Source organism: Saccopteryx leptura, chromosome 5, assembly GCF_036850995.1.
Source record: "Saccopteryx leptura isolate mSacLep1 chromosome 5, mSacLep1_pri_phased_curated, whole genome shotgun sequence".
Taxonomy (NCBI): domain Eukaryota; kingdom Metazoa; phylum Chordata; class Mammalia; order Chiroptera; family Emballonuridae; genus Saccopteryx; species Saccopteryx leptura.
The window spans coordinates 38,035,780-38,179,958 of NC_089507.1; the positions used below are offsets into that span (position 1 = coordinate 38,035,780).

Consider the following 144,179-nt stretch of genomic DNA (forward strand, 5'->3'; position numbering starts at 1 on the left):
GAGGAAATGGTTGTAGAATCTGAAGGGTCTTCTTCTGATGCCAAGCGGTCCTTAACCCCTCAGCAGTTTAGCCAACCTGAATTGAATGACTTAGTAAGAATGACATAAAAATTTTCCTTGACTTTCTGAAGTATGAGGAGCATAACTGGATCATTTGTGTGGATCTTAAAATAGTAAATTTTCGCTAGGACAACAGAGAGGTTTCACAAAGTATCCTTGTTTTCTGTGTTTGTGGGACAGCCGAGCTCAGGAGAAACACTGGACACAGAAGGAGTGGCTGAAACGTGAAGCTCTGAAAGTAGGGATGCAAAATATTGTGAATGAACCTGTAGTTAATTGAGACAGGATCATTTTCCCCCGACTTCACATCAAATGGCTTAATGAAGCAGTTTTTTTAGGCTTTGAATAGAGAAAGTGAATGCTTTCAACATATTATTTCTGCTTTTCCTGCCTTGTCTTTTGAGAAGATAAAAGCAGGTGTATTAGATGGACCTCAAATTCAAACCCTCATATGTGACAAATAATTTGCCAGGAAGATGAATAAGGAGGAGAAAGCAGCATGGCAGTCTTTTGTGGCAGTTACAAAGAACTTCCTTGGCAACAAAAAAGCAGAAAACTATGAACTTCTGGTTCAAAGGATGCTGTTGGCTTTCCGAGACATTGGATGTAACATGAGCATTAAGATTCACTTCCTGAACAGTTACCCTGATAAGTTTCCTGAAAATCTTGGAGCTGTTAGTGATGAGCAGACTACTGCTGCAGCATCAAACGAGATAGTCCTCAACAAGTACACAAACGCAAGAGCTACAAACGCAAATTTTTGCCTGAATAGAATTTAAATAAGTTTTGTGCAAATTTTATGATTAAAATAAGTGTTTTAATATGTTCTATTTTGAAATTGTAGACAAATTCTGATGCAATCATATCTTTTGGTGTATTAGTATATTTACTGCATTATATAAATTATTGTATTTTCACAAAGATGATGCCCAACAAGACATTCTACTTCATTATGTTAAACTAAATGTTGAAAATTTTACAATAAGATGAAAACCTAAAATCTTGAATTGCAAAAAAACTGTAGTTTACAGCAAAAAACTAATGTCAGATGTGAGATCAGCACACTAGAATTAGGTAAGAACAAGTGTTTTTGTGGATGCAACAAAAATTTTGTTCCCCAGTGAGTATGTAGACTGGAATCACAGGATGTCTGAGAATAACTGTTTTATATATAGCTCTGAGATTCTGTACAAATCTTTATCCTTTTCTATTTTTTTTCAGGGACCAAGAGAGAGTCAGAGAGAGGGATAGATAGGGACAGATAGACAGGAACGAAGAGAGATGAGAAGCATTAATTATCAGTTTCTTGTTGCGACACCTTAGTTGTTCATTGATTACTTTCTCATATGTGCCTTGACCGTGGGCCTTCAGCAGACTGAGCAACCCCTTGCTCAGGCCAGCGACCTTGGGTCTAAGCTGGTGAGCTTTTTTTTTTTTTGCTCAAGCCAGATGAGCCCACACTCAAGCTGGCGACCTCTGGGTCTCGAACCTGGGTCTTTCGCATCCCAGTCCAATGCTCTATCCACTGCACCACCGCCTGGTCAGGCTTTATCCTTTTCCATTAAGTTTTTATACAGAAAATATAGAAGCCTGACCAAGCAGTGGCGCAGTGGATAGAGCGTCAGACTGGGATGTGGAAGACCCAGGTTCGAGACCCTGAGGTCACCAGCTTGAGCTCGGGCTCATCTGGTTTGAGCAAAAGCCCACCAGCATGAACCCAAGGTCACTGGCTCCAGCAAGGGGTTACTCAGTCTGCTGAAGGCCCGTGGTCAAGGCACATATGAGAAAGCAATCAATGAACAACTAAGGTGTCGCAATGAAAAACTAATGATTGATGCTTCTCATCTCTCTCCGTTCCTGTCTGTCTGTCCCTTTCTATCCCTCTCTCTGACTCACTCTCTGTTTCTGTAAAAAATAAATAAATAAATAAATAAAAAGAAAGAAAATATAGGAGAATTACAGGGGCTCTTGCATGGACTTATAAACTCCTTTTAAAGTAACCTTGCAAAATGGGCTTAATTCCAGGTAGTGCATCAGGTCTTAAAGGATATTGGCAAATATTAGGTAGAGGCAAAGTATTGTCAGTAGTTATTTTAATAGGAGTGACTGACTTAGACTTACCAATATCTGTACTGGATAAGGCCCAAAGTTGCATTGGAACATCTTAGAACAAACGTTTAGTCAGTCTCAAGATTAGTTTCTTTTTGTGGAGTTTCCTTTAAAATTATTTTTTTCCATTGGTTCAGTATCTGATTTATTTAGTTCTAAATACATTTCACCCTTCTGGGAAAATAATATGTGGGCATCATTGGTTTTAAGAGAGTCTTATCCTATCAGGTAAGTTGGGGAAGATTTAACTAGCAAAAATGTTGCCCCATAAATTTCCTAGTTAAAAGGTAACAGGTTGATTAGACATTGGCTGTTCAAATATTCATACCATTTGCACAGATGCTTTACTCCAAGGGAGAGAGCAACTTAGTTGAATAGGGTTGAGACTAGATAAGTAGTCCCAGTATCTATAAGAGCCTTAGTAATTTCCCCTTCTATGATACTTTCAATTTCTCCTAAAACTCGTACTAGTAAGAAGAAGGGGAAGTGCCCTCTCGTAGACCTCGAAACAGGTCTATGTTGCTTCTGTTTCGTTTCTTTATCTAAATCCCATTCATTTTCTACAATCCTTAAGGTGACTTGACTTTGTTTTTGTTTTTTAAGGTGACTTGACTTAGTCCTTCTAAAAATCCTGAATTTAGTAGGGGATCATTTTGATGACCTTCACAACAGTCTGGAGGCAGATCTGAGTATTATTTGAAAGTTTTTTTGAAACTTTCAAGGAAGTCAAGTACTGGTTCATCAGGTTCTCTTGCATTGCTGGGTCTTGGTTCAATCCATTTTCCAGGGGAAAAATGTCAGGTATGGTTCGGTATAGTTGGCAGGCTAATTCCCTGCATTTTTTCTGGTCTGGTTCTGTGTGTTTCAAAAAGTGCTTGGCAGGGGTTTCCCAGCAGACCTTTCATTGATTCTGATGCTTTCCTCTCAGAAGCCAGTAGCTATATTAATAGGAACAGATCAGAACAGCCAGGATCATATGTTTTAAGGGTTAAGTCAAATTCCTTTGTGAACCCATCAGGGTCCTGGAGAGGGCCAGGGGAATCTTGAGTATATTTCTTAATCCTGTTCTAATCCATGGAATGAGTACAAGAGCTGGTTCCCTCTGCCTGACTGACACCCGCTTTTCTCCAAGGGAGCTGCCGGCGTTTCTACTCTGAGTTTCCCCTAGGACAGTAGGGAGCTGCAGTGGAGGAAGTGCAGAATAGATTCGAGAAAGGAGGAAAAAGAATAAGCCAGACAACAAGATGAAAGATACAGTGGGACAGATGGAAAGAGGGAAAAATGGGGTGTTGGCAGTGAGCAGCTTCAGAAAACCTCTTTAGCCCAGAGACAGCCTCTAAAGTTTTCTTAATAACATCCTGGAGAGAAAGTCTCTGTGTTAACATTTCAGAGCTTCTGTTTGCCAATTGAAGTAAGCCTCTCTTTCATTCAATTTGATTTTAGAGCTGGCTTTTCTCCCTTATGATGTGCATGCAAAAAGTAAATTAATGTAGGTGTTAAAAGAACTTCATTTCAGCCATCTTAAGTTGATACCACTTTTCAGTTAAATCTTCCATTTTTGTACATACTTAACAAAAAAGGCTTTTAATGAATTGTGTATCTGCAGGAGTACTAGTGGGGGCAAGGGTCTGGATGTTTGTTGCCCTTGAAGGCACAATCTTCCATGTTAATTTTAGTTTTCTTTTGAGGTCTGCAGAGTGTCAACAAGTTCCTAGGGATATTGTGTAGTGGGTTGAAGTGTGCTGTGTATGCTGTGAGATCCAAGGGTCTGTCGTTTCCCAGATTCAGCCCTCTTATATGTCTCAGTTTCACTCCTCGGCTGTCTAATACAACCATGAGGACTTAGAGTGTTAGGTAATCAGCCCTTATGTGTGTGTCCCCATAGAAGTCAATTATTTAATTACAGTTGTATTGGAATACCCTATGAGGCCCTGCTCATTTTGAGGGGTACCCTCAAACACCTCCACATAGATTCCCAGTCACTTGAGAATACATGAAATTCAAGCTGGAGGGAGTAAATGCCCCTTATCTTCACAACTGAACAAGTTTAGATTCTCATTTATCTAGCACAAGGTTTTGTTCAGACTCACAGTAAGTTGTTCCAATTGAAAAGTCAAAATTAAAAAACAGCCACCTTCTTTTTATTTTTTACAGAGACAGAGTCAGAGAGGGATAGACAGACAGGAACAGAGAGACGAGAAGCATCAATCATTAGTTTTTCGTTGTGCATTGTGACACCTTAGTTGTTCATTGATTGCTTTCTCATATGTGCCTTGACCGTGGGCCTTCAGCAGACCAAGTAACCCCTTGCTTGAGCCAGCGACCTTGGGTCCAAGCTGGTGAGTTTTTGCTCAAATCAGATGAGCCCGCGCTCAAATTGGCGACCTCGGGGTCTCGAACCTGGGTCCTCGGCGTCCCAGTCCGACGCTCTATCCACTGCGCCACCGCCTGGTCAGGCCAGCCACCATTTTTTAATTCCCACCCCTGAGTTATCTCAACCCTTATCTTTAGCCTGGGATATCTCTACCCTTAACCTTTAGTGCCACCCTTCCAAATTTTTTTTTTTAAGAGCAGCTCAAATAATGCCAGGGTCTCTTACCTTAAAACAGGGAGGTCTGGAATTCCAAGAATAACTCGCCCAAGTTCACCAGGACAAAGCGGGGAGCTGGGCACAGTGAGCCTGTGCTGTATCTCGTGCTGGGGCCAGGTCTGCAGGTGGTCCTCAGTGGGCTTCTCTGAAATCCTGCCAGCTATGCCAAGTGAATGTCCATGAAAGAACATACAACCTAAGAAGTCTTAAAAGAGTTTATCTGACCCAAAATGATGACAGTTGCTAGGAAGCAAAATGTCAATGGATTGAGAAAATGCTCTGGAGAGTGGCAGTCTAGCAGCTTATTTTATACATTAGAACCAAAGGAGGAGACGTAAGGAGGGTTACATGACATTGTAGGGGAGGGACAAACTTTCCTCCACCCTCCAGATCCTTCTGGTTGGTCTAATAATCAAATAAACATCAGACAGACTAAGAGAAAACAACCACACTTAATACATACATATGTATGGGAACCCTGCATACATGAGAGTCCGAGACCCCAACGGAAAAGGCCAGTGGGAGAAAGGGAGATCAGGTATCTAAGACATCTGTAAAGCCAGTAGGCGTGGCCACCATCACAGCCGCCTGGCCCATGCAGGTTCGCATTGGATTCGGACAGTCTGGTAAAGAAACAACAGAGCCAAAAACTGGTGGGCCATCCTCTTTAATCCTAGCTTGTACCCGGCGGGCAAGTAAAAACACACACTGGGCTCCAAAACCCACTCATTCAGTGCTCACAAAGCTACTGACTTATCCGAGTTTCCTAGAATCAAAGGTTTCTAGCTCACCAGACTTATTCACCTCTGTTCCCCACCTCCTTCCTTATCCCTGCACAAACTCTGCACAAACTGGCTTCTCAGTCAGCACTCCACCATCTTGGCTGCTTCTCCTGGCCTCCTCCACATGGCCTCTCTCTGCTCTCCTTTTTCTGCTCTCTCCTCTAATGCTATTCTCAGGAACAGAGAGAGAGAGAGAGAGCGCTCCTGGTCTGCTCCACTTTATAGTGTAGAAATCCAAACCTTTAATCCAATATACAAATAGGGAAGTCTCTAATACAAAGTCACTTATCTGAGGCATGATGGGATTCCTCATGAGAGTGCACCACCCCACATCAAAAAGGGTGGGAAAGGCTTAGTCCTAAAACCAAGCCCCAGGCTACAAGGATCCTGCCTGCCCATAGCCCACCCCCAGCACACATTAATATCACCTGGGCGACGGGCTTCCATGTGGGCAGTGCCATCTTTAACAAAGTGAGCATAATATATTTTATCTGCCCAACAACATCCCTAGCTAGTGATGAGGTAAGGAGCATTGGCAGCTTCAAAGAGGCATTGCAGGATGATAAGAAGAGCAGATGTGCGTCACCTGTGGTGGCACAGTGAATAAAGTGTGGGCCTGAAATGCTGAGGTCACTGGTTCAAAATCCTGGGCTTACCAGATGTTGGGCAGATAAAATATATTATGCTCACTTTGTTAAAGATGACGCTGCCCATGTGGAGGGCATTGCCCAGGTGATATTAATGTGTATTGGGGGTGGGCTAAAGGCAGGCAGAATCCTTGTAGCCTGGGACTTGGTTTTGGGATTAAGCCTTTCCCACCTTTTTTGATGTGGGGTGGTACAATCCAATCATGCCTCAGAGAAGTGACTTTGTATTAGAGACTTCCCTATTTTGTATATTGGATTAGAGGTTGTGAAGCTACAATATAAAGTGGGGGCAGAACGGGAGCTTGCTCTCTTGGTTCCTGAGATTAGCATGAGAGAGCAGAGCAGTGAGAGGCCACGTGGAGGAGGCCAGGAGAAGCAGCCAAGATGGTGGAGTGCTGAGTGAGAAGCCAGTTTGTGCAGTTTGCGCAGGGAGAAGGAAGGAGATGGGGAACAGAGGTGAATAAGGCTGGTGAGCTAGAAACCTTTGATTCTAGGAAACTCGGGTAAGTCAGTAGCTTTGTGAGCACTGATAGGAGTGGGTTTTGGAGCCCAGTGTGTTTTTTGCTTGCCCACCGGGTGCAAGCTAGGATTAAAGACTATGGCCCACCAGTTTTTGGCTCCGTTGTTTCTTTACCGACTGTCCGAATCTAATGCGAACCTGCATGGGCCTGGCTGCTTTGATAGTGGTGGCCGTGGCTCCTGGCTTTACACTAGATCAAGGCACATATGAGAAGCAACTAGTGTGAGTTGATGCTTTCTGCTCCTCCACCCCTCCTCTCTCTCTCTCTCCTCTCTCTAAAATCAATAAAATAAAATCTAAAAAAAAAAAAGGACAGATGTTTAGTAAATAGAAGGTTTCTCTGCCCTATAGATAGATAAAAAGAGGTTATCTCTGATAATCTCCCATTATGGGCAAGTCCTCTAATTCGATTTCTTTCAGGTAGTCGAGGGAGGGGATGTTTCTCTTGAGCTGGCTGCTAGTTGCCTTCAGTACAAAGCAATCTGCACATCATAGAACAGCGGTTCTCAACCTGTGGGTCGCGACCCCGGTGGGGGTCGAATGACCAAAACACAGGGGTCGCCTAAAGCCATTGGAAATACATATTTTGCAACCCCTGTGTTTTGGTCATTCGACCCCTGCCAGGGTCGCGACCCACAGGTTGAGAACCGCTGCCATAGAGGAACATCCTGCGGTAAACACCCCACAAAATCCATTGGTGGTAAGGGGGTGAGAGAAAGCAATGTGGGGAAATCTCTGAGCTTGGATAAAAAGTAAAATGGAGCCTGATGGGTGGAGGCGCAGTGGATAAAGTGTCAACCTGGAATGCTGAGGTCCCAGGTTTGAAACTCATGAGGTTGCTGTCTTGACTGTGAGATCATTCATATGATCCCATGGTCATTGGCTTGAGCCCAAGGTCACTGGATTGAGCAAGGGGCCACTGGTTTGGCTGGAGACCCCGTCAAGGCACATATGAGAAGCAATCAGTGAACAACTAAACTGTTGCAACTAGTGTGAGTTGACGCTTCCTGCTCCCCCACCTCTCCTCTCTCTTTCTCTCTCCTCTCTCTCTCAAATCAATAAAATAAAATCTCAAAAAAAAGAAAAAAAAAAGAGGAAGAAGAGCAGATGTTTAGTAAATGGAAGTTTTCCCTGCCCTATAGATAGATAAAAAGAGGTTATCTTTGATAATCTCCTATTATGGAGACTCATTAACAATGAGTTGATGCTTCTCATCTCTCTCCCTTCCTCTCTCTCTCTCTTTCACTAAGAAAAAAGTAAAATGGAGAGACATATAATTCCTTTATATTGCTAGGTATAGTTTAGTTAAAAAGTTAACATTTACAGCACGCAGAGATGGTATTCTGGGAACAAGATGACAATGAGGGGTTCCCTGGTCTCTGGCAGGTTAGGTATGACCTGAGGGGTCTGGAGAAGGAGATGACTCTGACATTTCAAGGGTATGTTATCTGAGATGCAAAAAGACAACAGACAGGCTCACTTAGGGTCAAGATTGACCTTTGTCAAGAAAGCTACAGGCCTAGGACGTGACTTCTATCATAACCCATTTTTAGTTAGGAATTTTCATGTTCAGACTGTCCTATGTGGTGATTTTCAGCCTCTGAGTTTGTGAGGCCCACCATTCAGGCTCCCCTGAGCTTTTCAGGTGTGTAGTATATGGCTCCTTTTCCAACCACAGAATCAAACTTGGCTGCATGTAACAGGTACATCCAATATAAAAGCCTTTACAAAATAGAATTTTATTTCTCCTTTATCTCAAGAAGATAGTAGGCTATCAGGGTCTGTTTGGAGGTTCACAGTCAGGGACTTTCCATTTATTACAACATTGTGCACAATTCTCATTTTTAAAGTTGCCTCATATTATAAGGTGGCTGTTGAAGCACCAGTTATACATCTGCTTTCCATCTGGCAGGAAGACTGGACTGAGAAGGGTGTGCCCTTTACGGTTAAGGATGCTTCCTGGCAGTGTATCCACAACTTCTGCTTCCATCCCAGAGGCCAGGAGTTATCTTCATTACCACCTCTAATTGCAAGAGAGAAGTGAAAGATTTTGTCTCAGGAAAAAACAAAAAAGCAGAACAAAACAAAACAGAGGCTCAGTTACTGAGAATGGAGAATGATTACTGGAGAATAATATGTAACCTTTGTCACTGCAATCATACATACATCTATATATCTATATAGATAGATACAATATGTCCCTGAAAGTGAGCTCTGCCTCAGTTTCTCCAGCTCAAGGTGACAGTTGGGAGTAGGGATGATGACCTTGTAAAGTATCTTCAGGATAAGGAGCTGGCTTCAATCCCACCTAGGTCTTTGGGTGATCTGAAATCCAAATGTGGATACAAATGTATGTATTATATTTAAGAGTAAAAATGAGGGGGAAAAGATCTAGTATTGCCCGTCATATATATAATAATTAAAGCTCTCATGTTTTCATAGAATGTTGTAATCACTCATACACACAAAATCTCCAGGTATGTCTGGCCAAGATTTATAATGTTGAACTTAGATGTTAAGAATAGACAGAGCTGTAAAATTAAACTAATGCACATTGTATGAACTTAGAGACAACAGCTGAGTTTTCAGGAGATAAAGATTCTTGGTTGTTTCTTCTGAGCATCTATTCTGCCCACCAGAAAATGCTGGAGTTACTTAATTTTTGTTCTGGATTGTCTTCTCATTGTATTCCTTCCTTCCTGAGCTCTTCCAAGTGGATTGTGTTTAAGAGCAGACTTGTCCTTTGCCTTCCCAAATTTGTGTTTCTTTTGTCTACCAACTGAGTAAACAGCACCAGCTTTGGCCTAAGCCAGGGACTCTCCCTCACAGCTCACAGTCAGTCAAGAAGGCCATGTATCCACTTCCTTCTCTCGGATTCATTTTCTCCAAAGCCCCTGCCACCAGCCCCAGGGTCAGAGAATCATATTACCGTGCTAGATAGATGACAGCAGGAACCTCCGTGCCTCCTGGCATCACCCATGCTGATCTTGCCTAAAATTCAACTCTACCCCTGTCCTGCCCTTCCTTAATTAACTCTGATAGTTTCAAAGAATTAAATCTGGACTCTTAACATGGCCTTAACAGTGGTTTTCAACATATTTACACTTGGGGACCGATGAAAATAGGAGTATGATTTCAGGGTCCACTAAGGCAGAAATCATCCTGAGCATAAGCGAATTTTACTAAGATCACTAGGTCTATAATCTTCAGACAACATCAGGATGGTTAACTCTTGTGGACGTGCAGGAAATTTCTGGCGGATGGGTCTGCAGACCAGCGGTTGAAAAACACTAGCCTGGAAGGCTTCACAATCTGGCCTCTCTTGCCTCATAGGGACCTTTACAAATTCCAAATTCCAGCCATTCCAAACTTCTTTTATACCCTATGACCTTATGCTCTCTTTCCCCTTTAAGCCCATGCACATTAGATTCTTCCCCAACTAGATTCTAATTCCTCTTAGGTTCACAGGGATGTGGCTTCCCTCTAAGACAGTGGTTCTCAACCTTTCTAATGCCATGACCCTGCAATACAGTTCCTCATGTTGCGGTGACCCCAAACCAAAAAATAATTTTGGTGGCTACTTCATAACTGTAATTTTGCTACAGTTATGATTTGGAATGTAAATACCTGATATGCATTATGTATTTTCCGATGGCTTTAGGCGACCCTATTGGGGTCGCGACCCACAGGTTGAGAACCGCTGCTCTAAGAGGTCCTCTCTGCCACACAAGTTGGAGTTAGGCTCCTCTTCTGTGTTCCAACATCACTGTGCACCTCCAACACTTGCTCACAGCATGATGTTGTAATGATGTTTAAACAATTGTTTGCTCAACTAGTATATAAATCTATGCAAGCAGGGCTGTATCCTTAGCATTTGGTGCAGAGTCTTGGGTATCTTAGGATAAGTAAATGTTTATTGTATTCAGTTGGCTTAAGACAAGCCTCTCAGGCAACTCAGGAGAACCCAGTTGTACACATTCTAGAGAATGTGGGGAGGTTCTGTGGCCCATGATTCAAGACTTTGCCTGGTCTGCCTTCTCCGGCCGTTTTCTTCATAACAGTCTCACAAAGAAATGCATGTTGTTCCAATGGATGCTCTCTCAATTCTCAGCAGTGAGACTACAAGGGGGAGACCCAGTGGCTAGATGAGAGTGTCCCAGCAAATTCCTTGAAGGCAAGGACCATAGCCATTCTACTTACTCCTATATCCCTGATACCTACCAAAGGCAGATGCTCAATGAATGTTTCTTGCTTCAATGAAGCAACTTTCTAAAGCAGACAAGAAATTCTGATTAGCACATGTCATATGTTTTTGATGAATTAAAAAGTAGAAAAAGAAACTCTTCCAAAACTGAGATTAGGAGAGAGTCTGGTAGGGGAAGGTGGCTGCATGTGGGGTGCATGCATGGGACACCTTGCCCTACCATGTGAATTCTTTTTTTTTTTTGTATTTTTCTGAAGCTGTAACCGGGGAGAGACAGTCAGACAGACTCCTGCATGCGCCCGACCAGGATCCACCCGGCACGCCCACCAGGGGGCGATGCTCTGCCCATCCGGGGCTTCACTCTGTCCCCACAAGAGCCACTCTAGCGCCTGGGGCAGAGGCCAAGGAGCCATCCCCAGTGCTCGGGCCATCTTTTGCTCCAATGGAGCCTTGGCTGTGGGAGGGGAAGAGAGAGACAGAGAGGCAGGAGGGGGGGGGGAGGGGTGGAGAAGCAGATGGGCGCTTCTCCTGTGTGCCCTGGCCGGGAATCGAACCCGGGACTTCCGCATGCCAGGCCGATGCTCTACCACCGAGCCAGCCGGCCAGGGCTCCCATGTGAATTCTTTAAAAGTCAGGGTGTCTGGCGCTCAACCCTGCAAGACACACAAGGGTTCCCTCACTTATCTTCACCTCAAGTTCCCCAAGGCCAAGGCTTCAGCTTTCCTTCTTCCTTGCTTTGTTCTAGAGCCTCTGGTTTATAAGGCCAGGCCTGTCTTCTCATTTTCATTTGCTTTTTCTGATCTTCCCTGGTTTCACCACCTTCGTTTTGCCTTTCTGCCTGGGGCTCAGTTTTTGAATGAGCCTGAGACATTAGGCAGTAATAATTGGGAACTAAGTTGCCCCCTGCCCCACCCTTATGAAATAGAAAACTAGACAGACCTTCAGCCAGCTCTTGAGGCCAATTCAAGAGGACCGGAGATGAATGTGACAGTGACTCTGTCTGTGGAAATGCCTGAAGAAGAAAAAGAAAATGTATTAGCTTCTTATACATCATCTCATTTAATCTTCACAACAATCCAGACATTATGCCCATTGATACCAATGAGGAAAATGAGGCTCAGAGAAATGAGCTGCCTTGACCAGATCACAGTCACTGGGACCAGGATATGGTTAGGCAAACCCTGACACTGCTTTGTGCAAATTGCTTAGCCCCCTGATTTTGTTTGCTCTTCTCATAAATGGAGACATTCATGCACAACCCAGAGGCTTGTTTTGGGAATTAAATAAAATAATACTCCGATTAAATAATGTGGCTCATATTCAAATTTATGTACCATAATTAATGTAATTGTGGGACCCTGGTTCCAATGGCTTACTGACTTTTCACTTCACAGTGCCTCTCTGGGGGAAGCTTTTTTTCCTTCTCTTTCTTTCTTTCTTTTTATTTTCTATCTCATGGCCTGCTGTACTTGCTCTCCTGGGACTTCTAGAGGACAAGGCCCTTTCTTCAGTCAGGCTGACCTAAACAGAGCCAGCCCCTCCTTCCCCTCCCAGGCCACAGCTGTGAGTTGGAAAGCTGGATGGCTGAGGCCCCTAATAGAGAGCAGACCTCCCAATCTCCTCAGTCTCTCCTCCTCCCCTCACAGTGATTTTCAAATTAAAAGTAACTCAGAGCTAAGGCCTAAAGAGAGGCAGGAGGAGTAGGGGACACAAAAATATTAAGGAAGTGGGGCTCTCTCCCTAGGAAAAGGGTATCGAAAGTCCAGATCCAAATCCAGACCTTTGCCACCTCTAACGATGGCCGGCCCAGCCCAGGTGGGCTGGTCACCAGTAGCCTACCATCTCTAGCCCTTCCCGAGGTCTGGAAGGAGGCTGTGGTGTCAGGAACCCCAGGAGAAGGTGCAGCTGCTCACCTGCTCCAGGAAGCTGTTTCCTACTTCTCTCTGGAGACAAATCTCTAGAGAGAGAGCCCCAAGGGACCCAGAACAGACTCCGCACCCCTAGGTCCAGCCAGCTCCCGGAAGAAGAAATGTGCGAAGGGGTCTGGAGAGAGAATTGTCACCGCAAGTTACACACGCCAGTGAAGACCCTTTCAGGGAATTCCTCCGCCTTTTCCAAGACTTGTACGTCTCTGAATTCTGAGTGTGTAAGGAGGCTCGTAGCAAACTTCCAAGAGGCCTCTGGCCTGGTGAGACTAGAGGCAAGGGCTGATGCTCACCAGACTCCCCGCGGGGACCCCACGTCTGTGCGCCACACCCATAAGCCTCCTCCCACTTATGGGAAGACCCATACGTCTTCCCCAAGAAGGGTCCTTCGCTGGGCCTAAGGAGGCGGCTTGCAAGTCAACAATAGTCTGGGGTGGGGGATGGGGCAGCTAGCGCAGGTTTCTTTGGCAAACCACCGAACGGCCCTTTATTTTCAAATTGGGAAGCTAGAGCTGTGCCCCCCGCCCCATCAGAAATCGCAACTTTGTTTACATGTGATTTTCACAACTAACGGCTTTGATAACTGCTATAACCCTAGGTCTTCTAAGGCAAAGGGACCTTCAAAATTCTCCGAGGAAAGGAGAATTGGGGGGTGGAGCTGACAGCTGAGGAGGAGCAGAGTAGAAACAAAAAGCCAACTCAGTGGGAACGCCCACGAAAGCCGAAGGTGTGCCGCCCGAGCAGCAGCGGGGGACGGGGCACAGGGGGGAGGAAGAGCGAGTCTGGGAGGCAGGGCAGGGGAGATTCTGTTCTGCAGTGACCACTTTGACTTGGTTGTAAAAGTTTGCGGGGGCACTCTTTTTGATGGCTGGCTCCACTGCGTGTCTTTCTTTATACCCTCGCATTCAATTCCCTGTCGCCGCGGGCCTGGACGTGCGAGGCCGCGCCAGCACCGCAGCTGTCCCCAAACTTCCCCGCCCAGCTCAGCGCCGGAGTTGGGCCTCTTTCCCGGAGGGTCACCGCCCAGACTCCTGGTTTGGGGAGAAAACCCTCGTTCTTAACCCACGATGGTTTCTCAAGGAAAAAACACAAAGGGTTGAAAACCAAAATCCGGGTGCGGGCTGGGACTCGCACAGCTGCACAGGCCGGGGCGAAGGTCACTCCCCGGGGCGCGCGGGGCGGCCCGGTCTCCCGCGAGGCCTGGGAAGAAGCCGACATAGAGGAGACAAGACCCCGCACTTCACGTGGACCCGACGCCGCTCCTTCCCGGCTGCGGCACCAGGACCGCCCAGGACCGCCAGCGTCGGGGGAGCAATCTGGAAGGATCTTAGAACAACACCGGCAGAGAGCGGCCAGGCCGGCCTCGCCCCCGCCCCGCCCGCCCGCGCGCCGGCTGCGCCGCGCAGACCCGACCTCTCCAGAAGTCCCGGAGCGTCTCCGAGGGCGGACGGCAGGATTCAAACCCGCCTATGAGCGGTGGGAGGGGCGGGCGAGTGGGGGCTGCGGGCAGGACTCGGATTAAGGAACGAACCGCCTCTCGCCGTGGGCCTCCAGCCCGGAGGTTGCTCCCGACCAGTGGGTTTATTTTGATTTTGCTGGGAAGGCAGATGTTGACCTCTCTCCATCTTCGCTCGGCCCAGACTGGGCGACATCTTCCCCCAACCATTTGTTTCCCTGCGCCACCCCCCACCGGTGCGCCAGCTCAGGAGTCAGCTCCCCGGACCCTTAAACCTTCTGGAATGTCACACATGGAAATCTTTAGCAAATGTTTGTTAATGATCATAACAAAGGCATCATTCAAATTAGGCAGGTAATTACTACCAGAAGGACAACTGGGTGCTCACTTGCTCATCCGTTCGCTCTGCTTTAAACTTGCAGGAGTTAGGGCCCGAAGACACCCGCCCGGCTCCCTTTCACAGGCCCCTTAAGCGTCTCCGAAATGAACTGTGAAGTTACTTTTTGTGGGCGGGAGCGCCGGGGTCCTGCCTTCAGGAGACTCTGGTGCCACAGTGCTGGCACTTTCCCGGTCGCAGAGCAGGCCTTCCTGGGTTGCTCCCTGCCTCGCCCTCTACCCTCTTGGGTCCTTGATATAAAAACCTAGATCTCAACGTGTTTTTATTAATAGCATGAAAGTCAGCACCCGTTTTCCCCCTATTATTCCGCACTCTAATTTTTATGGGGGTCGTTAGTCGCCGTTCGTTGTCTACAAACATTACGGTATCCTGTTAGCATTCCGAACAAGGGGCTGTTCATATATTTGCCTTCAATGATTTCCTGAAGGAACATGTGGAAGTAATAGTGAGTAGTGCAGTCACCCGAACTGAAGATGCACGAAAGGCGGGTGCGCAGAAGGGCTAGGGAACGGGGCCTTTGGCCCAGCCCCAGGCGTATTCCCGAGCCGGACACCACGGGAGCCCGTCCCAGCTAAGAACTGCACCCCTCGGTGTATTCTTTGTGACCCTCCTCTGCCCGCTGTCACGGGCCCACCCTCCTGATGAGGGAGAAGGAGATGGCTGGCCAACGTTCCGTTCTCAGCTGGCCCAGGGAATTCTGAATGTGGTGGACTGGGGGTAAAGGATACCCCCCCACACCCAACAAGAGAATTCAAAACTGTAGTAGGAGGGGAGGTTAGTACGCGCCCCTCCCCCGGCCTCGCTTGGAAGCGCCACTCCGCCCAGGTCTGGTTCCTGGAGCGTCAGCGCCCCCTTTCCTTCGCGAGCAGGATCGTTCTCTTGCTTCGCGATTTGGGAATAGGGTTCGGGGCTCCGCTCTTAACCCCATGACCTTGGAAGGGTTGGACCCAGGCGGTGGGAGGCAGCTCACGGAGGATTCAAATGCACCGTCCCCCCTGAACGCGGAAGAGGCGGGCATGAAGTGGAGGATTCCCCCAAAGCCCAAGCCGTGAGCCTTTTTATGTACCTGATAGAAACCAGGGCAACCTCGCCCAGATAACCCCGAAAACAAAGGCGCGACAAGATAAGTGGCTCCAAGGGGGTAAAGGTCATTCTGTCGAGAACGTTCCAAACCTACGTAGACTCTTGATTCTTTGTACCCGTTTTCAAAAAAAAAAAAAAAACACCCAAAAACGAATACCCCTCCCCCCCTCCATCCTCACCATCTTCATATTGGACTCAACAGTTTGTCTAATCTCATTAAAGGATTAACAAGTACACGACACTTTCCCTAAAAGACCTCAGGTTCGAAACGACGCAGTCGCTTGGAGACTCTTATGGAAGGCCCTATTTCCAGATGGGCTGGGAATTTCTACAGAAGGGACACTTTTCGATTCCAGATTTATATTTTTTCTGATATGTGAGATTTTACGTGTCATTTTTCTTCCTTTCGAAGAGAATGCGAGGCAATGGAGCAGCGTAGGGAAATACCACCCATATCAGGAGGCAAACTCATTCTGAAAATGATGGGCAGTTTGTATTTTCACGGACATCTTTCCCGTTAGAGAATCAACACCTCCCCCTTCCACAACCACCACCCCATCTGGTCTGCTTCTCCCCGCCCCCCAGTTGTTGTCGAAGTCTGGGGGTTGGGGCTGGACCCCCTGATTGCGTAAGAGCCCACGCGAAGGCACAGATTGGAAGATTCAGAACGCGCAGTTCGAGGCGCTTTTATTTTGAAGAGGCGGAGGGGGGTGGGGCTTCATTTCCTGACAGCTATTTACTTAGAGCAAATGATTACTTTTAGAAGGATGGACTATAACATTGAATCAATTACAAAACGCGGTTTCTGAGCCCATTACAGTTGGAACTAGAGGGAGAGAAACAGAGGAGGAAACCAGAGGGGAGAACTGGAGGCCGTGGACACACTTTTTACTGCATATGTAGGATTTTCATTGCGAATTGACATAAGAGGAGAAGGTAAGGGAGAAGAAAAAACTGATTTTTGTTTCTAAGAGAAGTCCCTGTCAGGCCCTTTGGGCTAGAAGTGGAGTAACTTCACTCAAACTTTGGGCAATGAGAGAAAAAAAAAAACACAATTGGAGTTGAATTCTAGTGGAGTGTCCAGAGTAATTTATTTTGAATAAACTTCACTTGGAGAGAAGATAACCATGGAGTTGGAAAGTCTAGGGATTAAAAAAAAAACAACACCAAAAAACACTTTCCAGACCTATTTTTAAAAGCAGTGTTTTTCTAACAACTCGTACGGCCTCCCAAAGAAATTGTTTAGGCTTACATTTTTGAGGTTTCTTTGGGACGGGGTGGAACTCGTGTATCCTGGGACGAGCCCCAAGCAATGCTGGCAGTGGGGGCAGAGGTGTTTGCCCTTTTCTTGGCAGTAGGTCCTGGAAGGCGACAGGTTTTTAATGAGTATTTTCATTCCTCGCTCGCGGTTTGGCGGGACGACTACGGTGGCGTGGAGCGCGGCTGAAACACCGGGGGAGGTGGGGAGGGAAGAGTGCCGAGTGGGGCGCGGGCGGGATTGCGGGGCGGGTAGGAGTGAAGGGCTCGGCTGGAGGAGGCCGGACCTCGGGTGCCCGCCGGGTGCCATCGGCGCCGGCTCGGGACGCGTAATTACTGGACGGTACAGTAGCGGCTGTGAGCTGGGGCTCGACTCGGCGCAGCCGTGGCGGCTGCAGGACAAGCAGCGGGGGCGCAGACTTGCGCGAGGGTTCGGGGAGCTCCCCAGCGGTTTGTGGGATCCGTGAAGTGCGAGGCAGAGAGGACGCCAGCCCCGCAGAGCGCTCGCGTTGCGCGCCCTAGCGCCGGGGCGTCGGCGGCGCGGGCGGGCGGGCGGTCTGGAGTAATGACAAACACATTTGGCCCCGAGTGAAGAAGTCGTCGTCGCCTCGCATTCCAGCAACTGGGATTTGAGGAATTTCGAACTGCGCTCCAAGGGGCCCTCATTTACGCTGTGCTCCCCACCACTACCCGCCTCTGCGGGGGCCCCGTCCTCGGTGGAACCGTTTTTGCAAAACTCAGAGCTTTGCTGCTACCCAGTTCACACTACAGAAAGGACAGAAGGAAGGTCGCCAGAAAAGCGCCCAACTTCTTGTGGGGAAGTTAGGGATGACTCGGAATGAAGAAATTCGGTTCCAGGTAAGACAGAGGGAAGCCAACCATCTTCCCCGCGCCGCTTCGGGCACCGAAGCCCTGAACCTCCCTTCATTCCCCTTTCCGCGCGGGGATGCGTGGCACTCGCCTCCGGCACTTAGCGCTGCGCCGCTTTATCCTCTCCAGCGTCCCCCGTCTCTATTCCGGTCTCTGCTCAGGCCTCCGTTCTCCCTGCTCTGTGGAGAGGTCTCCTTGCGCCTCTCCTTCCGCTGCCGTCTGTCCCCATGGAAATCGGCTTTTATACGTTAGGTTAACTTTTCCCCACAGCGCATGGGGAGCAAGCGACTTCCACTTGGCTCGGAAACCACTGGGAACAGCGGTTCTGTTCGGAGAGGGTGGTTGCAGCCAGCTCAAAGCGAGAGGGAGTGTGGCCCGTCCCGAGGACGACGGCTCGAGGGGGCCAGGAGTCCCGGCCGTCCGGCCAGGTGTGCGGGGCTGCCAATCGCCCGGCTAAGCGTCTCGGCTGGGAAGGAAGTTCTGTGCTGTCTGTCGGCCGGCGGTCTCTCCCGCAGCCAAAACGCCGCCCCGCTTCTTGCTCCCCCGTCCCCACTAAGACATTAGGATGTACAGAAAGACTGTCTGGAACGACTTGCCACCCATCGCCGAGTGAGCGGCAAAGCCGGGCTGGAAAGGGAGCGCGAATGGCCCTTATCAGGTCCGGGCTGCCCCGCGCCTGGCCAGGCTGGTCGGTGTGGGAAATGGCTTTTTGGCTCCACAGCCTAATTGCTCAACGTTTTGGACCGCCTCGCTTCGCCGCGGTCGCTCCCGACCAGAGCTAGGCAGCTTTTTAGAACAGGAAGAGGCATTCAGGGTAAATGGGCGCGACAGTCGTCCGCAGAGCTCTCGGGACAAACACTCAGGAGTCCGGCGAGCCCCGGGGCCGCTGGAGGGGAGTGAGAGGCGCCCCGGGCGTGCGCACCTAGCCCACCCCCGCGCTGGCTCCGGTTTTTACCCCCCAACCCCCATCTGACCCGCTCGGCCTCTGATGCTGCTGCTCTGCATCCTTTCCCTCTTTCCCGCCCCCTAAACCCCCTTTCCACAATTCTCACGGTAAGGGGGCTCCCCGCTCGGCGAGGGCCCGATCAGCCTCACTTTGCCGCCCTGCCTAGTCCTTGCTTCGGGGTCTCACAGTCTTGCTTTTGGTTTGACCCTAGAGTAGCTGTTCTCCAGGACTGGAATCCTGAGTGCGAGGGGGCAGGCAGAGGAAGGGGGTGGGGTGGGGGAGGAGACGCCGGCGGGGAACCCGCAGCTGACCCTCTGCCCTCGCACCGGCCTTACAGAGACTGAGAAGGACCCTAAGGAGAGCCCCAGCTCCCAGCTCGGCCCCAGGTCCGCTTTCCTCTCCGGGCGCGGGCTGGGGAGGGGTGGAAGGGGAGGGGCATCGGGCTGGGCTTTCCAGCTGCAAACGCGTCTGGCGCCGCGGCGGGCGGGTTTTGTGCCTCCTGGGGACCGGCCGTGGGCGGCGCGCAGCGGTGGGACGCGTCCTGGGGACGTGGTGGTCAGCGCCTTGCCTCAAACTCCAGCGGTGAGGGACTCCTCTGGCCTCTGTGGAACTGCGAGACAGTTACATGTTGCTGATGGAAAAGTAGCAATTGCGGAGAAAGAGCTGAAAGCCTGCTCCGTGACTGAAAGGTGCGGCTCTCAGCGTCTCTGGCGTCTGGTTTCGCGGGGGTCCTCTAGCAGCATCAGCTGTCGGGGGCCACGCGGGACGGTCTCCCCGGTGCGCTCCTCTCGGGGTTGCAGGGTGGGGGTGCAAACTGCTTTTGCCCATTGCGTTCTAGTCTGGGCTCAGCCTGTGCTAGTCTTTTGCTGAATTTGCTCAGCGGCATTTCCTTTTGTTTAAAACTGAACAGTGAGCCAGGGGTCGGAATAAGTGTAATGGAGGGGATAAAAACGACTACGGCCTTGGGGCGCTTTTTTCTCGTCTTACTTCAGTTTCCCTTCCTCTCGAAAGCGGAGCAAGAGGCGCAGGCGGGTGCAAGTGTGTGCCGGGTAGCCGCGGCGAAGGCGAGCGTCGGGCAAGGGGGTTACCGGAGGAGGCTGGATTCTTAAAAGCCGAGGGGGGCGCAGTGTCGGACTGATCGCCGGGGCCTTCTCAGCCAGCAGCTGCCCGCGGCCGTGGCGCTTTCGGGCCCATAGGAGGCGCTGGCGCGCGGCTGTAACCCTAAACCCCCGGGTTTTCTCCTTCCACCCCTCCCGGCCCCACTCCCTCCACCCGGCCCGGCCCCCTCCCAGGTCTCAATCGAAAACAATGCAAACTCTAAGCGTCTTGCTTGGAGCGTAGCGGCCGCTGCAGCTCTGAGGCCAGGAGCGCGACGCGCCAGGGCACAGAGCGGGCGATAATCGCCACCATCCGCCGGGTGACCGAGCCGCGGCTGGCGTGGAGGTGTCGGGAGGGGGAGCGGCCGGCGCCCTGTACGTGTGGGTGTGACGGGGCAGAGCGCTGGACGGTGTTAGCGCGGAACCTCCCGGGCGAAGGTGGACGAGCGGCAGTCGGGGCTGCGCTGTCGGGCACTTGGAGCTTGAGCCGCCGACGGGAGAGCTGGCGAGCCAGCGGGTAAGATTTGCGGGGCTGCAGCGCCCTCTAGCGGGCCCCCGGAGCGGCACCGCTTTCCGCCAGCCTCCGGCGGTCGGCGCTGCTGGAGTCCGAGCGCCCAGCTGAAACCAAGGGGTCCCCACAAAGACTAACCCGGGTCACCTTTTCTCCTTCTGGAGACCTCGCACAGATGCCTCGCAGGCACTGGGTGCGCCCGGGAGGCGCGGAGTGGGCGGTAGGGAGCGCAGGTTCTCAGGTTTGGGGATGCGGATGGGGAGTCATAATAATTAAATGTGGGGGGAGCGGAGGACCGCGAGAATTAGAGGGTTTCGGGAGCTTGTGGGGGGAAGAGGAGGGTAATAGCCGACATTTGTTTTCCAACCCCTCGCAAGTCCCCCTGCTGTGTGGGCGGCTTGTTGCTGTTTGTTTTACGACCCCGCGTCATTGTGTAACGGGAACAGTCGTTTCCAGTCAGCCGGCGATTCCCGGGCTGCGCGGCTGTCGCGGCCCCCGCAGCGCTGGCTTACGAGGGGTGACAGTGGCGTGCGAACATATCCGCACAGCGGCTGGGGCGGCGTTGCGGACCCCACCCCGGGCTGCCCACGTGACTCCCCTCCTCGAGTGGGCTGAAACTTGGATGGGGAGAGCGTTGGCTAAACAAGATCCTGAACTACTCAGCCTCTGGCTTTTCCTGCTGAACTTTTGCGGCCTGGGGTGGCAGCATCGTCTCCTGGCTCCCTGGCTGCCTCTGCTCGCAGAGATGATGGTGATGGTGCCTGTCCCCTGAATTCTCCTGGGCCCCCGTGGAAAGTTTCAGAAACAGTTTTCCCATTCCTGCTTCCATTCTGTGGACTTTGAACCGAGGCCATCACGAAATCCAAAAGTACAATCTAAGAAAGGAAGAGATTGGAAGTTAAGATTTGGGACATTTTAGGCTAAAATGTCCCACAGAATTTGCAGGGGCAGCTAAATCCTCAGGAACCCGGGACACACGTCCTTGGACCAACACTGCCATCTGCTGATCACACTTGAGAACTGCGGTGACCCTCTGGGGGAATGAGCTTCGCGGAGAGTCAAAGCAAGTACTGACATTAGGAAGGTGCTTTTTTTCTTCTTCTATTGAATATTTTTTACCCGGGAAAAAGGGAAAGATGATCGATGACCTTTTTCTACAAAGCTGCAAGAATTATTGAAAGATCAGCATTTATTTTGTGGATCTTTGTGTAGTTTTTTATTTTAGTTGTTAATTCTCAGCATATCAGAGAATTTGCATTTCCCTTTATCAGTGAAGCCCTATTGTCAGAGAATTGGTGATCTGCAGCTCAAGGGTACTACAAGCTGCTACATTTAAGGTCGTCCCATTAAGAGCAACACCAGTTTGGTGACAATCGAAAGGAAGTGTCATGCTAGTTAAGTGTCTGGTGCAGGGGGAGCAAAAAGGATTATGAACTCACATTGCCCCACAAAATGCTTCCATGTAAAAATATTCAAGCACCCACCCACCACTGGAATGTCTAATGGCGCTCAGGGAAATCAAAACAACAAAACATGGTTTGCTAGGGTATAGATCCTGGTCAACACACCCTCCCTGAAGTTACCACCGGGGTAGCCAGGCACTCGGATTGCCTGGGCTGAAGTTATGAGACTGAGTACAACATTTGTCAGAGGAAAACAACAGGATATATAATTTTCACAGTTAGAATTAACTCAGGAGAGCTGAAATTAACTAAACCTCGGAAATCTGAATCTTGAAGTGGCCAGTGGCTTTTGGGACTGTGAGAACGTCTCCCGTGGCCTTTAATCATGCCAGGGTGGGGTGAAATTCAAAATTCACTGGCTCTGCAGCGGGCGCATTGTGCAGTTGGTGACCGGGAATAACGCTGAACTCTGACTTCTGGAACCAGGACCCTCGCGTTGCCTGCTGCCTGTTTGCTCTCTAGCTCAGCACGTTGTCTTTGCTTATGGAGTCAGGCTCACTGGCTCTTTACTTCTCCTTCTGGGGCAAGATGGCAACCTGTTAAAGAGACAGAATCGTGGCTGCAAACGGATTTGTTTCTCTGCTTATGTGGCTGTACATTGGCTCAGCTTAAATTAGTCTGGAGAGCTACACTGAGCCTGGCAGAGTGTGGGCTCATATCAGCTTCTCCGCTCGGTAGATGATGCAGGACAATCAGTGCTCGTGGCCTCTGGGGCCCGACTCTCTCAGGAAGGGGACACTGATGTCGCTGCCCTTGACATCCCTCTCATCTAAAACATCTGAAGAGTCTGCAGAAAAGGGAGTCAATATGAAAACCAATAGCTGTAGTTTCCAAAGCAATTAAACTATATCATTTAATCTTCACAATAATGTAGCTAGCAAGTCAGGTGTTGACAAGAAGAAGAGACTGAGGTTCAGAGAGATGAACTAAGTGTCAGATATGGGATCAGAGACTAGTCCAATGCTATTTCCATCATATCGTCTGAGAGAAGGAATGGGACAGACAAGAGAATGGTGTGTGTGGAAGGCAGGTTTTGTGGGGAGGGTCACAAGTCCTTGCTTGAAATTGAGCGTGGCAAAATGTTTTTGAGTTGTATTTATAGAAATTTGAGGTCAGAAGTCTAACATATAGTTGGCATGAGAGAGAAATGATCATGATTTTTAAAAGAAGCTTTGAATGAATTTTTTTTCTTTCTTTTACAGAGACAGAGTCAGAGAGAGGGATAGATAGGGACAGACAGACAGGAATGGAGAGAGATGAGAAGCATCAATCATCAGGTTTTCCTTGCGACACCTTAGTTGTTCATTGATTGCTTTCTCAGATGTTTTGACCGTGGTGCTACAGCAGATCGAGTAACCCCTGGTAACCCCTTGCTTGAGCCAGCGACCTTGGGTCCAAGCTGATGAGTTTTGCTCAAACCAGTTGAGCCCACGTTCAAGCTGGCGACCTCGGGGTCTCGAACCTGGGTCCTCCGCATCCCAGTCCGATGCTCTATCCACTGCGCCACCGCCCGGTCAGGCTGGATGAAATTTAGATGACATTTATTGTACCTCCTTGTAGAGTGGTTTGTTCTTGCTGATTCATCACGTGCCGTGTTTCTCTGAATTTGTAATGTCAGTGACTTAAATTTGCACATCTGACTTTTGGATGAGGTCTGGAGAGGGAGCACTCATTGAGGATGAGCTTTTACTCCCAGACTAGAGAAACATGGGGTAAAACAAGGCTCGTAGACGTTGTCACTACAGGGTCACCAGGCAGGGAAGCCTCCATTCTCTGGCTGTTTTACATTACCTCCCAGTAGGGCAAACACTGCTATTACTCACAAGTAAATGATGAGTAACAATACGAAACTTCACAAACCCGCTCGGATTTCTAGCCAGGCAACCACTCTTATCAGAGAAAGGAGTTTGAAATCTAAGCAAACACATGTTGACTCTCAGTATTGGCATCATTATCGCTCGCTCCCAGGCCCTGTTTTCATTGCCCACTTTGTATGTCAGTAAGTATCCTACCTGGCAGCGGGTCCACTGTATCTGGACGCACAGAAGGAAATCTGGTGGGGCCTGGCCGGGGCAGAACGATGCTCAGAGCCTGCCTTGTAAAAGCGGCAAGCCCTGCTCTTAAGCTGGGGAATGCTTTAAAGATGCGTTGTTGGCAAGCCCTGCTAAAGAAATACAGGATATAAATGTGATAAAACCCAAGACAGCAAGCTGGCGCTGGAGGACTCCTTTGAAGTTTGCTAAGTGGATTATCAGTGGGAGGCTGATATATATATGTACAAACACACAAGCCCTCACTGCTAATTGAGGTAAATCAGGCTGGCCATCCTGCCTCTGGGGCCCGCTGTGCCCATCACAGCCGCAGTGTGGACCCTGCTCCCCAGGCACACGCCAGGCTTGTCAGAAGCCCCCAGCTGGCCAGCCCTGTGCGAACTGTATTCGGATTCACAGCATTGCAATTGTGCTGCTCTCACTGTGGCGAGCAGAGAGGAAAAGCAGGGCCCCACTTTGCGTTAGGAAATAGTTGGAAGTGGGGGAGGGGATCACACAGGCTGAATCACTGACCTTCCCTTGAGAGAGACCATATGGTAGATTGGAGCAAGCATGGCTTTTGTATCACACTGCATTTGTGTTAGAATCCTGGCTTTGTCACCAGCTGTGTGACTTCTGGTCATTTGCTAAACCTCTCTGGGATTCAGCTGACACTTCTTAAAATCAAATAGGTCACAGGGTTGTTATTATTAACAAAACACAGCATACCCTTGAAAACTTTGGCTCAGTAAATACTGGTTTCTCATTCCTGCCTTGGAAAAAACAGTGATCATTTTTTTTTTCTGTCCCACTGACTTCTTTCCCTGTTACCTGTATTTCATCTTTCTTTCTCTTTCATTTGCCTGTGAATTCAGTGAAACAGAAAACTGATTCCTGCAAGTAGATCACCTTGCCACTTTAAAGCAAAAATTTGTGATCAGACACCACCAAAAGCTACCAGGCTATTACCTACTGGAGCCTATCCAACCAAATACACGCACATACACTCATACCAAAACAACTAGGATAAACAGGCATACACTGTATTTTTATTTTTAATTTTTTTAGTTTATCTCAGAAATTGTGTATACACATCTGAGTTTCCAAAGTCAGTGATAAAACAGATTAGGTCCTGTGATGCCATTCCAAGTCATGGGTTGGGTTTGGAGCCACTCAGGGACCCAGCACATCTCAGGCTGCTTCACTTAAAATGAGGATGCTCAGCAGCCCCAACATCAGCAAGCCCTTTGCTGCTCCCCGCCTTCAGTGAGAGACCCCTTTATCAATGCCTGCGTGTGGGCTGTGCAGGGGGAGGTAAAGTGCGTGGGGTGTGCGTGAAAAGACCAACATCAAGAGAAGGGGCCTTTTCGGGCAGTTGACCACACCAGTGCTTTTTTTTTTTCCAGAGACAGAAAGAGAGTCAGAGAGAGGGATAGACAGGGACAGACAGATAGGAAAGAAGAGATGAGAAGCATCAATCAGTTTTTCGTTGCGACACCATCGTTGTTCATTGATTGTTTCTCGTATGTGCCTTGACCGTGGGTCTTCAGCAGACCACATAACCCCTTGCTCGAGCCAGTGACCTTGGGTCCAAGCTGGTGAGCTTTTGCTCAAACCAGATGAGCCTGCGCTCAAGCTGGCAACCTCAGGGTCTTGAACCTGTGTCCTCAGCATCCCAGTCCGATGCTCTATCCATTGCGCCATCACCTGGTCAGGCCACACCAGTGCTTTTTTTTTTTTTTTTTTTTTACAGAGTCAGAGAGGGGGATAGATAGGGACGGACAGACAGGAGCAGAGAGAGATGAGAAGCATCAATCATCAGTTTTCGTTGTGGCACTTCAGTTGTTCATTGATTGCTTTCTCATATGTGCCTTGACCGTGGGTCTTTAGCAGACCGAGTAACCCCTTGCTCGAGCCAGCGACCTGGGGTCCAAGCTGGTGAGCTTTGCTCAAACCAGATGAGCCTGCTCTCAAGCTGGCGACCTCGGGGTCTCGAACCTGGGTCCTCCGCATCGCTGTCTGATGCTCTATCCACTGCGCCACCGCCTGGTCAGGCCACACCAGTGCTTTTATCGCAGCGCACCATAGGCCCTTCTTTAATTTTTCTGTTCCTTAATTTTCTTGATCCTGCTTTCCTTCCTTTCTCCTTGCCCACTGCTTTCCCAGCTTCTGTCTGATGGACATTCAGTTTCAACCTCTCTCTCCATTTCTCTTCCATTCCCCAGATTTTGAGGCAGGAAGGCCAAGTCCAGAACTTGGTGTCTGTAGGTGCTATTGTAATCATCACATGGGAATGAACCATCAGCCACCGTTACATTTTATCCTGTGCTCTACTGCATCCTGTGAGTCACAGCAATTGAGTCACTTTCCTCTCCCATTCCCTCTCCCTTCTTTACTTTCTTTACTGTTCCTCCTTCCACGCCTGTGTCCTGGGCTTTTCTGCGCCTTGTTCAGCCCAACCGTGAGTGCAGCAGGTCCCAGGAGAACTCAGACCGGAAGCCCAGGTCTGAGCCTGGTTTGGGCCTCTGTGTCACAAAGTGACATTATCTGCTAAGTGACATTGGTTAGTGGGGCTTTCAAAAACTCTTGGTCTGAGTGGCTCTTTGAGAACGAGTTATTTGTTCCAACCAAGCCTCTTTCCCAAGGGTTGTAGAAGCTGTGACCTTCGTGGACTTTCTGTAGCGAAACATAGCACGTGACAACCCATTTTGAGTGAAAACAGCTCAAGTTTGGAAAGCTGAGTAAATACATATGTTTACTTCTTTGTTATTCACATTCTTAATTGAAACTGTGTTAAAGAACTGTTCTCCTGCACTCCTTGGACACATTCCAAGACCATAAAGTGAGACGTTTCAGAATTTGCAGGCACTTAGAAAGGGTTGCAGCTTCAGATGGCTCCTGTCATGATCTTGGGCCCCGTCAGGATATTTGAGACTTTCTCCTGAGGCATCCTATTGTTTTAACTGTGAACCTTACAGTGGGATGTTGTTTACTAAAACGATGCTGTTGGCATTTTCCGTAGCTCAGAGCACAAAGAGAACCGGGCTCCTGGGTTGTTTCCATTGGCTAACACTGTTTCTGTCTGACTTTTGCCTTTTTCAGTTTTCCAGAGCTATGGGGACTTCCCACCTGGCACTCCTGGTCTTAGGATGTCTCCTCGCAGGTATGGACCCCCCGCCTTCTCCCAGTTTGTTATCCTGGAGGAAGCCTTGTTTACTAAGTTCTGTGCTCTGGGACGTATTACCTGTACTCTGCATAAACAGTCCAAAAGAGTGAAGAAAAGTAGAAAATTGTAGGACATTATCCAGAGTGACCACAAATCTTCCGTTCCTCATTTTAAAGAGAATGTTCTCCAGGAGACATTTTAGTAACTGTCGATCCTAGCATTGAAATGTCGTTAGGGACTAGTAGTCTAAATTCACCCACTGCCATCTTCCTTTTCCAGGGACATGGGTTTCCAGTGCAGGTGGATCAGAGAAATCTAAGAATGTTAAAAAATAAATAATAGAAAATTCTTGTCCAGAAAATTATACCTGTCTTAAGTGGAAGATGCTTAAATTGCTGAAAAGTCTTAGAGCTACCTTTTCCAGCCATTCTTTTTTTTTTTTTTAAGTGAGAGAGAGAGAGAGAGAAAGAGACAGACAGAGAGAGACAGATAGGAAGGGAGGGAGATGAGAAGCATCAACTTGTAGTTGTGTCACTTTAGTTCTTAGTTAAATGCTTCCCATATGTGCCTTGACTGGAGGGCTCCAGCCAAGCCAATGAGCTCTTGCTTAAGCCAGTGAGTGACCTTTTGTCTCAAGCCAGCAACCATGGGGTCATGTCTACGATCCCATGCTCAAGCTGGCAACCCCACGCTCAATTTGGTGAGGCTGTGCTCAAGATGGATGAGTCCATGCTCAAGATGGTGATCCCAGGGTTTTGAACCTGGGACTTCAGTGTCCCAGGTTGACGCTCTATCCACTGCACCACCACTGGCCAGGCTTCTACAGAATAGAATAGAATATTTGACTCTTGAGAACCTTACCAACTCTATTTCACCAGGAGGATGCCATTGGAGCCATTTGTTGAAATATTTATTGGACTTCTCTTAGTTATTATCCAGATATTTATGCATTGCAGATGCTCACCATGAATCCAATATTTTTAAGTTAACTTAAGCCTATTAGTGTCTTTAGGTCTTATCTATACAGATAATGATTTAGTAATTCTATACTGCACAAGTTATATGCCATCTACAGGGTGGCAGGTGACTCAGATGTGCTTACAACTTCCGTCTTAACAAGCTGCAGGGCACATATTAAAGAAGGGTTGGGTCCCCACATTGGGCTCCAAGGGAGATTAGGGAACATTAATTAATACTTAAGTGATAATATTTCTTCTATCAGTTTTATAGACTGTGGAAGATACACTGAAATTTTAGGTTCTATGGTAAACTTAGACGTTTCATTCTTGGGCTTTACTTATTCTTATTTTTGAATGAAAATCCACATTGTCCTGTTTTGGTTTCTGGAAGTCATTAGAGAGACGGCACGTCCAAGTGTTGTAAGAAATGGAAGCTGTGTAATCCTCGAGCACAGATCTGCTTTGTGCTTGGTTCAGGCTCCCTGCCCTTGTTCTCACCCCCGTCCTTCCTAAGGGAAAACCTCTGGAGGGAATGTGGGCAATAAAGAACCCATATGTGCCGGAGCCTATGCCATCTTGGGATATTTTATGGTCACACATAAGGGTCTGAAATATGGAATTGGAATCAGACGTCCTCTACTGTCTGAGTGTTTGGGGCAAATCTGGGGGGCTTGGGGTGGCTATTGAAGCCTTTGGAGGGATTGCTGCTCTCAGCAGATGCAGCGGCTGTGATAATGGGGGGCCTTTCATGAGCACCCAGGCTGACGGATTTTTGTGTAGAAATGGCCATTGTTCATATAAGCGGCTACTGTTGCTTCTCTGGGTTCTCTGGGTGAGACCGTCCCTCCTGGCTGCATCCTATTCAGAGCCTGTTTCCTTTTACAGGGCCGAGCCTAATCCTCTGCCAGCTTTCATTGCCTTCTATCCTCCCCAACGAGAATGAGAAGGTTGTGCAGCTGAATTCATCCTTTTCTCTGAGATGCTTTGGGGAGAGTGAAGTGACCTGGCAGTACCCCATGTCTGACGAGAAGCCCAATGTCAAAATCAGAAATGAGGAGAACAACAGTGGCCTTTTTGTGACGGTGCTGGAAGTGGCCAATGCCTCGGCCACTCACACGGGACTGTACACTTGCTATTACAACCACACGCAGACGGAAGAGAACGAGATCGAAGGCAGTCACATTTACATCTACGTGCCAGGTGAGCGGGACGGCCCCTGGACCCGCAGGGCAACCACTCTTGTCGTCCTCTCTCTCCTGTGTTGTGTAGTCGATATTTTAAAAAATATAAAAGTAATAAATGTTTTTTTGTAGAAAATTAGAAAAATACAGGTGAATGCACAAAATTAAATTGATCACTTGTAATATCCTTATCAAGAAATAATTCAACATGAACATTTTGGAACTATATTAAGTTTTGAAAATCATTTTTATTGTGGCATTGTTAATTGGTATTATACAAAAAAAAAATTCTGAACTATATTCATTTCTATTCAGTTCAGTCAAGTTCCACAAATAGTTACTATGCGTTTCCTGTGTGTCAGGCATCGTGCTAAGTTCTGGGGACACAAATTAATTAGGTAGGCCCTATCTTGGAGTTGATTAGAGTTCATTATAATAGTTTAAAAATTAAACAAGCTTTTTCTCAAATTCTCTAACGCATGTATCTACTATTGATGAATGGGAAGGGATATTTTCCTTTGTAATGAAATCTTAGGGGCACATCTCACAGTAATGGTGTTCTCTCCTATCCTTGGAGAGGAAGATGCCGAGAAGGAGTAAGACGGTAGTAAGCAGGCGGGGGTTTTGTTGCGGTCAGCCTATGGGCGAGAATGGGGAGGGACCCCCAGAGGCTGGGAGAGTTGTGGGGCTGCCTGGTATATGTGACCCCAATGAAGAAGAGAGGGAAGGAAGGTGGGGTGGATGAGTCCCAGACCTAAGTAAGGCCCGGGAGTCTTCCTGCCTAAGGAACCCAGTTCCACACGGTGGTTGGCTGAAAGCAGCCCTGGAGGAGGGGCTATAACGGAGGCTGAGCTGCCTCGCCCCCGTCCCTGCAGTGGGAGAGAGAGAGAGAGAGAGAGAGAGAGAGAGAGAGAGAGAGTGTGTGTGTGTGTGTGTGTGTGTGTGTGTGTGTTGCTTTCAACCACAGCTCCTTGGACTGTAGTTTTGAATGGAGTTGATTATTTTATAGTCCATTTTTTGTTTTTTAGTAGTTTAAATTTTGATTTCAATTCTTGGCCAATATATGTGTCACCAGTATTTTTATTAGGGTACAGGCAATTTGACATTGTTTATACTTTAAAATCATCTTCTAGCTATTATGATGCCTAATGTTAGTGTGTGAAGGGAAATTCATACCTAATAAGATGCCAATAGGATTTTTTTTCTCCTGCATATATGGTAAAAAGTGAAATTAACACCTAAAGTGCTTTCTTTCTTTTTCAAACTGCAGATCCAGATGTGGCCTTCGTACCCCTGGGAATGACAGATTATTTAGTCATCGTGGAGAACGATGACTCTGCCATCATACCCTGTCGCACCACAGACCCTCAGACCCCGGTGACGTTGCTCAGCAGTGACGGGGTGGTACTCGCCGCCTACGACAGCCGGCATGGCTTCAACGGAACCTTCACCGGCGGGCCCTATATCTGCGAGGCCGTCGTCAGAGGAAAGAAGTTCCAGACCATTCCATTTAACATTTACGCCGTGAAAGGTAATTGTGTCCCTCCCTTCTGAGAGTTGCAGGCCTGTATTGTACAACTGACCCTAATATAATACTGTACATCAATTGTAATTGAAAAATATTTAAAATGAAAAAAAAAAAAAAAAGGGTTATGGTGAAAATAATCACATGTATTTAGTATTTAAAAAAAAATTATACTCCCTGTTGATGGAGGGCCTGAATTCTGATCTGGGGATTTAGGACCCCACCTTTCCTGTACAATGTTGGGCTGACCTCTGTGGCTATAGTAATACAAAGCTTATACTTACTGAAGGTAAAGCCTTCTTACTTCTGTAAGATTTCATGTTTCATCAGCTGACTTCAAAATACTATCAGGAATTCTTTTATTGTATAAGCCTCTTACTGTTCTATTTACATTCCTGACTACAGAGGCCCTAAACACAAACACACACTTGAGGGGAGGAGGGAATTGGATGCCTAGATTAATTTTAGTAACCAAAGAAAAGTAATTTTGATTGAGAAAAGCTTGTAGACTTCATCCCTTTGATGTGTTTAATGAGAATGGGAGAGTATAATACATGTTCGTGTCAGGGTTTGACTGAACTCTTACATGTGGTGCAGCAGCAATGAGAGGACGCCATTTAACTCTTTTTAAGGGCTTGTTTTGTGCCAGGCACTATGCTAGGCTCTGGAAAAGTGCTGAGAATAACTGGGGAGCAAAGTAGGGGAGAAGAGGAGAATGAGGGATGGGATAGGAGCTAAGAGCCTAGGGGTGTGCTGGTCAGTGAAGGTTGGTTGATTAAATCCGCCAATTAAAGGGATTGCAGAAGAATACAGCCACAATGAACCCAATTGCTCAGAATGTGGTATTCTGTTTAAGTGGAATTTATTTTTACTATTGTTTTTATTTATGTGTGTGTTTGTGTTATTTTGTATTATAACTCCATGCCAAATTATGTATGCCAATGCAAAATCAAGGCTCCTGAGATTTTTAAAATCTTGTTTTGATCAAAGTGGTTTGGCAAATTATTTTTCATGGTTTTCTTAAAACAATACAACAAAGAGCCCAAACTTTCTAAGATCCTAACCATGCTATGGATATTTAGGTCCTTTTGTTTGTTCTTTTTTTAAATAGCAACATTAGAACTTGACCTAGAATTGGAAGCTCCTAAAACTGTATACAAGTCAGGGGAAACAATTGTGCTCACCTGTATCGTCCTTAACAACGAAGTGGTTGACCTTCAGTGGACTTACCCTGGAGAAGTGGTAGGTACCCTCGGGGCTCCTGGTGGTATGGCACGAAGCAGGGCTCAAAAGACCTGCCCCTGACAGGGCACAATACTGAGCTTCTCTAGCCCTGAGCTTCCCATCACTATAGTGGGCACAGTTGGCTCAATGACTTAATGGCTCTTTGAGCAGTGGGAGAGAGTTTGAGATGACAATAACTAGACCAGGACATGCAGCATGTATCAGAGTTGTACACTGAGCCTTCCTGTTCATAGATCAGAAAGAAATAGGAAGGTCCAATGCCTACAAGAGAACCAAAATATTAGAAAATCAAAAAATGAATGTATTTTAAAATTTGCTAATTGTTGAGACAGTCATTACTTCTTACGTTCTTGGCTCCCATGCCTTTGGGTTGTGAGGCATTAGCAATGTTGATTCCTTCCGTTCTGCTTCGTTGCCTGACACCCAGAATACCGTTCTGCCTCCTACCTGCCTGGTCTTTCTCTGCATGGCTCCTCATTAGTGAACAGGCATCACTTGAATCACTCAGGAAAGATGTGGGGATGTTTGTTAAATCCCAAGCAGTCTGTTAGGAGCCAGCCCATGCACAGAAGGAGGAAGCAGGGAGGAGTGGAGATGGAAGTGGGGAACGGGGACCACTCTGTCATTTCTGGTCACTGGATTTACACACAGGGTCTCACTCATTCTAGTGCATTGTGGTATATGTATTAGAAAAGTGAGTATAAAAAACAGTGATGGTCCAATGCAGAAATAATTAACAGTGCTTAAGACAGCACCCTTAGAGAACAAAAACCAAATATATATGTGTGTATATATATATTTCTTCCCCCCTTTATACTCCTGATATGCAAATTTCTGCTCCTATATATCTTCCTTGCAATGTGAGACTATTTGATTTTTCTGTTCATACTTGATTGCCTTTAATCATTAAAATGTAACATTTCTTTTCTACTTATTACAGAGAGACATTCTTTCCCTCCAAACCAAAATACATGCTATTTGGCCCCCAAATATACAAGTATATATCAATTCTTTTGTTTGATAGTAAGAGTAATGCACGTTTATTGTTGAAACTTTATAGAGAAACAGGAAAAGCCACTTCCCAGTACATCACTGTTAATATTTTAGGGAGATAAATCCTTTAAATACTTTGTATATGTGATAAATGTTTAATAATTAATAGGTATTATACTTTAAATACTACTTTGTAATATCCATTTTTCTTTGACGATATAGCACAAACACCTTACTGTCTCATTAAATAGCCTTTTAAAATGTAGTTTTCCAAGGAGCTGGCTTAAAAACAGTTATTTTACTCGAATTTTCTTAGAGCAGTCTACTTTCATGGCACAATCAAGAGGAAGCCACAGAGATTCCCACAGACCTGACACGTGCACAGCCTCCCCTATTGTCACCATCCTCACGAGGTGGCACATCTGTGAGAACCTACCTGGTCACAGCATTGCCACCCACCCCACAGTCCATGTTTTACCCGAGGGTTCACTCCTAGGAGCTAGCTTTTTAAAGTCGGTTTTCCTTCTTCTGCGGTAGAAAAACAAAGGTGTCGTAAGGCTGGAGGAAATCAAGGATCCAAACATCAAACTGGTGTACACGCTGATGGTCCCCAAGGCCACGGTGAAAGACAGCGGAGATTACGAATGTGTTGCCCGCCAGGCGACGAGGGAGGTCAAAGAAATGAAGAAAGTCACCATTTCTGTCCATGGTACATTCTGCTTTCTAACATGTCAGCGACCGTGCTGCTCGGGACTCACTGTGCAGTAATCGTTGTTTAATGGCAACTCTTCCCTGTACAGAGAGAGGGTTCATTGAGATCAAACCCAACTTCACCCCGTCGGAAGCTGTCAACCTGCATGAAGTCAAACATTTCGTGGTGGACGTGCAGGCCTACCCCCCTCCCAGGATATCCTGGCTGAAAGACAACCTGACCCTGATCGAAAACCTCACTGAGATCACCACCGACGTGGAAAAGATTCAGGAAATCAGGTAAAGGAACACCTTCCCCACACACGCCCTCTCCTTTCATTGTGCGTCCCTAGATAGACAAAGGTCCGTGTGTGACCTACAACCCAGACCAGGAGTCAGTGTGGAAAACCCAGCCATCTGAGTCAGGAGACACTGGAAATCAAGTACCTTTAGTGATAACATTGCGATGTGGGAATAATATTTTGGTAAGGATTTAATGATTGAATAAGAAAGAAGACATGAAGATCTCTGTCCCCCCAATGAAGAACGGGTTCTTGGATCCCGTGAGGGGTGAAGGGAAGAAAGCAGAACTGACCCACTTGGATGGAATATATTTTTTGATGTGTATCATCTACACTGCCAGTACAGTAGTCATGTATGGTGGTTACAGTCGCAAGGCAACTTATCATATAAACTGACATAAAACAAGTCATCATTGACTTAGTTTGAGACACATCTGCCCCAGTGAGACCCTCACAGGAAATACGAGTAGAGTCTGGTTAAATCTGGTTAGGAGAAAAGATACAACGAAGGGTTTGGATCCCCGCCCACTGATGAGATAGGTACGCTGCTCTCCTCTCCTCACTGATGGTGGAGTTCTGGGTAAGTCACGCTTCAGCCTCAATTTCCTCATCTATAAGGTAGGGTGAATAATATTGTATGCCCTTCAAGGCAAGGTATTGGATCAGATAATATTTGGGGTCTCTTGGAATTCTGAGCTCTGATTGCAGTCCAGGGGCAGAAAGTATACCTTGAAGGATCCAGCTAATCCAGTCCCGGGTCCTTGTCAGAAACCATCCGTAGAGACAAAGGTCAGTCCTCTACTTCCAGCTGCTAGGAGAGAAGAGACAAAATCTCTCTCATCAGTTTACTTAACCTCACGAACACGACACACATCTGTCCGAGCACTGTCTATAAGCGAGTCAGTAGTAATGGCACCTGAGTGGTCAGGGAAGCTGCCTGTTAAAATTTGCGGAGTTCCCTCATATTCTTCTAGTTCCATTATGGGCCAGAGATGAACATGACAAGTAGGGTATCTGGCTTCCCAGAGCTCAGGACTAGTGGACCCACCAGCTTTCCTGGCTGAACAGTATAGAAAACAAAGGAGAGAAGGTCATTTGGTCATGTGCAGCCAAATGTGCTTAGGGGTTCTAAGGAAATCCGGTCTGGGGGCAGAGGGTGCCGCTGAAGAAGCAGTCCTGCCCGCTCTCATCACAGGCCGAGTGCCTGGCATGTTGGCCTAGAAGAGTCTTAATTTTCAGGGTACTTTTGAGTCTACCAAATGCTTCTATGCATATAATTTAATTTAATTTAATTAATTCTTTAAATGACACTATGCTATGCATACAATATTTTTTATGTTACACGTAAGAAAACTGAGGCATTTCAATAATGAGAATGTCAATAATGCCCACGGTCTGCTCATCATGAGGATGTCAAGAAAGGCCAAGGTCTGCTCACCTTGAACAGCGAGTGCTCGTCTCCGCTCTAGCTGCTCTTCCAACCTGTGATGTTCTGTAAAGAAGGACAAATGGACAAATAACTATATTGATGCACACACACACACACACACGTGTGTGTGCACACACATGGGCACAGCCAAATGTCATTTATGATACACATGTGTGAGAATCTTTAGGGGAAACCTCGCTTTAATAAAGTATGAAGAAATATATTTTTCTAGTTGATTTTTGAATAGATGGAATCATGTGCTTTAAAACCATTCGCACATACAGACGGTGCACGGTATAAGAAGCTGCATTCTGCTCCTGCCCCCTCTGCCCACTGCGCTCCCCTCCCACCCACAGAGATGCACTTCTATTAGTTTTGTTAGGTTCTTATGAAACTTTCCAGAGTTCTGTTTGTTTTTAAAGCAAATACAAGCAAGAAGGAATGTTATATCCGGGAAACCTCTTTATATCAATATGCAGACAGCCTCCTCATTCTTCTTTTCCATTGTTTTTTCATTGTTTGGCTGAACTACCCAAGTGATTGATACTTAGGGGAAGCCAGTGTTTTTTAAAAAAGATAAAGAAAAATCAAGGGTTTTTTTTCTTTTTTTTTTTTTTTTTTTTTTTTTTTTGCTTTGTTTTCTTTTTTTTTTTTTTTTTTATAATTTTATTTTTTTAATGGGGTGACATCAATAAATCAGGATACATATATTCAAAGATAACAAGTCCAGGTTATCTTGTCGTTCAATTATGTTGCATACCCACCACCCAAAGTCAGATTGCCCTCTGTCACCTTCTATCTTGTTTTCTTTGTGCCCCTCCCCACCCCCTATCCCTCTCCCATTCCCCCCTCCCCCCCGTAACCACCACACTCTTATAAATGTCTCTTAGTTTCACTATTATGTCCCACCTACGTATGGAATAATACAGTTCCTGTTTTTTTCTGATTTACTTATTTCGCTTCGTATCATGTTATCAAGATCCCACCATTTTGCTGTAAATGTTCCGATGTCATCATTTCTTATGGCTGAGTAGTATTCCATAGTGTATATGTGCCACATCTTCTTTATCCAGTCATCTATTGATGGGCTTTTTGGTTGTTTCCATGTCCTGGCCACTGTGAACAATGCTGCAATAAACATGGGGCTGCATGTGTCTTTACGTATCAATGTTTCTGAGTTTTTGGGATATATATCCAGTAGAGGGATTGCTGGGTCATAAGGTAGTTCTATTTTCAGTTTTTTGAGGAACCACCATACTTTCTTCCATAATGGTTGTACTACTTTACATTCCCACCAACAGTGTATGAGGGTTCCTTTTTCTCCACAGCCTCTCCAACATTTGCTGTTACCTGACTTGCTAATAACAGCTAATCGAACAGGTGTGAGGTGGTATCTCATTGCCGTTTTGATTTGCATTTCTCTAATAGCTAAAGAAGATGAGCATCTTTTCATATATCTGTTGGCCATTTGTATTTCTTCCTGGGAGAAGTGTCTATTCATATCCTCTTCCCATTTTTTTATTGGATTGTTTGTTTGTTTGTTGTTGAGTTTTATGAGTTCTTTGTATATTTTGGATATTAGGCCCTTATCTGAGCTGTTGTTTGAAAATATCATTTCCCATTTAGTTGGCTTTCTGTTTATTTTGTTATCAGTTTCTCTTGCTGAGCAAAAACTTCTTAGTCTGATGTAGTCCCATTCATTAATTTTTGCCTTCACTTCTCTTGCCTGTGGAGTCAAATTCATAAAATGCTCTTTAAAACCCAGGTCCATGAGTTGAGTACCTATGTCTTCTTCTATGTACTTAATTGTTTCAGGTCTTATGTTTAGATCTTTGATCCATTTTGAGTTAATTTTTGTACAGGGGGAGAGACTGTAGTCCAGTTTCATTCTTTTGCATGTGGCTTTCCAGTTTTCCCAGCACCATTTATTGAAGAGGCTTTCTTTTCTCCATTGTGTGTTGTTGGCCCCTTTATCAAAAATTATTTGACTATATATATGTGGTTTTATTTCTGGACTTTCTATTCTGTTCCATTGGTCTGAGTGTCTATTTTTCTGCCAATACCATGCTGTTTTGATTGTCGTGGCCCTATAATAGAGTTTGAAGTCAGGTATTGAAATGCCCCCAGCTTCATTCTTTTTCTTTAGGATTGCTTTGGCTATTCGGGGTTTTTTATAGTTCCATATAAATCTGATGATTTTTTGCTCTATTTCTTTAAAAAATGTCATTGGAAGTTTGATGGGAATTGCATTAAATTTGTATATTGCTTTGGGTAATATAGCCATCTTGATTATATTTATTCTTCCTAGCCAAGAACAAGGTATATTCTTCCATCTCATTATATCTTTTTCGATTTCCCTTAACAATGGTTTATAGTTTTCATTATATAAGTCCTTTACATTCTTTGTTATGTTTATTCCTAAGTATTTTATTTTTTTTGTTGCAATCGTGAAGGGGATTATTCTTTTGAGTTCCTTCTCAGTTGTTTCATTGTTGGCATATAGAAAGGCTATTGACTTCTGTATGTTAATTTTGTATCCTGCGACCTTACTGTATTGGCTTATTGTTTCTAGTAGTCTTTTTGTGGATTCTTTGGGGTTTTCGATGTATAGTATCATATCATCTGCAAAAAGTGATACCTTTACTTCTTCTTTTCCGATATGGATGCCTTTTATTTCTTTGTCTTGTCTGATTGCTCTGGCTAGAACCTCTAGTACCACATTAAATAAGAGTGGAGAGAGTGGACAACCCTGTCTTGTTCCTGATTTAAGGGGGAAAGCCTTCAGTTTAGTGCCGTTTAATATGATGTTAGCTGATGGTTTATCATATATGGCCTTTATCATGTTGAGATATTTTCCTTCTATACCCATTTTGTTGAGAGTCTTAAACATAAAATTGTGTTGTATTTTATCGAAAGCCTTTTCTGCGTCTATTGATAAGATCATGTGGTTTTTGTTCTTTGTTTTGTTGATATGGTGTATTACGTTAACCGTTTTACGTATGTTGAACCATCCTTGAGATTCTGGGATGAATCCCACTTGATCATGATGTATTATTTTTTTAATATGTTGTTGTATTCGATTTGCTAGTATTTTGTTTAGTATTTTAGCATCTGTATTCATTAGAGATATTGGTCTGTAGTTTTCTTTTTTTGTGCCATCCTTGCCTGGTTTTGGTATGAGGGTTATGTTGGCTTCGTAAAATGTGTTTGGAAGTATTGCTTCTTCTTCAATTTTTTGGAAGACTTTGAGTAGAATAGGAACCAAGTCTTCTTTGAATGTTTGATAAAATTCGCTGGTATAGCCGTCAGGGCCTGGACTTTTATTTTTGGGGAGGTTTTTAATGGTTTTTTCTATTTCTTCTCTACTGATAGGTCTGTTTAGGCTTTCTGCTTCTTCTTGACTCAGTCTAGGAAGGTTGTATTTTTCTAGGAATTTATCCATTTCTTCTAGGTTGTTGAATTTAGTAGCATAAAGTCTTTCATAGTATTCTACAATAATTCTTTGTATATCTACGGTGTCCGTGGTGATTTCTCCTCTTTCATTTTGGATTTTGTTTATATGAGTTCTTTCTCTTTTTTCCTTGGTAAGTCTTGCCAAGGGTTTGTCAATTTTGTTGATCTTTTCAAAGAACCAGCTCCTTGTTCTATTAATTTTTTCTATAGTTTTTCTGTTCTCTAATTCATTTATTTCTGCTCTGATTTTTATTATCTCCTTTCTTCGGCTGGTTTTGGGTTGTCTTTGTTCTTCTTTTTCTAGTTCCTTAAGGTGTGAAGTTAAGTGGTTCACTTGGGCTCTCTCTTGTTTGTTCATATATGCCTGAAGTGATATGAACTTCCCTCTTATCACTGCTTTTGCTGCATCCCATAGATTCTGATATGTCGTATTGTCATTTTCATTAGTCTGTATATATCTTTTGATCTCTGCACTTATTTCTTCTTTGACCCATTCATTTTTTAAAAGTATGTTGTTTAGTTTCCACATTTTTGTGGGATTTTTTTCCTCTTTTTTGCAGTTGAATTCTAGTTTCAAGGCTTTATGATCAGAAAATATGCTTGGTACAACTTCCATTTTTCTGAATTTGCTGATGTTGTTTTTGTGGCCCAACATATGGTCAATTCTTGAGAATGATCCATGTACACTGGAGAAAAATGTATACTCAGTCACTTTGGGATGAAATGTCCTGTAGATTTCTATCATATCCAGGTGCTCTAGTGTTTTGTTTAAGGCCACTATGTCTTTGTTGATTCTCTGTTTGGATGACCGATCTAGAGCCGTCAGCGGTGTATTGAGGTCTCCAAGTATGATTGTATTTTTGTCAGTTTTTGTTTTAAGATCAATAAGTAGCTGTCTTATATATTTTGGTGCTCCTTGGTTTGGTGCATATATATTAAGAATTGTTATGTCTTCTTGATTCAGTGTCCCCTTAGCCATTATGAAATGGCCATTTTTGTCTCTGAGTACTTTTCCTGTCTTGTAGTCAGCATTATCCGATATGAGTATTGCTACACCTGCTTTTTTTTGGATGTTATTTGCTTGGAGTATTGTTTTCCAGCCTTTCACTTTGAATTTGTTTTTATCCTTGTTACTTAGATGAGTTTCCTGTAGGCAGCATACAGTTGGATTTTCTTTTTTAATCCATTCTGCTACTCTGTGCCTTTTTATTGGTGAGTTTAATTCGTTTACATTTAGTGTAATTATTGATACTTGTGAGTTCCCTATTGCCATTTTATATCTTGCTTTCTGTTAGTTTTGTGTCTTGTTTGATCCTTCTCTTTTGTTTTTCTATCTTTTGTTTTTATTTGGTTGTATTCCATACATCTTTCCACTGTTGCTATCTTTTTTATCTCATGTGCTTCTGTGGTGGTTTTTTCAATGGTGGTTACCTTTGAATAATGAAAAGGGTCCCTACCCTGTTCATTGTAGCGAATTATTTTGTGAGTACTTTTGCACTCCATCGTCCTTTGCTACTGTTAATCTCCATCTTCTCCCCCTCTTTCTTTTTGTTGTTGTCACAGTTTAAATTTGGTTTTATTGTGTTCTTCTTGGAGCTTTTACTTGTGGGTCTGTTTTTTTTTTGTTCTTTGTATCTGATTGGAGAACCCCCTTTAGTAATTCCTGGAGTGGGGGTTTTCTGATGATAAATTCCCTCATCTTTTCTGTATCTGTGAATGTTTTTATTTCTCCTTCATATTTGAAGGATAGCTTTGATGGGTATAGTATTCTTGGCTGAAAGTTCCTCTCTTTCAGGACTTTAAATATTGGGGTCCACTCTCTTCTAGCTTGTAGAGTTTCTGCTGAGAAATCTGATGATAATCTAATGGGCCTTCCTTTATATGTTGTATTCTTCTTTTCCCTGGCTGCCTTGAGAATTTTTTCTTTGCTGTTGGTTTGTGTCAATTTCATTATGATATGCCTTGGAGTAGGTTTGTTGGGGTTAAGAAAACTTGGAGTTCTGTTTGCTTCTTGAACTTGAGGCTTTAGTTCTTTCCACAGGCTTGGGAAGTTCTCATCTATTATTTGTTTGAGTATGTTCTCCATTCCATTTTCTCTCTCTTCTCCCTCTGATATACCTATTATTCTTATGTTATTCTTTTTGATGGAGTCAGATAATTCTTGTAGGGCTATCTCATTTTTTTTTAATTTTTGAGTCTCTTTCTTCTTCTCTCTGTTGTGCCTCAAGTTGCTTGTCTTCTATTTCACTAATCTTCTCTTCTATCTGACCTGTTCTATTAGCTAAGCTTGTTACTTCGTTTTTCAGCTCGTGAATTGAGTTTTTCATCTCTGTTTGATTTGTTTTTATAGTTTCAATTTCCTTGGACATATATTCTTTGTGTTCATTGAGTTGTTTTCTGAGCTCCCTAAATTGCCTTTCTGTGTTTTCTTGTATATCTCGGAGGATTTTTAGGATTTCTATCTTGAATTCTCTGTCATTTAGCTCCAAGGTTTCCAATATATTAAATTTTTTCTCCATAGATTTTTCCTCATCTAGCTGTGTTACCTCTCTTTCTTTTGTATCCATGATATTCGATTTTCTCTTCCTTAATGGCATCTGAGGGTGGTTTTGTTGATAGTATTAATGAGATTTAATAAAGAATAAAAAGTTTAAAAAAATAATAAAAAAAATCAAAAAGAGTTGTTTTTTTTTAAAAAAAATTAATAATGAAATAAAGAAAAATAAAATAAAATAAAAATTTAAAAAAAAAAAAAAGGAAATTATTCCCCCCCTCCTTTTTTCCTCTCCTCTCCTCTCCCCTCTTTCTTGATAAAATCTTGTGGTGGACTGTGAATTATAACAAACAATGCCTGTGATGGAGGGCCTGAATTGGGGAAAAGTAATAAAGGGGCAAAAAAAAAAAAAAAAAAAGAAAGAAAAAAGAAAAAAAAGAGCGTATGGACCCACAAAAAGCAAATAAGGAAAAAATTTGGGTCAAGAATAAAATGATTTGCTTTTAGGTGTTGGTTGTCTAAGAGTTATGATGAGAGGATTAAGAGGAAAACGGAAAAATGGGGGGACAAATTAAAAAATTACTATTGTATTTAGTGGAACAAGAACTAGATAATATGGAGAGCCAGGGATGGGAGCACTGCTAGTGAGTTAAAAAGGTGAAGTAAAAACCCCCCAAAATGCCACAAACATAAGTTTGAGTCCCAGATAAGATAATTTGTTTGTTATTGAGGTTTGAATGAGAGGAGATGTAAAGGAAAAAGGAAGAAACTAATATAGAGGGAGAAAAGAAAGAGAGAGAGAGAGAGAGAAAAAAAAAGAGGGAACCACTAAAGGAAGAAAAAAGAAAGGAGAGAGAGAGAGAGAGAGTTAAGGGTTTTGGAGTGCAACCCTCATAGAGTGAAAGGAAGAGAAGAGAAAAGATAATGGGAGATGTAACACTTATGGGTAGTGTAGTTCAAGGAGAGGAGAGAGTAAGACCGGTAGAGAGTTAATCGGCCAAATTGGAGGAGGAAAAAAAAAAGTATCAAAAATGAAGATAAGAGAAACAAACGAACAAATATAATAAAATGGGATAGGTTATAAAGTCTGCAGATTATTCTTGATTTTGAGAGGTTATCTTCTTGCTTTTTCTTTTCTCTCCCTCTTCTTGGTCGGTGACTCTGTACCCCGGGTTTTGCCCCTTTGCCACGCTCAGGTGGAGGTTTGCAGTTGATAAGTCTCCATGGCAATGTCATGTATTGTGCTTTAGTCTCGTTGGCAGTCGAGGCTATTAGCATTTATAGGCTCCGACAGTGAGAGAGTCCGTGTTCCTGGAGCCTTTCTCCTAGTCTTTCCTTCCTCAATTAGTAGCCTGATAATCCAGCTATGGGGTTGCTGCTGCCTCTGCCTGGATAGTAAGAGGCTCAAAGAGCTGGCAACTCCCCACTCTATTTCCACTCAGCACAGGGCTCTGGGTAAGGCTCAGTCAGTCAGAGCTGCTAGCATAATCAGGCGGGCTTTCCACCCACTCACAGACCTCTGGCTCTGCCACTCTGTCCGGTAACACAAGCGGGTGCCCACTTCCGGGGCGCTTGGAGAAAACTCTCACTCACTGGCTGCGCGCGCAGACCAGGATATCCGGCCAGCAGTCTCACGCTCTGAGTGAAACCCCCAACCGCAGGGAAAAGTTGCAGCGTTGGAATTGAGTCTCGCTCCGTCCCCGTGAGCGGCTTTTGCAAGGCGCTGGGGCGGCCCGAGATTCCGCTTTGGCCCACACAAAGGCCCCTGACTCTGCCCCTCTGTGCGATGACACGGGCGCGCACTGCCGAGGCACTCGGAGGAATCGCTCACTCCTTATCTGCGCGCGCAAACCAGGATATGAGGCCGGCCGCTTTCCCTCTGAGTGAAACACCCTCCAGTACGGAAAATCTCCACCATTGGAATTAGTTCTCACTCCCTCCCGTGCGTGGCTTTCCCAGGGCGCTGGGGCTGCCCAGAGACTCTGCCCTCGGCCCACAGAAAGGCCTCTGACCCTGCCTCTTCGTGGGGCAACACAGGCACTGACTCCCAGGGCCTAGGAAGAAATCTCTCGCCCACTAACTGCGCACCAACCAGGAGACCGGGTAAAATGGCCGCGCCGCTTGTCTTTCTTTGTTTGGGTTTGGCGCGAGTGTTAGCTTGTATTGCCCGGGTTGCCACAGGATCAGATCTTCCTCGGCTTGGATCTCCGTGCCACGGCCTGGTTCGGCCGTTTGTATTCACCCCCTTTGCCCGCCTCAGTTTCTATATTCACAGTTACCAGAGAAAGCCGCCCTGTTTAGGTTAGTGAGGAAGGCGGAGCATTTCTTACTCCCTATTTCCTTCGGGGTTTGGTTATATATTTAGCCAATTTTTCACTCAATCATACCTTTGGGTTTATTGCGAAGCATCTGGAAGCTCCAAGTATAGGTTTTTCTGTTTCTGGTTGAAGATCTTGTTGAGTTTTGGGGGAGATTTATCGGTATCGCTTCCTACCCCGCCATTACTCTGACGTCATCTCCAAGGGTTTTTTTCTTTTTAAAGAAAAGTTGGTGTGATATGTTTATCCCCATTCAGAAATCAGGCCTCTCCAGAGCTCACTGCTGTGGGAGCCACAATGGTCACAGGGTCCCGTCTTCCGCTGAAGAATTAAGTGTCTACAAGACTTTCAATTGGTACAAAGTGAATCGGAAATCCCGATGAGTCAGACAAGGAGAGAAGATGTTTTTACTTTTTACAAAAAATAAAAGTTAAAGCAAACATGGTAACTGCTGATTTGATTGGAATTTATTTGGCTGCCACTTGCTGAAACAAAGTCCTTTTCCTTTAAGGTATCGGAGCAAGTTAAAGCTGATCCGTGCCAAGGAAGAAGACAGTGGCCACTATACTATTGTGGTTCAAAATGAAGATGACATGAAGAGCTACACTTTTGAACTCTTAACTCAAGGTATGCTTGGGGCAGACTGAAGATGATGCCTGCTCAGCGAATGAGTGCGTGCGTGTCCCCTGAGGGGAGCCCGGTACTTTTCTCCCCTGTCGTGGAGGGACAGCAGTGCATTTAGGGCAGAAGCAGAGACTGCAGATGTCATGTGGTGGGGATAGCCTTGTTGGACTTAAGAATTCAAGTAATTCTAGAAGGTTCCAGGTGGCTCTGGAACATTCCGATTGGAAACTCCGAAGCTCCAACAGCTTCCTTATCACCTGCTTCTCAATCTAGCACCTACAGTTTGGGGAAGAGAGAAATGATGCTTTTGGTCCAAATGACTGTCAGTAGTTCCAGAGAGCTTGGGCCTTTTTGCTTAGCTTCCTGTCGACATGGTACAGTGGCCCTACCAGAATGGAGTGCCCACGTCATTTTATGTTCAGGTTCAGCACCTGTCCACCTATCCATTGAGAACCTACCGTGTGCCAGATACTGTCTTAGGTGGGCTCATTTGACCCTCATAGCAAATCTATGATTCAAGCAGTAGCATATTTCTAAATTGTTTGATCACAGATTTTTAAAAAAATCTTTAAAACCTAATAATATCCCACAGGTGCACTTTGGCAAATGCTTCTATAGATTCCACCTGAGCTGAATCCATTCATTAGTTGAATCCTAAGCTATATTAATTTTAAGAGCCTTTTTTCCTTTCAAGCCAAAATAACCACAGGGGCCTCTTGCTTTTCTCACCTCAGATTTAAAACACCATGGGGCACAAATCCCACAACACTGAAACCGAAATGCTCTGCACCAAGTGGGTCTGTGCAAACTGGAATGCGATTGCGCACTCAGCCTCTCTTGGGCGGTTACGCGAATGCCCGGTGGGCCAGTTCTGAACTCATATTCCGTGTTGTAGTTCCCAGAAGTTTGGGGTCAGGAATCATTCAGTTCTGATGTCTTTCCACCTCTTGCAGTTCCCTCATCTATTCTGGACTTGGTCGATGACCACCATGGCTCTACAGGGGGACAGACCGTGAGGTGCACGGCTGCAGGGACACCTCTTCCTGATATTGAGTGGATGATTTGCAAGGATATTAAGAAGTATGGAAACCAAGATCTTCCTTATTCATTTGTGGTCAGAATGTTTCTTCCCTGATGCAAAGGACCTCAAATGTATTTTATTTCTTTTGTATTTGATATTTCTATTTGGCTTACGTCTCATAAACTACTAGAGTTCTGCATGTGGTCCTTGTGTATGCGTGTGTGTCTGTGTGTGTGTGTGTGTGTGTGTGTGTGTACCTGTGTGTTCAGAAATATGTGACAGGGTCCATGGCTTTCATCAGATTCCCCAAGGGTCTCTCATTTAAAAAGAAAATGAATTTAAAGAGCTGCTGTTATAAGAGGATTTTTGCTACCCTGGCCCAAATTTGTACCTCACATTTCTTACATGGGAAACTTTGTTTTGGTGGCTAGACTGGCGTGTGAACATAAATAAAAATATTGCCCATGTGACTGCTTACTGCTTCATCTGCCTACCTGCAAACTGGTGGTTTAACTCACCAGTTGCTTCTTCATTCCTTATTCCTCAACCTCCTCTAATGGGCACATGAGCAGCATGTTCCCACTTCTGTCGTTGGCCACTGGCTGTGTTCAGAAGCTTCTCTCCTAACGGCTGAGACCTACCCCCTCAGAAGGGTAAAGGCCCAGATTTGGATCTTGACTAGAGCTACAATCTAGGTCGCAAAACTGAGCCGGGTGATCACTCTAACTTTATTACACCTTGGGGGCTCTTCACAGTGTAGATAAAGAGAAGGGCTCCAGGCCTTTTTGGAGGGTTAGGAATATTCTTGAAGTCAAAACACTATTCAGTTGACTCCTGGGTTCAAGGCTTGGGATTGGTAGTTATATTTCACTGGACTTGTTCATCTCTGCCTTGCCTTCGTAATCAGTTAACTTTCAATTAACCTATCTAATGTAGGTTATTCAATCTTTGGCGTGTAACAATCAAGTTTTAATATTAATATGCATGTAAAATAAGAAAATCACCCCCCTGTATCCCCTAATATAGGCCATGTCAGAATGGCTTGCTGTTTTAGATAATTCTCATTGCTTCACTCACCTCCATTACTCTAGATAACTGGCCCTGTATTTGTGCCCTTTTCTTTCCAGATGTAATAATGAGACTTCATGGACGATTCTGGCCAACAACATCTCAAACATCATCACAGAGGTCTACCCCCTAGACAGGAGTAGGGTGGAGGGCCGGGTGACCTTCGCCAAAGTGGAGGAGACCATCGCGGTTCGCTGTCTGGCTAAGAATCTCCTTGGGGTTGAGAACCGAGAGCTGAAGCTGGTGGCTCCCAGTGAGTTGCTCATCAGTCGTCAGCCAAGCCCTTCCTCCCTGAGGTGGAACTTTGAATCCCAGGGGGGTCTTAGAGGAACAAAGGTCCCAAGGAAGATATTCAGCTCTGATTGATCTTACAGGGCCTTCTCTTGGCACCTGTGTGGGAGGACTTTCTTTCAGGTTCAGATACAAAACTACAACTTGTAGAGGCCTCTTGCATTTTGCTTGTCTAACTACCTAGTCTCTCTAGTCTGAGTGTGGGAATGGAGGGAAAGATCTTCTGCCTGTTGCTCCTTACAACAGTGAGACATCTTGAATTCCTTAAGACAAAAAATTAATGAAGCCAAAAGCAATGTAAACAAAATGCAACCTTTCAACATAAACTGAGCTTAAGTTTCTGAACTTAGAGTAGCTCTCAATCTCCTCTATCAGTCTTTTGTGTGTGTGTGTGTGTGTGTGTGTGTGTGTGTATGTGTGTGTGTGTGTGTGTGACAGAGTCAGAGAGGGACAGACAGACAGGAAGGGAGAGAGATGAGAAGCATCAATTCTTTGTTGCGGCTCCTTAGTTCTTCATTGACTGCTTTCTCATATGTGTCCTAACTGGGGGCTACGGCAGAGTGAGTGATCCCTTGCTCGAGCCAGCAACCTTGTGCTCAAGCTGGCGACCTCGGGGTCTCGAATCTGGATCCTCCACATCCTTGTCCAACGCTCTATCCACTGTGCCACCACCTGGTCAGGCTCCTCTATCAGTCTTGATATTCCAATGTACATTCTGTCCAGAAGGTTAACATTGGAGCACCTTTAGTGAAAGTATTGCACTCCCCTCATTGAAGTCTGTCCCTTCCTTTTCTAAGGGAAGAGTTGGAGTCGTCTCGTTCTCATGGGTATAGATAATGGAGAGATGCTATTGCCCATCCCTAAAATGAGCCAGGCAGCCCTCATGCTTCTCCCGCAGGGTCAGGGATTTCTGCCCAGTCACAGCCGCACCACCCTTCTGCCCTCCTGTGTGTTCGTGCAGATTTTCCACCACGCCTCTCTCTTCTTTCTGCAGCCCTACGTTCAGAACTCACGGTGGCAGCTGCAGTTCTGGTGCTGTTGGTGATTGTGATCATCTCACTGATTGTCCTCGTCGTCATTTGGAAACAGGTAGATATTTTTCTCAAAGAACCAAAAATCTTTGAAGCCAATAAGAGCAAGAAGAATAAAAACCTAGTCCAGCCTGACCGCGTGGTGGTGCAGTGGATAGAGCGTTGGACTGGGATGCGGAAGACCCAGGTTCAAGACCCCGAGGTCGCCAGCTTGAGCGCGGGCTCATCTGGTTTGAGCAAAAGCTCACCAGCTTGAGCCCAAGATCACTGGCTCGAGAAAGGGGTTACTCGGTTTGCTGAAGGCCCACGGTCAAGGCACGTATGAGAAGGCAATCAATGAACAATTAAGGTGTTGCAATGCGCAACGAAAAACTAATGATTGATGCTTCCCATCTCTCGGTTCCTGTCTGTCTGTCCCTGTCTATCCCTCTCTCTGACTCTCTCTCTGTCTCTGTAAAAAAAATAAAAATAAAAAAAAGAAAACAAAACAAAACCTAGTCCAGGGCTTGGCACAGAGAAGGTGCTCAGAAATGATGTGTTGAGTTACTGTGTCTGGCCACTTTGTGGCTGCAGTTAAGCTTTAGCGCATTCAGACTTGGGTAATTACCTGTCCTGGTCATTTATAGAAACCGAGGTATGAAATTCGCTGGAGGGTCATCGAGTCAATCAGCCCTGATGGACATGAATATATTTATGTGGACCCGATGCAGCTGCCTTATGACTCGAGATGGGAGTTTCCAAGAGATGGACTAGTGCTGGGTAAGCTCCTCCTGGTGTGTCCTAAGATTCCCTTTCAGTGTGTACATGACTCTGCTCTTTACAGGGCCTTGGAGAAATGGGGGGTCTGAGCTTGTGCTTAATAACAGCTAGGCAATAAGAATTGGCTTTCAGAAATATTTTTTGTCTTGAAAATGAGTTAATTGGATCATTGCAGTGGTTTTTTTTTTTTTAATCTCACTTTATAGCGAGTTATGGTTACATAAAATTTTACAAAAGAAGAGACTATGAAAACACCTGCAGCAGACACTAATCAAAATGGCTTTGCTTCAGAAATGACACAGATTGAAAAGGAGATGAATTTCTGTGACTAAAAAGGAACTGATAAGAAACGAATGAAGACAATCACAAAATGTTTTTTTGGTCCAGTACATTCTGGAAACGGGGAGAGACAGTCAGACAGACTCCCGCTTGTACCCGACCAGGATCCACCCGTCACACCCACCAGGGGGCGATGCTCTGCCCCTCCAAGGCATCGCTCTGTCGCGACCAGAGCCACTCTAGCGCCTGGGGCAGAGGCCAAGGGGCCATCCCCAGTGCCCAGGCCATCTTTTTGCTCCAGTGGAGCCTTGGCTGCGGGAGGGGAAGAGAGAGACAGAGAGGAAGGAGAGGGGGAGGGGTGGAGAAGCAGATGGGCACCTCTCCTGTGTGCTCTGGCCGGGAATCGAACCCGGGACTTCTGCACGCCAGGCAGACGCTCTACCACTGAGCCAACCGGCCAGGGCCAGTCCAGTACATTCTAAGGATGTATTAGATATTTCTTTAGAATATACATTTAGAATATAAAACTGTAAGTACATTTTTAAAGGAAAACACATAAGAATAATCAAGGCAATTTATCATAGACTTTTCAAATATTTTAATCTTGGCTGAGACCAAATATATAAAGCTTGAGTCCAGGGGATTTTTTAAAAAAAAAAAAAATCACATTCTTTGCAAGTAAAAGAATAGAATAATCTTTGTTTAAAATCAAAAGGGGGCTTTCCACATTAACAAAACAGTTTATAAAAATCAGTTAACAATCCTACCTTCAAATTTGTATTATAAAGTCTTAACCCAAAGCCATTTTGTTAGCTAAAAGTAGAAATGTTTGCTTCTGGATGAGTTATTAGGAAGTCTAAAACATTACCAACACAGAGTTGAAATTTAAAGCTATTTAAAGTTAATAAAGCTGATTATTAAACTAAAAAACAAAATCATTCTGAATGAGTGAAAACATGACAAAGAAATGCGAGTTAGACCTGGTGCTGTGTCAGTCACCATGAAAGTTCCAACGGTATGTACTCTGGATGGTGCCAAAGGTAGTTTTTAATTGTCCACCTGTCTGATCCCAAAATGCAGCAACGTTAGGTCTTCTTGGAGAGTTACTTAACCTGAAATCATTCAAGACATCCTAGCTACTCTCAATCCAAACACTTATACCTGGGAACTAAGCTTTGTTTAAAAAATTGTATTTCCCTTGTTTTACAAAGAGGGACAAGGAGCTGAGGGAATTGAAAAAGTAATAAAATATGAGGGTAAAGGGCAACATCCCTAATATGCCGAGAGGCCCTGGTGTGTCTCTCTGCTGCTGTGCATTCCCGCGTTGCCGGGAGACCAGCGGTCCTCCAGACGTTTCCAGCAGTGCCGGCTGCAGTCAGGGGCAGTGCTGGCTGTCAGTGCCCTTTAGGGGCTGAGTCTTTCCCTGGTGGCTCTGTGTGGTGAGGCCACCCACTCTGGGAAATGTCCCTTTTAGACTGTGAGCTCTTGAAGAGAGTGGGGACGACAGCTTGCATTGCTCTGTGTCTCCTGACATGCCGACACGCAACACGCCGTGTTGGGCTTGCAGGGTTAGGTTTACCTGGGTGGTTCCTGGTCCTCCTGACAAACAGGGAGCAAGGGGCCAGCCTGCTGTTTACTTCACCACTCACTGGAGTCAGGGACATCTTGAACACTGAAGTATTTCCCGTGGACAGGACTTACTGATCCAGAAGATGCCTCTGTCTGCCTATGGAACAGAAGGACAGAGAACCAGGGGGTCTGGGTGAGAGCCAAGGCAAGCGAGTGCCGTGGAGCCCAGGGTCTGGCCCAGCGCGGGCGCTGAGGGCTCCCACCGGGGAGGGCCCTACCCTCCTCTCTCCTGTCTGTGTTTTCCTTTTCCTTGCAAATGTTCTTTGACAAAAGCAATTACACTAATTTCCTTCCCTGTGGGCTCAATGCTGGCTTTGACAGGATGACTGGGAGGAATCATTATGCTTACTCCTTACAGGAAAAACAGCACCCAGCTGTGCACCCAGGATTGTGGGCGGTGGTAAATACAGCTGATGAGATGCCCGAGGTTTGCGTGAGTTAATGGTTCTGGTTGCCCACAGGTCGTATACTGGGATCTGGTGCATTTGGGAAAGTGGTCGAAGGAACTGCCTATGGATTGAGCCGCTCCCAACCTGTCATGAAAGTAGCAGTGAAGATGCTGAAGCGTAAGTGTCTCTTCCTGGGGATTCTTTTTTGAATGTGGAGCTATTAAGTGGATTGTTCAAAATCACAGAGCCAGTAAATACCAAATTTAGGACTAGATCTTGGGTCTTTTGCCTCTAGGTTTTATGCATATTTAGATTTGTCAATTAGGTTTACTTAGATTGTTTTTGTTGCCTGTATGTTGGAAGATCAAGAGTATTTTTTGCTTGTTTTTCTTTTAGCAAGAGAGAGGGACAGATAGATAGAAAGGGAGATGAGAAGTATTAGCTCATAGTTGTGGCATCTTAGTTGTTCATTGATTGCTTTCTCATATGTGCCTTGACCGGGGGCTCCAGCTTAGTCAGTGACCCCTTGCTCAAGCCAGCGACCTTGGACTTCAAGCCAGCAACCATGGGGTTATGTCTATGATCCTGTGCTTAAGTCAGTGACCTTGGGATTTTGAACCTGGGTCTTCAGCGTCCGAGGTTGATGCTCTATCCACTGTGCCACCGCCTGGCCAGGCAAGAGTTGTTATTTTTAATGACTTCTTTTTACCGTAAAAACTAAGGATCAGTTATTAGAGTCTAGACCAGGGGTCTCAAACTTGTGGCCCGCGGGCCGCATGCGGCCCGCCGAACAATTTTGTGCAGCCCGCAGACTAATCCCCTAGGTTTACTTAATTTTACCCAAAATATTTTGAACTTCGTGGATTAGTCTGCGGGCCGCACAAAATTGTTCGGCGGGCTGCATGCGGCCCGCGGGCCGCGAGTTTGAGACCCCTGGTCTAGACTGAGTAACTATCTCTCGTTTTCTTTTAGACTCTTGATAAATAAAATAGTATCCAATAACAGGAGGAGCCATGTTTTTGGCTTTTTTAGGGAAGTAGATTGCTCAGAACTAATATGTGATTTATTTCTTTAACAGCCACAGCCAGATCCAGTGAAAAACAAGCTCTCATGTCCGAACTGAAGATAATGACCCACCTGGGGCCACATTTAAACATTGTGAACTTGCTGGGGGCCTGTACCAAGTCAGGTAGGCTTACTAACCTGGTAGGGAGGGTTTTCATAGAACATCTGTGGTTGTAAAAACTGTAGAACCCAGCTTTTTAAACTCCCACTCTATACTTTCAAATGTGCCAGTGAATGTAAGTCCATTGAATGGAGTTGACTGGGATTCCACTGAATTGACGAAAGCTCATTGTTTTTGAGCAACATCTCTTGCCAGTGCAAACATAGCAATTCATGGCTTACCTGTTCTTCATTTCATACCCACAGGCCCCATTTACATCATCACTGAGTACTGCTTCTATGGGGATTTGGTCAACTATTTGCATAAGAATAGGGACAGCTTCCTGAGCCGCCACCCAGAGAAGCCAAAGAAAGAGCTGGACATCTTTGGATTGAACCCCGCTGATGAAAGCACACGGAGGTGGGTTCAGAGAGAGATGCTGCTGGGAATTGTTTTATGAGCCTTACCAGTGGAGAGAGCCCATGTCCTGATAGACTCCATGTCTGCAGATTCTGTGCCAGGAGGGTGGCCGGACTGGAAGTCGTCCCATGACACAGATATCCCACGGTATCTGCAGGTGTTTGGGACCCGGAGACCGTGTAGGGGGCCCTGCTGATGAGTTTGAATGAAAGCAAGAGTTGGAATTGTTCAGGGAGCCGTTTTCCAGTTTATATGTAGCCCACTAGCAGCACTGGCCACGGATGCCTCAGTGCTCTTGGTTTTTATATTTTGGGTTTTTTTGTTTGTTTGTTTTTCCTGAAGCTGGAAACGGGGAGAGACAGTCAGACAGACTCCCACATGTGCCCTACCGGGATCCACCCGGCACGCCCACCAGGGGCAACGCTCTGCCCACCAGGGGGCGATGCTCTGCCCCTCCGGGGCGTCGCTCTGCCGCGACCAGAGCCACTCTAGAGTCTGGGGCAGAGGCCACAGAGCCATCCCCAGCGCCCGGGCCATCTCTGCTCCAATGGAGCGGAGCCTTGGCTGCGGGAGGGGAAGAGAGAGACAGAGAGGAAGGAGGGGAGGGGTGGAGAAGCAAATGGGCGCTTCTCCTATGTGCCCTGGCCGGGAATCGAACCCGGGTCCCCCGCACGCCAGGCTGACGCTCTACCGCTGAGTCAACCAGCCAGGGCCTTGGGGGGTTTTTTGTTTTGTTTTGTTTTTGTGGCAGAGCCTGAGAGAGGCAGAGAGAGGGACAGACAGACAGGAAGGGAGAGAGATGAGAAACATCAATTCTTTGTTGCAGCACCTTAGTTGTTTATTGGTTGCTTTTCTCACATGCGCCTTGACCAGGGGGCTACAGCAGAGTGAGTGACCCCTTGCTCAAGCCAGTGACCTTGGGCTCAAGCTGGTGAGCCTTGCTCAAACCAGATGAGCCCGTGCTCAAACTGGTGACCTCGGGGTTTTGAGCCTGGGTCTTCTGCATCCCAGTCCAGTGCTCTCTCCACTGTGCCACTACCTGGTCAGGCTCAGTGCTCATGTTTTGATAGAAACTGAGGATCTCAAAACTTGAAATACTGGCCCTTGCTGAACCTGGACCTATAAATCCAAGCAATGACAGTGATCCCTACTGCGGAAATCCACAAAAGTCTATAAAGATCTCTGTAGATACGAAGTTCTGTGACATCAGGAAGCACCGGGAAAGTTCACTTCGTATTGAATCACTTGATGAACACCAAATTGGTGCTAAATTGATTAAGTGGCAGGATGTGGCAAAAGTCTGTGACCTGTGAATTGAAAAACAGAGTAAGCCTGACCTGTGGTGGCACAGTGGATCAAGTGTCGACCTGGAATGCTGAGATCACTAGTTTGAAACCCTGGGCTTGCCTGGTTAAGGCACATATGGGAGTTGATGCTTCCTGCTCCTCCCCCCTTCTCTCTCTGTTTCTCTCTCTTCCCCTCCTCTCTCTAAAATGAATAAATAAAATTAAAAAAGAAAAAGAAAAGCAGTGTAGGACAGGCACACCTAAGTTGAGATGATTTGTGTATTTGTGTGATTACTGATTAATGTTCATCTCCCCAACCAGACCACCCACGTGAAGGGGGCAGCTGGTTTTTGCTTTAACGCACCCCTGCCACCCCCATGCCCCCCCCCCCCCCACTGCCTTGCAGACTGTATGTACCTGCTCATCGTTTACTGAATGTTGAATGATAACTCTCACGGGGCACCTGGATAAGGTTTTTTTTTCTATTTTTACAGTTATGTTGTTTTGTCTTTTGAAAACAATGGTGACTACATGGACATGAAGCAAGCTGATACCACGCAGTATGTCCCCATGCTGGAGAGGAAAGAGGTTTCTAAATATTCGGATATCCAGAGATCACTGTATGACCGCCCGGCCTCATATAAGAAGAAAGCTATGTTAGGTAAGTGTCTATGTTGACTCTTTGGGTGTTGTGTTCTTCCAGTGGTTTAATGGGGTACTGAACATCCTCAGAAGAAGGTGAGCAGGCATGGTAAAGAGAACCGCCAGGCCACACGGTCCCTAAATGCAGATCACTACAACCCAGCCTGTGACACTAAGAAGAAAAAGAATGAAGACAGCATTAGTGTCTTTTTTTGAAAAATGAAAGTATGTCAATATTGATTTACCTTTTTCCAATGCTCTTACTAGACAAAATTAAAAGTTAGCATTCTTATATTGGTTCCTGATTGTTATTTTAAATTTTTAATTTTTTATGTCTCTGATCTCTATGGGTTCAATAGCCCTTGCTTTTAGCTTTCTAATATCCAATTTGTGACAGAAAGTGGAAAGTGGACAATTTGAGGTTATATTTTTTGACAGGGGGGTTGAGTGTCCCGACTGAAGGTTGTTTGAAGGAAGATCTGCCCGTTTCAAAGCAGATGGGCATGTGGCGGGGTTGAACTGATTTATAAACTCCAGGGAGCCGAGCCGATGCCCATACCAGATGGACCACCCCACATCTGCCAGGGGGTGGCCCCTCCGGGGTTCGAGTCTAATCACCGGCTTGCAGTGTGGAGAAGGCTACCGGGATGGGTCTTAGATTGACTTGTCCTGTGACCTTGTATTATTGAGTCTGAGCCCTCCCATTGGTCAATGCAAAACAACATGAAGCTGCTATGTTTGGAAATTGTTTCAAAAATCACTAATGTGCTCTGAATGCTTTCCGGGTTCTTAAGTGAAAGGTACAATCCATTACAAAAAAGAATGTGCTCATTTTGCAAAGCTCACTCAGTACACAATAATATTTTCCATTGCTGCCGTTCCAAGTTCCATTCATTCCCCACTGCCAAATGGGGAAGCGTCCAAGCCCTTTTCAAAGATGAGCCAGTGAGGGCTGTCGGAATCTGCGCTTCCTTTCCACTCCTGTATTGTTAAAAATAGTTTACATTGCTTCCCAAGCTGGACCTGGCTCCAGATGTCAGGGGAACCTGATTCATGCTCAGCCCAGGCCCTGCTGGCAGGCCGACTGCTGCTTCCTGGCCTGCCCCTCGCTGGCTGCAAAGCTGTGAATGGCTGTAGCTACTCTCCACTTGCCTGAAAATGTTCAAAGAGAACTGAGAACTGTTGGCCTAGATTGCCTCCTTCCTAGAAAACCCTGGGATCCTTCCAGATAGGACTAACCAGGGAAGGTGGGCAGGTTACAAAGGGAACCAGTTTAAATGCAAAATTGTTGGCATTGATCTTAAAGATTGTTACCTCTAGTCTGACTGGGGGTTGGTTTTACTCACCAAATAAGACAAGTGCTAGGGAGGTGATTTTGAAAAGAAAAAAAGAAAACAATTTCTAGAAGGTATGTTTTTAAAAGGCCCTCATGTAAATTCATCGTAGAAGATTGTAGTGTGTGTGTGTGTGTTTATGGTGCTGAGATGATTTGCTAAGGTTAAAAAAAGAAATTTGGGAGGCAAACAACAAAACCTGTGAGAACCCACTTAGATTGGTTCTTACGGAATGTATCAGATACGTATGTTTTTAAGCAGATATGTGTTTCTGTTGCTATATATGTTTTTAAAGATAGAGTCTTTGCATAGTATGTATTTTTTAACATTTAATTTTTATTTATTTATTGTTTTACAATTTGTAGCTAAATCGTTTTAGTCATTAGCCTAAATTTGTAACATATATTTTCAAACAAGCTGCTGTATTCATATCTTTAGTCCTAAATAAGACAACTTACTAACAGATGTTCACTTCCATCTGAAAAGCTCATTCCTAATTTCCAAGGGGGTTTGTCTAGAATATGCATAGTTTAGATATGCACCTGTGAGATCTAGCAACTCTGTAAGAAAATCATTTTATGGGGATGTAAAGTGCAATGAGGAAATACAGTAATAACATTGTAGTAATGATTGTCTGGTGTCAGGTGGGTACCAGAAATATCAGGGGAACACTATGTAAAGTACATGACTGTCTAACCACTATGTTGTACATGTGAAACTAGTACAAAGTAGCATTGAATGGGAACTATAAATGAAAAATTAAAGAAATTAAAAAACCCCAGAAAAAAAAGCCTTTGGGCTGTAGTTTGGCGGAGCCCGCCCAGCCCTGCGGGCCTCAGCAGGTGCAGGCTCACCCAACCGCAGGCACCCACACTCCATTCCTTTCCCGCAGACTCGGAAGTCAAAAACCTCCTTTCGGATGATAACTCGGAAGGCCTTACCTTGCTGGATTTGTTGAGCTTCACCTATCAAGTTGCCCGAGGAATGGAGTTTTTGGCTTCAAAAAATGTAAGTGTGCTCTTCAGACCCAGGCGGCAGGTCGAGGGCGGTGCGCGCGCAGACAGACCGCGGAGAGGCCGGTGGCGCCGCCGCGTCTCTGTTTCTCTGCCCCAGAGCAGAGTGGGCAGTCCAGTATCGCCAGGTGTCCGCGCTTCTCTGGAGCCTTCTTGCTCGTGGGAGCAGTTGACAGAAGAGTCTGGAAGGTGAGCTCTTGCTGCCAGACCAGCCTCTCGGAGCTGTGCCAGGCAGCTCCACACGCCACCGGGAAGTGGCCGGGCTGCAGAGGCGATGCGGCGGCGGCGGACGGATCGCCACTGACACGGCGGACCGATCGCCACTGACACCATTTCTTCTCTTTCTGCGCAGTGTGTCCACCGAGACCTGGCCGCTCGCAATGTCCTTCTCGCACAAGGGAAAATCGTGAAGATCTGTGACTTTGGCCTGGCCAGAGACATCATGCATGATTCAAACTACGTATCTAAAGGCAGCGTAAGTGCTCTACCCACTCCGTTTGGTATGCTTGCCCTCCCTTACTTGAATCTCTGATACCAGGTGTTGCTTCCAGCCATCTGGGTGGCCATAATTTCAACATGGGGTCCATAAGTCCGTAACTGGGCTCCTGGGGTCCATCTGGAAAGCGCAGGTTCGCAGCACACAGCCTGGGTGTGAGCACCAGCTCCAGCACTTGCCGGCATTGCATTTGGGGCAAGTCACTTGACCATTCTGTACCTCGGTTTCCACATCTGCAGCAGGGAAGTGACAATAATACCTATCTCCTGAGTCACTATGGGGGATTAAACTAGTGAATTCATGTAAAATGCTTAGGACACTGCCTGGCATATACAAGCACCCAGTAAGTATTAGCTATTAATGTGAAAATTGTGCACAAGTGTGTACATGTATGCATATCTGAGGACAGCATCTCTAACTGTTATAAAATTTTCAAATGGCTTCTATTACCCCTAAAATATTAAAACCATTTGAGTTCATATATCTTACAGGCACAATTTCCTTAAAGATAGTCTTTCTGTCTTTCACTTGAACCCTTCTTCCCACCCCTTTCACCTCTAAGCAGATGGAGTAGTTGGGGGATACATCTGCCACCTGTAGGTAGAAATCCAGATCACCCCACTGCACTGGCTGTGAGACAGCCCCTGGGGCTGTGCATCCGCCTGGAGAAGGACACTGGGCTGTGTCCATGCTCTGTGTTTCACGTGCTCTGACTGTGACCTGTAGCTTTTGGCCCCATGGAAAAAAAGAGTGGACTTTGATGGAGCCAAGTTCTGTTCAAAAAGGTTGTGATTGGCTGTTATCTCCCCAGCAATTTTAGAGGGCTGAAGGATGCTGACGTGGTTACTTGATGTATCTGTCCAGTTTAGTATTGCCACGGAAGGTTGAACAGCCTCACAAAACAGCCTGCAAAATTATCATTATATCAGACTCTTTGTAGTATTTCTTAAAGTTCAAAAATCTAATTGGCTCGTAGATCCCTGGATCTGTTCTTTTTGTGTGTGTGTGACAGAGACAGAGAGAGGGACAGATAGGGACAGACAGACAGGAAGGGAGAAAGATGAGAAGCATCAATTCTTCATCGAGGCTCCTTAGTTGTTCATTGATTGCTTTCTCATATGTGCCTTGACTGGGGGGCTATAGCAGAGTGAGTGACCCCTTGCTCAAGCCAGCAGCCCTTGGGCTTCAAGCCAGAGACCATGGGGTCATGTTGATGATCCCATGCTCAAGCTAGTGACCCTACTCTCAAGCTGGTAAGCCCGTGCTCAAGCCAGATGAGCCGTGCTCAAGCCGGTGACCTCAGGGTTTTGAACCTGAGTCATTTGTATCCTAGTCTGATGCTCTATCCACTGCGCCACTGCCTGGTCAAGATGGATTTATTCTTAATTTTGTTCGCAGGAACACTTGAAAATAAGGGACAGGTCCATTCAGGGCTCACACTTTTGGGGTATAAATTTAAGATGAAATATTTTGGGATGTTATTCCTTGGAAGGACATAAGAGGCAACACTGACCATCCGTCATTTGTCAAATACTTAGTGAGCACCCACTAGGTGCCAGGCACTTTTCCGAGTGCAGAGAAGTACAGCAGTGAATGACACAGAGAAAACTCTCATGTGGACCAAGGTTATTAGTGCAAGTTATTCTTAGCCCAGTGAAAGAGAACCTCTTTCTATTTCTGCCGCTGTCGCTCATTGGTGCATACGCGGGGTTTAATTTCCTTCCTCTTCCCCTGCAGACCTTCCTCCCTGTGAAGTGGATGGCTCCCGAGAGCATCTTCGACAACCTCTACACCACGCTGAGCGATGTCTGGTCTTATGGCATTCTGCTGTGGGAGATCTTTTCCCTTGGTATGTGCCTGCCATCTCTGTGTGTCTGAGTGGTTTTGGAACGACTCCAGAAGGGAAATGCTGTGTTTTTATATGCTCCAGGATGTAATCAGTGTTAACATACCTGGTGGGAGTCAAGTGCACTGCAGCTGATGCATAGTACACACCGTGCGCGTCTGATGTCTGATGGATGCCCGTGCAGAATGGGACGGGGTCTTGGGGAGCTGTGCCCTCACCTCTGACCTTTGTCCTCACTTCTGGCCTTTGCCCCTCCTCTTCTTTGGCTACACCAAAGTGACTTTCTCCCAGCGGGACTCCATTCACCAGCTGCTGTTTCACTTTGGACTTCAGGGTTCAGTGGGCTCACGAGTGGAGAGTTGCTACTCCCTCAATTCATGTGATAGATGCTCAGGTGAAAGGTAGAGCGGCAGGGAAAGTGTGTGGCTCCCCTTCCTGGTCAGCATTCTGGTAGAGAGAAACCTCCCAGTTGTTCAATCCGTCAGTCGTGAGCTGTCAGACAGCACAGGTGTCCCACGCTGTCAGGTGAGGGCCCTGAGAGGGCATGTTCACGAGCCTCACCTCCAGACGCATCGTCCAGGGAGGTAAGACTCACACACTTAGTCACACACTGTTTGGTCCTGATTTAAAATCCTGAAAATCTGGAGAAAAGAGAAAGGAGCCCTAGAGTGATTTTGGAAGGCGTTAGAGAGGGAACTAAACTGGACCTGGCCTTGGCCATAAACGTGAGACATGTTTCGCGAGTTCACTGTTACTCGGATATGATAATGAATGGAATTTTCTCTGCCTGGCCTTCTTTTCCTTAGTTTCCCTCCTTGGATGTCTCTATGGGTCATCTTAGTGTGTGTTGTCTGGTAAAAGCAGAGAATCATCTCAACATTTCAAGCCCCAGCTTTGACTTTTGCTTTATTTGAACATTTCTAGTGAAAATGACTTTTTGTCCCCTCAATGATTCAGAATCTCTTTTGTGTTTCTGTTGTGCTTTGTATATAGAGAGCCAGTAGTCAGAAACACTAAAAAGCGCTTTTGAGCTTTTTCAGGAGATGTAGATTTTTCCCTAGGGGGTCTGGATTTGACCAACCTAGAAGTCCTACTAAAAGGTAAGATCTGAGCAGGGTGATAACACTTCATTTCCTTGAAAGAGCCAGCACTAAGAGTGCTGCCTCACCCACGTGTTTCAGAACTGTGCCACGCACTTGTTAATCCTGGGTGCTTCCTTTCCCGGATTTCAGGTGGCACACCCTACCCTGGCATGATGGTGGACTCTACTTTCTACAATAAGATCAAGAGTGGGTATCGCATGGCCAAGCCTGACCACGCCACCAGTGAAATGTAAGCCAGTCTCCACCCCATGGGCCTTGTGTTCATGCCCAGTGGGTCTGGGTGAGCGTGGGGGGGGGGGGTTCCCCGCCGTTGCCACGCCCCCTCTGCTCACTCTGAGTCCTGTGCTCCTCCAGCTATGAGATCATGGGGAAGTGCTGGAACAGTGAGCCGGAGAAGAGACCCTCCTTCCACCACCTGAGAGAGATTGTGGAGAGCCTGCTGCCCGGACAGTACAAAAAGGTTTGTCTGTGCGACACCTGGGGTGGACCTACAAGGTATTCATGTTCAGTGAAATAAGTCAGACAAAGAAGGACAAATACTATGTGATTTCACTTAGATGCGGAATCTAAAATGAACAGACAAACAAACAAACAAAACAAAATCAGACTCACAGATACAGAGACCATTTGGATGGTAGCCAGATGGGAGGGGGACTGGGGGACTGGGTACAGAAGGGGAAGGGATTAAGATGTGCCGATTGCCAGTTTTAAAAACGGTCACAGGGGTGTGAAGTACAGGGAATACAGTTGACAATATTGCAATGACTATGTGTGGTGTCAAATGGGGACCAGACTTACCAGATAATCACTAGAAGTTATATAAATACCTATCTAATCACTATGTTGTACACCTGAAGCTAATATAATGTATGTTAATTATAATTGAAAAATAAAAAAATTATTTTAAAAATGAAAGGTTTGTCTGGGCCTCTTAAGATGGGGGAAGGAATGAGCAAAGGAGGAAGGCAGTCGCTGAGAGCTGTGTGAACGAACAGCACTGTGCACCACGGTTTGAAAGAAACAGTTTCAAAGGAGGAAAAAGGTTGGGTGATCCAGTGGCCAGGGTTTCGTGGGGTGCTCCCCAGGGCCCTGGTAGCAATGGTGAATGAAAACCCTCCTCTTCCCTCAGGGCTCCTCTTTCATCTTAAGGGTGCAACACCTGTAAGCACTTTATTCTCCAGATGTTTATCTGAAGCGACTGTGCAGTTAGAAGTCTGGGGGCATCCACAGCCATTACGTCGCTCATTTGAATGCACTTAAATCCATGCAGAATTGGCATTCGCCAGCTGACTGGAAGGAACAGCCTCAGCTGTTATCTATGGCTCCAGCTGGTTTTTTGTAGAATAGGAAACATTGTTCAGAGGAACAAATGTAATTTCATGGAACCAAGCAGGATATGTTAATGCATGAAACAACTTTCTGCTGAGATGCTGAGAAGGAAACCCAGACACACTTGTATAATGAACTCAACTTCTTAGATTCAGATTAGTCACCATGGAGACTTTTCATACTCACTGCTTCCCTTCCTTCTTCTCAAGGAGGAGCGGTGTTAGGAGGTTGCATGCTGAACTGGAAGTGAAATACTTTTGTCTGTTGATTATTTCACTGCCCATGACAACTCCCATAAGTGAGGCAGGGCGGAGGCAGAAGGAAATTCACTGTAGGTCAGTCAAAGACACTCTGGGTGGTGAAGATGTGTTGGTGGAAAGAGACTGGAGTTAGTGTTGACAATAGGGTCTCTTTAGATCAAAGGTCTTAAGTTTTGAGTTAGATTTTATAGTGTTTAGGGACCAGGAAGGTTTCAGATATGGTGTTCTTTGTGAAAGTCCTTGTCACCTCTTTTTGGGACTTATTCAAGCCTTAGGGAGACTATGTGATGAGGCCAGAGGGTCCATGCTGGTCTCAGAGAGTGGGTACATGTGGGAAGAGACAACAGTCATAGCTCCCTCAGAGAAGGGGCTCTTAAGACCTGCCAGCAGAAGATTTCTTCAGTTGGTGGTCCTTTTCTCTTCCTTTAAAAAATTTTTTTTCAATCACAGTTGATAATATAATTTTAAATTAGTTTCAGGTGTATAGCATAGTGGTTAAACATTTTAAACATTTATATAATTTATGAAATGATCCCCCTGTAAATCTAGTACCTTCCTGGCACCATACATATTTATTACAATATTATTGGCCATTTTCCCTATGCTGTAATTTACATTCCTGTGACTGTACTGTAACTACCAATTTGTATTTCTTTACTCACCTTTTTCATTCAGCCTCCTAACCTCACTGCCAAATGGTACCCATCAGTTTGTTCACTGTGAGTCTGTTTTGTTTGTTCATTTATTGTGTTATTTAGATTCCACGTATATGTGAAATCTTATATTGTTTCACTTAGCATAATGCCTTCTAGGTCCAACCATGCTGGCACACCAACTGAAATATTTCATATTTTTGTGGCAGAGTAATATTCCATTGACAATATGTACAGTACCACATGTTTATCCAGCTGTCTTTTGATGGGCACTTAGGTTGCTTTTGTATTTTGGCTATTGAAAATAATAATGATTTCATGTGCACTTGAAAAGAATGTATATTCTGTTGCTTTGGAGTGAAATGCTCTAAAAATATCAATTAAATCTAGCCGGTCTAATATATTATTTAAGGCTGCTGTTTCCTTGTTGATTTTCTGTCTAGAAAAATCTATTCATTGATGACAATGGGTGTTAAAATCGCCTCCTGTGACTCTTACTGTTGATCTCTTTCTTTATGTTTGTCAATATTTCCTTTATATAGTTAGGTGTTTCTATGTTGGGTAAATAAATGTTTACGAAGGTTTATTTCTCTTGTTGGATTGGTCCGTGTATTATTACTTTTTTTTTCTTCTTTTTTTCATTTTTTTTTTTCTGAAGCTGGAAACAGGGAGAGACAGTCAGACAGACTCCCGCATGTGCCCGACCAGGATCCACCCGGCACGCCCACCATGGGGCGATGCTCTGCCCACCAGGGGGCGATGATCTGCCCATCCTGGGTGTCGCCATGTTGCGACCAGAGCCACTCTAGCGCCTGAGGCAGAGGCAGAGGCCACAGAGCCATCCCCAGCACCTGGGCCATCTTTTGCTCCAATGGAGCCTTGGCTGCGGGAGGGGAAGAGAGAGACAGAGAGGAAGGCGCGGCGGAGGGGTGGAGAAGCAAATGGGCGCTTCTCCTGTGTGCCCTGGCCGGGAATCGAACCCGGGTCCTCCGCACGCTAGGCCGACGCTCTACCGCTGAGCCAACCGGCCAGGGCCTGGTCCGTGTATTATTGATGCCCTCCTTTGTCTCTTATTATAATCTTTGTTTTAAAGTCCATTTTGTCTGATACAAGTAATGCTACCCCAGCTGTTTTTGTTTGTTTCCATTTGCATGATGTATCTATTCCCATTCCTTTTAGTCTGTGTGTGTCCTTCTATCTGAAGTGGATCTCTTATAGACAGCATATGCGTGGATCTTGTTGACTTATCTATTCAGCTATCCTATATATTTTTTTTTGTATTTTTTGTATTTTTCTTTTTTTTTCCCCCCCTGAAGCTGGAAATGGGGAGAGACAGTCAGACAGACTCCCGCATGCGCCCGACCGGGATCCACTCGGCACGCCCACCAGGGGCGATGCTCTGCCCACCAGGGGGTGATGTTCTGCCCCTCCGGGGCGTCGCTCTGCTGTGACCAGAGCCACTCTAGCGCCTGGGGCAGAGGCCAAGGAGCCATCCCCAGCGCCTGGGCCATCTTTGCTCCAATGGAGCCTCGCTGCGGGAGGGGAAGAGAGAGACAGAGAGGAAGGAAGGGGGGGTGGAGAAGCAAATGGGCGCCTCTCCTATGTGCCCTGGCCGGGAATCAAACCTGGGTACCCCGCATGCCAGGCCGACGCTCTACCGCTGAGCCAACCGGCCAGGGTATCCTATATTTTTTGATTAAAGCATTTAGTTCATTTACATTTAAAGTGATTATTGATAGGTATGTAGGTATTACCATTTTATTATTTATATTTATGTTTTTTCCTCCTTCTTAAAGACATCTCTTTAACTTGTGATACTGGTTTGGTGGTAATGAACTTCTTTAACTTTTTCTGTCTGGGAAGCTCTTCATCTTGCCTTTAATTTTAAATGCTAGCCTTTTTGAGTAGAGTAGACTTGGTTGTATATTCCTGTTTTTCATTACTTTGGACATTTGGTGCAATCCCTTTTGGTCTGCAAAGTTTCTGTTGAGAAATTAGCTGACAGCCTTATGGGAGCTCCCTTGTAAATAACTAACTGGTTTTCTCTTACTGTTTTTACAATTTTCTGTTTGTCTTTAACCTTTGTTGTTTTAATTATGATATGTCTTGGTGTGGACCTCTTTGGGATTATCTTGTTTGGGGCTCTTTGCTTCCTGGACATGTATGTTTAGTTTCTTCACCAGGTTAGGGAAGTTTTAGTAATTATTTCTTTGAGTAGGTTCTTAATCTCTTACTTGCTTTCTTCTCCTTCTGGTACCTTTATGATACAAATGTTGTTATGCTTGATGTTATCCCAGAGTCCTTTAAGCCAGTGGTCCCCAACCCCCGGGCCATGGACCGGTACCAGTCCATGGGCCATTTGGTACCGGTCCACAGAGAAAGAGTAAATAACTTACATGATTTCTGTTTTATTTATATTTAAGTCTGAATGATGTTTTATTTTAAAAAAATGACCAGATTCCCTCTGTTACATCCATCTAAGACTCACTCTTGATGTTTGTCTCGTAAGTTCGACAATTATATTTAAAAATACCACAGTTTTTACACCGGTCACATAATTTTATTTTGTGCATTTATCCGTCCCACCCTAAAGACTGGTCTGTGAAAATATTTTCTGACATTAAACCAGTCCGTGGCCCAAAAATGGTTGGGGACCACTGCTTTAAGCTATCCTCTTTTTATTTTTTGGCAGTTTCAATTGGGTGTTTTCTGCTCCCTTGTCTTCCAAATCACTGATTCAGTCCTCTGCTTCATCTAATGTACTATTGATTTCTTTTAGTGTATTCTTTATTCCTGACTGGTTCTTTTTTTTTTTTTTTAAATATAATTTCTGTGCCCTTTTTATGCTTACTGTTTCTTTGTTGAAGTTCTCACTGAGTTCCTTGAGCATCCCTATAACCAGTGTTTTGAATTCTGCATCTGGTATATTGCTTGTCTCCATTTCATTTAGTTCTTTCTCTGGAGTTTTATTCTATATTCTTTCATTTTAGACATACTTCTTTGTCTCCTCATCTTGGCTGCCAGTCTGTTTGTTTCTGTGTATTAGGTAGATTGGCTACATTTTCCAGTCTTGGCTGAGTGGCCTTATGTAGTAGGTGTCCTGTGGGGCCCAGGGGTGCAGTTTCCTTGATCACTTGAGCCAGGTGTCCCACAGTGTCCCTTGTGTGGGATATGTGTGCCTCCTGTTGTATTCGAGCCTTGATTGCTGTTGGAACATCAATGGGTGGAGTTCACCCTCAGGCTGACTTGCTGTGAGTGTTGGCCATGACCACAGTGTGCTGCCATGAGGGGGCCGACCCTACAGAGCTGGATTTACCCCAGTGTGTGTGCCACTTATGAAGCTGTATATATATATTTGCAGTTTGCTCAGTAACACTTGATTAACTGTATGGAATGGATGTTTGCAGAGTTATGAAAAGATTCACCTGGATTTCCTGAAAAGCGACCATCCTGCTGTGGCACGTATGCGAGTGGATGCTGACAATGCCTACATTGGTGTCACCTACAAAAACGAGGAAGACAAGCTGAAGGACTGGGAGGGTGGCCTGGATGAGCAGAGGCTGAGTGCTGACAGCGGCTACATCATCCCTCTGCCAGACATCGACCCTGTTCCTGAGGAGGAAGACCTGGGCAAGAGGAACAGACACAGGTAGATGTGGGCGTGACCTCAGCCTCCAGCAGTGCTCCCTGCCCCTGCTCCCGGGCACCTGAGGAGGAGGGGCCGTTACCCAGATGGTCAGGCTCTCAGGGAGCTGGGGAAGAATCCAGGAGGGGTCTGTTTCGTTTTGAAAATGCTTCCCAAGTGATCCTAATATGCGCTCCCTGGGGTGGGGAAGAGGTGTGGAGCAGGGAAGGGTGCGCTTCCTTTGTGGAGAATCTTTGACCTAAGTCCTTAGGGAATGTGATCAAACTGCCACAGGGAAGGGTGCGCTTCCTTTGTGGAGAATCTTTGACCGAAGTCCTTAGGGAATGTGATCAAACTGCCACAGCAACCGAAATTATTTAGATACTATAAACCTCTTTTGCTGTTTTCTCAACTAGTCATCCAGAACGGGGAGAGAGAGGCTAGACTAGGCTATTGGATGCTACAACAGTGGTTTGTAACCCTAGCTGCAAGTCAGAATCACCTGGGGAGATTTTTTAAAATACTGATCAATACAAGCCTCACCCAGACCGAAAACTTAGAATCTCTGAGAGAGGGACTGAGGCGTGTCCTAGCTGATCTGTTTTTGTTTTTTTTTATTTTAAACTTAGTACTATGGAAGAGTTCTACCATGCACAATTCAAATGGTATAGTGAACTGTCAGGTGTCCGTCACTCACCTTTAATGTGGATAATGTCATGGCCAGCCCGCATGCACAGCCATAGCTCTTCCTCCTCCTCTGCCCCCTTTGGATTATTTTGAGGCACATCATAGATAGACATCATATCACTTCATCCATAAAAATTCTAGTATGCATTTCAAAATGATAAAGGCTCTATTTTAAAATATAGTTATTAGAAATAGCTATAATGCTATTATCTCACCCTTCAAATTGACAATAAATTAATATCTAGTTAGTGTTCCAGTTTCTTTGATTCTCTCTCCAAAATTATTTTACATTTTGTTTGTTCTATTCAAGACCCAAATAAGAATCACACATTGCATTTACTTGATATGTCACTATGAGTTACTCCTGCCTCTTTTTGCATATTATTTGTGAAGAAACCAGAACATTTGCCTGTAGCATTCTCACATTCAAAATTTTGCTGATTGCATCCTCTAGTGTATTTTCCCATGTGCTTCTGTCTCATATTTTTGTTGTAAACTGGTAGTTTGTCTTGAGACTTTATCTAACTCAGGTTAGATTTTGAAGCAAGCATGCTTCAAAAATGGTGCTGTGTACTTCCTTTTTTTAATTTTTAAATTTATTTATTGATTTGAGAGAGAGAGAGAAAGTGAGAAAGAGAAACATCAGTTTGTTGTTCTACCTAGTCATGCATTCATTGGTTGCTTCTTGTATGTGCCCTGTCTGGGGATTGAACCTGCAACCATAGTTCATTGGGTTGATACTCTAACCAACTGAGTTACCTGGCCAGGACCTGTGCTGTATATACTTCTGTCAGGAAGTAGCTACTGTCAAGCTGTCTCTCTTTCTGTGACACTAGGAGCTGTTGGTGATCATTACCTAGATCTGTTACTTTATTACCAAGATGATGTGAATACAGAGCCAGGACTAGAACCATTGTTTTTCAGAATCCAGACGGAATGCCCCAATTCCTTGCGTGGCCCTTGAACAGAGAGGCAGGAGCAGGTGATCGTGTCCCCTAGGTTCAAAGTCCAAGTTGCTATGAGTCCCCTTTGTACCCTCTTCATTCACAACAGTGTTGTCCTTTCTTCCTCATTCAGTTGGCTATATACAATTATTTAGGCAGAAACACAGGCATTATTATTTTAGAGGCTTGTGATTGTGACCGCTCAGCCAGCTGAAGTGTGAAGTTCAGACAGCCTTGTGTGCCTACGCGGCACCAGCTAATTTGAAAAGAATGGTTTTCATTTTCATTTCGGAATGCGTGGTTTACATGTGATTTAGAGATGGGGCAAAGTGATCTGTCTGGCTTAACCTTCCTAATCATTCTTCACTCAGGACGATTTTTAAAATGTGTCTATATTCCGTTAGCAAATAGTGTTCACGCCAGTTTTGGGGTCTGTGGTGGAACTTCCCGGAGGCGGGAGGAGGCTGTACAGTGGAGTGGGTCTCAGCCTGCTCCACAGGCCTGTCATCTATTTGGTCACTTTGTGTTTAAGGGCTCTGAATTATATTTTAATTGTAAAAAGGATTTTGCATCTAAATAATGTTAGAAAGTCACATTGGGATAAATAACATAAGAAAGGTGTCCCCAGAATTTTTCTAGGGTTACAGGAGGCTAGACTGAGGAATTTGACACATATTTGACAAAGAGAACAATTCTAGTTGATAGGTAGTTGTTGCATTGGGTAATTAGAACTTCTGCTGGGATAATACATCTGACCTTTGAATCACACAAATTGAGTCTTAAATGGCTCCACAAGGTCAGATGAGACTATGGCCCTGACAGTTGGGCTGAGCATGGTACGTATCTTAGCTCAGGTTGCCATAACACAATACCACAGACTGGGGCTTAATTAACAAACTGATTTTTTTTTTTGTTTGAGAGAGAGAGAAAAAGGACAGGAAGGGAGTGAGATGAGAAGCATCAGCTCATAGTTGTGTCACTTTAATTTTTCATTGATTGCTTCTCATATGCGCCTTGACTAGGGGGCTCAAGCCAAGCCAGTGAGTGATCTTGGACTCAAGCTAGTGACCTTGGGCTTAAGCCAGAGAACTTGAGCTTCAAGCAACCTTTGGGCTCAAGCCAGCGACCTCAGAGTTTCAAAGCTGAGACCTCAACATCTCAGGTCAATGTTCTATCCACTGTACCACCGCCGGTCAGGCAATAGAAACTGGTTTTCTTGCAGTTCTGGAGGTTGGAAATTTAAAATCAAAGTGTTGACAGGTCTATTGCTGTCTCTCTCCCTCTCTCTAAAATCAATAAGTTTAAAAAATTAATTTAAAAAATGGGTGAAGGACCTAAATAGACACTTTTCTAAAGAGGGTATACAGATAGCCAATGGACATATAAGATGCTCAAATGCAAACTAAAACTACAGTGAGATATTATCTCAAACCTGTCAGAATGACTGTCATTGCCTGACCCGTGGTGACACAGTAGATAAAGCATTGACCTGGAATGCTAAGGTCACTGATTTTAAACCCTGCGCTTGCCCAGTAAAGGCACGTACAACAAGCAACCAATGAACAACTAAAGTAAAGCAACTATGAGTTGATACTTTTCGCTGTCCCCCTGCTCTCTCTGTAAAATCAATAAATAAAATCTTCAAAAAAATAAAAAAATGCCTATCATAGTAAATTACCAAACAACAAGTGTGGTGAGAGTGTGGAGAAAAGGGAACCCTCTTCCACAGCTCGTGGGAATGCAGATTGGTACAGCCACTGTGGAAAGTGGTATGGTGTTATCTCAAAATATTAAAAATGGAACTGCCTTTTGACCCAGTGATCCCACTTCTGAGAATATATCCTAAGAATCCTGAAACACTAACACAAAAGAATATATGCAAGACTATATTCACTGCCGCATTATTTACAATAGCCAAGGTCTGAAAACAGCCCAAGTGCCCATCAGTAGATGAGTGGGTAAAGATGCTGTGATACATTTACATAATAAACTACTACGCGGCCATAGAAAAGAAGTAAATCTTACCTTTTGCAACAGCATGAATGGACCTGGAGAGCATTATGCTAAGTGAAAGAAGCCAGTCAGAGAAAGACAAGTACCATATGATTTCACTCACATGTGGAATCTAAAGAACAAAATCAACTAAGAAGCAAAATAGAGATAGACTGATACATAGACAGCAGGCTGATATCTGTCTGGCAGGGGTGTGGTGGTTGGGTAAGGGCAGTGGAGGGATAAAGCAAAAAAGGAGAGAAGAAGAAAGCTCATGGACACAACAACAGCGTGGAGATTGCCTGGGTGGGAGGGGAGGCGGAGGAGGGTTTGGGGTGATACATGGTGCTGGAGGAAGACTTGACTTGGTGGTGGAGGGTGCTGAACACACAAGGCGGTGTACAGAGATGTGCTGTAGAATTGGGAGCATGACACCTGTTAATTATGTTAACTAGTGTCGCCCTGATCAAATTTTTTAAAAATTGAAAAAAATTTCTAAAAATATAAAAAGGACAAGGAATTGTGATAGGCTAGCGACTTTAGGGAAGATTATTTTCCAAATATTTTTGTGAAAAAATTTAAATGTCCAGAAAAATGGAGAGCATACATCTCCCACTTAGATTTAGCATTGTTAACATTTTGCCACATTTTCTTAATTTAGCTATATATATGATATAAAATAGATATTGTATGCTTCACATGCACACATACTCATACTTTTTTTTTCCGTGCAAAATGTTTGAAACTAAATAATTTGAAACTCCGTCACACATCCCTTAAGAAGATACTCTCCTATGTAACCACAATAGCACGATCACACATAAGAAAACTAGCAACTATTTCCCAATATACAGGCCCTATTCAAATTCAGGTAAGAGTTTGCATACTAACAATAATAATTACAGCTAACATTTATTGATTACCTATTATGTCTTAGGCACTAGGCTTTATGGTTATTACCTCATTTAATCACCCTAACAAACGGGAACATTGTCAGGCACAATTGTCACCTCATTTTATAGGCACGGGAACAAGTTCAGTGGGCTAAGTGATGAGTGCGAAGTTCCACAGCTACTAAGTGGTAAGCCATTCCAGACTTACACCTTTCTGACTCTAGAACATTCTCTCTCAACCACTTCGCTAGTAAGTAAAGAGCTTCACACAGGCCTTCTAGACTTATGGAGACTGGATATAATGAGGAGGTGAAGGAGGGCAGTCAGAGAAAGTAGAGTGACATTCTGAGAGCAAAGTTTGGACAATTAGGACATTTCAGGGAGAGCAAGAGACTGGCTGGGCTCCAGTATGCCCCTGATTTCATCCCTCTGTTTTCTTTCCCCCATGCCCTTTGGTCAGGCATTTCTCATTTCCTCTTCCACTAGGATTGAATCTGGAAAGTAGAAATTGTCACAGCTTGTTAGCAACTTTGATGAAAGATGTAGCAGAAGCGAAGGAAAGCGGAAGTGTCGAGATGACCTGGGGACCTTGATTTTCCATGTGTTCCATGCAGTGTAGTGGGTGATGAGCAGTTCTCTGGCTTGATGGTAGAATCTTGCCCAACTGGTTAGCCCAAGTTTGAATGTAAAGGATCTTGCAGGAAGAACTCTTTGCATTTGGCGGGCCACCCTAGAAAGGCCACCATGGTCAGGTTGGTTGGTACATGGCTGTAACCTTTCCTTTTCTTTTCCTCTCCAGCTCGCAGACCTCTGAAGAAAGTGCCATTGAGACAGGTTCCAGCAGCTCCACCTTCATCAAGAGAGAGGACGAGACCATTGAGGACATCGACATGATGGATGACATTGGCATAGACTCCTCAGACCTGGTGGAGGACAGCTTCCTTTAACTGACAGATTTAAGGGGTACCTTCCACCCCTGGAGCCACTGTGGATCCTTTTAAGAAAACCACTTTATTGCAATGCAAAGTTTGAGAGGAGGACTTGGATGATATGTAAAGAGAAGTTCCCAGCCAAGGGCCTCAGGGAGTCTTCTACATGTGAGTGAACGGGATATTTTGAAATGAACTTTCTCAGCGTTGCCTCTTGCAATGCTTCAGTAGCATCTCAGTGTGTGAAGTTTGGAGGTAGATGGACTAGGAAATAATGGACCACGGAAGATGAACTTTGTGTTTCGAGGCATTGGTGAGATTCCAACATACACAATTTTTTTGTTGTTGTTGCAACACAACTACAGCATTGTACTTATGTAAATAACTCTAACTAAGGATGTGTTTAGATTTGTATTAACTATCTTCTCTGGACCTCTGAAGAGACCGACCACTCAGCCCATCCATGTACTTCCCGCCTGAAACCTGGTAGCAGCTGCTGTTGAACTTTCTTGTGAAGTACATGCAAAACCACTTTTGAACCTTAAAAGGTACTGGTACTATATATAGCAACTTACTTTTTTTTTAATGTTAAAGAGATCAAGGCTAATGATTAACCAACCCTGTTTAATAGATTTGGGTCATTTAGAAGCCCAGCAATTCATTTTTATATTGTAATCTATGTTTATAATACTACTGTTATCAGTAATACTAAATGTGTAATATGTAACACGTTTTCCCTACAGTGAAAGCACAATTTTAAAGAAATCCTTACTAAGTAGGTGACAAGTTTGACAGTTGTTGACATTTATATTAAATAGCATATGTTTCTCTATAAAAATATGGTAATAGCTTTAGTGGATTAAATTTAGTTGAACATAGAGAACAAAGTAAAAGTAGTGTCTTCCAGAAAGTCGGAGTTTTTAACTGTATACTGTACTGAATAGGTTCCCTAATCCATGTACTAAAAACAATTAACTGCCCACAAAAGTAATGGGATTTGAAACAAACAAGCAAAACCCCTAAATCCTAAACGTTCTCAATATAAAGGCATAAACTTATGGCTAACATGACTTCTCATGTTATTACCCAGTGGAAAATATAATCATCTGCAAAGAAGATGGCATTTGAAGATGTTTAATTCATGCCTGGTGGTAACTTTGGTGGATCCCCAACATATATATATATATTTTTAAAATTCTGAGAACCCTAAAAGAATCAGAGGAATGTCCTGAACATGAGCCTTCTTTCTTCATCTCTTACCCCAATGGGAAATAGTTTGAAACTCTGAGTCAATAAAGGCATTGCTTAGTGAAGGCTGTGTGTGCCTTCATTTGGATCTGCGGTTCCCAAATAGAATTGGCAATCATAATCCACAGATTCTAAGTCCCCATTGCAGAGATTAGGCATGATTAAGTCTGGGGGGCGCAGAAACCTGTATTTTTATAAACACCCTGGCTGTTCCGGTCAGTCAGGTTTGGGAAATACCAGCTCAGGTTATCGGAAACTGCGATGGGATTAATAACAACTTGAAATTAGGAACTGGGCTAGAAATCAACCATGCAGGAAGCCTACTATTTCAGTCTTTGCCTTCGGGTTAGTGCCATTTAATGTCACCCATCTAGCGATTGCTACCCTAAATTTAGTGTTTGCTGAGGCCTCGGAGCGTGCTAAGTGTTGGTTGACAGGTCTTCTAAAAGTAAAGGCGCTGCTTCCCAGTGTATGGGGGAACTGATTTTCTTCTTCCCCTTGACCCCCAAAATGCATGTATGAAAATGGTGCAGTTCAGTGTGCCAAGTCATTAGAACCAGGTCAATATTTTGGTGAAGAAAAAAAATCAAAAAGTTTTACTGATATTTGGGGGTTAGATGGGAGGACAAATTGATACATCCACCCAAACTGTCAAACTGGTTGGTGTGGGTTCATTGGCATTCTTTGCAATACTGTTTAATCGCTGATGCCATATGAATGAAACATGGGCTGTGATTACTGCAATCACTGTACGTACTTCCAGCAGGTGATGCTCTGGAAGATGTAAGCAATAACAAGGTACTTGACTACCTACTGGTGTAATCTCAATGCAAACAACTTTCTTATCCACCTTATTCATAGTATGAAGACTGAGCCAGATTGGCCAATTGAAGGAAAACCTGAGTAGGTTCTGTAGAGCCAATTAGACTTGAAATACGTTTGTATTTCTAGAATCACAGCTCAAGCATTCTGTTTATCACTTGCTCTCCCTTGTACAACCTTCTTTTGTTGGTACTTTGCATTTTGATGTCCCTTTGAGTCTTACGTGACATCATCAGGCTAGATGGAAATTCTCAGACCAGCAGGTTCCAGTCCTAATGAACGCTCCCACCTGAGTTTGTGTGTAACTGCATTTTTTAAAAACAGTGTGTCAATGTATCCCAGACTTGTTTCCTTTGTGGCCTCGTGCAAGACCCCAGATGAAAATTTCCTAATCCTCCCTGCTTTCTATTTTAATGAAGACAATCAAAGCTGGCCTGAGAAACACAATTTGTGACTTTTAAAATGATCAATAATAACCTTAAAATGTGGTCTGCCAATCGGTAACAAAATGGTCCTATTTTTGTGAAGAGGGACATAAGATAAAATGATGTTATACATCAATGTGTATATATATATTTCTATATAGACTTAGAGAATACTGCCAAAACATTTATGACAAGCTGTATCACTGCCTTTGTTTATATTTTTTTAACTGTGATATTCCCCACAGGCACATTAACTGTTGCACTTTTGAATGTCCAAAATTTATATTTTAGAAATAATAAAGAGAAAAATACGTAAGTGTTCCCAAAATGGTGGTGTGGTGAATGTGTGAGAAGAACGAACTCAATAGGAAGGGCCTACCGATGCAAAATGTATTACAAATCCCCGTTCATGTTTTTGTTTTTAAACGTGTAAATGAAGATCTTTATATTTCAATAAATGAGATATATATGTAATTTAAAGTTATGCTAAGGTTCCAGCATTTTTGTCTTTAGTTTAATCCTATAAATTAAAGCAATCCTGTTCAGTTTATTTTCCTAGCAACATACCAGTAGGACTCTGTATTAGAATTTCGATGAAACCAATAGGAAATTTCAGACTTAAACATTATTTGAGCTTGTCAGTTTTCAGACCCAGCGTTTGACTTAAAGATGACTGGCATTTGGCCCATCTTTGCTCCCATGTTTCTTTCTTTGTTACAATACTTTATTATTATTATTATTATTATTATTTTTTACAGAGACAGAGAGAGAGTCAGAGAGAGGGATAGAGATAGGGACAGAAAGACAGGAATGGAGAGAGATGAGAAATATCAATCACTAGTTTTTTGTTGCGACACTTTAGTTGTTCATTGATTGCTTTCTCATATGTGCCTTGACCTTGGGCCTTCAGGAGACCGAGTAACCCTTGTTCAAGCCAGTGACCTTGGGACAAAGCTGGTGAGCTTTGCTCAAACCAGATGAGCCCGTGCTCAAGCTGGTGACCTCAGGGTCTCAAACCTGGGTCCTCCACATCCCAGTCCGACGCTCTATCCACTGCACCACTGCCTGATCAGGCACCGTATTATTTTTTAAATTTAAATTTTAAATTTTAAATTATAGTTTACTTTCAATATTATTTCGTATTTGTTTCAGGTGTATAGCATAGTGGTTAGACAGTCATATACTCTATAAAGTGTTCCCCCTGAGATTTCCAGCATTCACCTGGTACCATACATAGTCATTGCAATATTATTGACTATATTCCCGATGCTGTATTTTATAGCCCATGACTGTGTTGTAACTACCAATTTGTAGTTCTCAGTCCCTTCACCTTTCACTCAGTCCCCCATTCACCTCCCCCCCGGCCACCATCAGTCTGTTCTCTGTGTGTATAATAGCATATACTTGTGTGGTATTTTTCTATGTTAGGTGAAGAGTATAGTACTACATTTACTCTGGACAGCACTCAAACATTTAAAAAATGCATAAAGGACAAAGTTAAAGTCTTTTCCCACCATATCTTCTCCCCTGTCTCTGTCCCGGTTCCCAGAGGCGGCACTGCATCATTTGGTGTGTATTCTTTTCAACCCCCTTCCTGTGCACCTGCATATGTACATACACAGGCACACCTTGGAGATCCTGCGGGTTCCGGTTCAGAGCACCACAGTAATGTGGGTATCGTGATAAAGCAAGAACTAATCTTGTTAGTGGAGGGTCTTTGCCTTCGATTTGTAAAACATGCAAAGGTGTAATAAAGCTATTTTTACTTTATTTATTTATTTATTTATTTATTTATTTATTTTTACAGAGACAGAGAGAGTCAGAGAGAGGGATAGACGGGGACAGACAGGAATGGAGAGAGATGAGAAGCATCAATCATTAGTTTTTCGTTGTGCATTGCAACACCTTAGTTGTTCATTGATTGCTTTCTCATATGTGCATTGACCACAGGCCTTCAGCAGACCAAGTAACCCCTTGCTCAAGCCAGAAACCTTGGGCTCAAGCTGGTGAGCTTTTGCTCAAACCAGATGAGCCCTAGCTCAAGCTGGCGACCTCGGGGTCTCGAACCTGGGTCCTCCACATCCCAGTCCAACGCTCTATCCACTACGCCACCGCCCGTTCGGGCAAGCTATTTTTGCTTTATATTTTATCTAGATGGGATTGTATTTTAGGTAATATTTTATAATATGCTTTCTCTCTTTTTCTTTTCTTTTTGAAGATAGATTGTATTCTTAGAGCAGTTTTAGGTTCTCAGCACAATTGAGAGGACGATACAGAGATCCCCTCCCCCCCGTATATGCACAGCTTCCCACCTTATCACTGTCTCACATCTGTTACAATGGATGACGCGACATTATCACCAGAGTCCGCAGTGCTTGTTATTTTGAGTGCTGTATTTTAGAGATCTCTGTGAGAAGTATATATAGATAGACCTCCCTCACTTTTTATCAGCTGCATAGTATCCCACTATGTAAAGGTACCACAGTTTATGTTCTTGTGTTCCTGTAGATGCACTTATAGTTTCCAATTCTTTGCTATTAAAATGACTTCATGATCATCCTGGCACTCAGAGCAGGATAGATCCCTACAAGTAAAAATCACCCGGCCCAGGGTGTGCAGAAATAAATTGCTGTTGAGCCCAAGTCTTCAGCTATGATTGCTGCAGTAAATTCTTGAATGTCTGCACGTGGATCACCTGCTTGGCAGAATCTCTGCTGCTCTAGGCTCTCCTCTGCTCGCTCCGCTCACTGTGATGTGGTGTGGTAGTGTGGCAGGAGGTGTGGTTTTGTATTCTGAAGCATGGTGAATCAAATGACTTCAGAAATTTTTTTAAAATAATACATTTCACCCTCTTCTTTTTTTTTTTCTTTTAAAAATATTTCTGAAGCTGGAAACGGGGAGAGACAGTCAGACAGACTCCCACATGCGCCCGACCAGGATTCACCCGGCACGCCCACCAGGGGCGACGCTCTGCCCACCAGGGGGCGATGCTCTGCCCCTCTGGGGCGTCGCTCTACGGCAACCAGAGCCACTCTAGCGCCTGGGGCAGAGGCCAAGGAGCCATCCCCAGCGCCCGGGCCATCTTTGCTCCAATGGAGCCTTGGCTGCGGGAGGGGAAGAGAGAGACAGAGAGGAAGGAGGGGTTGGGGGTGGAGAAGCAAATGGGCGCTTCTCCTATGTGCCCTGGCCGGGAATCAAACCCAGGTCCCCCGCACGCCAGGCCAACGCTCTACCGCTGAGCCAACCGGCCAGGGCCCATTTCACCCTCTTCTTAACACCTGGATAATGGGAATTGGTTATGTTGATAATAATTGGAAGATAGTGTCCTATTCCAACCTAACTCCTGCTACTCAAGTTCAAGTAACCTGTGGATTCAAGCACACCTCCTTGGAGTTAGAGCTGGAAGGAGGTGCTGAAGGTCAGGTTTGAGCTCAGCCTCTGTTCCAGCCCCAGGAAGGACACCGATCATCCTGGTGATTAAACAACGCAGCTTAATCTAGCATCCAATCTGTGCTCCACGCCAATGGAGAGAGCTTTTCATTCTCCTTTTTAATGCATAATTTTACCTCAATGTAATGCTGACAATTCTACCTCCTTTATTCTGTCATGATAATAAAAAGTGACTTTTGCCACTGGAGAGTTTCAAAACTTTTTTGAAGATACTTTTCCCATTGACTTATTAATAGCGCTTTGAAGCGGGGAAGATGTTTTACAGATGAGGAGACCAAGTGACTTCTGAAAAGCGTATGACCGACTAACAAGAGCAGTGGGACCAGAAATTTCAAATGTACCAATTCCACTGCTGTTTGTGTGCGATGATAACCACGGAAAAGCCAGAGCGACTGGGAAATGCCAGTGCTTGGAAGTAATTGCTTTGCTTTTTGAAATATTTCAAAAGACAAATGATGGACTTGGTTGGCCTGTAGAACTATTTCATGCATTTGTAATAAGAACAATTTCTTTTCAGGCTATGCCACAACACTTCTAATAATAGGCATTATAATTTTAATAGTTGTGTGCTTCATAAAATGCAATTCAGGAAAATGGTTTAGAATACCTAAATCCATCATAAACGAGGAGTATTTCCCTGGGATAACAGAGCGACAGAAATGCTTCATTATCTCTGACTCCAAATGCATATGATTAAACTGAACCACATTGTTCCAGTGAAATTAATATACTGTGTTGATTACAATGTTTTCACCCTCGCAATTAAAATACATAGGAAAATACATATGTGGCCTTAATTAGCAGATTCTAACATTTTGTTCCGCCCGGTTACAGAACTAGCACCCGTGTCCTAAGGAATAATGAGTGCATCCTCCAAAATATATGCAGACATGGATAATGTTTCCATCACTCACATTTTAGTCTACATATAAAATGATGGAGACATCAAGGACACATTGTCTCACATGGCAGGGGTAGCATATTTGCTCGCTGTTTCTGGTTTATAGGCTAATTGGAATTTTAAAAAGATTTGCCACATTATCCTGGCAGATGGTATTTTGCTTTATCATTATTCATGGGTATTAATGACTTCCCTCTGGAGCAAGTGTATCCTGTCTATTTTGAATTGCATTACATTTCATGCTGACGGCTCCACACAGAATCGGATCCAGTCTTTTCCATGTGGTGCTGAAGCTGCACATCATTGGGTCGGTCGAAGTTGGAGACTTGGTTAGGAATTAAGTAACTCTTAGAAATGAAGAAAACCGTGTTCTTCTCTGTCCTGAATACCCCATTACGTTTCTCATTTTCTTCAGCTTGCTATCCCACAGGGTGACATGTCATATCTGGTGCCCGAAGACAATTGCAGAGCGGATGCATCTTTCATGAGCTTGAGATTATTAGCTGTCCTTTCATTCTCCCTTGGAAGGTTGGGCTTTAGTTTCCTAAATGGAGAAAATGTATGAAAACACGGCGCAATCAATGATTATGCCGCAGAGAATCATTTTTTAATTAATTCCTTCAACAAATATTTATTAGAGAATAGCCTCTTCTTTGTCTACTTGATGTCTAATATGCTTAAGCCAAAATGAGGCAGTTGGCAGAGTCGATTCCAACCAGCTAATTACATGAGGGGGATATCACATCACAAAGTGGAGCCGCAGAGCGGAAAATTATGGGAGGTGAGGCCACCGTCCTTACTTGGGAGTAACAAAAAGTCAAAAGAGTGGGATATAGAGTATAGATTACTGGAACCTTCTGATAAAACTAAAGCTTTTCTACAACCAGAGGATACAAAGTGAAGTTGGAACATTTGAGAATGAGGAACTAAGGAAGAGGTAGCCAAACTGGTGGTTGGTTCTCTTTCCTGTGATCTCTGTCCTTGCTTGATTCTAGACACTTCCACGGCCACCTTCATATACATTCTCCCCAACTTTTATCCCTCTCTTTTTCAATGTTATTTAGCGAGGTTCTGGGATTCAGAAATTAATACAACAGGCAAGATCTCTACATCATAGAGGAAAGAGGAGACAGAGTCTCTCTAGAGCAGTGGTCCCCAACCTTTTTTGGGCCACGGACCAGTTTAATGTCAGAAAATATTTTCACGGACCGGCCTTTAGGGTGGTACGGATAAATGTATCACATGACCGAGACAAGCATCAAGAGTGAGTCTTAGATGGATGTAACAGAGGGAATCTGGTCATTTTTAAAAAATAAAACATCATTCAGACTTAAATATAAATAAAATGGAAATAATGTAAGTTATTTATTCTTTCTCTGCGGACCCGTACCAAATGGCCCACGGACCGGTACCGGTCCGCGGCCCGGGGGTTGGAGACCACTGCTCTAGAGCAGATGGCATAGTTGGTAGATGGCCGGTATAGTAAAGATAATGTCTCTTTCTGGGATGAAGGTTGGTCAGATTTGTTTGTAGCCTATTATGAAAAATTGGGGCTCCTGACTTAGGTTTCTTCAGCTGTGACACAGAGACACTACATTTATAGCATCTACCCAGGCCACCTTGCTTTGCCCCCATGGAGCTTGAGAGACAAGAAACACTGACATAAATGTGAAGTTCCTGCTTTTACTGTACCATGAGTAGTTAAGTCCTTTCTTTCTGATCCAAGAATCTTGTGTCTTGAACTTGTGGCAGGCTAATTCCTTACCGTGCAAGTAGGAAAAATCACCTCGGATCCTTCACAGTTCTTGACCTTGTCAAGATAGTACCAGTCAAGATCTCTTTTGTCTTATTTCTTCCCCAAATGACACTGTTTTTAAACCTGGAGGACCTGTGGCAACAAAGTAGAAAAGTACTGGAATAAAAAAGTCCTAATTGGGGAGAGTAGAGAAGAAATTGACCGTATTTATCTCTTTACTGCTGCAACCTTTTCTTCTTCGATAGATCAAAGGTGGAGGAATAGAAATTAAAACTTCACATGAAGTTCAGAGTTTATGGTTACTATACTGGAGTAAATAATGAACATTTTATTTTTGAAGCAAAGCAAGAAATGTCAATGGGTGTATTCTAAATTTCATGCAAAGGGACAAGAAGAATGAACTCTACAGAATAGGTATGTAGGGGAAGGTATTAGACAATAATTTATTGAGGTTATTTTCTCTTGTTTACATGTTCAACCTACCATTATATCTCAACTCTACAAACAATAGGAAGAAAATAATGGTAATTTCCCTAGCAAGAATGATGTGAGTATTGGGGTGGCTATTAAACTCCTGTCATAACTCCTTTTGTTCCCAGCATGAGACTGTAATGGTGGTAGAGTCTCAGGGATGTGGATGGTGAGGTAACATAATCATCACAGGGTAAGATTGTGACACTCCAGTTATGATTTTTGAAACAAAAATCCTTCCAAATTTAAACACGAAGTGATATTTTGATATACTTTTCTAAGAGACATTAATTTTGTCATCATTCAACAACCATTTGCACGTATTATGTTAACTTCTAGGGATACTAATATAACTAATGTTCAGTGAACATTGTAGGAAATTTGAATTATATTTCAGAAATATATTTCTTTCCCTCATTTTCAGATGAGAAAATGGATATTATCACATCATTGATGTTGGACTTGGCCACATGACTCACTTTGAATAATAGATCTTAATAAGGCATAATATAGTAGATACTTGAAATTTGTTTGTGTTGAAGTACTTATGCTCTGAACACCTTAGCAATATTGAATCTTTCAATATATGGACATAGTATGTCTCTTCATTCACTTAGGTATTTTTTATTTTTTTTAATTTTTAAATTTTTTTAGTGAGAGAGAGAAAGAGACAGACAGGGAAAGATAGACAGAAAGGGAGAAGGTTGAGAAGCATCAACTCATAGTTGTGGCATCTTAGTTGTCCATTGGTTGCTTTCTCAAATGTGCTTTGACCGGGGGCTCCAGCTGAGCCAGCAACCTTGAGCTCAAGCCAGTGATCTTGGGCTTCAAGCCAGTGACCTTTGGGCTCAAGCTAGCAACCATGCTGTCATGTCTATGATCCCACGCTCAAGCCAGAGACCCCGCACTCAAGCTAGTGAACCCATGCTCAAGCCAGATGAGCCTGTGCTCAAGCCAGCATCTTCAGAGTTTTGAGCTTGGATCAGCGTCCCAGGCTGATGCTCTATCCACTGTGCCACCACCTGGCTGGGGCAGGTCTTCTTTATTTTATCTCAGTAATATTTTGTAGATCTTACTGTACTTAAATTTTCTTTATTTTATATTAATTTTATATTAATTTTTATAAATATAAAAATTATATTTACTTCTTTATTTATTTTACTTTTGGATGCTATGGTGTCATTTTTTTTTATAGTTGTTGTTAGTACATGGAAATGCAATTGACCTTATATTCTACAACCCTGTAGATTCCTTAAGATTTTTTTTTTCTACATAGACAATGATGTTGTCTGTACATAAAGACAATTCTACTTTTTTATTCCCAATTTGGATGCCTTTTATTTCTTCTAGTTACCTTAGTTCATTGACTAGGAATTCCAGCACAGAACTAAATTGAAATGGTGAAAGTCACATCCTTGTTTTGTTGCTAATCTTAGGGAAAGTGTTCAATCTTTCATCATTAAGTATGATGTTAGCTGTAGGTTTTTTATGGATACTCTTTATCAGGTTAAGGAAGTTTCTTTCTAGTCCTAGTTTGGTGAGAGTTTTTATATTGAATAGATGTTGGGTTTTGTAAAAAGCTTTTTCTGCATCTATTGAAATTATCAAACATTTTGTTGTTGTTGTTGTTAGTGTGGTGAATTATATTTATTTATTTTTTTTTTATTTTTTTTAAATTTTTTTACTTTTTTTTCTGAAGCTGGAAATGGGGAGAGACAGTCAGACAGACTCCCGCATGCGCCCGACCGGGATCCACCCGGCACGCCCACCAGGGGCGACGCTCTGCCCACCAGGGGGCGATGCTCTGTCCCTCCGGGGCGTCGCTCTGCCGCGACCAGAGCCACTCTAGCGCCTGGGGCAGAGGCCAAGGAGCCATCCCCAGCGCCCGGGCCATCTTTGCTCCAATGGAGCCTTGGCTGCGGGAGGGGAAGAGAGAGACAGAGAGGAAGGAGGGGGGGTGGAGAAGCAAATGGGCGCTTCTCCTATGTGCCCTGGCCGGGAATCGAACCCGGGTCCCCCGCACGCCAGGCCGACACTCTACCGCTGAGCCACCGGCCAGGGCCATATACTGATTTATTTCTAAAATCTAAGTAATCCTGCATTCCTGGACTAAAGTCCTCTTAGTTATGTTTTATTATCCTTTTTTATATGTTGGTGGATTCAATTAGCAAATTTTTGTTAAAGACTTTGAAATTTATTTTTATGATGAATGTTGACCTACACAGTTTTTTTATTCTTGTCATGTCTTTGCGTTGGTTTCGTATCAGGGTAATAATGACCTCATGGAACTAGTTGGGACATGTTTCCTCCTCTTTTGTATTCTGTAGAAGTTTGTGTAGAATTGGTATTATTTATTCCTTTTACGATTAATATAATTCACCTGTTTGAAGCCAGCTGGACATGGGAATTTCTTAGTTGGAAGATTATAATTAGGAATGCTATTTCCTTAATAGATATAGGGCTATTCAGGTTATCTATTTATTCTTGAGTAAGTTGGGCAATTTGTGTTTTTCTAGGAATTTGTCCATATGAGTTATGAATTTATTAGCTAAAATTATTGACTTTATTAACATAAAGTTGTTGATAACATTCCTTATTTTTTAATATTGTAAGATCTATACTGTTGTCTTCTTATTCATTCATGATATTGATAACTTGTGTATTCTCTCTTTTTTTGTTGATGATTTGAACTACAGGTCTATTAATTTTAGTGATAGTTTCAAAGGATCAGCTCTTAGTTTTATTGTTTGTCTATTTTCTATTGATTGCCCCATTTCTACTTCATTGATTTCTACTCTTGCCTATATTACTTTTTTTCCTGCTTACTTTAGGTTTAATTTTTTCCTTAGTTTCTTTCTTTTTTATTTTATATTTTTTTAAATGTATGCATTTTTAGAGAAAGAGGAGAGAGGGAGAGTAAGAGAGAGAGAGAGAGAAGGGGGGAGGAGCAGGAGGCATCAACTCCCATATGTGCCTTGACTAGGCAAACCCAGGGTTTTGAACTGGTGAACTCAGCATTCCAGGTCGACACTTTGTCCACTGTGCCACCACAGGTCAGGGTCCTTAGTTTCTTTTTTTTTTCTCCTTAGTTTCTTAAGGTAAAAGTGTAGATAATTTATTTGAGACCTTATCACTTAATACTAATATAAGAATTTAATGTTGTAACTTTTCCTCTAAGTATTATTGTAGCTGCATCTTACAAATGTATAATATATAATTCAAAGTATTATCAGAATGCAAGAAAAGAGCCTTTAATCAAGCTAGGAGGTCTGGAGAGAAGCATTTGAGCTGGGCTTTGAAGGATTGTTTTTCCAGGCAGTGAAGAAGGTAAGAACAGAAGAACAGTAAGCCAGAAGAACATTAAGCCAGGATTTACGAACTGACCTTTCCCTTATAAAGTGTGCTCATGAATATTTAGTAACTATAGTTTACAGATAGAACATCTCTTTGAAAGGCAGGGAGAGAGCCAGTCACTCCCATAAACCAAAAGTGATGATGGAGCAGAAGTGTTGTTTGGCTCTTGAAATCTACCTTTTAGCTGATACCATTTTAAAGAAAAATGGTATTGGTTCAATAGAGAGTCAAAAAAGGACTGTCAGGTGTGAAATTCTTGGCTATTGATCAGAATAAAGGCAAAATGAAGTTCAAATGGAAGCAATAGGGCAGTGATTTGGTTATCACTCTTAGATAACTGTGCAAAGTCATTAAGATACATTCATTTATCAAAGAGATACCACCTTGGAAGCTCCAACTTCTCATCAACTTCTATAGCCATGAGATCTCTCTCTCTCTCTGCATAACTTCTAACCCTCTGGAGCAGGCATTATAGATTGGCTCACTCAACATCCTTTCTCAGTATCATTTTATTGCTTTTTTCCAATACAAGTGTTGGAAAGCTAAACACTCAAATTCTCTTGCAGCTAGAATTTGGCCATGTGACATGATTCTGGCTGATGAGATGTGGGTTCAATTTCTGGGGAGGGCTTCCCTATTGTGAAGATTTGAGGAAAAGTTTTTCTTCCTTACTTTGTCCATTTCATTTCTTCCTACCTGGAACTTGAAGACACTGTCTGGAGTTGCAGTAGCCATCTTTTGATCAGACATTAAAAACCACTCGCTAAAAATGGCAGTCCAAGAGACAAAGTCAGGATCCTTAATGACATCTTGCCTGGGTGCATTAGCCCTTACCTACTTACCTCTAGAATATTTTTTTTTTTCATGAAAAAAACCTTATCTAAGTAACTATTTTCATGTTTGTTTGTTTGTTTGTTTTTGTCACTATAACAAATGCTTTCATAAGTGATGCAACTTTTTTGTAACAAACTAAAATGTTGCATAGAGATGTCTGTAATTCTAACTTTTAATATTGTTTCTTCACTGAGATTCTTTTAAAAAAATTTTTATTTATGATTTTAGAGAGAGTGGAAGGGAGAGAAAGAGAAACATTGATCTGTTCCTGAATGAGCCATGGCTGGGGATCAAAAAAGCAACCTTTGTACATCGGTGCGACACTAACCAACCAAGCTATCTGGCCAGGGAATTCACTGAGCTTCTAAGACATCAAGCTTTCTTGGTTTTCCTCCTTCACTACTGGTTACTTTTTCTCTGTCTCTTTGCTGATCCTTCTCTTCTCTTGGCTTCTATGTATGTTGGAGGAGTACCTTAGGGTTAAATTTTTGAACCTCGTTTTTTGTTGTTCTTGTTGTTCTCATCTAACCTCATGGCTTCAAATACCATCTATATGCTGGCGACTCCTAAATGTATACAGTGGTACCTTGAGATACGAACAGACCAACATACATTTTTTTTTTTTTTTTTAAAGATACGAGCTGTGACTGGATCGGTATTTTTGTTTGAGATCCGAGCAAAATTCTGAGATAACGAGTCGTGATTTGGGAAACTGCCGCTAGTTGGCGTTTTGGCGCACGGGTCCAGTATTGGCAGTTTGATATATGAGTTAATTGACTTTTGAGCTTGCTTACAGAACAAATTAAATTCGTATCTCCAGGTACCACTGTATTTCTAAACCAAGTCTTCTCTCCGGAACTAGAGATTCATGTGTCCAACTGCCTACTCAACATCTTCAGTCAGATGTTAAATACTTAACCTCAAAACTAGACTCCTGCTTTTCCCCTGGAGCTTGATCCACCTTTAGTCTCCCTCATCTCAGCTGGTGGCGACTCTAATCTTCCAACTGCTTATGCCCCGACTCTTGGAGTCATTCTTGACAATTCGTTTTCTGCAGCTAATGGGCCAAGACTTTGATTCCACCTTAAGCATATCAAAAATGTATTCAGAATCTGACAACTTCTCTGTACCTCCCTTGCTCCCACCCTCGGCTGAACCACCATCAGCTTTCACCTGGATTCTGCAGTAGCTTCCTACAAAATCCACCCTGCTTTGCTCTTTCCCTTCCCCCCAGCAGACTATTTTCAATACAGCCGCTAGGGTGATCCTTTTAAAATAGAATCATATCGTGCATGGTCACTCCTTTGCTCAAAACCCTGCAATGGCTCTCCATTTTACTTAGAGTCAAACATAAAGTGTTTACAATAGCTTTCAAGGAACTTCAAGCTCCAGATGGACAGAAGATCCAGCCTCTGTCACACCTTCTTCTTCTTTCATTCTTCCCTTTGCTTCCTTCTTTCCTACTTCACAAGCCTCATTGCCACTTCTGCACAATGATCTCTCCCTAGCGCCTAAAATAGTGCCGGGTCCAGGGTAAGTGTTCAGTAAATATTTGTTGCAGGATTGTGTGAATCACCCAGACGCAGGGGGTACTGGGGGCTTTAGAGCAGGAGAGCCATTGAGAAAGCAACACTGAAGCTTCTGACAAATCCTGAGGCCAGACTGAATGTTGACACCAAGTTTCTGCCCACGTGTGTTAATCCAAAATGTCTATGACATGATAGTTGTGCTCTTCTCTAGTGAAAACAGGGACAACTATCATAATAGTGAATTTACAGGAGGTTTCGAGCAGGGGACATGTCTGAAAAGTGTTTAAATAGAGCTTCTCATAAATCTAGAAAAATCAAACACTTTGCTGAATGCACTCATTTGCCCTCATAACATCTCTTTTAGACTTGTGGGAAGAATTACACTCCTTATTTTAAATAAGACCCAGAGTTTTGCTAGCAAACTGTCCAAGCCTAGAGCGAGGCAAAAGGAAGGCATGCCAGAGGAAGAGGAATTCTGATCCTGAGCACTCCTGGAATTAAGTCCATGGGTGGTCTTGGGTGGTGGCTGTTTTTGTATGAAATACACATGAATATTTGTCGAACTTGAGGTGAACTTCTCAGAAACACTGACTTTTACCTCACTAAGAGTGAGCATTTGTTCCACTTCTGGAATGAATAAGCAAACATCGTTTAGTCTCAATTCCTCTTCAAATTCGGGACGCTGGTTAGGTTTTGATGGGGGCTACTTGGCAGAGAACCCGGCCCATCCACAGAGGCATGCTTCAGCGTGGAGTACAACTCACAATGGCCTGCATTATGGTTACGCTGCAGCTGAGGGCTAGCCAGCCACGTGAGAGAGCTTCTCTCTGTCAATGATGCTAGAATGAAATTCTTTTTTTTTAAATTTATAATTACCATGATATTTTTTTTAAATTTATTTTTCAATTACAGTTTACATTTAAAATTATTCTGTACTAGTTTCAGATGTACAGCATAGAGGTTAGACAACAGTGTACTTTACAAAGTGGTCTCCTTAATATTTTAAGTACCCACCCGGCCCCATAATAGTTATTACCACATTACTGACTATATTCCCTGTGCTGTAATTTACACCTCTATGATTATTCTGTAACTATCAATCCTTCATTCCTATAACTGCACTGTAGGGTGCGAACCAGGGGGTATGCACAGAGTCAGAAATCCTGAATGCATACTTAAATTTTATACCCTGGACACCTCATTGCCTCATCCTGATCATGGTCCTGGTGTAATCGGTTCTCATTCTGAACCAACTGAAGTTAGCATTAAGTGCCCCAGGAAATCTAGTTGGTTTTTTTTTGTATTTTTCTGAAGCTGGAAACGGGGAGAGACAGTCAGACGGACTCCCGCATGCGCCCGACTGGGATCCACCCGGCACGCCCACCAGGGGCGATGCTCTGCCCACCAGGGGGCGATGCTCTGCCCCTCTGGGGCGTCGCTCTGCGGCGACCAGAGCCACTCTAGCGCCTGGGGCAGAGGCCAAGGAGCCATCCCCAGCGCCCGGGGCCATCTTTGCTCCAATGGAGCCTTGGCTGCAGGAGGGGAAGAGTGAGACAGAGAGGAAGGGGGGGTGGGGTGGAGAAGCAAATGGGCGCTTCTCTTATGTGCCCTGGCCGGGAATCGAACCCGGGTCCCCCGCACGCCAGGCCGGCGCTCTACCGCTGAGCCAACCGGCCAGGGCCTAGTTGTTTTTTTTTTTAATGTGACATTACATTAGGTAAGACCAACCAACCCAATTCCTTGTAGCTCTGTATCTGTTGTTTTGGTCAGATCACATAAATTTACCTGGGTTCTGATAAGAACTCCACACCTGGGCAAGGACGATGCTCAATTAATACAATTTATTGACTATATTGTCAGAAAAAAAGGTCAGAAGTTGACTTTGTTGGCAAAAGGCACAAGCAGATTAGATTCTTTAGGGTTAACATGCTTATAATGTTCAAAGACTGTTCTTACATACCTTAAATCATCCTCATTGAATCACAGAAGTAACTTATTATTCTTATATTTTAATGAGAAAAAATAAGAGTAAGAACATGTTCAGAAGTATAAAAGAGGAGGTGTAATGTGTGCCCAGGTCTTAATTTATAAAGGGGACCGAGTGACAACATGAAGAAGTTAATGACATTGAAAGAAGATTTTTATTACTTATATTTCCTGGGCCTGGGTGCACACCATGGTGCTCAGGGCTATATGGGGAGTTTGTAATAGTATAATTTTGGTGCACCCAAGAAAGCTGATTGCAGAGGAGATATAAACAACTTTGGATGTTGGTTTGGCCCTGTGATTTTTTTTAATTTATTTTTTATTTTTTAATTTTTTTTATTTTTCTGAAGCTGGAAACGGGGAGACAGTCAGACAGACTTCTGCATGCGCCCGACCGGGATCCACCCGGCATGCCCACCAGGGGGCGATGCTCTGCCCATCCGGGGTGTCGCTCTATCGCGACCAGAGCCACTCCAGCGCCTGGGGCAGAGGCCAAGGAGCCATCCCCAGCGCCCGTGGCCCCGTGATTAATGAATACAAATAGACAAATGAAGCCTAAGAAAACTCTTAGAACAAAGTGGCATCAGGAGAGAAGCCTGACTCCAGATGAGAAGCTCTTTCCATGAAACCATTTAAATCCTCATCAAATCCTCCCTCTTCCAGGCCCCACACCCTGTAGCCTACGCCAAGCCCTCTATGTTCGCCATGTCAGCATCGACACTGCCAGCCACTTGGCTGCTTCTGTTAGAAATCTGACCCATTTACTAGGTTTTTCATTTCTACTCCCAAATATCTCTTCAGTTTGTCCTTTTTTTTCTTGATGCCTCTGACCCTTGCCTTGGGTCAGACTGTCTTGATTTGACTTCTCAGTCTCTTAATCCATCATTCTGCCCTATACCTACACACAGCCCAGCTTCACCCTGTTTTCAGAATGAACCTTTGTAAACGACAGATTTGATTACATCAGTTCCTTGCTGACGTTTCACGCCTCCCTATCTCTTTCAAATTTTTCAATAAAATGTAAAGGTTTTTTTGTGATTGGACCTTTGCCTATCTCTTAGTTGGCTGTCCTACAGGGCTACAGTACTATGTCCATCTTTACTGCTCACTAAAATTAGGGGATATATAAAGCGATAAAATATCTCTTAATTTTTGTGAGAAGTATATATACCTGAACCACAGTTATAGGACTGGTACATAGCAGGATCTTATTAAATGTTTGAAGAATAAAGACAGAGATTTTTTTTTTTTTTTTTTTTTACAGAGACAGAGAGTGAGTCAGAGAGAGGGATAGACAGACAGGAACGGAGAGAGATGAGAAGCATCAATCATTAGTTTTTCATTGAAACACCTTAGTTGTTCATTGATTGCTTTCTCATATGTGCCTTGACCATGGACCTTCAGCAGACCCAGTAACCCCTTGCTGAAGCCAGCGATCTTGGGTTCAAGCTGGTGGGCTTTTTGCTCAAACCAGATGAGCCCGCCCTCAAGCTGGTGACCTCGGGGTCTCGAACCCTGGTCCTCTGCATCCCAGTCTGATGCTCTATGCACTGCGCCACCGCCTGGTCAGGCCAGAGATATTTTATTTTATTTTTTATTTTTTTAATTTTTTTATTTTTTTGCATTTTTCTGAAGCTGGAAACAGGGAGAGACAGTCAGACAGACTCCCGCATGTGCCCGACCGGGATCCACCCGGCACGCCCACCAGGGGCAATGCTCTGCCCACCAGGGGGCGATGCTCTGCCCATCCTGGGCGTCGCCATGTTGCGACCAGAGCCACTCTAGCACCTGAGGCAGAGGCCACAGAGCCATCCCCAGCGCCTGGGCCATCTTTGCTCCAATGGAGCCTTGGCTGCAGGAGGGGAAGAGAGAGACAGAGAGGAAGGCGCGGTGGAGGGGTGGAGAAGCAAATGGGCGCTTCTCCTGTGTGCCCTGGCCGGGAATCGAACCCGGGTCCTCCGCACGCTAGGCCGACGCTCTACTGCTGAGCCAACCGGCCAGGGAAGAGATATTTTAAATCAAGTTGGTTGTTTTAGAGAATTGAATTTCACTGGTGTGCAGGAAATGAACTTACTGCTAGTTTTATTTTGATTACTGTTAACTTCTTCTTGCAAGATCTCTAAGATTCTTGGGCTTAGCACAAGGATTCTAATGCTTTCAAAGTTATCAGTTTTCTCTAGTTCAAATCTCTTGCAGCTAAGAGCGGGCCTGGAGTAACAGCACTAGACTGCAGATTGTTTCATGTACCACCAGGGGTTGCTGGAGAGCAACAGAAGCACTAAGGAAACTTCTTAAGATTGATTTTTTTGACCATATCATTTTCTTAGTTTTGGTAGGAAGTAAGCTATTTTCTTTCATTTGGGGTTATATTTACTTAGATATGGCTCTGCTGTGGGTTTTCCCATATTTGTCTTTTAATAATAATTTTCTTCATAACCAGTCTCTCAAAGTGCTTCATCAGCATTCTCTGTTGTTTGGAGGGACTCTTAATATGCTTTCTTATTCCCCAATTCTTGATTGCAATCTAAATCAATGTGGTTTTCAAAGGGAAGGAAGAAGGTGGACCCATGTATTCACCAGGGAACCAGCTAGCACATCAAACATCTTTGTGTCAGTGCTCAAGGATGCCTCTGATAGATAAACAAATTGTAAAACATAACACTGCTTCCAAGCCGACCCCGCTAATCCCAGGGCACTGTCTGGGAGCTGAACTGAGGCTGGATATCAGCCCTCATTCACACCCTTGGTCAGCCAGTCTGGAAACAGAATTCTAGAGTTAGTAGACTAAAGGCAGCTGAGAATAACTTGAGGTTCATATACATATATATTTCATTATTTTCTGGACACTTAGTGAGGGAACTTGGTATAGAATGTGTGTGCATCCTATGTAGCTGAGACACTTGTGCTTTCTAAATTGTTTGAACTATTTTCAACCGCAATTATTCGATTATAGTTGTTAGATCTTAATCACAATGAGCACTATTTTTGTATTTCTTTTTAGTGCATGGAATTAACATTCCCTTGAAATTCAGAGATGCTCAATGCCTAATAAACTCCCAAGGGGATGTATTTGAGATGATGTACTTTGGCTGTTGCACTGCTAGTTGAAAACTTTGCAAGAAACATGGAAATGTCCCCTGGTGATATACAATGTGTCTGTAAAGTCATGGTGCACTTTTGACCGGTCACAGGAAAGCAACAAAAGATGATAGAAATGTGAAGTGTGCACCAAATAAAAGGAAAACCCTCCTAGTTTCTGTAGGATGATGTGGCAGCATGTGCGCATGCGCAGATGATGACATAACACCGTGTGTACAGCGGAGCAGCCCACGGCCATGCCAGTCGAGATGTGGACGGTACAGAGGAAAGTTCAGTGTGTTCTGTGGTTCGCTAACACAGACCAAATCCGTGTGGTTCGAATCCGTGACCAAAGTGCAATATGAATATCGGTGCATTTATAATCAAGTGCCACCACATAGGAATAACATTACTCGGTGGGATAAGCAGTTGAAGGAAACCAGCAGTTTGGTGGAGAAACCCCATTCTGGTAGGCCATCAGTCGGTGACGAGTCTGTAGAGGCTATACGGGATAGCTACCTAAGGAGCCCTAAAAATCTGTGCGCAAGCCCACATCGAACTGCACTGAATAGGTATGAAACTGGGAGGGTTTTCCTTTTATTTGGTGTAGATTTCACATTTCTATCGTCTTTTGTTGCTTTCCTGTGACCGGTCAAAAGTGCACCATGACTTTACGGACACACTGTATATGAAAGAGTATTTTGCTCCTTCACACATCAGCCTAACCTGTTTTATTAATTCTGTGCATTCTTACAGTCCCTTTCTTGAATTCACTGTCACGACTGATTACCACAGGAATGATCTATCATTTAGGTTATGTTTGACTGCATAAATCACAAAATCCAAATGTCAGTAGCTTATACAATATAGAGATTCATTTTTATTTCACTTCAAAGAAATTACAAGTCACCTAGGCTGCTATGGTAGCTCCACAATCATCAGAGACCCAGAAACTATCTTTCTGTTCATCCCCCTACCCTTTGTGTATGGTGTCTATGATCAGGATTATCTTGTGGTCTAGGATGACCACTGGATGTCTAGCCATCCAGCCCTAGTTCCAGGGAGAAAATAAAGAGAGAACAGTAAATAATACATGACTTCTTGCTGAGTCAACTCCCTTAAAAGGGTTTTTTTTTTGACATCTCAGTCAACTTCTACTTGTATCCTGTTAGCAATCTTTATCTGCAAAGAATGCTGGGAAATGTAGTTTTTTAGCTGGACACACAGAGATGCTTAACAATACAGGAGTCTGAGGTAGACAACTAGCAGACTCTACCACAATGAGAATTCAATTATCTGATGTCCAGAATAACACAGAGATTAGAAAATAAAATGCAAGTGAAGCTACCACATAGAGTTGCTGCATTGTCTTCATACAGTCATTGAATGCCTAGCAACTCAGTGGCTACAAGGTGGAGTCCTCTCTTACTTTGAATGCATCTAGCTTTATTTACCATCTATCTGCTCTCTACTTCTAATGTTGACCTCGCTCTTGGGCTCCAGACTCACATAGCTAATTACTGAATTGATAGCTCTTCTTGGAAAACACATAAGACCCCCATATTCAAGAGGTCTCCCAATAAGCCCAGAGACCTGCTTTTGCTCTAGCTGCTTAATCTCCAGACATGGAAATAATCCCTGACTCCTTCTGACAGCTCTTTATACTCGCTAAATTCTGCTTCCTGAGTTACCACCTTCGTCTCCATGACCACCATCAAAGTCAACTCTGAATCCTCTCTCAGCTGGACAGCCACCACAGCCTTTTGACTGGTCTAGCCTTACCCATTTTCCCCTCCTTCCAACCTATGCTTCACACAGCAGACAGATAAGTTATTATATTAAAAAAATGCAAATGTGATTATGGCACTCTATAGCTTTCTGCTAACCAATAGTACTGCCCTTAGGGAAAAGTTCAACTCCATAAGAAGGCCTAAAAGCCCTGAGTGATCATTCTCCCCTACACTCTGGTCCAGCCACAATGGTCTCACTGATGAGCTAAGTTCTTTTCCATCTCAGGCCCTGGCACATGCTGTTCTCACTGCCAGGAGTGCTCTTTCCTCGGATCCCCACCTCTTAGTTTAGTGACTTGCCATGCATTCTTCAAGGTGGCAGATCCATGCACCCCAAACTACTGTATTTGTCCTTTAAAGTGTTCATCAGGCTTTGAGTTATTTGCTCAATTGTTAGTTTCTTGAGGGCAAGCCCCCTCTGTCTTGTTCCTTTCTGTACACTCTGTTCCTGGCACAAAGCTCAGCACATGCTCAAATACACAATCCTTCAGTCATTTGCTCATTAACTTAAAACACTTACAGCCTTATCTTTGTTTATGGTTCAGAGGTGGGGAAACAGTGAAATAAGTATCTAAAAAGTTTCTACACAAGAGTTCTGATAAAGGCTCTAGTAAAAGATAGGGTGTTTTTGATGTATGACATTGTCTTGGAGGGACGAGGAGGAGAATAAAAAGTGAGTTTGGTTTTTTTTTATCAAGGACACATATGAGAATGTTTTTACCAACTCAACTCTAACCCTCCCCTGCTCCCCCATCCCTATCCTTACACTGGACCAACAAATACAGACCCACTGTGAGACAAGTTCAGTTGAAACATGTTTTAACCCGTTAGTTAACGTGGTGTTACCTTCTTGGAGCTTCTGATTTCGGAAATAGAATCCAGGAATTTGTCTGCTGCCAATTGCTCTGCCTCTCCTTCCAGCATTTTTTCCCCCTGTCCATTTTTTCTACCCTCAGGCTCTCTCTGCCACTTTAGGCTGGTTCTGCTCTTGTTGGAGCCTGTGTAGAACATATACCAAGCTAAACCGGCCCCCATTCACTATCCCCAGGGCTCCTAACTTGTGTCAACACGGTCCTTAGCAGCGTGCAGTCTGGAGTGGCCCCAGGAGAATGAACAAGAGCAGCTTAGAGATGGCGAGGGGGTTAGAAGAGCTTTACTCTTTGCTTGCCAAGATAAATAAAAAAGCAATTTCTAGAAGTGCTTTGATTCAAATGTAAAGAAAATGGAAGAACTGAAAGACTAAGAGCACCAAGGAGGGCTGGAGAAGAGCTCTGATGAAGATCATGGGGTGGTTTAGCACCACCTAACCCTCCTCCCCACTAGCTGTCCTTTGACACCAGCTATTGCTTACCACCTCCTGACATCCTCACGATGCCCTGAGCACCTGTTGGCAGCCAGGCACTGCCGTATCTTAGAGTCTATGAGCAACGATAACGTTCCCAGCTGCAATTCGGAAGGCAGAGACTTCATTTTGTCGGCCTTAATTTTTAGACATCCAGATTTCTCAAGGGCAAGCTTGCACCTCCCTTTCCGCAAGGTGAGGACTTCCTGTGAAATCTTTGCTCAGGGGTTGGGGGTAAGGGGAGAAGAAGGTTCATTCAGATGCAGGCCCAGGCTTTTTACCTGAGTAGGTGGGGAATCCCTAAAGGAGGAAGATGGTTGAGAATTCTTTACTTCCTGTCCAAAGCGGCAAGTTGGCCACAAGGGGGAAGCATCACACCGAGCTAGTGCTCTGGCCGAACCTGCTCTTTGTTAGGGGCTTTTCTATTGTCATCCACAAAAGGAAGGTGTGTGGGACCCAGTGCGGGCAGCTGTTGTTCAGCGGTGACAATGGCCGACTATGGTCAGCCAAGGGACACTCAATGAGTAGTAATTGACATTGACGAATATTTAGGGTTTAATTTGCTAATGAAATGAAACAAGTCACTGGAAAAGATAAGTATAGGTGGCAACTTCTTAGATTCAGAAGAGTCATCATATACTGAAAAGCAGGACTTGGAAAATCTGGTTCCGATGCTGGGCTTGCATCGCACGCACTAGGCATGTACGTGCTTTGTGGCAAGTCTGTCAGCCTCATCTTTCATGTGGTCCCCGTAGTCTCTTCTGTCAACATGACCAGGCTGGTTGGATCATGAAGACATAGGATATGGGCAAAAGTGCTTAGAAAAATGGAGAAGCAGGATCGGAGATTTACTAGCACTGCAACTGAGGCGAGCGAAAGAAACGCAGCTAGCTAGTTATTTCTTTATGCTGATGCGATCTCTCTGAGGTGGGCATAGAGAGAGTGTGTGTGTGCGTGTGTGCGTGTGCATGTGCGCGCGTGCTACTTAGTTTAAATCTTAGCTCAATTTAATGAGTTAAACCATCATCTCTCAGCCTAGGCTGCCAACTGTCTTGGTTAGTCAGGACTTTCCCAGTTTTAAAATGGAAAGTCACGTGCCCAGAATGCCCCCGGGGGGTCTATGGGATCATTGCTCAGGCTTTCCAGCCCCCTGCTCCCGTCCCTATCTACAAAGACCCTGGTGAATGAAGAAAGGTGTGGCTCCCTGACTCAGCAGCGAAGAGGAGCCCAGTCTTTGGATCCCTGGGGAATTTTTTGGATCTTAACTGCCTCTTTTAACTGCATTGGAGACCAAGCAAGGACTGGCCAGCTTCTAGGCTGCTGGGGCTTGTCCCGAGGGCCTATTGCAGGAGCCTCTAGCTCTCGTTTAAGCTTTGATCTTAGAGGCTCTACCTTTTCCATCTCCTTAGCTTTGCCCTCAGGCCAGGTCAGCAGCCCTTGCCGCCCCTGCAGGACCTCCTTCTAGGCCTGGGCACTTCTGAGTCACCTGCTCCCCATGAGAAGGAATTGCAGAACTGACAGTGCTCCTCGGACTCATTGGATTATCCACCTCTCCCACAATGGCCAGCACTGCTCTTGTCATATTAAAGGCGGCAGCATCAGGTGTGTGATCTCCCCCACCTCCGGCCAGAATGCCAGGTGTGTGCTAGCCCAGGTGTTTTCAGTCCTCTTCATTTCTACCTGGTCCTATGACCTTCTGTGGTATTGCAGAACTCTATGACAGCCCTAGGACTCCTGGCCTTGGGTATACGCACACCTTGTCCCGGTATTAAATAAAACATGAGTCCAGGTGCTACTTACTGTAGAGGGGTTTTGCAGATCAGTTGACCTTAAGAGAGGGAGAATACCTATTGTAGTAACTATGCATGGTCTTTGATGGGTACTAGACTTATGGGGATGACCACTTCATAAGTTATATACACATCTAATCACTATGTTATGCAACTGAAACTAATATATGTCAACTGTAACTAAATTTTTTAAAAATTATTTAAAAAGAGAGAGAGAGAGAGGGAGATTGTTTAAGTGAGCCAGACTTAATCACATGAGCCTTTGAATTAGGTCTGGAGGTTGGAGTCAGAGAAGTCAGAGACTGGAGTGGGAACCTGTGGAGAAGGGCACGTGAAAAGAAGCTGAGGGCAGCCCTTCGTTGCTGAGAGTCATCTCTGGGTGACAGCTAGCAAGACAGGGGGACGCCAATTCTATAACTGCAGAGAAAAAAATTCTGCAAACAATTGGAATGAGTTTTGAAACAGACATTTCCTTGGTTGATCCTCCAGATAGGAATAGAGCCAGCCTTGACTTCTGCCTCATGAGAGGCAGGAGTGAGGACCCAGCTAAAACATGCTGGACTCCTGACCCATGGAAACCGTAAGGTAATAAACTTGTGTTGTCTTAAGTCACTAAGTTTGTGGTAACTTATTACACAGCATAGAAAACAACTACAATGTCTTTCCTTAGAGTGAGGGCCTTAAGACCAGGAGGAAAAGCACCTTTAACCTTCCTTTCTCTGAAATTCTTCCATTGGAGGGGGCAGGCTTTTCCGCCCCTAGGGCCAGCCCTGTGGCCTTACTCTATGTGGAGAGGACTATCTTTTTTACGGTTCTGAGGAAATCTCTGCTCCGAAACCTCCAGACATGAAATGACTTCTGCTCTGGATGTTCTAGAACAATTTGGAACTGAAGGCAAACAAGGGTTAACATGGTGGTTTACCATTCCCCAAATATTATCCCCATTTTATGCTGCAAATATGCAAATAGAATACGTGACTACAGTAAATGCTGAAATGCTGGTGGTTTTTCTGAAAAATGAGAAAAACAATTTTGACTCTTTAACATTTTCTGAGTAGGTCTTCCAGTGGCTCAAAGTGGCTAGTTCATTCTTTTTCTTCCAAATTAATTTATTTCACAAATATTGTCTCAATGTCCTGTTATGGTCAGTGCTATTGTGGCTCAAACTACCTGGTGACAGCACAGATTTAGAATCAGCAAATCATCTACCTAGATTTCTTAAATTTGTACCCATCACTAGGAGCACTTATTAATGTCTTAAGGTTTATTAGCCGTCACAGGATTAAAGTAGTATTTTATACCAGAGGGTCAGTTTTATTCATTCAGAGGTTAAGAGAATAAGCTAAGTGCTTCTAATATATAATTTAAATTTATTTGTAATATTTAAAAGAAGCAGTGATCAGCATTGGAGGAGAATGGAACGTGTGCATAAATCTTCAAGACAAAAACAAATGATTTCAAAGAATCTATAGGCCCTGGCCGGTTGGCTCAGTGGTAGAGCGTCGGCCTGGCGTGCAGAAGTCCCGGGTTCCATTCCTGGCCAGGGCACACAGGAGAAGCGCCCATCTGCTTCTCCACTCCTCCCCCTCTCCTTCCTCTCTGTCTCTCTCTTCCCCTCCCGCAGCCAAGGCTCCATTGGAGCAAAGATGGCCCGGGCGCTGGGGATGGCTCCTTGGCCTCTGCCCCAGGCGCTAGAGTGGTTCTGGTCGCAACAGAGCGACGCCCCGGAGGGGCAGAGCATCCCCCCCTGGTGGGCAGAGTGTCGCCCCCTGGTGGGCGTGCCGGGTGGATCCCGGTCGGGCGCATGCGGGAGTCTGTCTGACTGTCTCTCCCCGTTTCCAGCTTCAGAAAAATACAAAAAAAAAAAAAAAAATCTATAGGCTTGTTTTAGAAGCCTATGAGGAGTTGCTTAGGGGCCAGGTAACCATTTTCTTCTACCTTTGGCCACCCACTGGGAGATGGTTCTAAAAGGTCATCTCCCAACCACATGGAGCAAATAGAGAGTGGAGGGAGATAGGAGGAGGAAGCGCTACCTAGGACTTTACGGGAAGAATGATCGATGACAGTCAGTCCATTGGCATGAAAGAAGCACTGAAGACCCAGGGCTCCTTGGGTTAAAGCCATAGAGTCCTAGAGTGTTTGAATAGAAAGCTTTTAGTTATTGGCTAACTTTTAGATGTGTAAATGGTACTATGCTTTTTTTGTGGTGGGGGTTACATTATTTCAAATATCCAACCAGATACACAGTTCCCTCTGGGAGGACTGGGAATTTTAGAGTTGGAATGCAAAGAGAAGTAAGGAGTCAAAGTTGGTGTTCTGATGGCCAAAATGGACTCTCAATGCTTGTTTCAGAAATAGCAATTGAGAAAACCACACATTGAGCTGAGCTGCAAGAGCCAGGTGCTTGGGAGAAACAGAACATTTTCTAAATTCCAAATGCTTTTCTTTAAATATTCAGTACCAGAGCTTGGAGGACCAAGCATTCCCCCCCCCCCCCCCCCTATAAACTAAAGAGTTAGAAGATTTAAGATATAACAAATTCAATTTCCTGCCACACAGGCAGGCAATTGCAAACTATCTAAACTAGGTGGAGGAATTTGGGAAAAAGGAGAGAAGACAGCCAAACAAAGCAAAGGACCCTGGGGGAAGGTGAGCAATGGACACTCTGGGCAGGTTTAGGATGAGAAGACAAAGAAAGCTTATACTCCATAACCCGAGGGAAGGAAACTCATCAAGTATTTATTGCTTATACACTAAAAGGATTAAATTAAAAATTTTTAAATTTTGTGAGATATTTCAGGTCTGAAATTCTATAATTCTCAATCTTCATATGTACATTGGATGAATAATTTAAAAATACAGATAATCAACTTTGCTGGGATTTTCTGACTTTCTTCTGATTGTAACATTTTTGTCATTTGGGGTTATAGGAACTACAGAGAGGTGTGAGGTAAGGATCAGGATTCCTCTGCTCACAACTCCCTTCTTTATCGTGAATTGAGGTATGGGTTGTCAGCTTCAGCAGATGACTTCTGTGGGCCTCTATGAGAACTCTGAGTCTCATGAACCTTTGGGTTTTCTTTTTTGCACTTAGAGAGTAATTAAAGAAAGCAAAGCAGTGACCACTGGTGGGGGTGGGGGTTGAGGATCTCAGTGAGGAGACTTATAGGCACTGTCAAACTCCTCATAGTGTATATACATTCATTTTTTTTTAAAAAGAGCTGAGGTATTGTTTATATACCATATAATTCACCCATTTAAAGTGTACAATTTATTGGCTGTTAGTATATTCACAGTTATGTTGCAGTCATCACCACAATTTTAGAACATTTTTATCACCCAAAAAAGCAACCCCATATGCCTTAGCTATCATGTCAGTTCCTCTCCAGAACCTTTCTTCCTCAGCCCTGGCAACCACTGATCTGCTTTTCTGTTTTTATTGATTCTCCCAATCTAGACATTTTATATTTATAGAATCATATAATATAAGGTCTACCGGAAAGTTCTGTTCATTTCTATCACAACAAGTTTCGACACATAAGCACATGTTTATTTGGCGCATGTGTGCCTCTCTATTTTTATCACTTAATGTATACATACTGACGTAGCAAATTAACTAAAACAAAGTTGATTCACGTTAGTCTTATGTGTGAAGCGATAGTGTACCCATGGCTACTAATAAAGTTCATTTACGCCACTGTATTGTATACGAATTTCAACAAGGAAGAAATGCTACAGAAGCATGTAGAAATTTATTGAAAGTGTTTGGTGAAGGTACAGTTTCTGATAGGACATGCAGAAGATGGTTCGAAAAATTCGAAACAGGTGATTTTGACCTTTCTGATAAGCCACATTCTGGACAACCATCTTTGATCAATGACGATGTTGTTAAGACCATATTGGAGCAAGATCCTTTTCTGACAACATCGGAGATTGCAGAAAGGCTTAATTCAGCTCAGCAAACCATTTTGGACCATATTCAGAAGATAAAATTGGTGTGGAAATATTCAAGATGGGTGCCACATGAATTTCCTGTTCTTATGCCACATGAATTTGTATTTTGTTTTATTCCAAAGTCAGAAGAATTTGTATTTTGTTTTATTCCAAAGACGAACAGAACTTTCTGGTAGACCTTATATGTGGCCTTTTGTGACTGGCTTTTTTCACTTGTCATACTGTTGTTAAGGTTCTCCCAGAGGTGATCGGCCTCAGGACCTGACTCACATTTACCCAACTTATTAGAAATTCTAACCCAGACAACTTGATACATCAGAAAGCTAATTTATGAATTTATAGTGTCTTTAAACACATCTAGAGTCAGGAGTTGGCTGATTTATATGTGATCTCCATGTAGGAGAGTCTACATGAGAAGTCAGATTATTATCAGAAGGTTGCCTTGTGAGGACTAGTAAAGGTATAAAAGACTGAATACGTTTAGGAAATTTTGTGGTGATTGACAGGGGTGGGGAGGAGGGTATTGAGGGGGTGAATGATGATGGAGACTTGACTTTGGGTGGTAAACACCCACAGTGTACAGATGATGTACTGTAGAATTGTGCACATGAAAACTGTATAATTTTATTAATTGGTATCACCCCCATAAATTCAATTTAAAAAGAAAAAGAAGGCCCTGGCTGGTTGGCTCAGTGGTAGAGCATCGGCCTGGCGTGTGGGAGTCCCGGGTTCGATTCCCAGCCAGGGCGCACAGGAGAAGCGCCCATCTGCTTCTCCACTCCTCCCCCCCTCCTTCCTCTCTGTCTCTCTCTTCCCCTCCCACAGCCAAGGCTCCATTGGAGCAAAGTTGGCCCGGGTGCTGAGGATGACTCTGTGGCCTCTGCCTCAGGCACTAGAATGGCTTTGGTTGCTGCAGAGCAACGCCCCAGATGGGCAGAGCATCGCCCCCTGGTGGGCATGCCAGGTGGATCCCGGTCGGCTGCAAGTGGGAGTCTGTCTGACTGCTTCCCCGTTTCCAACTTCAGAAAAATACAAAAAAAGAAAAATTTTTTTTAAATTAAAAAATAAATAAATAAAAGAAAAAGAAAACAGAAATTAATGTTCAATATCTCCAAACATAAACCCATCACATAAAATAAATAAAAAAATAAGTCTCTTGCAAAATAAGTAAATAAATAAAGGCCCTTAACTCACACACAGAAATTGCCATTTAAGCCATAACAGCTGAACATGTTTTGATATGTATTGGATAAGCATTCATCTGATCAGGATACTCTGTTACTTAGTCGGTAGTTCCAGATTAACACTGACCACCAGCTCTTGCCATTTTCACCATTTCCCCCTCATTTCAAGTTGACCACAGGTTTTCTATGTACACTGAGATTTTATAACTCACAGGGTCGGGCAAAAGTAGGTTCACAATTGTTCATAGAAAAATAATACAATTAATAAATAATAAAAGAGCCCTGGCCGGTTGGCTCAGTGGTAGAGCGTCGGCCTGGCGTGCGGGGGACCCGAGTTTGATTCCCGGCCAGGGCACACAGGAGAAGCGCCCATTTGCTTCTTCATCCCCCCTCCTCCTTCCTCTCTGTCTCTCTCTTCCCCTCCCGCAGCCAAGGCTCCATTGGAGCAAAGATGGCCCGGGCGCTGGGGATGGCTCCTTGGCCTCTGCCCCAGGCGCTAGAGTGGCTCTGGTCGTGGCAGAGCGACGCCCCGGAGGGGCAGAGCATCGCCCCCTGGTGGGCAGAGCGTCGCCCCTGGTGGGCGTGCCGGGTGGATCCCGGTCAGGCGCATGCGGGAGTCTGTCTGACTGTCTCTCTTGGTTTCCAGCTTCGGAAAAATACAAAAAAATGAATAAAATAAATAAATAAATAAATAAATAAATAAATAATAAAAGAATAAGCTCTGTGTTATGAGTACTTACAACTGTAACCTATTTATGCCCCACCCAGTAATTACTTAGAACAGTACTACCGAAGCTTTTCTTAATCCTGCACCCTATGATTAAAACTTTTGAGTGTTAACTCCATCTATATTTATTTATAAATTATGTGTACCACTATCAATTTGTATATTAAAGTTAAGATTTATTTATTGTATTTCTCTAAATTAAATTGAATCTAAATTGAAAGGTTAATATTTTTCATTATACTTCAAATTGTCTTATCCTCCCCATTTAAAGAATATTGTTTTAAAATTTTTTTTTTTTTTTTGCGTTAATTCTATCCCCGTTCTAAAATTTTACTTTAATCATCAGATTTTAGTTGTGCTTACTCTTGTTTGGGTTTACCAGCCTTACAAACCCATCTTTTAATGTCGGTTATTTGGATGAGATCAGAAGGGCTACTTCAGCTGTTTTATATTGATCCTATTACTTTCCATTTTAGTTAAGGTGACATCTTCTGTTCATTTCCCAAGATTCCAAGGGGCAGCCTACTGCAGCCTTCTAAGCACAAACTAAAATCTTGCAGGGGAGCTAATGTTCTGTACTTACACTTCTCTGAGAAGAGAAACGGTGGAAGATGAGTGTCTAGGGGAGTCACTCCTAGCAGGAATGTGGATTAATGGCTCCAAGATGGAGAAATTGGGGTTGGTAATAGAACTTGGGAATTGGCAAGAATCATTGAGAGGCAATGATTAGCCTCTTGGAAGCGGGCACTGTGTTCTGCCTGCCTAACTGTGCTCCCTGATGTATTATTGACTGGATTATAGAGATGCTCAGACAAACTGAAGTGAAGCTCGATCCCCAGAGCAGGGACCATGATGGTTCCAGAAAATTCTTTGGTCCTAATTAAGAGACACCAGGAAATTAGGATTTTAGTACCCTAGAGAGAACACTTTGGGCTTTAAATAATGGATAGGCTGGACTTCAGATGAAAAGGAACCTGCTTTCTGAGAGACCAGGCTTGCTAAAAAAAAAAAGGATTCTGTCCTCAGACTATATCAGTGGTTCTTAATGTTGGGTGCAAATTGTAATCAACTGAGGAGCTGTGGAAATGACTGATGGCTGAGTCTCATCTCCCACAGATTCCGATTTCATTTGTCTAGGCTGAGGATTAGCCCTTGATCTATATATATGATATATATCATATCTCAAAATATATATCTCAATATAAACCTCAGATGATTCTAATGTGCAGCTAAATTTAGGAACTACTGGACTAGAGGGAAGAAGAAGGGAGTGACTGAAGGAGTTACAGGAGGAACATTAGAGGAAAGAGGAGGGACCTGGAATAGCCTAAGTAATTCTAGAAGGTTGAACTGCAGGACCTCCCATGACCTCATTCATCAGGTTATCAAAGATTCTATGAAGAGAATATTCAGAAAGAAGGAAATGGGAAAGGCTGAGATTTCTCTAGCACCCAGGAAGGTGGCCAGAGATCTGGGTCATGGAGCCATCTGTTTGGGGTTGCCATCAGTCTTGGTTACAACAGTAGCTGTGACTCTGTAACTCTTTTACAAGTATAGTGCAGGAAGCAGAGAAGGTGCTCTGTAAATGACATCTCTGTATCCTTTTCCTTCTCACTGGCCTCTAGCCTTTCTGCACAGGGTTTATCCATTAGTACTTCAGTCCACCATCTTACTTCCCTTCCATTCTGCCATTCTCCAGGCATGGGAAAGTAGGCAAGGAGGTGGCTTTCTCTGATCCTGAGATATATGGGAGGATCTCATATATGGTCTCAAGGTAGGCGTGAGACTGAACATTCTGAAGCTGCATTTTCCAAAATGTGCTTCTTAGATGCCGATTCCTCAAGACGATCTTCTCTCTGTCCATGCTAGTTTGGGAAATGCGGCGAGCTCAGTGCCCTTGTTGAATTCCAGACGGCCCCTTACAGAAAGTGCTCTGAGATCTCCCACAGAAACCTGTTTGTTTTTCTGTAACCTTCACGTCCCAACTCATCTGGCCATGGAATTGTTTTTTTCTGCTTAGCATATTAACATCTTGCCTCTTTCTCATGACACACTTTTGGGAAACTGCCCCAGAAACTATAATCAGTGGCTTCATTCACAAAGGACAAAGAAGGCAGCTGCATCCTGCACACACGAAACGGGGCAAGAACCCCAGTTGGGCCCCGGCTTCTCACTGTAATCGTGCCCTTTTTCCACCCCCATGTCACCCTCCCTCCCGTTGCCATGGTAATGCCCCTGGGAAGTTAAGACCAGGCCTTCTATTTCTTTTCTACACCCCTCTTTTTCACTCCCCCCTTGTGTCTAGAAGAGCATCTAACACGCAGTAGGTGATACTTTGAAACACTGATTGATTGAGAGTTTTGGGGGGTTTCATTTGGGCCATCTGCAGGTGGGCTGGGTGGAGGACAAGGCATCCCATGGTTTGCTTCTATATATCTGGGTGGAAGAGCCGTGCAAGAGGGTGGGAGAGTGCAGGTCTGGGAGCTCACACAGTCTTGGCATTGCTTAGGGTTTTTTGTTGTCTTTTTAAATGCTATGATCACAAATATTCCACAAATTAGGGATGGCAAAGGGCATATCAAAAAAAAGAAAACATTTTGATTTCCTGGTATGTTTGGTTCAGGGGTGAATTTTTCTTTCAGTAGAATTTCTGGTCATGTTTCTTACTATGATGTTGTTTTTGTTATAAATAATTTTCTTTTAAGTTTGAGAAGATAAGGATGCCCTACTTTCTTCTCTGTCTCTAACTGGTAAGCATAATTTCAAAGCCCCAAACCAGAATACATCGGCTGCTACATGGCCTGACAGGCTATTTGACATAGGGAGTCTGACGGGATGGAGTATTTGAAGCATCAACTCCCATATATGCCTTGACCAGGCAAGCCCAGGGTTTCGAACTGGCGACCTCAGTGTTTCCAGGTCGACACTTTACCCACTGTGCCACCACTGGTCAGCAGGATGGAGTATTTGAAATGGAGGTGCTGGTCCTAGAAAATCTGGCCTCCTAAGTGCTGTGCCCAGACGCCTTGTAAGTAGTATCATTTGTAAATTACACAGGCCAATTTTGGTATCCATTGTTAAAACCTGCGTACCTATATATTTTTCTAAATTGATAACCACCTTTTAAAATTTTATTTATTGCTGCAAAATCAAAAGCAACCTTCCCAGAGGGAAGGTAAACAGAAATTCTATTCAGTGTCTAAGTGCATGAAAGACCTGGTTATTTCCAGTTTGCTCCGCTACCCAGCCCAGGGCTCAGGCTCTTAATGAATGAAAGGTTTGTGGGGATCCGCTTGATGTAAACCAAGTGCCCGGGAAAGCCACACATTGCTGGTTCTGTCCCCAACTGGCTGAGAGGCTTCCCAGGCTCTGAAAGTACCCATTTTAAGTCTCGAGCATGGTTATAACTTAAGTCAGCCGTTTCTTATTTTCTTAAGTGTGAAAAAGGTGGATGATTAGGCATAATTTTATATATCACATGTGTGTGTGATAGCCTGACATTTGTGGAGAATCTGCAGCTTAGTGAGAACTTCCCATCTGTAATATATAAAAATTAATATATATCTATATTTAGAGATGTATCTAAAATAGATATATGGTTATATCTGGTATTTATATGTTTAGTATATATAAAATGGATATATATAAATTAATATATATTGATATATAAATGAATATATAAATATTGATATTGTATATATAGACAAAATATATCTATCTATAGATTTATACCAATTTAATGTTAATATAAATATATCTACATAAAGATGTATATTAATTTTTATATATCCATTTAAGATATACCAGATATATATAAATATTTGATATATAGCTATGTACCTATTTCAAATATAATCTGAATATATACCAACATGCATCAGTATATATCATATATTGTCTGTCCATATATATAAAACTTTGTTTTGTTTTTACAGCTTTGTTTTGATATTGATAGGGAGAGCGGAAGTGGAGGCCGAAGTGGGTAAGTGAAAAGCTCGTTTGGGGCACACAGCGGTGAGCACGGGGGCCCTATTCCCGGCCAGGGCGGTCTGACTCTGAACTGTCCTTCTCATTCCCCCATACTTTCTACCATATCCACCTTGAGCATCACCAGAAGCTTGTGGGTTACGGCTGGAATGAGGCTGCAAACATGGGCCAATGGATATTGTTGTGATTCCTCTCCCTTCCTGAAAATCTCCATTCACCTCCCACTTTCAGGCAACCCCCCTCCTTCTGCTGACTTCTTAGGCCCCGTGCCTCCTGCACCGAAGCTGTTCTTTGACCCCAGCTGCTCCCTCCAATCCATCAACCCCCTCCCATCCCATCTGACTTCCCGTCTTGCACTTGATCCATTTTCCTACCTCTACTCTTGCAAATATGGCCAACTCCTTCTGCCAACCCTGTCCTGCCTATCTCCCAGTTCTGGAAAAACCCAGCCCCAACCACCTGCCTTCTCTGTGCCAGCTGCTTACAAACCGTTGAGGGATTCAGGAGAAAATCTCATAGATTGGTATCATTAAAATATGTTCACTTTGATAATGTTCAATAATCTCACCACTGCCCAGTAATCTTATTGTGTCTTTCTAATCAGCTTACTGTCCCTCGCTCCACAAATGCCTGACCTCCCCATTCCTTCAACCCCTCGACCCCCATCTTCGGGCTAATAACCCAGCTTTACACGTCTGAGCGCAAACAGATACTGTCCAAGAGGAACGCCAGCCTCTTCCCCCACCGGGTCCACACCCTCCCTGCAGCCCCGCCTCCCACCCTCCCTGCACCCCGCCTCCCACCCTCCCTGCACCCCGCCTCCCTCGCTCCCTGCACCCCGCCTCCCACCCTCCCTGCACCCCGCCTCCCTCGCTCCCTGCACCCCGCCTCCCACCCTCCCTGCACCCCGCCTCCCACCCTCCCTGCAGCCCCGCCTCCCTCACTCGCTGGCAAGCTGCTGCTGTCGCTGAGCCTGGGCTGCGCGCTGCAGGCCTCAGTTCTCTACAGGGGGCTTCTCCATGGGTCTGTGTGCCAAGGGCAGATCCCACGAGAGAAGGGCAACTGGGGCTGCGTTGCCTTTTCCGACTTACCTCGAAGGTCGCACAGCCTCGTTTCTAACGTGCTCAGTTGGTTAAGGCAGTCACAGAGCCCTGCCCAGGGCAAAGGGTGGGGATAGGAACTCCACTGCTTGATGGAGAAGCGGCAGGTTCTGGAAGAGCATTGGGGGCAGATAGACCATCTTGACCATTTTAGGAGCATAAAATCTACCGCCATTCACTACTACTCTTTTTCTTACTAGTCATCGTTTAGGGTCCGGTTTAACTTTCTCCCACCTCCCTAAATTAGGTGTCCCCATTAGCAGTCAGGGTACTGCCTCTCCTCCTTAGTGGCTCTAATCATAATTTTACATTGTACAGTCATTTCTGTGGCATTTTTCTTTAGCATACATTCTTCATTGCCTGCCTGTGGCATAGACTGTTAGTCTCTTGAGGACAGGACTCTATTTTTCTTATTCACCACTGAGACCTGCAGCAGCTGTTTTAGAACCTGACACACAGTGAGTGCTAAATGAACACTGGTCAAATGGATAATCCAATACTGAATAAAATCTGCCTCCTCCATACCCGCCCCCAACACTACGAATTCAAATGGTGTTTGGTTTTGAGTTCATCTTGAACTCACATTAAATGACTGCGAATGGGAAGGTATAGGACACCCTGCAGGATGACTTTGTGAATGGCTTCACACGTACTGGCATCGAGCCCACCATTTTTGGGAGACATTCGGCACAGAAAACCACAGAGTCAGGTAGGCACTTTTCCAAAGGAGGCCTTTTTCAGAGGGAAGTTTTATTTGGGAGGCTGTTGGCTCAAACAGCCTGGTTATCACTCAGAGGGCTGATGTAGCCACTGGCAGCCAGAGAGGACCTGGCAATACCACAGGAAGAAGAACTCTTCTTTCTGATTTTTGAAAACTGCTCACCTTCAACCAGAGATGTGAGACAGCAAATCAAAGAAAAGAAGCAAGTAATTCATTTAAACTCTGAATCCTAAACTGTTAGAGAACCCATCGGTGCAGTTTTTGAGGGGATGAAACGATGGCGGTGGTGGGTGGGGAACCTGGAGAAGGGAGTGTGGTGGGGTGGTGAGTGGTGGACTAGTGTTGATTAAGGACAAACTTTTGTTAGGTGCTTTCCACATGTTATTTCAGCTCAGCCCTGCTGCAGTCCTGTGAGATAGGTGGCGGCCTCCTCCCATGGAAGATGAGGAGACCAGGAAGCTCAATACCTTGACCAGGGTGACACAGCTCACAAGTGGAAGTGCTAGGATTCCGTCCCCACTCGCAGTGCTCCCCCAGCCTGCTCCGTTTGTCCTGCACCAGGCATGCAGGCTCAGTCCCGAGAGCTCAGCGGGCTTTCACTGTGGGGTCTCCTGTACGCCAAGCACTGAGCAAGTGATGGCCCAACAGGGACCACGCATTCTTCCTCCACTTGTTGAGATGGATGTAACATGGGCCCAATCCTTTCAACTCTTGAAATTACAGAAAGCTAGGGAAGCCAGTGGCAGAATAAATAGGTATTTCTGGATGTCAATTTTCTGAAATGGAGCAAAAGCTTTAATAATCTTCTTATTCTATGGCTCTGCAATTTTCCAAGGAAAGAGAGATGATCAGAATTATGCATAAGGAGGATCACCGTAGTGTTATCTGCAAGAAAGGAAAGGGAGAAGGGAGGGAGGAAGGGAAGGAGAGAGGGAGAGAGTAGGGAAGGAAAGAGGAAGGGAGAAATTGTTAAGTTATATATAACATGATTAATTTGACCACTCATTTATTTAATTTACATCTCCTGCCAGGAGACAGAAAGCCTATTGCATATAAAACATAATCCTGGGCCCTGGGTATAAAAAGTACTGAACCAAAATTTAGACTATGTCCCTGCCTGCCTGAGGGTTAATTTTTAGTGGAAACTAAACAGAAACAAATGAAGTGGCCATTGAGGTGGGGGTAAAACCAACTGAGGGAGTGTCCTAGAAACCAAAGGAAGAAGTGTTTCAAGGAGTGATTGATGGTGTCAAGTGCTGCAGGGTTAGGAAAAGCCCCAAGGACCGATCTCTGGATTGGAAATGTAAAGGGCACTGACCTCGACAAGAAGAGTTTTAATTGAGTGACAGGGATACAAGCCTTCTTGAAATGTGTTCAAGAGACAACAGGAACCAGAGAGTCTAAACAACTCGAAGATGTGCTATAAAGGGGAGTAGAGAAATGGAGCTGGAGGGGGAAAGGGATGTGGAGGTGGCACGGGTTTGTTCGTTATGTGTTTCTTTGTTCCGGGTGGGGGGGAATTACAGGGCGTTTGCTTACTGGTGGAAATGATCTGGCATGGAGGAAACAATTGCTAAGAAGCTAATTGCAGGTGAATCTTCAAGTAGGTGAAAGGAAATCAGATGTTCTGCAGGATGAAGGCAGAGGTGGCAGGAACCCAGACAGTCTTCTTCTGCACCAGAGAAAGCAGACCATGAGAGCACAGATGGGGGGGTTGGTAGACCCGCTGCAGGGGAATGCAGAAATTCTCTTCATATTGCTTCAACTTGCTCAATGAATTATACAGTAAGAAGGAGCTACTCAAAGGTGCTACAAGTATGTCTCTTTGACAAGTGGAACTATGGGCAATTAATTTTTTGTTTGCTTGCTTTTGTAGTTTTGATTTCTCTCAAATAAACATGTAATAATATATGTACTTTTCTTAGTAGTAGATGTCATCTCCAAGTGCCCTCCTTTCTGCTGCTTATAAAGGTAACCCTAACCAGTCCTGCCACTTACAGTTATGTCCTTGTACTAGACACTTACATTTCTTTGTGTTTTGGTTTCTTTATTAGTAAGATGGAGATGATAATGTCTGTGCTATTTAATCCATTGGGTTGGAAAAATTTTAAATGAGAAAATGTATGAAAAAATATTTTGAAAAGAATCAGCATGGCGTAGATATAAAATTCTTATATTGTGGGGTTTTTTTTCTTGTAAGGTATGTATGAGGCAGGGGCAGGGTCTAAGAATAGACTGGAATCATCATTCCCTTCTTAGAAGCTTCTACATAGTCTTAAGAGCAAAAACTACTTTACTGATTCAAACAGTACTGATTAAGATGAAAAGCTTTGTGTTCAGCTCTGAGAAACAAAGTATGAAACACGTTTCATTTGCTATTACATAAAGTTAACTTTATTATTTGATAATCTAAGTTAAAATGTTTCCTACTGAGCCAGGTTTTTCTTTCAGGCTTCAGATATATTAATTGTGACATTTACCCCAAATTTTTGCATTTGTATTCAAAACCACCCAGAGAATATGCAGCCGTAATTATTCTTTTGTTATTTTTTCAAGTCACTGTGATTGCATTGTTAGATGTGCCTCAGCACAGGGGCCCTGCTTGCTGTCATTAGGCACATATATAGATCTACTAGACAAAACAAAAAAAATCATGAGATGAAGATAAAAACACTTATTTAAGGCACTTTGTATGAATTAAGTAATGATAGTAGAATCACATAACTCTTCCTCAAGAATAATTCTGAACTGCTTTTGTGTTTCTTGGCATTTGAATATTTCATTGTCAGCCTTGAGGATTATAAAATGAAAAGACAATACTGAATTTTTGCTGTTGGACAGTGTGTATACTATTGAAGATAAATGCTCATTAATCTTTGCTTTCAACTTATTTATATCCCCTCCTTTTTTTTATTGTGTGACAATATAACCCCAGAATTAAAGAACATTTTGAAAAATGAGAAAAACACAAACATCTCATCATCTGAATAGAAAGAACTACTTTTCCTTCTGTGTGTTCTAAGTCCATCTTTGTCCTTTGCATGATTGTAATTATAGTATATATGCAATTTAAATAAGAATTTTTTGAGTTGCATTTAACAGAGGGTGTTTTTTAGATACATAATAATTGTCCAAGTTATATTTCTACCTTTTCCCAGAACTTGATTGTGTTAGAAAAACCCTGAGATTGGGAGCTTTCTTTGGGGGAGGGGGACCCTCTTCGTGGGGGGTCAGGAGCAAGATCTACTGTGGTAATGGCCGATACCTTCTCAAATGGTCCTTGATAATGGTTTTGAGTATTTTTTGCCTTTTAATTTGTTAAACCCTGAATTACAACCGTCTCAGGGCAATTTCAACAATAAAACGTAATTTTCAATTGCTGTCACATTTCGCATGTCATCATGTTTCAAATTTGTGGTAGGTTTACTGCAAATGTGGTCCTCGTTTTTCATCCCTCCGGTATCCACTCCCTTTGCATGACGGCAGGCATCCCATCAACAGTTTGGACCTGTCTCCAATCCCCAGGCTCTGGGTTGCCCTCCTATTACGCTTTGGCCAATGGAATGCAGTTGAAGTGACAGCATGTTAGTTCTGAGTTTAGGATTCAGAGATTGTCTGCACATTCACACTGGCCTGGGCTATCTTGCTAGAAGGTAAGAGAGTCTGTGGTTTAGGCCAAGTCAGCCCAATGGAGGCCCAGCCCCCAGCCAACCACCAGTTGACCACAGATGCATAGGTTAGCCCAGTCCAGACAAGCTGAGCCGGCTCAGGTGAGCAGAACCACCTAGCCGAGAAATCATATGTAGTTGCTTTTTTAAGCTACTAAATTGTGGGGATTTATTGTACAGCATTATTTTGGTAGTGTGTAACTGATATAAGGGTCTTGCACCTTTGGACGTTTGGGATAATTCTGTTTTTGCCCTTGGGTTTCTATAGCAACAATAAATTGCAGATTTGGAGTGGAGAGGAACATATGGTTTGGTCCAGGGTCATTACCCATCTTCCATGAAAGGCCAAACATTTGTGGAGACTGGAGATTGACTGAGGAGTGCCGAATGCTGGAGCCCAGACAAGCTACCTCAGGGTGCCACTTTCTTCCCTGGCGGGCAAATGTGAGGGAGGACTGCCTTTATTTTATTCTTCCCCTTTTAAATCCAATCTATCAAGTGTGTAATCTCTTCTCAACAGATTTTCACGTAAGCAGACACTGAAAACAATAAATGAAAATTCAATTGGTATTGTTAAAGGAGAAATGATCTCTATAGCTGCAAGGTAACATCTAATTAACCTTAGAATCAGGTCAGGACCCTGATAACAGAAGTGCCCAATTCACAAGGAACTAACAAAACCACCGGAAATGTAAGCAATTCATCCTTTTTTGGGGGAGATGCTGTCGCTGCTGTGGTTATTTCCGTTTGAATTTTAAATGATTTCGTATTTATACACACTTTTATTTTAGAGGTAGTATTTCTCAGCAAAGCATGTGTATGACAAATTTCTCATGTGAAATTATGTTTTTGCGTGGGCTCAGACATCTCACAGGTCAAGTGAGTTCTCAGACAAAGCGACAGCCCTTTAGCAAACAGCAAGGGTACCACCAGCCAGTCTGGTCCTCTACAAGGCACTGACTTCCGATTTCTTATTAATACGCTCTGACAAGGAGGTCGATTAAGTTATTTGAGGAAGAGGGAGGATGGACCAAATCTACTTTTTCTCCATTTTCACACGTTCATTTTATACAGTCCATTGTAAAACCACACAGTTTTTTTTTTCTTTAAATTGCAAATTACAGGTAAACTGAAGAAAGAAAAGTAGATTCCTGTAATCCTGTCACCCAAAGACAACCACTAGGAACAGTTTGAAGTATTTATTTCCAGTTAAAACAATTTTTTTCTATACATAATTGGAAATGCAAATAAATAAACAAACAAGACACTGATATAAAACCTAAATAAGGATAAGGGCAAAGTCAGAAACTCAAGTGCATTTCTAAGACAAATGCATGGCCATTCCCTCCTCTAAAGAATGAGGGCAGGCCCTGGCCGGTTGGCTCAGTGGTAGAGCGTCGGCCTGGCGTGCAGAAGTCCCGGGTTCGATTCCTGGCCAGGGCACACAGGAGAAGCGCCCATCTGCTTCTCCACCCCTCCCCCTCCTTCCTCTCTGTCTCTCTCTTCCCCTCCCACAGCGAGGCTCCATTGGAGCAAAGATGGCCCGGGCACTGGGGATGGCTCCTTGGCCTCTGCCCCAGGCGCTAGGGTGGCTCTGATCGCAACAGAGCGACGCCCCAGAGGGGCAGAGCATCGCCCCCTGGTGGGCAGAGCATCGCCCCTGGTGGGCGTGCCGGGTGGATCCCGGTCGGGCGCATGCGGGAGTCTGTCTGACTGTCTCTCCCCGTTTCCAGCTTCAGAAAATAAATAAATTAAAAAAAAAAAAAAAAAAAAAAAAAAAAAAGAATGAGGGCAAACGTGGGTGGCTGGTGGTGAGAGCAGAGGGAAGCCGTGGACAGACAGGCCTAGGCCAGGGCCTGGCAGAGAGCAAAAGTCATTATTAGTAACAACAAGCAGGGCAGACATCAATCTAGAATTTCGTAAATGCCAGGCACTGTTCTAACTAATCACTTTCTATATATAAATATTTACTCATTTCAGCTTCCCAACCATGCTGAGGGGCAGGTGTTATTACTCTCCTCATTTACACAGGAGGACAGGTTAAGTGACTTGCCCAAGGATGGGAGCTGGGATTCAAATTCATGCCCTCTGTTCATGGTGTCCTTGCTCTTAAACATTCTGTGATATTTTATTGTTTTCTTATTATGATCATTAACCCTCCCACTGACACACATAGAACTTCAATAGGTACTTTGGCCATTTAGAAGAAACCCTCTTGGCACAACCGTGGAGAATTTCACTTCACCCTTGCCATCATTTATTGACTTAAATGCGTGCTCCTTTGAAACTGACATCTGGCTGTCATCCGTCACCATTCATTTGTGTCATCGCCTATCAGTCCCTTTGCTTCTTCCCACTTTTTTTTCAGAATGCCACAAATTATATTCGAATGGCAGTCATGGAGGAAACTTTTCTTTCCTCCCTCAGCAGCGAAGCTAGCTGATCGGTGGGCGCCGGAGCCCCCGGGAAGCAGCATCTGCTCTAACCCAAGGATCCCCGCTTGAGCTGAGGATGAAATTAACAGACACAGAACTGTTTGCCGCTCAACATTTGTTCAAGTCTGGCACATGCACACATCATTAGCAACTCCATTTGAGAAGCAAGATCAAGGGGGTGAGGAGGAGAGTGGATCTGATTAAAGGGGATATTCAAGAAAGAGGAAATTCAGAGCAGTTAGGGAAAGCCTCACCGCTAAAATAAATGAACTAGAGAGCCGAGCAGATAGCCAGGTGCAGGTGGATGGTGTCGACAAACCATTTGGGTAATTTTGCCTCTGCAACTTCCAAAACAGAGTCGTTTCATGCAATGAATTCCCCAGAGTGGCTGTCTCTCTTACTTAGCTGTCTCCACCACTAAAGTGAAACCTAGGAGGGCAAAGATTTTGCTGTCCTGTTTACTGCTCTAATCTGGGCTCATAATAGATAAAATTAAATATTCATGGGATAAGTTAATGTATATTTGTTCAAAGCGTGGCTTGACCTGAGCTAGGCAAAGGAGGTCTGAGATTTTCAGCAGGAATCAGAAGCAATATATATGCCGGAAGAATGGTATCTTCTAACTAAAATTGATTGTTGATGCCAGTGTGTGGAATCAGCGATGGAATATTATTATGCTGCCCTTCGTGTACCCACCATTACTCTAGCCCCCCGGTTGGCAAACTGCGGCTCACGAGCCACATGCGACTCTTTGGCCCCTTGAGTGTGGCTCTTTCACAAAATACCACGTGCAGGCGCTACCTCGATAAGGAATGTACTTACCTATATAGTTTAAGTTTAAAAAATTTGGCTCTCAAAAGAAATTTCAATCGTTGTACTGTTGATATTTGGCTCTATTGACTAACGAGTTTGCCGACCACTGCTCTAGGCAATGGAGGAGATACAGTAGAAGAGGCAGCTAGCAATGGCACGATGGAACAGTGTTCTTTGGTAACTTCTCACGTATGTTGGCCACTCTCTAGAATATATGTGATATTCACACATATCAATAGTAAGCTGACCAAGGATGGGGCCTGAGTCTTATTCCCCTTTGTAGTCACTGCAGTGTCTTGCACATAGTAGGTGTCTTTTGAACTTGTATGGGAGAAGTGTTATTATTTGGTCCTCAGGACCCCTGACAAGGGTTAAGCAGGACACATGATCTCCCAGGGAATAGGCCCAGAGGCCGAGACTCGGGAGGCTGAGTGACAGGCTGCATGTCACAGCGCTACGAAGCAGTGCGGTGGGGGTGGGGCAGCGGTTTCCAGGGCTCCTGCCCCAGTGTTTCTTGCATTGTCCCACACTCTGCTCCACCCTTTAGCTACCTTACTGCTGAATCCAAAGCACCAGGCACTCCAGAGGTCCGTGTAAGTAGCATTTTCCTCCCTGCAGCGGCCTAAACCTTTTCCTCGGGAAATAAATGCAGAACTTGAGACAGCTGGTCTGGTTCTCGCTCTCTTTCAGTAAATGCGGAAATGCATCCTTTAAAAAATGCAGTTTCTTTTCTTGAAAATATAAGTGTGTTTTCTTCCCCTGCATCCTTGCTACAGATGATTTGGTCACAGGTCTATTCTATCACTTGATTTTTCTGAAAAATAAAGAAGACCAGAAAAATCTCCCTTCAGCATCCCTAAGACCTGACCTTGTTTTTTGTCCCCAAAACTTAAGTCCCTCTTTGTACTGTTAGAATGAAGTAAATTCTAAACTTTTCCGAGGACAACCTCTTGTTCTGATCCGTGTTGACTCTAAGATTCCCTGGACCACTCTTTGCCTCTCAAACCTGATCCTCTTGTTTTCAATTCTCTCTCTTGATAAATGACATTATTTATAAGTAAGCACCCCAGGAATCACCCCCTCCATCTTCCTCCCGTGGTTCCCAATGACCCTCATATCCTGGTACTCACAGTCTGATGTAATCCCCTCCCTTGAGTGTGGGCAGGATCAGCAATTTGCTTCTAACCAAGAGAATATGGCAAAGGTGATGGGATGCCCCTGTTGTGATCAGGGTACAAAGATTGTGGTTTCTCACTGGCTGTGATAAAACAAGCTGCTACACTGGGGAGGCCCACGTGGCAAAGAGCTGCAGTAGCCTCTGACCAACAGCCTGTAAGACACTCTGCCCCAATCCAATTGAATTCTGCCAATAATCATGTGAAGTTAGAAGTGGATCTGTCTCCAGTAGAGCCTTCAGGCGAGGTCCCAAGCCCTGACTGATAATCCCGGAGCTCTCAAATCTCTTTTTGGTCCTCAGGAGAGTTCATGAGGGTAAGCAGGACAGATGACCTCCCGTGTTCTTCTACACTGGGCTCTGTTTGTGTCTGACCTCATCAGTCTGCATTTGGGTAAAACCATTGCCTTCTCTGTCAGTCAGGGTCCCAGCAGGAGCCAAAGGCACTCTCAAAGGGTTTAACTAAAGAGTGAGGTGGAACGGGTTAAGGACATCCACGGACTGGTAACAGCAGGAAGCCACCGTCATCCCAGGTCAAAAAAGGGCATGGGGAGTGAGTGGTGATACCAGACTTGATGAAATTGCGATGGAAAAGCAGTTGTGTGGCCAGAGCTGTGGCTTTAGGTAGGGAAAGAACACAGCAGCAGCCAGACCTGTGTGAAGGCACAGTCTGTCCTCCAATCTCTTGCTATGTCTCCCATTGGACAAACTCATGCATGAGCCAGGTTGGTCTTCTCTTGCCTGTAAACTGGGATTTACACCATGGGTTCCCATGGTTCTCAGGCCTTCTGACTTGAACAGGAATTATATACCACCAATTTCTTTTAATGAATCAACATAGCTGTATTTATATCTTTACCTACAATCTATAAACTATATATATCTATGAGATCTGGCATTAGTGACTTGGTCTCAGTGCCTATGTCGCTTCAACTACCTCCTTTTTCTCTCAAAAGCAAGGACTTTGGTTTATCTTTTTAACCCACAGGTCCAGCACAAATGTAGAACCTCAGTAAAGGTAGATTTGAATGAGGTTTTCTTTGCTACTGAGCGTCTCAGCTTGTATTCTTCTCAGAGCAGACTCTGAGACAAGTCTTGAATATAGGTATTTTATTTGGGAGATGATCTCAAGAAGCAGAAGTGAGGGAGTAGAAAAGTAAGGGAAGGAAGAAAAAAAGGCACGAGTTGCTGCTGTGAGCATGTCAACTCAGTCCAGCCGAGGGTCCCTGAAAAGCACCCGGAGTCATCACGGGGCAATCCACCAGCCCACAGGGAGGCGGGACAAATCCACGGCTCATCACGGGGCAGTCCACCAGCCCACAGGGAGGCGGGACAAATCCACGGCTCATCACGGGGCAATCCACCAGCCCACAGGGAGGCGGGACAAATCCACGGCTCATCACGGGGCAATCCACCAGCCCACAGGGAGGCGGGACAAATCCACGGCTCATCACGGGGCAGTCCACCAGCCCACAGGGAGGCGGGACAAATCCACGGCTCATCACAGGGCAATCCACCAGCCCACAGGGAGGCGGGACAAATCCACGGCTCATCACGGGGCAATCCACCAGCCCACAGGGAGGCGGGACAAATCCACGGCTCATCACGGGGCAGTCCACCAGCCCACAGGGAGGCGGGACAAATCCACGGCTCATCACGGGGCAATCCACCAGCCCACAGGGAGGCGGGACAAATCCACGGCTCATCACGGGGCAATCCACCAGCCCACAGGGAGGCGGGACAAATCCACTGACTTCCGGTTTCCCCTTGGATGAGGGCTGCCCTCCAGGGGAGCTAAGTCACCCACACTTTGGCTTGATTCTGGCATCAGCTCAAGCTGCAGGGTGTGAGAAAGCCCTCAGGCAGAGCAGCAGAGAGTGGCGGGCTCCCCAGGTAAGGTGCTGGCGGCAGGTCGATCTATCTTCCCAGCTGCAGGTATGGGGACGGGGCTGGGCCAGTGGTGGGGCCACTACGGCCAGCCTTCTGGATCGGGAGGCGGAGGTGGCACCACGTAGTGTCCCATTTGTAAACCTCCTGTTACTGGGGTCAGTCTGCTTCTTTGAGGCAGGCTTGGAAAATATTTTTAGACTACAAGAAGGGTCAGTATTTTTAGTTATTAGTTTTAGTAAATATTAATGACACCTTCATTTTAAAAATAAGTTCTGGCCTGACCTGTGGTGGCACAGTGGCTAAAGCGTTGACCTGGAATGCCGAGGTTGCCGGTGTGAAAGCCCAGGCTTGCCTGGTTAAGGCAGAGACAGAGAGGCAACTACTACAAGTTGATGCTTCCCCACTCTTTCTCTCTCTCCTCTATCTAAAAATCAATAATAATAAAAAAAGTGTTCTCCTTTGGATAACAAATTGATTGGTTATACTACCCTTAGAAAATAGCTGTGACTGCACTCAACCCCACACCATCATCAGGAGCACATGAGTTCTGTGTGTGGGCACTGTCCTGAGCCAATGTCCAGAACAGTGTGCAGAACTGTGCAATGTTGGGAGCTCCCTTCTTTCTGCTGGCCCAGGAGAAATGAGCAGTCCAGGGACCGGGGAGGACACCCTCATCCCACCACAGCTGGCCTCCTTCTCTGCCCTTGAAGTGTTTGGTCTGTCCACTTATCCAGCCATCATTCCATCCTCACTGCTCAGGTTCCATTTCAAATGTCTCTGGGACTGGAGGCTTCCCCAGACCCGCAGTTAGCTGGGACCTTGGCTTTCCCATCTTTATCCAGCCCCCTTTTCCTAGGGCAGGACCCCGATTCCTGAGAGAAGGCTCAGAATGGCTTCCTGGGTGCATCCTGAGCAGCCTGGGACAGCTGGCTGGCCGCCCCTCAAGCAGCAAGTCCTGAGAAGCAGCATTCCACCACCGTCATCTGAACACCATGGGCAGAGACGAGTTCCTTGTCTTGTCCATTGCCCCATTTCCCATTTCTTGCTCCTGGAGGGAAATATGGAGAGAAGGGAAATGCAGGCCAGAGACCTCCAACCATAAGTCCAGGGCTGCCTGATCTGAGGGCAGGGCCAGCAATATAAATTCCTTCTTCATTTGTTCTCTCAAAGTCCTGCTGATGGGCGGGTTAATCTAGTCTCATTATTTATAATTAAATTATTGATTGAATGGTTACTGTGTATCTACCTCAGCTCACTCTGTTTAATTTGGTTGTTAACTTGCCCAGGGACTATCTCTAAGAAAGATTCCAAGAATTCCCTAGTAGGTTATATAGGATCCTTCTTTTCTTCCAAGTTAATATTTAAAATGCAACAGATGGGAGAGTTATCCAGCATTTTAAAGTTATTATTAGGTGTTTCTTACAAGTTTCCTGTGGACGACAACATTTACATTGACAGGAATCTTCCTAATTTCCCAACGGCTCCCCAAATGCACGCTGGGACTGTTATTGCCATTTTGAAAGAACTGAAAGAAATGTAATGGGCCTAAGAGGTGGTGCAAATGGTAGAGAGATAGGTATTATGAGTACGTAAATGCTTCATTCTTCATTATTAATGAAGACAGCGAAAGAGCCTCACTGGCAGCACACACACACCGTTTGGAGTGTCTTAAGTATGTCTGTGCCAAGAACAGTGGGCGAAGGCTGAGAGTGGGCATCTCTACCCCTCTAGCTGTCCATTTCCAGGGCATTCCAGCCTCGCACGTGGTTCCCAGTGGTCGACGAGGGAATGGTATTAATGGGGTGACCTTCTCCATGCCCCTTAGTTTTTCTGACCTTTTGACTTTAATCTCTCCTGAGCAAGATAGTTGAAGCAGGGTGGGTGGTTGACTCCAATGGCCAAATGACTGGCATCTTGGTATAGGACTCTAGGATTACAGTGGAGTGGGGTTGGACAGGGGAGGTTCTAACAAGTCTGACAGTGCATAACATTGAACCTCTGAGCATCTAGCACTGTCTCATTGATGGGGATTTTGGCTGCTTCTCTAAACTGACCCCTTCTATTATAATGAACCTCCCAGACTGTCACCGTTGCCCTCTTTCATGAGATGATTTTCTGAGTGGGTGTTTACATTCTCAAATGCCAAAACATTAAAGCTCATATAATTTCTGAACTACTTTCAATTAGGGCCACCCTAAAGGTATCATCTTAACTTAAATACTTGACCCAGTATTTCTACTTGGAGAATATAAGTAAGGATCTGGGAAAAGATTATTACTAGAGTATTTATCTCAACATTGGTAGAGAAAAAAAAATCAGGATTAAACTAGTTATCCATTGATAGGGAATTGGTTAAATAAGTTATGATGGATCTATATGATGGAATAGTGCGGAGCCATTAAAAACACCAGAGGTTTATATTTATGGACATATAAATATGTTCAGAAATACTAAGTGAAAAAAAGAAAGATGCAAAGCAGCACTCACAGTATGATAACAAGAAAAGCCACCATTTACCCAGTGCCTACTGTGTGCCAGGCAATGTGCTATGTGCTTTTCTTGCATTATCCTAAATAATCCTTACCCTACACCAGTGAGGTAGGAGCTGTATTTCTCATTTTTGAGTTGATAAAACTGAGGCTTGAGGAAATTAAGTTACGTGCTGCTACAGATCGAATGTTTATGTCCCCCTAAATTTACATGTTAAAACCTAATGCTCAATGTGATGGTATTTGGAGATGAGGCCCTTTGGAGGCAATTAGGTCATGAGGGCAGAGCCCTCATAGAAGAGAGTATGCAGTGCCCTCATGAGAGACCCCAGAGAGCTCCCTTGTCCCTTCCTCCAGGTGAGGAGACAGCAATAAGACATCTATGGACCAGGAAGGGAGCTCTCACCAAACACCGAATTTGCCAGAGTTTCAATCTTAGACATCCCAGCCTCCAGAACTGTGAGAAATAAATGTCTGTTGTTCAAGTCAGCCGGTCTGTGGTCTTCTGTTGTTGAAGCCTGGATGGACTAAGTTGCTTTCTCAAGGTCACATGCAAACCTGGGATTCAAGCTCTGATTCCCACAGTCTGTGTTTTTTGGCTTAAAATGCACACATGCTGAAAAAGACAGAGGGACAGCTGAAGAGATATCTAACACAAGGTTCATGGTAGCTAAATGCAGGGTGGAGGGACCACAGATGATTTTAATTTTCTTATTTTTGTCTATTTGTATATTCTAATTTATACTTAGTGAATAGGTATTCTTTCCCTTCCTTCTTCCTTTTTTCCTTCCTTCCTTCCTTCCTTTCTTCCTTCTTCCTTCCTTCCTCCTTTTCTTCCTTACTCCCTTCCTGCCTTTTTTCCTTCCTTCCTTCCTTCCTTCCTTCCTTCCTTCCTTCCTTCCTTCCTTCCTTCCTTCCTTCCTTCCTTCCTTCCATCCTTCTTTTATTCCTTCCATTCTTCCTTCCTCCCTTCCTTCCTTCCTTCCTTCCTTCCTTCCTTCCTTCCTTCCTTCCTTCCTTCCTTCCTTCCTTCTTTTATTCCTTCCTCCCTTCCTCCTTTCCTTCCTTCCTTCCTTCCTTCCTTCCTTCCTTCCTTCCTTCCTTCCTTCCTTCCTTCCTTCCTTCCTCTCTCTCTCTTTTTCTCTTTCTGTCCTTTGTTTTTCAATTCAACAAATATTTGTGGCAAGCTTTCTGCATTCCAGGTACTGTTCTAGTCCTGGAAATAGAATAGGAACAAAACAAACAGAAATCATTGCCCTCATGGAGCTTATGGAGGGGAGACAGACAATGAACCAAATTAGTAAAGTACACAGAAAATTAGAATATGATAAATGCAACAGGAAAAATAAACTCAAAAAGGACATAGGGGGTATCGGGAGAGGATTGTGATTGTGATTTTGAAGAGAGTGAGTCAGTGTTGGCCACAGAGAAATGGGGAGAGTTGTTGGAAGAGGCCGTTAAGAGGACAGGACCCCTGCTTGACTCGAAGGCTGGGCTAGGGCAATCTGAGGCCTCTCATCTCCTCCCCGCCTTGGAATAAACGTTCCACACAACATGCTGCAGATGGAGCCATTTTCAAGGACACAGCCTGGAGAGAGCAAGGTGGTTCTGAGACCATCTGGACCAAATATGTAACTAAATCCCATAAAGGCCTCTGAATAAACTTTTAAGATTCTGGAGGGCAGGTGTGGAGCTCTACTCATCTTGAGGCCCACCACCTGAGACAAGCCCCGAAGGTAAGTTCCCTCACGTACTAACTCCTGCCAGTTTCTGAGTGCTGGCTTCCATGGCACAGCTATTGTAAATAGCACAGCAATGAACGTAAGGGTACATGTATTCTTCACAGTTACAGTTCTGGGTTCCTTAGGGTATATATTCAGAAGTGAATCGCTGGATTATAAGGCAGTTAGTTCCATTTTTAAATTTCTGAGAAAACTCCATACCGCTTTCCACAGTGGCTGCACCAGTCTGCATTCCCACCAATAGCGCATGAGGGTTCCTTCTTCTCCACATCCTCGCCAGCACTGTTGTTTGTTGGTTTATTAATGAGTGCCATTCTGATAGGCGTGAGGTGATATCTCATTGTGGTTTTAATTTGCATTTTCCTGATGATTTAGTGATTTTGAGCACCTTTTTTTATATATCTGTTGGCCACCTGTATGACTTCTGGAGAAATGCCCATTTTTATTCTTTGTTTTTGTTTTTATTTTTTTAGAAACTAAAAAAGAATTTGTTTATTGAGGCTAAGAGAATGCAAGCAATATAAAAATGAAAAGCTTAATTGAATTTAATTGGTTTTTCTTTCTCTTGTTGAGTGTGGGGAGGTTGTAGGATTTTATTTATACATTTTCTAAGGGTTCTAGTCTGCTCACAAAATTCTTATATAGGGTAGCTGTGGCCTCTGCCCATTTTAAACTTGGATTGTTTGCATGTTGGGTGTTAAGTTGTATGGATCCTTAGATATTTTGGCTGTTGTGGGGAAAACAGCTGTGTTAGGCTGGCTCTTTTGTTTACTGGCTGCAAGCACTTGGCCTGATGAGTGTGTCTGTGTAAGGCTACGGGTGCTTTCTCTCGGGGGTGATTCTCCCAGATCGCTCTCCCATCACTGCGAGGTGTGGTTTTCCTGATCCCTTGCCCTTTAAAACCTGCGAAAAGCAGGTTTTCCTTTGTTTATTCACTTGCCTGTCTTTGCGAGCCTCCAATAAATGGGCAATGGCCTGACGCTGTCCAGACTCCACAGTTCCTTTACCGTCTGCCCGAATTCAATGCGAACCTGCGTGGCCTCAACCAACAGCATTACAGCTATTAACCCCTTATCTGATGTACCATTTGTGAATATCTTCTCCTTTTCAATAGGTTATCTTCTCATTTTGTTGATGCCTTCCTTTGCTGTGCAAAAACTGTTTAGTATTATGGTACCATTATTACTCCAAGGTGTTTGACCTGATCAATTGGAAAGATGGAGCAGAATACAGTGAAACAAATTTAAGGGCAGAGCCATCTGGAGTTCACATGAGAGGTTTGGACTGGCGTGAAGTATATGTATCACTAATTAGTTATATAATTTTATTTTTATTTTATTTAATTTTTTTTACAGAGACAGAGAGTCAGAGAGAGGGATAGACAGACAGGAACGGAGAGATGAGAAGCATCAATCATCAGTTTTTCATTGCGTGTTGCAACACCTTAGCTGTTCATTGATTGCTTTCTCATATGTGCCTTGACTGCATTCCTTCAGCAAACCGAGCAATCTCTTGCTCGAGCCAGCGACCTTGGGCTCAAGCGAGTGAGCTTTTGCTCCAACCAGATGAGCCTGCGCTCAAGTTGGAGACCTCAGGGTCTTGAACCTGGGTCTTCTGCATCCCAGTCCGATGCTCTATCCACTGTGCCACTGCCTGGTCAGGCTAGTTATATAATTTTATTTTATTTTATTATTATTTTTTTTACTTTTATTCATTTTAGAGAGGAGAGAGAAAAGGAGAGAGAGAGAGAGAGAGAGAGAGAGGAGAGAGAGACAGAGAGAGAAGGTGGGGAGGAGCTGGAAGCATCAACTCCCATATGTGCCTTGACCAGGCAAGCCCAGGTTTCAAACCGGTGACCTCAGCATTTCCAGGTCGACGCTTTATCCACTGTGCCACCACAGGTCAGGCTAGTTATATAATTTTAGAAGAGACAGAAAGAAGTTAATGCTTAAGATCACTGAGGTAGTAATGGTGTTACAGTGACCATAAGGAAAGGAGACATTGCCAAGGAGTCAGAGGATTGATTCTAGGAGGTCATGTGTTCTCAGGTTTGAGACTTAGGGTCACGTGGATTTTATGTCAGTGAGGCTTAGTGGTTCCTTTGGATTCTTTCTGTTAGGTGAGGTCACCAGGATATCTCCGGATCTTTAGAACAAAAACAATAGACTAGAGCTAAGCCTCTGATCTTCACAGCCTTAATTCAATATTGAATTATTTACCAGTGTACATTGGCTTTAATTATTCAATGTTTGGTTTTACCCCACCAAAGCGATGGCATGGTTTGGAGAAGACCATGGCACCTGAATGCCTTGCATATCTGATTTTTAGAACTGAAAAAAAATTATCTGTGGTTGCAAATATTTCATTGTGCTTTACCTATAATTCTTGGCTATAGCCCAAGCTGGAAAGTGTTTTTGCTAAAGCATGGCTATATATAGAAAGTTCTCATCTATCTGAAGATATAAACAACCTCAGGAAGTTTGGAATATGTTGCTAAGGCTGTTCTCTTGATTTCCTTGTCACAGATTTTCTTGCCATTCTGCAGGGGACGTGTTGCTTTCTGTCTGGTATATAGTTTCCGCTGTTGCTCTTTTTCTAAACTTGCAGCAGAGGGTCCTCTTCACTGTTTTCCAATTGAGCAAGCAGCCCTTTCAGTGTCTGGGAAGACGGTACCATTTTTCTGTTTCAGAGTGTAGGTGATGGGGGACAGAAATCTGGAAGGAGAGAGAGGAGAAGCTCTGACTTTAAAGTAATGAAAATTCTGAGTTAAAGAATTTTCACCTATTTATTTTTTAAAAATACAATAATAAGAACTAAGTTAATAAAAAAAATTTTAAGTGGAGTCCTGCTGAAATACACTTTAATAAGTATAAAAATATATAATGTGTGGATGTTATTACCAAAATACTTTTTAAAAATAGCCTGAAGAGAGACTTTCCTGAAGAGTTTCCACATTATTAACTAAATTGGTACATTAAAAATAAATGCAATTTTCTGGGGGTGGGGGAGTGAGGGTGTTTTATATTCAGTGGGACAGTTGAATCCATGTTAACACAATAAATTAAAATTAATAAAAATTTTAAAAAATGCAATTTCCCAAAGTCTGTGTTAGCAGATTGCAATCAGTGGTGACAGGGTTCCCTGGGTTATAGGACTTGCCCACTTAGCTAGCTGATGCGATCCCTGTGGCAGGGTCATGATGTTTAATCATAAGTTACAGTTAAGAGTAATAGAAATAATCACAAAGGAGTTTTTTGTTACTTCGTTGGTTTTTTTTAGACTCATGCTATAGGTCCATAAAATCATAAGATTATTTTATCTGCTTAAATTCAGATAAACTAAACATCTCTCTCTCTCTTTTTTTATCTGACCTTCTGAAAGAAACATAAAAGCTTTGCTTATGTTATATTTCTAAGAACTAGAGTCTTCATCTTCTTATCACATCCTTAGCAAAACAACCACCAAATGTGTCCCCATTCCCCTAAAACAAAACATTTCTGGACATTTAGGAGGCTTCTAGAATCTGTCCAATAGAATGTTTTGCAATGATGAAAATGTTCTCTATCTGCTTCGTATAATATTGTAGCCAAAAGCGTATGTGGCTTTTGGGCACTTGACATATGAGTAGTGCTGATAAACTGAATTTTAAGTTTCAATTAATTTTAATTTTAATACCTACATGTGGTTAGTTGCTACTGTATCTGACAAATTAGCTTCTCGACAATGTACTAAGGAGATAGAATTCTGTATAAACTTAAGACCATCTCTTCACTTCCTCCTGTCCATCTCTCCCTTACATCCTTCCTTCTTTAAACATGCTCTGAGTACCTACCACGCTCAGGCTCTGTGCTTGGTCTCAGGAGTAGAGATTAAAGAAATACTTCTGTCTCAAGGAATTAACAAAGATTGAAATGATAATAATGGGATGTAGGAAGAATAGGTGTGCAGTCAGGGCCCAATGAGCCTGCAATAATTTTTTTCCCCGAATAGATCCATATCACAGGTATCCATTTTGCTCTCTCTTATTTTTTAAATATTGTATTTATTCATTTTAGAAGAGAGAAAAGAGTGAGAGAGAGCGTGAGAGAGAGAGAAAGAGAGAGAGAAGAAGGGAAGAAGCAGGAAGCATCAACTCCCATATGGGTCTTGACCAGGTAAGCCCACGGTTTCGAATCAGTGATCTGTGTTCCACGTCAACGCTTTATCCACTGTGCCACCACAGGTCAGGCTACCTCTTAGTTTTTAATGTTGAATATTCATCAAACTATTCATCAAAAGTGGCCCAGTAAGATTTATTAAGAAAATTAAATGAAAGCTGATTGACTTTGGGATCCTAGGGATGTAGAATGAGAGAAGACACAAAGACACAGAAATAGAAACAAAAGGGACTGGGAGGGAGGGAAGGGGAAGCTCCAGCAAGGGGCATTATGGGATGTTTCCAAATAACTGAAGATGGTGAAGACCAGGAAAGAACTGGTGCAGGGGGGCTTCAGAGCATGAGAGTGGGGGGACTGAAGGGAAGCATGAGAGCCTGGGTTTGTCTTGGCCTAAGGATTATGCTTGTAAGACTTGCCAGGAAGGCTCTTGGCTCTTTTGTATACATAGTTGCCAAGAGAAGGTCCTGGTGAATCCAGAATAGCCAGGAAATAAAATAGAATCTAAAACATGTTGGCCAGCCAGGCAGAAGAATGCCTGAGTCATGTTTGTGATTGTCCCTGGAACATACTGTTCACTCCAACTGTGATTCTATCTATCTATCTATCTATCTATCTATCTATCATCTATCTATCTATCTATCTATCTATCTATCTATCTATCTATCTATCTATCATCTATCTATCCATCCATCTATTCCCTGCCTCAGGACTTCCAGTGCTGTCCTTGTTCCTTATACTCCAATGGCTGTGTGAGTGACACTTCCAGTGAGTCATCTCTGAAGAGGACAGTGGGGCACAGATTTATGAAATGAGGGTATAAAAAAGGAAAAGCCTGGATTCCCATGACCAAGTTTAAAAAAAGATACTATCTAGTACTTGAGTATCTGTGATGAAAGAGGGGGGCAGTCTATGACAACAGATGTCATATTGAATGTCTGTGGGGCACCTAGGGTTTTAGTCATTAATTGTATGCCTGGATTTATTTATTCTTTATTTAATATGCCAGTAACATGGAAGATGTAGGGAAGAAGACTAATTGATACATTGGTAGAGATAGATATTAAGCAAATAATTATGAAAGATAAAATAATTGTTTTAAATTTTTGATGATGTATTATAGAAGACTTTGACCTAATCTGGCAATCATGGAAGGATTCTCTGAGGAAGTGGCATGTTAGTTGATTAGCTGTTCAGGCCAAGTTAGAGAGGAGTACTTTTTAAGCCCCTTTTGCAAATTCCTGGTCCTTTTTGCATCTGACGTTATGTAACCATTTAGTTACTTGTTTAAAGCTCTGTCTCCCCATCTGGATTATCTTCCCTGATAGAGCAGGAGTTTGTATTGGACTTTGTCACTGTAGCACACTTAGTGTCCAACCCAGTGCCTGGCATATATCAGGTACTCAGTAAAAATATGTTGATGAATAACATGTATAGAAACTCAGAAGTGTGAAGGAATTCAAAGCATTTGAGAATCTAAATGGAGATTGCATAGAATGAGAGATGGGGAGGTTCAAAACAGGGATGAAAAAGTCATTCTAAACTCTGTGGGCTATGAGGAGGATTTGGGGATCTGTCCTAAGAGCAGTGGGAAACTATTGAAAATTATTAAGTAAAGAAGTGATAAGATTATGTCTACAATTTAAAAATATTATTCTGGTTCCTATATGACTAGTAGATTAAGAGGGAGCAAAAGTGGATTGTACAGGGAGGTCAGTTAGGATGCTTAGGTAGTGGTCCTGGTGAAACATGATGGTGTCTTGGACTAAGAAGATGAAAAGAAGTGGATGGATACAAGAGGTCAACTGAAAAGTAAAGTAACCCAATTGAAAATGGTAAAAAGATCTGTATAGACATTTCTTCAAAGAAAACATACAGATAGCCAATAAAGTAACCGGAAAGATGTTCAAGGATATGCAAACCGAACTGCAGTGAGCCTGACCAGGTGATGGTGCAGTGGATAGAGTGTCGGCCTGGGATGCGGAAGACCCAGGTTCGAGACCCCGAGGTCACCAGCTTGAGTGTGGGCTCATCTGGCTTGAGCAAAAAACTCACCAGCTTGGGCCTATGGTCGCTGGCTCAAGCAAGGGGTTACTTGGTCTGCTGAAGGCCCACGGTCAAGGCACATATAAGAAAGCAATCAATGAACAACTAAGGTGTTGCAACAAAAACTGATGATTGATACTTTTCATCTCTCTTCGTTCCTGTCTGTCTGTCCCTATCTATCCTTCTCTCTGACTCTCTCTCTGTCCCTGTAAAAAAAAAGAAAAAGAAAAGAAACTGCAGTGAGATAACACTTTACAACCATTAGGATGGTGAGAATAAAAAAGACAATGAAAGTGTTCACAATTATATGGAGAAATTAAACACCTCATATACAGCTGATGAGAATGTAAATGGTGTAACCACTTTAGAACACAGTCAGGCAGTTCCTCAGAAGGGTTGTAGTATCACCCAGAAATTCCACTCCTAGGTACATATTCAAGAGAAATTAAAATATATGTCCACACAAAAAGTAGTACATAAATATATTCATAACTACATTTTCATAATAATCCAAAGTGATAACATTTCAAATGTTCATTGGCTGATGAATGGATAAATAAAATGTGGGGAGTAATCATCACTGAAAAATAAGAGCTCTCTATCCTGTTTTCCTCAAAGAATGCAGATTTAGACAGTCGCTTCCAGGCGATAAAGCCTTTGTGGAAGTTTAGACTCTTACACACTGGGATGCAAAGATGATTCAACATTTGCAAGTCAATAATTGTGAAATACCACATGAAGAGAATGAAAGAAAAAATCAATATGCAGAAAAAGTATTTGAAAAATTTCACATTATTTCATGCTAAAATCTCTCATGGTGATTATAGTTAATAGTACTGAATTGTATATTTAAAAGTTGCTAAAAGAGTAGGTCCTGAAAGTTCTCATCACAAGAAAAAAATTGTAACTGCAATAGGCCCTGGCCGGTTGGCTCAGTGGTAGAGCGTCGGTCTGGCGTGCAGAAGTCCCGGGTTCGATTCCCGGCCAGGGCACACAGGAGAAGCACTCATCTGCTTCTCCACCCCTCCCCCTCTCCTTCCTCTCTGTCTCTCTCTTCCCCTCCCACAGCCAAGGCTCCATTAGAGCAAAGATGGTCCGGGCGCTGGGGATGGCTCCTTGGCCTCTGCCCCAGGCGCTAGAGTGGCTCTGGTCGTGGCAGAGCGATGCCCCGGAGGGGCAGAGCATCGCCCCCTGGTGGGCAGAGCATCGCCCCTGGTGGGCGTGCCGGGTGGATCCTGGTCGGGCGCATGCGGGAGTCTGTCTGACTGTCTCTCTCCATTTCCAGCTTCAGAAAAATAAATAAATAAATAAATAAATAAATAAATTGTAACTGCAATGGAAGAGGTTAACTAGACTTATTGTCATCACTAATTAGGATGATTATTTTCACTATATTTATATATCAAATCATTATCTTGCATACACCTGAAACTAATATAATTCATATGTCAATTATATCTTAATTAAAAAACTTTTAAAAATTGGGTATAGAAGGAACATACCTGAATGTAATAAAGGTCATACATGAGAACTTCATAGCTAACATCATACTCAATAGTAAAAGGTTAAAAGCTTTTTCTTTAAGATCAGGAACAAGACAAGAGTAACCACTTTCACCCCTTTTATTCGACATAGTACTGAAAGTCCTAACCAAAACAATTAGGCAAGAAAAAAAATAAAGACATTCAAATCAGAAAGGAGAAATTAAAATTTTCTCTGATTGCAGATGATATGATATTAGATATAAAAAATTCCTAAGACTCCACAAAAAATCCTGTTAGAACTAATAAAAAAATTCAATAAAGTTGCAGGATACAAAATCAACATACAAAAATTAGTTGCATTTCTATACACTAACAATGAGGTATTGAAAAAGGAAATAAAGAAAACAGTCCCATTTATATGCACTTCAAGAAAAATTAAATACTTAGGAATAAATTAACCAAAGGGTAAAAGATTTCTACACTGAAAATTGTAAACTTTGATGAAAAAATTGAAGAAGACCCAAACAAATGGAAAGATATTCATGTTCATGGGTTGGAAAAATTAATATTGTTAAAATGTTCAGACTACCTAAACTAATCTATAGCTTAATTCAATCCTTGTCGAAAGTCCAATGGCATTTTTACAGAAATAGAAAATAAACCCTTAAAACTTATATGGAACCACAAAAGACCCCACATAGCCAAAGCAATCCTGTGAAAGAAAAGGAGGGCTGGAGATAATATACTTTCTTCAAACTATATTACAAAGCTATGCTAATTAAAACAGGGTGGTACTGGCATAATATATACACTGAGAGCAATGGAACATAATCAAGAACTCAGAAAGAAACCCATATATATGTGTCAACTGATGTTTGACAAGGAATCCAAGAATCTTTACTAGAAAAAGAAGAGTCTCTTTAATAAATGCTGTTGGGAAAACTGGTGTCCACATGGAAGAGAGTGTAATTGGATGCCTATGTTATACAACTCACAAAAATTAACTCAAAATTAATTGAAGACTCAAATGCAGAACTTAAACTATAAAATTGGTAGAGGAAAACATTGAAGAAGAAGTCCCTTGATATTGACCTTAGCAATTATTTTTTGGATATGACACTAAAAGCATAAGCACAAAAGAAAAAAAAATCAGCAACTGGGACTACATTAAGGTAAAAAGCTTCTGCACAGCAAAAGAAGAAATCAACAAAATGAAGGCAACCTGCAGAATGGGAGAAAATATTTGCAAACCATCTATTTGATAAGTGGTTAATATCCAAAATATATAAGGAATTCATCAACTCAATAGTAAAAACCAAATAATCTAATTAAAAATGGGCAGAGGATCTAAATAGACATCTTTCCAAAGAAGTCCTATTAACGGGCAACAGGTACATGAAAAGATGCTCAACACTACTAATCATCAGGAAAATAAAAGTCAGAACTCCAATGAAATATTACTGCACACCTATTAGAATAAATATTATCAAAAACATAAGATATCTTGTTGGCCAGGTTGTGGAGAAAAGGGAACCCTTAGCAGGGTTGGTGGGAATGTACTTTGGTGCAGCTACCGTGGAAGAGTATGGAGGTTTCTCAAAATATTAAAAATAGAGCTACTGTATCATCAAGCAATCCTATTTCTGGATATTTATCCTAAGGAAATGAAATCACTATCTGGAAGAGACACCTACATCCCCATATTTATTACAGCATTCTTTATAATAGCTAAGACATGGAAACAACTTCAATGTCCATTGATCATTGATGGATGAGAGGTAAGTAAAATGTGATATGTGTGTGTGTGTGTGTAAATATGAAATACTATTTAACCATACAAAGAAGGAAATCCTGCAATTTTCAATAACATGGATGGACCTTGAGAGCACCATGGTAAGCGAAATAAGTCCGAGAAAGACAAGCACTACACTGCTCACAGAAATCGGGATCACGGAACATGCAGATACTCTGGTGCTTTCAGCCTTTTGTATATGTGCTGCCAAAGCGAGTACATACTTTCAGCTTTTTGTATAGCCATTTTCATCAATGAAATAAAAGGTTTTGCTTCTCATTTGCATAATTGAACAACTTTCTTTGACTTGTTGTTTGTTTTTCTGATGTTCTTGTTTGATAAAAAATATCAAATGCTTCTTTTTTTTATCACTTCATGTGCATTTTGAAATATCCCCTAATTTTTGTCAGCAGTATATATGACCCCACTTTTATGTGGAGTCTTTAAAAAAAATGACATTGGGAGAGAAGGGCACAGGAAGCAGAGATGGGAAAGCATAGAAGAGAATATGAGAGTAATCTAAATGTTTTCAAAGTTTGTCTCCAAGAGCCCCAGCAAAGTGGGCCCCTGTAAGGAGCCTCTAGTTTGGGCACAGAATGTTTAGGTTGTGGGACGAGCCCCTTAATAACTATAGCTTGTTATATTTATTTATTTAAACCACTGTCCACTGAGAGAACAATTCCAAGCTTGCCTGGAAGCCCTTCAGCTTTAAAGACCCTCTATCTACCATGTTGTTAGGGGACCAGCATGGCAGCCATTAGATTAATTTAATAGACTTTTATATAGCATTTACCAACATCCATATAGCGGCGATATCATACGGAAATGCCAGCAGGGGAGGTATAGAGCATGTATCTAGTGAGGCTGAGATCAGTGGGAAACATCATGGATTGAAGGTTCCTGGTCTGTGTGAAATAATAAAAGCTTCCCCCAGGGTCCCAATGACATGGCAGATGAGAGGATCTTTAAAGTTTAACAGCCCCCACCGGAGAAGGTAGGCAGTTTCACGCCCAGGGCTAACAATCAGAGAAGGGACAACACACTCTTAGGCAGGCTCATGGATTAAACAGAAATGTCTTTCTATGAGTGGCATATGTGATAGTTTGTTTTAGTTCATCTCTTTTTCTGTCCTGAGGCCTGGGGGTGCTCTGTGATGTTTACACGACTTGGAAGAAGAGGCAGGGGAGGGTCTTGGAGTTGAGCAGCAGGAACTGAGATTGAGGAGACAAGTGGAAGGGGGAGGCCAAGTCCAGGGGCCCAGAGATGTCTAGGGGAGTTAATAGTGGGCAAAGGAGAAGAAAGGCAGTGAAGAGTGAGTGAAGCTAACTTAGGATGGGTGACCATAGCTGGAGTTGGAGTTGGAAATGGGTGCTCTGTCAATGGAGTCCAGCTGCAGGGCCCTTCTGGGGTTCAGGACCTGCCTGGCAAGAAATTGAGAATGAAAAATAGTTCAGGCCTGGAGTGCAAAACAGAAAAGGTCTATTGCTTCAGCAGCCACAGAATCATTGGTTTCTGACGATTTCTCAGAGATCTTCTGGTTAAACCTGAGATCTTTGGAGGTGACATGTTCCAGAACTATCAGCGGCAAGAATCCAAAGCTTAGGTCCCAACTCGGATTGCTTTCTATTCTAGGGGAGAAGGAGGCTCTGGTTGTCCAAGTCAGATCCTTGTCTGGATGAGTGTGAGACTTTAGGGTGACTTATCAGCAAGCTTACTTGAGGGTAGATCTAGGCCACATTCTCGATCTGCTTTAATTGGTGATAAGGTCTGATATTCTGATCTCCATCTGAACATGGATGAGGAGTGTGTGTATTACTTTTTGGGCTCCCAAAACTCTGTTATCTCTTTCATAGACCCGGAACCACGAGAAACTGACAAGACTGAACATTTGGAGAGCAAAATAACAGGTGGAAAGTGAGGCTTCTAAATAATCTTGTTTTGGGTGGTTGTAAGCCTTAGGCTTAGTAAGCGTGGGGCGTGTGGGATTTCTCTCTGGGTGGAATGTTGCTCCTATGGAAACTGTTCACAGGAAGTGGCTGCTTTTGTCCTAGCACGGGTCTTAGTGAGCATGTGTTCTTCTGTCCCTATGATGAGTGGTGCCACTCGACTTGAAACCTCTCTGGCCCTGGTTTGCTGGCAAGGCTGTGCCAGAAATTAAATCATTTTAGGCATGAGCAGGCAAAACAATATTTGCTGCATTTATTGTGTTTCTCAGCTGTGCCTGCAGGCAGAGACTTCAAAGTGAAAAATAAAGAGAGAGAGAGAGAGAGAGGCTGAATTTCGTGTATGCTACTGGAGATGTTACCTGCAATTAAACTGCTCACAAAAATTAAGGGATATTTATAGCTTCATATTCATTTTGAAATATCCCCTAATTTTTTTGAGCAGTATATTTGTCTATTAGCTCCAAACATGTCATTTCTTATTGACCCTGGATTTGTTGATTATATAAGCTCTGACCATGACATCAGATGGCTTCACCCACACAGAGTGGGTTTTGTTTGATTAAACAAATACCTGTCTGCACCAAAAAAAAGAAATGAATCCTTATTAAAAAGAGAATTTGTCACTCTCTTGAAATGAGGCAGAGAAACAATTAAATAACACTACTGCACACTTGAAGTCCATGAGATCAATTACAAGGACCCATGCCTGGAACTTTCTGTCTCCAGAAGTCAGATTGTTCTAAAAATCAGTGAGGAAGTAGCGTGGCATGAAAAATATGGTCCTTCTCACCACCAGGACGGGAATACAGGAAGAATAAAAGTGAGACAGGAGAGCGGGCCGAGACAGCTGCAGGAGAGAAGGTTTTCCTTAGGAAAAAGACTGACGTCTTTCACATGCAGAAAGGAGGAAAATGTGGAAGCCTCAGAGAAATGGGAAAAGGGGTGCTTCCAGGTGTAACGACTCTTAACGAGGGAGTTAGGAAAGATGGGGGTGTTTAGTCGTCACAAGATCTGAAAACATGGATTGAGAGCAGTGAAATCTAACAGAGGAAGAGAAGGCAAGAGAAGTGACCAGGATGGCTTCCCCCAAAGAAGTTAAAATTCAGAAAAGCAGGGAAAGGCATCCTCTTAGCGATGTTAATACAGTCCACAGGAAGAGCTGTCACCAGGGAGCCACCTTGAAGATCCAGACAACTGTGCCTAGTCGTTGTGTGATATGGGATAGGTTTTTAAAGTGGACTGATTAGAAAGATCAGCCCAAGACACTGCAGTGTCCCTGGTGTGCATCAATGATTACGAAAGGAAGCATGCAGATTTTCTCTGTTACCTGTGGATTCCTGACCAATAAATTTGCAGAAGTACAATAGTCAAGGAAGACCCAGCAAAGATGTGATCTACCAAAGGGAGGCAGGCAGGCCTGGGCTAGATGTGAGTCTGATGGGAGATATCTCCTGGAGTGACAATGGACATTTGAACAGTAATTGTTTCTGTCAGTCTTACATCTTGTTGACTTAATGTCTCTCATTGCAGGAGACCAAGTGTGAGGAATATGCTGGAAAACACAACAGGGGCCACGGGAGGGAAAAAGGAAGGAAGGAGGACACTTGAATTCTGCAGATGTGCAGAAAGGGGCGGGGAAAGGTGATCAGGCTCAGAAGTAAGTTAAATTGTTAAAACTCACTCTTCTGGAGGAGCGGGGGAATAGCAGAGGGGCATGGAGCACGGGTGCATGTCAGCGCACAGGTTCTGGACTCAGAACCTGCATGTTCAGTTCCGGGGTCTGCCCAGGGCGGTTCTCCTCTGGAAGCAAACCCAAAGGCGAGCAGGGCAGTTTCCCAGGAAGCAGGTTTTGCCGGCCTCAGCAATTCTGCAGTGAGAGACAATCAAAGCACCATTGTGGCTCAGTGCTAACTGCCCCCTTTCAGTTCCAAGAGAACCTGGGGTGGGTGTCCCTAAGAACCTAACTCGGTTCGCATCAAAGGTGTCAGACATACAGGTCTCAAAGAGAAAGGACACTCAGAGCTGCTGACTATGCTGCAAGGAAAAGAAAGGCCTCATGTGAGACCCAGTCCCAACACTACCACCACCACTGCCGCACCCTCTGAGGCCCCTCTCAGAACAGAGATATGCCCCCCAGACATGGTAAATAAACTGTGTCAGAATTAAGACCCATGCCTGACCTGTGGTGGCGCAGTGGATAAAGTGATGACCTGGAACGCTGAGGTCGCCGGTTCAAAACCCCTGGTTTGCCTGGTCAAGGCACATATAGCAATTGCTGTTCCCTGTTCCTATCTCCCTTTCTCTCTCTCTCTCTCTCTCTCTCTCTCTCTCTCTTTCTCCCTCCTCTCTAAAATGAATAAATAAATAAAAAAATTAAGTCCCATACAAAAAGGGTCTCCTGACTGAACTTAACGTCCTAGCTCTGGTGAAGCTCTTTGAAGGCCGAGTCCACAATCTTCTGTTTTCTTCTTAGCTTCCAAGTCTTCGCTGTGGTCCTGGGCAACGTCATACACTAATTCTAGAAACCCATGTTTTCCTGGAATAGCTTCAGGGTGCTTTTGTTTTTTAAATTTTGTGGGTATGAAACTAGTACTGTAATATGTGTCATACTAAATCTTCAGAGTTAAAAAAGATGACATTCACAAGAGACTTTGAAACTTGGATAAATTCTATCCATCCCTTTGAGAGGATGACACGGGACAGCTGCAGAGAGAACCCGAGTCCTTGTTCCTTATTTTTTTAAAAATTTTTTTTAAAAATTTATTCATTTTAGAGAGGGGAGAGAAAGAGAAAGAGAGAGAGAGAGAGAAGAGGAGAGGAGCAGGAAACATCAACTCACATATGTGCCTTGACCAGGCAAGCCCAGGGCTTTGAACCAGTGACCTCGGCGTTCCAGGTCGACGCTTTATCCACTGCGCCACCACAAGCCAGGTTCCTTTTCTTTTGCATCAATATCTCTCTTACTTCAACTTAAGAATTTTGGACAGCCCTGGCCGGTTGGCTCAGCGGTAGAGCATCGGCCTGGCATGCGGGGGACCCGGGTTCGATTCCCGGCCAGGGCACATAGGAGAAGCGCCCATTTGCTTCTCCACCCCCCACCCCCTCCTTCCTCTCTGTCTCTCTCTTCCCCTCCCGCAGCGGAGGCTCCATAGGAGCAAAGATGGCCCGGGCGCTGGGGATGGCTCCTTGGCCTCTGCCCCAGGCACTAGAGTGACTCTGGTTGCGGCAGAGCGACGCCCCCTGGTGGGCAGAGCGTCGCCCCTGGTGGGCGTGCCGGGTGGATCCCGGTCGGGCGCATGCGGGAGTCTGTCTGTTTCTCCCCGTTTCCAGCTTCAGAAAAAAGAAAAAAAAAAAAGAAGAATTTTGGACTTTGGACTCACAAGGGTTTTGCTTTAGAACTTTGATTTCCTTTGGACTTCAGTTTGCAAGAGCATCTAGTCCTTAAATTTCTCCCCAAAAATTTGATAATAAAGAGGCATTTTTATTATTGGAATATCTTTGTTGTCAGTACATCTAATTTCAGACCCTCTGATTAGCTATATTAGATGACGTTTTGATATGGGAAATAGAAGAGAAAGTGAATTTCAGCCTAGAATTAATGAGGTATTTGAACCTCGGTTAACGTACTGGTTCAGTTCATTTGTAAACCTTATGGTGGCTCACTCTGTGGACTCAGGAGGGCCCATAAAGGAACAATGGTGGGTGGTATTGGAGAAGACCTCAAGGAAGTGGGATCAGGACTTTCTACAGGATACAACATTCCTCCTCCCAAGTGTCTGCATTGGGAACTCCCGCAGGCATCCCCAAACTACGGCCCGCGGGCCGGCCGCATGTGGCCACCTGAAACCATTTATACAGCTCCCGCTGCACTTCCGGAAAGGGGCACCTCTTTCACTGGTGGTCAGTGAGAGGAGCACTGTATGTGGTGGCCCCCCAACGGTCTGAGGGACAGTGAACTGGCCCCCTGTGTAAAAAGTTTGGGGACCCCTGCTAGAGTAACATTCCTGGCTCCTCTCTGCGCTGTGAGTGGTGAAGTGGGAGCAGGCTCAGCTCCCTCCAGGTTCTCTCTCTAGGGCTTTGCAGAGGAGGTACATTCTGGAATGGATGCCCAGCCGCAAGCTAAGTGTAGTAGGGCAGGCTGTGTCCATGTGAGGGGCGCCATGTGGTCCAGCACTACCGATGATGACTGCTGGGTGAGTGGAATTCATCAGCTCCCTGAATTGAAAGCCCCTTCAGTTTTCCTCCATGAATCCCCCCCAGGAGTGCTGGTGCCAGAGGTTCTTGTGAACTTCAGAGGCAACATCTAAGCCGGTGCTTCTCAGACTTTAATGTGGAAATGAATGACCTGGGGACTTGTATAAAAGGTTGATTCTGATTCCAGTGAGCCTGAGATTCAGCTGGGCCGACAAGCTTCCAGGTGAAGGTGATGCTGCCAGTCTTTAGCACTCACTCTGAGTAGTACAAGTTACGCATGCGTAAGATAACAGCAGACATGCGTACATCTAAAAAACTGCTCTGTGGAGCTCTATGGTCTGGCTATCAAGACTCTTTTGGGCACCCCAGAAGGCTTCCTGGAGTAGGTGATATGTGTACTGAGTCTTTAGAGGGAATAACTGAGGATAGCCTATCCACCACCCTCCCCTTCCCTTCTCCAGGGACACTATGTTCCTCTTGTCATCTATGGGGTGCCTACAGTAGCTGCCACATTCTAAAATACAGTAATACCCCGGTTTCCGTTTACTTCAGTTATTGTAGGATTCGGTTTTCGTCTATTTTTTCCGCGAAAATTTTGTCTCTGTTTTCCTCGGTTGCCTCCGATTAGGTTGGCGTGCCCACGTGACCTTGCTGCTAATTTTGTGAAAACAAAGGGCGACCAATGTGTTCTCCTGCTCAGTGTGGTGTTGCTTCTCCTTGTGTGAGCATCACCCCACGCGTCTAGCCAGAGAATTTCATTGCTTTCCAGTGTTTCTGTGCTTTTTAAAATTGATTGCGAGCGCTAATACTACAATTACATGTCAGTGATTACTGCGTATACAGTATCTGCACCTCTTTCTCCCTCCTCGCCATCTTCCATACGCCAAGAAGAGTCTTCAGAAAGGCAAATGCCATGTTAAATGTTCATTTATTCTTTACATTAGTCGTTTATATTCATTTTATGTTAATTTCTTATTGTTTTTTGGTATTAAACACTACATCTATTCTCTATAAAATGTGTTTTTGGTATGTATTTTGGAGTGTCTAGAACAAATTAATTGGATTTACATAGATTCATATGGAAATAATTGCCTTGGCTTTTGTCAGTTTCAGATTTCGCCAATTGTTTTCAGAAAGATTATCGACAAAAACTGAGGTATCACTGTACCACTAATGCTATCTTTTATACATAAGAAAAAACTGAGGCACAGAGTGAGAGCTACTTGTCCTAGGTCACACAGTACTGTGCCAGGCCAGGACTGGATTTGAACCCAGGCAGTCTGGCTCCAGAGCCGGTCACTGTGCTTTTCTGCTTCTCAGATCTACTCTGGTCACAGATGACTTTGATCCCTGTTTTAAGGAAAGGGGGGAAATGTTGCAGAGCCCTGGAGGAGAGGTGGGAAGTCAGAGATCAGAGCGCCGGCATGGTCAATGTCTGGTGAGAGCTCTCCTCTGGGTCTGGACATGGCAGGAGAGGAAATGAGCTCTGGTGTTTCTTCCTCTTCTGAGAAGGACACGAATCCCATCATGGGGCCCACCCTCATAACCTCATCTACACTGAGTTTTTTTCCAAAGGTCCCATTTTCCCATACCATCACATGGGGGTTAGAGCATCATTATATAACTTTGGGGAGACATAGTCAGCCAGTGCTGGTAGATTCTCTATAGGTACTAGGTCCAAAAAAGCTTTTATTCCTCCAAGTAATCACCTTGTCACAGAGCACGACAGGAACGGCATACTGTGTGGGCATGGCACATGGGACAAAGGGCATCTTCTCAGGGCCTGACTGAAATGTCCCACCTACGCTAAGACCGGGTTGGGGGAGGGGTGTGAGCAGCAGGCGTGTGTGTTGGGGGAGAGAACACACTTTCTACTAGTTTTACAAGGGAAGAGCAATTATTTGGAGAGGTTACCTGGAGGCATATCTTTCTCCTACCCAGATTCCAATCTTCTCAGTTTAGTCAAAATTAAAATAGCCTAGCCTGAGGGAACATACACTCTGTAAGACAGCCTACCCAAGAAATGAATGTCCTCTTAATCAGTTTTGCTGAAGGAAGCATGGAGACTGGCACAACAAGCGGACTGTGTAGGACAATTAGGAAGTGAGGAATTTGGTTTTTTTCCACATGTATTCTGTACGAAATTGGGGACTGGGAATGGGAGCCATTCCATTGTGTTTCCATGGAAACTGAGAGTCTGGAGATGCCACCAGAACCGCTCTGACCTTGTATGGCCCACAGGGTCTGTCCTTCAGGACTCTCTGGCCTTGGGATGAGGAAGCCGGGATAGTCCTTCCGGTGACTGAGGCCACAAAATGGGAACATTGGGGTGGTGGCACGCCACGTTGTCGGCTAATGTACAAATGGACAGTGTTGAGTAGAGAAGCAGCGGTTAGAGATGGAGGGTCAGGGTGGGCCAAATGGTGCTCCCTCAAAATGCTCATGTGGGGTCCTAACCCCATTTCCTCAGCACGTGACTGGTTCAGGTCAGATCTGTACAGAGGAATTCATGTTGAAGAAAGTCGTTGGAGTGGGACCTAATCCTGTATGACTAGTGTCCTTATGAGAAGAGACACACCCACCCACAGAGAGAAGACCATGTAAAGCAGGGGTCTCAAACTCAACTCAGCATGTGGGCCGCAGAGCAAGATCACAGCTGTTCGGCGGGCGGGCCGCACTAGGTCTACAAAAGGCAACTGTTACGCAACACTTTTCTCACTGCAGTTGAAAACAAAAAAAAATCAGTACAACAAGCACAATCGTACATGCAGTTTACTCAGTGTCACAAAACGACCAGAAACTGTAGTTCGCATCACAACTGCTGTTAACTAAGCTAATATCTAGCTAGGATGCTAGAGAAATGAAAAATACAAGTAGGCCCCTAGGCTTACTTAATTTTATCCAAAATATTTTGAACTTCGTGGATCAGTCTGCGGGCCGCACAAAATTGTTCGGCGGGCCGCAAGTTTGAGACCCCTGGTGTAAAGAGACAGAGAACACAGCATCTACAAATCAAGGAGAAAGGCTTCTAGAGGAAACTAGCACTGCCAGCACCTTGATTTCAGACTTCCAGCCTCTAGAACTGAGAGAAAATACATTTCTGTAGTTGAAGCCACCAAATCGGTGGTGCAGTGCTCTGACAGTCCTAGAAAGCTGATAGTCCCTGGTCCATGTACTTCTGAAGCCCAAGCATATCTGTGTTCTTGGAAGACAATGGATTATCTTGAAGATAAATTCCGGCTTTATCCCAAGTGTTTTTGAGTGGGGTTTTTAATCACTTACAACCAAAGGAGTCCTGATCAGTATAGTATTGATAAACAGGTAGGAGTGAGCTAGGACGGGAGTGGGGAGCACATTCTGCGTGTGCAGAGGCGTGGAACCCCGAGAGTGGCGCTCCGGGAGCAGGAGCCTGGTCGCGGAGGGCCTGCGTGTTGCAGTGTGAGCACGCCAAGAGTGGGGGTACTGCAGTAATCGAAGCAGGGGGATGCAATAATCACACTCAGGGGTGTGAGAAATAACTGACCACAGGACGAAGTGGGTTGGAAAAAATTAGATTAGAATGCCTGTGCAGGATTCTACCTGAGAAATGGCGATGCCTGGATTAAAGGTGTGGCCATGGGAAGTTGGCCAGACTCAAGGGCACACACTTTGCAAAGTAAAGCTGAGAGATCTTGGTGACTCATTTGTGCTCCAAGGTAAGATGGAGGGAGAAATTGAAGGTGACTCCCAGGTGTCCTATTTAGGGGACTGAGTCACCCATACGGCCCATTATAGATACAGAAGATGCAGAAGGAGGGCAGGCTCAAAAAGTGAATAAGGCAGACTCAGTTTTTCATATGAAATTTAGGAGGGCTTTGGGACTGTTGCTGAGGAGGAATTCAGTACTGCACATGGGGCTGCAGCTGAGGGAATAAGTCCAGGAAGGTCAGTGTGTACAGATGGGACTGTGCAGAGGGAGAGGGAGGAGGGAGAGTGAGGAGGGAGAGCAAAACTGAGAAAGAGGAGCCCTAGGTGAGACTGAGGAGTGGCCGAGGGAGGAGGAAAACAGGAAATGGAGGTGTCAGTAGGGAGGTGATGTTGAGGAGTATCAAGGACAGCAAGAGGGCAAACCAAGTAAGGGTGGAAGTGTTTCCAGAGGCTGTCACCAGACCACTGGTGACCCTGGGGAGAGAGAAAGAACCCTCTCAAGGAGAGCAGAGGGGGCGAGACAGTGAGGATTAGATTACCATGAGTTGAGGAGAAAACAGGTGACAGGGCTCTTGGGACAAGATTGGGACAAAAGTGAATGTGGACAGTTCCTTTAAGAAATCTAGTTGTTAACGGAAGAAAAGAGATGGGGACTGGGCAGATATTTATAGATTGAAAAAAATTTTGTTTGTTTTATTCTTTCAGTATATTTTTGTGCAGAGAGCATAAAATTTGTGATTGATTGAGGATGCTAGAATGGTGGATATATTTATTTATAAATAATTTTGAGTACTTATTAAGTGCCAGGCAGTTGGTGAACCCAACAGACAGGGTCTTGAGACATCTATATTCTCACAACTCAAGGTCTCAAAGGTGGAGAAGTAGGTGGGGAGGATATAAGGGGAAAGATGAGGCTTTTATTAGGGGAGGGATTCCCAGTTCACTGAGGCAGAAGGGAGAAAGGAAATGATAGATGGAGATATAGGTAACTTAATCCAAACTAGAGCAGGAAGCAGATGGTGCCTCTCTCTTTTGTAAAGTAGGTGATGAAACCATCTGTTGCACAGAAGGGAAAAATGGGGGGGGGGTGTAGAGTTTGAGAAAGGCAGAATTTGGAATTCTTCATTGGTGTGGAATTAGCTTACTAAAGAGACATACGCAGCATCAAAGACCCGGCTGAAACCAGAGACCAAAAATTTGTAATGTCTCAAACCCATGAAGTCGTTGATTCTCTCAAGCAGAGCCCGGCTACCTGATACAGGCTCAGAGAAGGTGGACCAGTCATTTTCTGAAGGCTTGTGTTACTAAGTTTACGCACTTGAATCACCACCTTTGATTCAATGGTAGATGCCTAGAACTTTGCATTGAATATTTGGAGACCAAGACCAGGCTCCAGGGAAGTGTGCTTAGCAACGCCTCCAGAGGTGCTGGGTTACGAAGTGGAGGCATAAGTGTCGCATTTATGCTGCTCTGATCCAAATGACCCCATCGCTCACCCAGCTGAAAACCTATAATGGGTGTGTTAGGGCCACTAAAGACTTTGACACCCTGTGAAGTTGCTGTTACTGCATAGCTAGGATAATATTTTCAGGTACCAACCCATGGTTTTTTCTCACTCTGTTGTCTCCTTTATCTTTCTCCTAATTCAAGCAGGTAGCAGAGTCTGTGCTCACTGCCTTGGGAGAACAGAGAGCCTGCAAATCTTTCTGTCCTTGTTTTCTAAAAGCCTTGAGAGGAGTGGCTTGTCTTACAGAGACAAAGTGTCTTGGCCAGAAGACGCGGGGAAGTGGGATGTACTAGTTCCCTAGGGCTGCCAGAACGAAGTTCTAAAACCCAAGTTCCTTAAAACACCAGGAACTTCCTGTCTCACAGTTCTGGAGGCTAGAAGTTCACAGTCAAGGCGTCAGCAGGGCCCTGCTCTTCCTGATGGACTTAGAGGGGAACCTTTCCTTGCCTCTCCGGCTTCTGTGCGTGCTGGCAATCCTTGGCTTTCCTTAGCTTGTAGAGTCACCTCTCCAGCCACGTGACTGCCTGCTCCCTGGGTATCTTCACAAGGTGTTCCCTCTGTGCATGTCTAGTTCCGTGTCCAAATGTCCCCTTTTAATAAGAGCACCAGTCTTACTGGGATAGAGCTCACCCAAATGACCCATTTTTAACTTGATTACATCTATAAAGATCCTATTTCAAAATAAGGTGACACTCTGGGGCACTTGGGGTTAGGATTTTCACATATCTTTTTGGAGGGACACAATTCAACCCTTAACACCAGACTTTCTCTTTTCTATACTGACTGGTTTCCTGGCATTGTGGAAAGATGGTAATAAGAGCCAAGAGGGAAAGATCTAGACGATGAGGCATCTAGTTACAAAGACCATAGGCCATGCATGACCTGAGGGGCCGTGTCAACAGTGCCACCTTCATGCCAATCTGTGTGAACTGAGATGTCTTCTTCATACACCCTCAGCTGCCCTGACATCCCAGAAGTTTAGGACAGTGGCACAAACAGTGGAGAAGGTGCTTACCTCACAAAAAAATGAGCTTTATCATGACAAGTTCTGAGAGATCAGAAAAAACATTATGTTTCTGTATACTTACGTATGTGAACCAGGACTTACGCCCATTCCACCTGTGATTGACAGGTCCTCCGTCACAGCTGTCCTTACTGTCTGTACCATTCTTCCCACCCAGATTTTCAACAAACACAATACTGATCATTCCAGAAGTTCTGTTTTCTAGAAAATGCTTATTGCCCACTAGTTACTTTTTTTCTCTCTTACAGATTTTTCTGTTCAATACAACAAAATCG

At 44.1% G+C, this 144,179-nt stretch overlaps 1 protein-coding gene across 3 annotated transcripts; it reads left to right on the forward strand.

Annotated features, from left to right (window-relative positions):
• The first annotated feature begins 16,546 nt into the window (after positions 1 to 16,546).
• PDGFRA (platelet derived growth factor receptor alpha) lies at positions 16,547 to 74,389 on the forward strand. Of its 3 annotated transcripts, none has more exons than XM_066386153.1 (23): positions 16,547 to 16,709; positions 27,050 to 27,110; positions 28,958 to 29,272; positions 30,524 to 30,784; positions 31,890 to 32,020; positions 33,554 to 33,725; positions 33,817 to 34,006; positions 44,214 to 44,329; positions 45,280 to 45,406; positions 46,475 to 46,668; positions 47,701 to 47,795; positions 48,364 to 48,496; positions 50,866 to 50,970; positions 51,872 to 51,982; positions 52,225 to 52,378; positions 54,159 to 54,325; positions 56,533 to 56,648; positions 57,006 to 57,128; positions 58,887 to 58,998; positions 60,228 to 60,327; positions 60,453 to 60,558; positions 65,748 to 65,989; positions 71,281 to 74,389. In XM_066386153.1, exons 2-23 carry the CDS (start codon positions 27,062 to 27,064, stop codon positions 71,426 to 71,428), a joined length of 3,267 nt encoding a protein of 1,088 aa, XP_066242250.1. In that variant the 5' UTR covers positions 16,547 to 16,709; positions 27,050 to 27,061; the 3' UTR covers positions 71,429 to 74,389. The 3 variants fall into 3 exon arrangements, with proteins under 3 accessions (XP_066242250.1, XP_066242252.1, XP_066242251.1); XM_066386155.1 differs by lacking the exon at positions 16,547 to 16,709 and adding an exon at positions 19,411 to 19,535; XM_066386154.1 differs by lacking the exon at positions 16,547 to 16,709 and adding an exon at positions 20,256 to 20,460.
• The last annotated feature ends 69,790 nt before the right edge of the window (positions 74,390 to 144,179 follow it).

Excerpts from the sequence above, each read along its gene's own strand:
- PDGFRA (XM_066386153.1), top strand. The coding sequence starts at position 27,062 with ATGGGGACTTCCCACCTGGCACTCCTGGTCTTAGGATGTCTCCTCGCA. Across the intron at positions 57,129-58,886 it reads ACTACGTATCTAAAGGCAGC|ACCTTCCTCCCTGTGAAGTG; the intron begins GTAAGTGCTCTA and ends CTTCCCCTGCAG. Across the intron at positions 58,999-60,227 it reads GTGGGAGATCTTTTCCCTTG|GTGGCACACCCTACCCTGGC; the intron begins GTATGTGCCTGC and ends CCCGGATTTCAG.